Source organism: Nerophis lumbriciformis, linkage group LG18 (assembly GCF_033978685.3).
Source record: "Nerophis lumbriciformis linkage group LG18, RoL_Nlum_v2.1, whole genome shotgun sequence".
Taxonomy (NCBI): Eukaryota; Metazoa; Chordata; class Actinopteri; order Syngnathiformes; family Syngnathidae; genus Nerophis; species Nerophis lumbriciformis.
In genome coordinates this window covers 20,242,850-20,387,028 of record NC_084565.2, presented here as the reverse complement: position 1 = coordinate 20,387,028, position 144,179 = coordinate 20,242,850, and the positions used below count along the sequence as shown (strand labels likewise).

The 144,179-nt window shown below is 40.3% G+C and overlaps 1 protein-coding gene across 1 annotated transcript; it reads right to left on the bottom strand.

Moving 5' to 3' along the window:
* Positions 1-29,801: 29,801 nt before the first annotated feature.
* On the bottom strand, positions 29,802-107,672 carry midn (midnolin). The gene is made up of 8 exons (XM_061977811.1): positions 107,449-107,672; positions 105,081-105,324; positions 96,247-96,334; positions 96,106-96,168; positions 58,722-59,210; positions 55,357-55,480; positions 54,930-55,256; positions 29,802-31,009 (listed from the first exon to the last, which is right to left on the bottom strand). Exons 1-8 carry the CDS (start codon positions 107,522-107,524, stop codon positions 30,747-30,749), a joined length of 1,674 nt encoding a protein of 557 aa, XP_061833795.1. The 5' UTR covers positions 107,525-107,672; the 3' UTR covers positions 29,802-30,746.
* Positions 107,673-144,179: the final 36,507 nt, after the last annotated feature.

Below are 144,179 nucleotides of genomic sequence, written 5' to 3'. Positions count from 1 at the left end.
CAGAAGAGTTCAAGCTGTAATAGCTGCAAAAGGTGGACCGACATCATATTGAACCCTATGGGTTAGGAATGGCATGGCACTTCAAGTTCATATGTGAGTCAAGGCAGGTGGCCAAATACTTTTTTTGTATGATGACGTGAGATTCATATCTCTCTGATAATCAAAACTCGGCCTTATTGTCTATTTATAAATGCATGATACTAGTCTTGATTGTCATTAGATCCTGCAAATGTCTTTAATGTTGTGAACTGTGAGCGTTGCCAAGGCAAGAAAACACACACACACACACACACACACACACACACACACACACACACACACACACACACACACACACACACACACACACACACACAGATATAACTGAGCTGCACGAGCTCCAAAAAAAAAATGTGTTGTGTGACCATATTGCTAATTTGGCATTAATGCAGGCATCATTTGCATACTCATCAGTCACAGTCCTTATGAATGCAGGATGATGTTCTTAATGCTGTCGCTCGTGCTTTGCAGTCATTGTCCTAGCGAGGGTGAACATATGGGGATTTTCCACCACAATAATTTCCTTCGAAGACGACACAACGCTGTCTCCCGTCATATTTTGTGCGTGCATCCTAAAAAAACTTTGTGTTGCTGCAGCAGCTGCTGCCTTTGAGTCAGTGCTACTAGAGGTGACGTCAAGACCGCCAGTGAGGCGTGTTTCTCACTGCTTCGGGTTTCACTTTGTTACCATGACAGCAGCTGCCACTTCCTGCCCGACTGGGTCTTCCTGTGCTCATTCATTTTTTTTTACATTTTTTTTTTTGCATGCATGCATGCATGGATTCAAATTCCAGTTTTCTGTTTATTTGTGACCTTATATGGCGCTCCGTGCGTGCAGGGCTTCCCTCAAAGTCAAATAAACGCCCTGACGTCATTCTCCCAAATGAGGCACTGGGAAGCAATTATCTCAACATACAGTTGAATGGAATATTTATGGCGAGGTTGGGGTCTCACTGGCACAAGTTAGTCTGGGTCTCTTATTGGCTCTTCGTGTTAATTGCAATGTGGCCTTTTCGTGCCCAGTAGGGAGCCACGCAATGTTTTTGACACTATTATCATGCCCTTAAGGGTACTTTTTAGCTTTGTGTCTTTTCAGACATCTTTGTGTAGAACGTAAACCAGGCCTGGGCAATTATTTTGACTCGGGGGGCCAAATTTAGAGAAAAAAATGTGTTTGGGGGCCGGTATGTCTATTTATTGTTGCGTTTTGGACCAGTTGTTCCTCCCAGGGAATTGAAATCGCAAGTCGCTCCCAAGCTCTTTACGACACTTAAAGCTGAGTAGAAAAACCACCAGAGACAGAATAGGTATTTTGTAATATATTTGCAAAGCTTTGCATATACATTGAGACCAGTCCAGCATAGAACATTCAATCGCGCCGCCAAGATGGTCTGCCCCCCTCGACAAAACCCTCCCCCCTCTTAAGTCTCTCTTCCTCCCATTCTGGCAGTCATGTCTCTCCAGCCAAAACACATGCCCATTATCTCTCTCTCTAACATTCCTCACTCAAGGTTAAGCACACAGTTTTGCAGACAACCAAAAGACCACAATTGGAAGAAAAACACTAGCGGTTTTGTAATATGATTATGAAATAAAAAGAAGTAACAGTTAAATTCGGATATATGTAAATATCTGCCTCCGACACTATCTATCAATGTATACATACAGTCGCGATCACTTGTAAAGAACATAATGTCATGGCTGTCTTGAGTTTCCAATCATTTCAAAACTCTTTTTTTTTTTTGTGATAGAGTGATTGGAGCACATACTTGTTGGTCACAAAAAAACATTCATGAAGTTTGGTTCTTTTATGAATTTATTATTGGTCTACTGTGTCATGTCTGTGTAATCATGTTTTGTTTTAGTCATGTTTTGTTTTGTTTAGTTATGGACTCTTTAGTTTCTGGCTTTTCACTCCCTTGTCTTGTTTCCATGGTTACCCATTAGTTTCACCTGTTTCACGTTTGGACTCATTGTGCACTCTTGTTTGTCACCATAGCAACCCATTAGTTTTCACCTGTCACGTCACGCACCTGTTTCACGTTTTGAGTCACGCACCTGTTTTCGTTAATCATGTCTGTAGTATTTAAGTTCATTGTTTTCAGTTTGTCTTTCTGACGACATCCCGCATTCATACCCGTCACAATCTGTTTACCTCTGCGCACTTCATGCCACGTCCAAGTTTTTGTTTATTAATGCCACAGTTAGTGTTTTTGTTTCATTGTTCATAGTTTCTGCCTTTGTGCAAGTTTTGTGTTTATAGCCAAGTTTTGTACCTCCACTGTGAGCACCTTTTGTTTGTTTCTTTTTTTTTGAGTGTTAAAATTAAATATGTCTTCACCTTCACGCCATGTCTGGCCCAAATCATTTGCACCACGGGAGAACAAACCACGCCATAGTCCAAGTCCTGACATACTGAAAATGTGACCAAATCTGCTGGGTCAAAAGTATACATACAGCAATGTTAATATTTGGTTACATGTCCCTTGGCAAGTTTCACTGCAATAAGGCGCTTTTGGTAGCCATCTACAAGCTTTTGGTTGAATTTTTGACCACTCCTCTTGACAAAATTGGTGCAGTTCAGCTAAATGTGTTGGTTTTCTGACATGGACTTGTTTCTTCAGCATTGTCCACACGTTTAAGTCAGGACTTTGGGAAGGCCATTGTAAAACCTTAATTCTAGCCTGATTTAGCCATTCCTTTGCCACTTTTGACATGTGTTTTGGGGTCATTGTCCTGTTGGAACACCCAACTGATGATTTTAGGTTGTCCTGAAGAATTTGGAGGTAATCCTCATTTTTTTATTGTCCCATTTACTCTCTGTAAAGCACCAGTTCCATTGGCAGCAAAACAGGCCCAGAGCATAATACTACCACCACCATGCTTGACGGTAGGTTCGGTGTTCCTGGGATTAAAGGCCTCACCTTTTAACCTCCAAACATATTGCTGGGTATTGGGGCCAAACAGCTAAATTTTTGTTTCATCTGACATCACACGGACAAAGATAAGACCTTCTGGAGGAATGCTGTGGTCAGATGAAACAAAAATGGAGCTGTTTGGCCACAATACCCAGCAATATGTTTGGAGGAGATGTGTGCCGTTTGTATGAAAATAGATCTGACTAGACCCGCTCATCAGCAGTGCGCCTTATAATCCGGTGCCCTACGGTTCGGAAAATACGGTAATAAAACAAAAACATCACAATTCTATATTTAAAACACAGCTAAATAGAAGAATCAATCAATCAACAATGGTAAAAACAAAATAAGCACTACATATACACAACAAAATAAGCACAATCAGTAAGATAAAATCAGGAATATACATAACAATAGTAAAACAGTATGAATAATGAACATAATAATGCCCATAAATACGTCCAGCTCAGCTTGTGTTAAATGCCAGCGCAAATAAGTGTGTTTTTAAAGAAGATTTCAAAGTCTCGAGAGATGTTGCAGCTTTGATATTCAGAGAGAGTGAGCAAAAGCAAAAGCTCGGTCTCCTCTGGTCTTCAGTCTTGACCTTGGGCACTCTAAAGAGCACTGGTCAGATGACCTTCCAGTAGAGCTCTGACCGGGGTGTGCAAAATTAGTAAGTCAGAACAATTTGGTGGAGTCAGCCAATGGAGAGATTTAAAAGCACATTAGTTAAATTTGAAGTAATTGTTGTGTTGTGTTTTTTTAGAGCACACATCATAAACAAATCTCATATGCGACTTTTTCCACCTCAAAAAAAGGCTAAAACATTCATATAAACAAGTAAACATAATAAAGAATCGATGGTTTGGTGAGGCTCTGCTGGAGCTAAACTCGACTACCTAAGCAGGGGTGTCCAGAGGACCAGTTGAGACCTGCAAGTTTACTTTTTTTTTTCGTTTTTTTTTCTCAGAACTCAGACAAACAAGGAAGCGGTAGTGAGATATACGTTAGAACTTCTCGCTACTTTATATTATAAATGGCAACAGCAGAGGGTTAATGCCCCATAACAAGAAGATAGAGAAAAAGAAGAAGCTTATCGACTACGGAATCGCCACGGACTACAATGGCGGATGCGCACAAATTTTTAGGACTTATGCAGATCTGAAATACGGATCAGCAGATACCAGAAGGTAAGAAAAGTTGGTTTTGCATATGTAGAGGTTGGCCTTTAGTGGGTTCTTCGGACCACCACACACTGCCACAAGAGCCTGGAATTCAGGGTATAACATGGTTTTATTTTCATCAATGTCAGTGTTTCCCACACATTCATTTATTTGTGGCGGCCCGCCACGAAAGAATTACGTCCGCCACAAATGGATTTTTCGGCTTTTGACTCGCTCGACCGCTCATAAAAGCAATGGGACTGTCTGTGAATGTTGCTTGTAGTTACAACTCCGGTGCAGTAGGTGGCGGTAGCCTACTATGCATTGTAACTCTGCCAATAGCACTTAATTCACCTGGTGGGCCAGAAGAAGAAGAAGAAGAAGAAGAAGAAGAAGAAAAAGGACGGACGGACGGGATCAAAATACGAGGGTAATATACGTTATAGGTAGATAGGTTATAGCTGCATCGCTCGCGGCTCGTCATATATTTAACGTTAATCCGCGATTTCACCGAGCGTTTCACTGACGGTGAGCAGCCTGACGCTGCTTCATTAACACCGCCGCTGTTTGACTCGGGGCAGACGCACGTAGTAACAATCACCTGTTTTCATACCGACGAGCTAACGTGTCCAGGTAATAACCCAGTTGTCAATAAACACACGTGGACTGAAGCTAAATTGTCCACTGTCCACTGCAGCATGTGAATGCAATGAAAATCATAAAATCTGAGCCAACCAGCAGTTAAAATGGTTAATGTTTTGGCCATTAAAGGCCCTTCATTTCAAGATTTCAACTGTGATCGGGCTTTAAACAGGTGGCTGACCTGTTCAGATGGGTGTAACTGCTACTGGTCAAATCATGTGAAATAGCATTTAATTTTACATGTATGCAATGCCATTTAAATGTAATTATAGATAATAATAATAATAACAATAATAATAATAATAATAAATACTGTGTAGTGTTGTAAATAGTCAACGGGAAGAATTTTAGTAAGATATAAGCCATGAGCACTACACCGCCAGAAAAAAACCTAGGCAGGACAAGTAAAAATATTGGGGCAAGTAGATTTGAGAAGTCGGGCAAGTAGAAAAAAACCTTAACGTTGAACCCTGCATGTGTTGAGCTGCTGCCGCTTAAGGTTAGACGGCACTGTACATAGAGCGGTCCTGCTCGTTAGTAATAAATTCTAATGTTGGATGTTCACTCCTTCACACAGATGAGTACAGAAAAATATTTTCAACGGCCGAAAAGGGCTCGACTTGGAGAGGAGGTAGGCCTACAGTCCGGACCACAGGTGCGACCTGTTCAGCAGCAGCAGGAGGTGGAGGAGGAGGTTGACTGACTGTGGCAGGACACCTCTGCCTCTGTTTCACTTCATGTTGCTGGTAAATAATATGGTTGTAGTAGTAGGCTAAAGTTAAATTATTTAGTATTCACTAATTAAAGGGGCAGAGCTTTAAGAGACATTTTAGCTTTTATATTTTATAAGATATATTTTTTGTAAGAACCACAATTAATAAATATATTTCAGTGAATCACTAATTGTTCAAATCTGTATATAAATATGTACATAAAATGTTGTAATTATATTCCAACTCCGCGTACTTCTTGGTCATCGCCGCTGCCGCTGCCGCCGCCACCCCCCAACCACACCACCACAAATAGATGCCTGTCCTGTGGGAAACACTGAATGTGGAGAGGCTTTTGCTTTCCAGCAAAATGTTTTTCTTTGTGTTCATGTCTGTCTCTCTCTCTGGCTCCCACTCCAACTCTAACTCCAACTCCAACCACATGTCTCAATCCGGCTGCTGCTAATGAAGGCGACAGGTGGTTAGATAACAAGGCCCACCTGGGCCATCCACTCACCTGTCTCTGTCTTCGAGGTCGGTCCTGGCACATCCCGTTCCGCGGCAGGCCCGCAGGCCACGCCCCCCTCCACAGCATAATATTGCGAAACAAAACGCCAGATAATATGTCTGCTAATGGGTGCCATTTTGCGGTCCTTATACACACACCATAGTAATACTTGTATCTCTGACTACGGTAGCCGTAATGGGCCGACAATCCATCAAGCGGTGCGGCTTCAAAGTCATACTAAAACATTTTTTGACATTTATTTTCAATGGAACATTTGAAGATTTGGTGTAGATTACTGGCGTCATATTGCAGTCTGAACGTATCTCTTATGTTTGACTCCCATCTACCGGTCACACTTATCATTACACCATGTACCAAATAAAATTGCTTCGAGGTCGGTAAGCAAAATCAGAATTATTCCGTACATTAGGCGCACCGGGTTATAAGGCACACTGTCGATTTTTGAGAAAAAAAAAAGGATTTTCGAAAAATACAGTATACTTTTACCTAATCTTAAATAGTTACCTTATCAAAAAATTGGCAAATATATTAATCTCATCATGTACCCCGCCTTCCGCCCGATTGTAGCTGAGATAGGCTCCAGCGCCCCCCGCGACCCCAAAAAGGGAATAAGCGGTAGAAAATGGATGGATGTTATAACACAACTTACAAACAACTACATCTTCACGAAAATATTATTTGTGTATTCATTATTCATTGATCTATTTATTTGTGTTCCAGATTGAGCAGAGAAAGTAAACCGCAATTGCTATGAAACGGAACACAGGACGGATTAAATAGGATCTGCTTCTTCCAGCTCCTTTTCAGACATGTAATGAGAAACTGGAAACGTGATATTATAACTCTATGCATGTTCGAAAAAAAGCTAACCATATTTGTGTCACGGTGGAGCAAAGCAGTTGTTGGCATGACCCCAGGATGCAAAGACAAAAGGCAAGTCAAATAATTTAATTATTTACTTAGAGAGCAAAAAAACTACCGAAAAAAAGCTTGGCACTTAGCAGCAGCTGAGTAACTCATGAACATTGACAAAAAGCAATAATCCAACACTGGCAAGGGGAAATAGATTAACCTTAATTGACTCGATTAGAAAACAGGTGTGCTGGTAGGAAACTAAACAGATTGTAAAGGTGCAGTAAAACAAAGACTCCAACAGGAAGTAGAACCAAATTTAGAGCCCCTGGACAGGAAATGATACAGAACACAGGCAAATAACTAACAAAGTCCCAAACTATCATGCGGGATCATGACAACGTGTTCCTTCCAAGTCTAAATAATCACAATAGATACAAAAAATAAAAATAAAAATTAAGTTAGGAGCGTTGCAGTAATAGGCAGCGATGTTGCTACAGGACATCATGAATGTAAGCGGAAATCGGTCCAACAGGATTCAAATAACTACCGTATTTTGCGGGCTATATGAAGCAAAAAAAAAAAAAAGTATTTTATCAAAATTCAAGTACCTAGTTCCTTCCGTACATTAAATGCGCCTAATGTACGGAATAATTCTGGTTTTGCTTACCGACCTCGAAGGAATTTTATTTGGTACATGATGTAATGATAAGTGTGAAAAGTAGATGGCAGTCAAACATAAGAGATACGCGTAGACTGCACTATAATGGCAATATGACTCAAGTAAACAACACCAACATTTTATATGTTCCATTGAAAACATAGAACATTACACACAGCGCTCAAAAATCTTTCAAAATGTTTTAGTACGACTTTGGTAAGCTATGAAGCCGCACCGTTTAATGGATTGTCGGCGCATTAAGCATACAAGTATTATTATGGTGTGTGTATAAGGTAAGACATATTATCTGGCATTTTGTTTTGCAATATTATGCAAAAGCAACTTTTCTTACCTTCTGGTACCTGCTGATCTGTATTTGGGATCTGCATAAATCCTGAAAAACTGCGCGCGTCCGCCTTTGTAGTCCGTGTGGACACCGTAGTCGATAAGCTTCTTTTTTTTCTCTATCTTCTTGTTATGGGACATTCATCCTCCACTGTTGCCATTTTTCTAATATAAAGTAGTGTAAAGTTCTTACTTATATCTGTCAGTAAACTCGCCATGAAAGCGCTAAAACATACCGGTGTGGTGAGTTTACATTATTCACCCAAGGAACTTTAGTTATTAGGGAGTTCCGGTCGGACGGTTTTTCACAGGACATATTTCCGACCTTGTTGTTGTTTCCGAATGAGGAGATATTATTGATTTAAGTAAAGTCTGAATGTCATTAAAACAGTTAGCTCCATCTTTTGACACTTCTTCCACTCCTGTCCTTGCACGCTACACCGCTACAACAAAGATGACGGGGAGAAGACGCTGCCGAAGGTGAGCCACGTAAAAAAGACCCACCCAAACATAATCTATGTAACATTTTGACCAAAGAACCACCATTACATGTTATGTAGACCACAAGAAAGTGTTTTACATTTAGAAAAAAAATCATAACAATATGACTCATTTAATAAGCCTTGTATATGAAAAAAGATCGAAAATAGACCATTCTTCGGCAGTGTGCCTTATAATCCGGTGCGCCCTATGGTCCGGAAAATACGGGAACTAAACAACTAATGTATTGTGTATCACCTATGACACAGGGACCAATTTTACAACAGTCGATCTGTGTTTAATATTAATAAAAACATATTTGATAAGACATTATTCCTTTATTACTTTGATGCTAAGCAGCTTTACCACTGATGTCCATGGCACTACAGCACCTCTGACCTCATGCAGTGTGGACATCCATGTCTCAGCTTTGTGGCGTATGATTAGTGAGCGCCATATGTCTGTCTGGGCGTATAGATCCTGTTTACTCAGTTTGCAGGGTTTATTTTAACCGTGACCTCCGGGCCGTGTCTCCGGGTCGGGCTCCGGGGTCGGCTGCACGCACACACCGGTGGCGATCGACAGCTGAACACCTTCAAATGCCAATGTGCCGTCTCTGAAAAGCGTATCAAAGGTTCTCCTCGCAGCTGCATAAATATCCATCAGGTGGTGTTTCAAACAGAGAGCCACTCCGTTCCTCTCACTGGTACGGAGAACAAACAGATATAGACAAGGATCCTGATGATAGCGCCAAAAAAGAGGTTTTCAAAAAAAGGCCTAGTTTGTTGTCCTCCACTGAGACCACAAGTACACTATATTGCCAAAGGTATTTGGTCACCTGCCTTGACTCACATATGAACTTGAAGTGCCATCCCATTCCTAACTCATAGGGTTCAATATGATGTCGGTCCACCTTTTTGCAGCTATTACAGCTTCAACTCTTCTGGGAAGGCTGTCCACAAGGTTGCGGAGTGTGTTTATAGGACTTTTCCACCATTCTTCCAAAAGCGCACTGGTAAGGTGACACACTGATGTTGGTCGAGAAGGCCTGGCTCTCAGTCTCCATTCTAATTCAACCCAAAGGTGTTCTATCGGGTTCAGGTCAGGACTCTGTGCAGGCCAGTCAAGTTCATCCACACCAGACTCTGTCATCCATGTCTTTATGGACCTTGCTTTGTGCACTGGTGCACAGTCATGTTGGAAGAGGAAGGGGCCCGCTCCAAACTGTTCCCACAAGGTTGGGAGCATGGAATTGTCCAAAAATGTTTTGGTATCCTGGAGCATTCAAAGTTCATTTCACTGGAACTAAGGGGCCAAGCCCAACTCCTGAAAAAAAAAAACCTCCTCCACCAAATGTCACACTCGGCACAATGCGGTCCGAAATGTAGCATTCTCCTGGCAACCTCCAAACCCAGACTGGTCCATCAGATTGCCAGATGGAAAAGCGTGATTCATCACTCCAGAGAAGGCGTCTCCACTGCTCTAGAGTCCAGTGGCGACGTGCTTTACACCACTGCATCCCACGCCTTGCATTGGACTTGGTGATGTATGGCTTAGATCAGTGGTTCTTAACCTTGTTGGAGGTACCGGACCCCACCAGTTTCATATGCGCATTCACCGAACCCAAACCGTAATCATAAAATGATGTTATTATATTAAATAAATACTAATAAAGGTATATTTTACAAACAGAAAGTTGCAGGAATGTACACATGATCCCATGTTTACATCTCATTGTGCAACATGTGAATGTTTTAGTGGGAACTAAATGCGATATCTGAAAGGGGTACACATTAATTCCAAAGCAGGATCCCCCACCCAGACATATAATACTAGTACACAGCTCATGAAAAACAATATGTTATGGTCATTGTAAGTGAGCCAAAACACTTATATTATAAAATAATCTCATGGAAATGACTGCTGTCATTTGATTATAATAATAAAACATTGAACTTGTTATTTAGTCAGGTTTGGGACAGGTGTGCTCCAGGTGTGACCACAGTGCATGTGCACGTCTGACGTCGCTCACATGTGCTCCACTGAATGCTCAAAGAGTTTTTGTGTTTATGTGGAAAATTAGAGGGAACATTGTTTGGGGGTATCCATAATACGCCGACAGGGAGAAGTTTTTATTTACACGATGAGTCCGGTTTGTCTTGACCTCCGCGGCGGAGGCTCTGCCGAACCTCTGAGGCAGACTCCCCGAATCCCTAGGGTTCGATCGAACCCAGGTTAAGAACCACTGGCTTAGATGCTCGTCCATGGAAACCCATTCCATGAAGCTCTCTGCGTACTGTCCGTGGGCTAATTGGAAGGTCACATGAAGTTTGGAGCTCTGTAGCAACTGACTGTGCAGAAAGCCGGCGACCTCTTTGCACTATGCGCTTCAGCATCCGCTGTCTGTCAGTTTACGTGGTCTACTACTTGGTGGCTTAGTTGCTGTTGTTCCCAAACTCTTCCATTTTCTTATAATAAAGCCAACGGTTGACTTTGGAATATTTAGGAGCGAGGACAGTTCCTATGACAGTTCCACGCTGGAAATCACAGAGTGGCCCATTCTTTCACAAAAGTTTGTAGACACAGTCTCCATGCCTAAATGCTTGATTTTATACACCTGTGACCGAGCCAAGTGATTAGGACACCTGATTCTGATCATTTGGATGGGTGGCCAAATACTTTTGGCAATATAGTGTATTTCAAGTCACTATGATAAGGATTTGGTAGTGTCGTGGTTCACATAGTTGACAAACATTTCCTATTGGGAATAATGGCAATGGAAAATAAGCAGCGGCGGTCATTATAAAATAGTATCAAATATTTTTTGCAATTTTTAATGGTCACACAAATGTAAAAAGTCGCTAACTACTGCAACAATAAAGTTAAACGCAGGGGTGTCAAACGTACGGCCCGAGGGTCCGGATCAGGCCCGCGAACAGGTTCTATCCGGCCCGCGGGATGAGTTTGCTAAGTATAAAAATGTACCTGAAATTTTAGAATGAAAAAAACAGCTGTTCTAAGTGTGTCCACTAGATGTCGCAATAGCAATTATTTGTATCTTATGTACAAAATAAACCACATGATGTTAGTACATCAGTCGAGGAAAATGATAAAACTACAATAATAACATGCTGTAATTTGATTTTGATATAATTTTTTTTTTATCTTGATAGATTGAAAATTAACACCAATGAGTCGACTGATGAACATTATCACATCATTTATTCAGAAAATATAAATAATGACAAATAAAGATAGAATACATGTGAGTGTAAAAAAAAAACCAACACAATTTGTACAATTTTAGAATGTGCTTGTTCTATTTTCAAACAAAGAAGTTGTCTTTATTTTTAAGTTATCGTGCCGTGATTTCACCAGTCCGGCTCACTTGGGAGTAGACTTTTCTCCATGTGGCCCCCGATCTAAAATGAGTTTGACACCCCTGCACTAAATAGAGGAAGCGGAAAACAATCTGTTTCAGAGTCAAGCAATGGACATTTTAAAAGCTGCATTACCTGTACAGGCAATGTTTTAAATGACATTTTTAACATTAATTACATACCGATCTTCCTAGAATTAGCTTATACTTTATTGTTTTCCAACCACTTGAATGAAAAACGTGTGTGTGGAGGCCACTGCTGAGAAGAAGGAGTGGATGATCTTCACTGAATTAAAGAACGAAATCATCAAAAATATGATCATTCATTGTGAGAATGTCAGAGAATAAAAGAGTTATGGTTGAAAACAACAAAAGAAGCAATCACATTCCTTAATATAAACATCCCAATGACACTGCAAACTTGTATTCTTGGGGATCTGCATCAATTTAGCAACGTGTCATCAAAGAGTAAAAATGCTTTTCTTTCAATATGCATAATAACAAAAAGGGTAATATTTAAAAAATGGCTAGCTGTTGATAGTCCAACTCATACTGACTGGTACACACAAGCTAAGGAGATGACATCAGTAGAACAAACTGCATTTAGTTTAGATAATAATGAGTCATATATTGGAATATGGGATCCATTATTTAAATTTGTTTCAACTAATAAATGAACCAAAATATGACTTATTATATCTTTGTAGAAAATGTTGGACGCGGTGTGTTGTCGGGCTTATGGGATGTGATGCAAGTGTAAGCCACTGTGACACACTATTGTTCATTTCTAATTTTTGTATTAATGATTTTAATGATGATATCAATGAGGTTTTTTTTAATCACTGTTATCTTGAAATTGTTACTAATACTGATGCTGTTGTCATTAATGTTCATTTTTGTTTCACTACATTTCATACTTGCCAACCTTGAGACCTCAGATTTCGGGAGGTGGGGGGCGTGGTCGGGGGTGGGGTGGGGGCGTGGTTGAGGGGCGGGGCGTGGTTAAGAGGGGAGGAGTATATTGACAGCTAGAATTCACCAAGTCAAGTATTTCATACACATACATACATACATACATATATATATATATATATATATATATACATCCTGAAAGTATGCAAACAAAACTGTGTTTAGATAATTGATACTTCAAACTTGCATAAATAAATCTTAAAGAATATAACATAACTTGGCTTCTGAGAGCTTCAAAATGTAATGAATAAAATGCTAAAGTTGTTGATAAACAAGCAATTATTTTAATAATTAAATATGGTCATTTTAAATGAATTATTATGATCATTTAAAATTAATGATTTCAAATATGTTTATTTTAATGTATAATTCTATGGCTGGATGTAATAAGGAGTCAGAAAAAATACAAATAAAAATACAATTAATTTTGATGTTTTTAGCAAAATATAGTAACAATTTCTTTTATTATTATTTTTTTTAAATTAATAAATATATTTATTTTTAGGTAAGATAAACATAATAATACAATTTATCTCTAGTCTGGATGATTTAGTTCTTGTCACCCCTGTTGTCATAAAGAAAAGGCTGTCCTCACTCAGGTCCGCATGGACCGCCGGCTGAAAATTGGGAGATTTTCAGGAGAATATTTGTCCCGGGAGGTTTTCGGGAGAGGCGCTGAATTTCGGGAGATTCTCCCGGAAAATTCGGGAGGGTTGGCAAGTATGGCATTTGGAGTTGCGTGTCCTCAATTGCTCTCAATTGCCCTGTTTTTTGTTGTTCTTAATGTTGCTGGGACGGGTTTGGTTTTGGAATTGGATTGCAGTGTTGTGTATTGTTTTGTTGATTGATTAATAAATTCATTTAAAAAAATAAAAATAAAAAATAAAAATATTTTTTTTGTAAACGTAGCAAAGCGGTTTGAGCGCATCACTGCTAGACTGAGGCGGAATTAGTTGATTAACGCCAGCAAAGGACGTTCAAATAGTATTTAAACGGCGGACATTTATTCATGAAAATATGGAGAAGCATATATCTAGGGATTCTCCTCTCCAATATAATAGTATAGTCTAAACAAGTGGTTCTCACACTATTTGGTTTTTTTTTACCAAGTACCACCTTAGAGAACACTTGGCTCTGACCAACATTAAAATACAGATGCGTAGTAGGCCTAAATATTTATTAAAAACAAGACAGAGTAGCAAGTGTATAAAACATTTTTGGCCACTGTAACATTAGACTTAGACTTGGAAAAACTTTAATGATCCACAAGGGAAATTATTCCACAAAGTAGCTTAGTTACAAATTATGGAAAGTGCAAGGATGGAAAGGATAATGCAGGTATAAAATAGACTAAAAATATACCGTAGTAGCAATATGAAATATAACATGTGTAATATTTACATAATATATGTACAGTATATGATATATACTGATATATTATATGTTTATATAATTACGCACAGTTTGAACAGTTACACTGTGTTTCAATATTTAATTAAGTCATTCTTTGGCATAGGCTACCAATATTTGGAGCCTGCGTACCATTAGTGGTACACGCACCACAGTTTGAGAATACCCTGCTCTAAAAGGTCTACTGCGTGTTGAAATGATGCAGTTTTGGGGACCAAGCACCAATTAAAATGATTTTAATTCATTTTAATTGGCAACATTGATGTGAGATACAAGTGTTTTGAGTTAAGAGCTCTGTCACGGAACCAATTAGGCCCGTGAGTTGAGGTACTATTGTGATAAAAAAAAACGTTTTAGCAATTGCAAAAGTCATTTAAAAAGAAGTGAACCACTGTTATTAAAGAACAACAAACCAAGATGTTAAACTACGAAATCAGTGGCGGGCTGGTGCATTTCCCACCTAGGCCTTTAGTGACTTCCGACTTCAGTGATTACCTCTCAAAATACCATCATTTATGACCATTGCTGGAGAAATACTATACAGAAACACATTTACGCACTACCGTTCATTGAAACACATCAACAGTGTACAAAACGGGTTATTTTCTGGTGCATTTAAAAATCAATAAACCCACATCAGCAATTAAAACACAAAATTAAAATTGCAAAAAAAACACATTAAACGTGAAAAAATAAAGAAATAAAATATTTGAACTCACAATTTGTAGAACCCATTCGACGCCGTATAAGCCGGTGGTACCGCTCGTAGTCGACTGGAAGTGGCGGGCGTTTCCCAATTTCATTGCCGGAACAGCTGAGCTAGCTTCCGGGGTTGGCTGACATTGTCTCACAAGATGTAGTTTCTCTCTAAATATCCTTCTAGAAAATGGCCTTGTGTTGTCTTGTCTAATCATAAAAGATGCGGACGAGGCGTATTGGCCGAGTTCTTAAAGTTTACACCACAGTGTGCTCGTTAACAACATCCAGCTGCCGGCATGTCTCCATTCAACAACCTGCATGCCGCATGCTCTTCACTCCTGTGGCATGCTGGGTAATGTAGTTCTTATGTTAGCATGCTGGGTAATGTAGTCTTATGTTACCTAGCTCATAACACTACACTACACTGTATATCTTAAGTACCAATGATTGTCACACACACACTATGTGTGGTGAAATTATTCTCTGCATTTGACCCATCACCCTTGATCACTCCCTGGGAGGTGAGGGGAGCAGTGAGCAGCAGCAGTGGCCACGCCCGGGAATCATGTTTGGTGATTTAACCCCCAATTCCAACCCTTGATGCTGAGTGCCAAGCAGGGAGGTAATGGGTCCCATTTTTATAGTCTTTGGTATGACTATAAATAATAACTATATTAACCTACCGATCTCAGGGCGGACACTCTAAATATATGCACACCTAATCAACGTTTTGTTCTCCTTCTTTGTGGGTCAACCCTTCCTGCTAAGTTGAAACTTGTGATTGGATGCTCACTTTGGAATGACAAGTGAGTATCCAATCACAGTCTCGTTAACATCAGGCTACCTAGATAGGCTACTGTCAACAACTCGGGATCTGATTGTCTTGATTGATCTGAGGTCTCTCACACTAATATGCTAGATCCACTATGGACTGGACTCTCACACTATTAAGTAGATCCACTCAATGTCCATTGCACCGGTCGCCCAGGGGGGGTCCTCTCCAAGGTTTCTCATTGTCATCCCATTGAGTTGAGTTTTTCCTTGCCCTGATGTGAGATCTGAGCCGAGGATGTCGTTGTGGCTTGTGCAACCTTTTGAGACACTCGTGATTTAGGGCTATATAAGTAAACTTTGATTGATTGATTGATTGGCTATTGCAACTGTCTATCAACTGTATGTGTTCTGTATGTGTATCCAATCACATGACGCGTAAATGTCACGTTCAACCTTAGGCCAGCTAGAAGGCCTTACTGACAACAACTCGTGATCTGATTGGCTATCGGGCAGATTTCGTACTGCATGGCAACATAAGCTACCTGAATTCTGATTGGATAAAAACTAGGTAGGTCTTTTTTTTTTTTCTTCTTTTTTTATTGAATCAACATAGAAAAAACACAAGATACACTTTCAACTAGTGCATCAACCCAAAAAAAAACCTCCCTCCCCCATTCACACTCATCCACACCCACTCACACAAAAGGGGTTGTTTCTTTCTGCTACCAATATTCTAGTTCCCACAACATGGACAACACGTCTGCAAGCACACATGATTGTATGTGTTGCTGGTCCACTAACATTTTCATGAATTACTATTTTTTTATGTAATTATTTTTATATTATTTTACTTTCTTTTTTTTATCCAAGAAAATGTTTATTTATTTATCTTATTTTATTTTATTTAAAAAAAATAAAAAAAATAAAAATAAAAGGTAGGTCTTTATTGTCATTGCACAAGTACAACGTAACTTTGTTTTCAGCACAAACCCGTTCAGGATTAGACAAGCAAACAGTGTACAGGGTTACAGAACAGGAACGCTCCCTGTAAAAGATGGGGGAAAAAGGTAAACGCTTGGCAAGGATGAGTAAAAAAATACAATCTAGACTGGGCTCCTAAGGGGGGCCCAGTCTGGAGTGGGAAAAAAACCTCCATAGCAAAGCACATATACTTATTACAACATACATCTCGAGACTTGCAACAGAGGGGAGGGAGTGGGGGCTACGGCTAAAAACAACAGCATTGGAAGGAGCATAATATGACATGAGGAGAATATGAATACTTTTAGATATTTAGGGAAAGTAAATAAAAAAATACTTTTATCTTTAATTATGATCATGATTTCTGGTTATGTTAGGCCAGCAGAGAAGGCAACTTGTTGCGTTATCGTATTATTATTTTTAGAGATGTCCGATAATATCGGCCGATAAATGCGTTAAAATGTAATATCGGAAATTATTATTATTATTTTTTTTTATCTTTATTTTTTTATTAAATCAACATAAAAAACAACACAAGATACACTTACAAGTAGTGCACCAACCCAAAAAACCTCCCTCCCCCATTTACACTCATTCACACTCATTCACACAAAAGGGTTGTTTCTTTCTGTTATTAATATTCTGGTTCCTACATTATATATCAATATATATCAATACAGTCTGCAAGGGATACAGTCCGTAAGCACACATGATTGTGCGTGCTGCTGGTCCACTAATAGTACTAACCTTTAACAGTTCATTTTACTCATTTTCATTAATTCCTAGTTTCTATGTAACTGTTTTTATATTGTTTTACTTTCTTTTTTATTCAAGAAAATGTTTTTAATGTATTCATCTTATTTATTTATTTTTTTAATATTTTTTAAAGTACCTTATCTTCACCATACCTGGTTGTCCAAATTAGGCATAATAATGTGTTAATTCCACGACTGTATATATCGGTTGATATCGGTATCGGTAATTAAAGAGTTGGACAATATCGGAATATCGGCAAAAAGCCATTATCGGACATCCCTAATTATTTTCAATGAATTAAATATTTTACTTTTTCAACTTAATTAATAATTCGATTTAAAAAACAATTAAAAAATTGTATTCAACGTACCTTATAAATAACGGTCTAGTTTTGAATCGTATGAGCCATGTTCACAAAACAAATTGTTTTGAACAAAACTTGTCCATTGAATGCGTTTTTTTTTTTTTGACAGCAGCGAATACCTGGCGCAATTTTGGCAATTTATGTCAATGACAAAACATATTGTTGCCTGTCAGTGAGAGGTGGGTGTAGTGTTTTGTTGTGGGAGAAAGAGAAGCACCGGAGCGTCACAGTCTGCCATGGAGAAAACCTGAAAATGTAAACAACAGGCGTAAACATCACAATGATAGACAGCATTGCTTTGCTGCAACACAACATTTGTCTATTTGCAGCTGTCTTTATGGGTTTTTTTTTTGGGGGGTTTTTTAGAGATTGTGTCTTATCTGACATCACAGAGAGAAACCTCACCTTCCGACTGCATGGAGCTTTTTCCTCATACTGGAACCGCCGGGTTTCAGTTAGTGGTGGCAGCTGAGCCTCGTTCTCTATCTCTCTGGGTTTGCGCTCGCTCGCCCATGCGTGTCACTAATGTTAGACGGTTGGTTGTGTGGAGGCAGAGGCTTCTCAGAAGAGGCCTCCTGACAGTTGCAGTATGACTGCAAGGTCATGAGAAAAGCTCCTGGCTGCAGGAACATTAGAAAAGGTCTGCATGAAAATGTGTCTTCAATGAGACTTCTGTTGGCATATCAAAACACACTCAATAGGTACACAGACACATTTTAAAGAGTCCATGACTTTTTCCAAATTTGACTCGAGCATCACCATACTTGTGCTGTGAAAAGGCAGCGGGTTTTATTTATGTTTACCTTTTGCTGTGGATAACTGCGTTTTGCACTCGTGTCTTCATCAGTGGTCTTCAAAGTCAAGACTGAGGGTTTTATTGTACCGTATTTTTCGGACTTATAAGGCGAACTTAAAATCCTTTCATTTTCTCAAAACTCCACAGTGCGCCTTATAACTCGGTGCGGAATAATTCTGGTTGTGCTTACCGACCTCGGAGCTATTTTATTTGGCACACGGTGAAGTGATAAGTGCGACCAGTAGATGGCAGTCGCACATAAGAGATACGTGCAGACTGCAATATGACTCTACACACGGCGCTCCAAAATCTATCAACATGTTTTAGTACGACTTTGGTAAGCTATGAAGCCGCACCGCTTGATGGATTGTACTGTGCTTCAACATACGAGTATTATTATGGTGTGTGTATAACATGGTGTCAAACACTTCCGGGACACTACAAGGTGTGTGTGTGTGTGGGGGGGGGTTGGAGGTAGCGGGGGTGTATATTGTAGCGTCCCGGAAGAGTTAGTGCTGCAAAGGGTTCTGGGTATTTGTTCTGTTGTTTTTATGTTGTGTTACTGTGCGGATGTTCTCCAAAAATGTGTTTGTCATTTTTGTTTGGTGTGGATTCACAGTGTGGCGTATATTTCTAACAATGTTAAAGTTGCTTATACGGCCACTCTCAGTGTAAACTGTATCGCTGTTGATGAAGTATGCGTTGCATTTACGTATGTGTGCGTACAGAAGCCGCTCAAATCTTGTGACTTGGCCGGCACGTTGTTAGAAGGGATGAAAAGCGGACGTGACGTCAGCTCGTAGAGTACGTTAAAAGCAGTGCCTGTAAGGCACGCCCCCAAGACTGTGGAATACGAGAAATAATGACTGATGAACACCTTCGTTCGATAATGAGGGTTGCTTCAGCTCAAAGCCTGAGCCCCGACATTAACGCACTAGAATCCAAGAAAAGATGGCAGGTATCTGGCTTGGGCACATCAGATTAGATCAGTGTGTTGCAAACTGAGCCGTTTAAAGTCCTGAATGGTTGGTTTATTCATTATTTTATTTTCAAATTTATTAGCTTGTGGAAAAAGTTAATGTTGATATTTACCTCAGAAGGCTGCAAATAGTAAAGAGGCATTCAATTTTTATTTAAATTGTATTTGATATGCCATTGATATTTTTTAATTATTATTATTATTATTTGAAACTCAATTTTGCATGTCACTATAAAGTTATATAAGCCGTGCTTGACAATATTTAATGCAAAACTTGTTTGGGTCCCTATCAAAAGGTTAATTTCTTAAACTTGGCCCGCGGCTTTGTTCAGTTTAAAATTTTGGCCCACTCTATATTTGAGTTTGACATCACTGGTGTATAAGGTAAGACATATTATCTGGCGTTTTGTTTCGCAATATTATGCAAAAGCAACTTCTGATACCTGCTGATCTGTATTTGGGATCTGCATAAGTCCTGAAAATTTGCGCGTATCCGCGAGGACGCCGTAGTCGATAAGCTCCTTCTTTTTCTCTATCTTCTTGTGATGGGACATTCATTCTCCGCTGTTGCCATTTCTAATATAAAGTAGTGTAAAGTTCTTACTTATATCTGTCAGTAAACTCATCATGAAAGCGCTAAAACATACCGGTGTGGTGAGTTTACATTATTCACCCAAGGAACTTTACTTATTAGTTACGATCGGACGGTTTTTCACGGGACACATTTCAGCCGTTGTTGTTGCAGTAGTAAGTCACGGATGAGGAGATGTTATTGATTTAAGTAAAGTCTGAATGTCATTAAAACAGTTAGCACCATCTTTTGACACTTCTTCCACACCCGTCCTTGCATGCTACACCGCTACAACAAAGATGACGGGGAGAAGACGCTGCCGAAGGTGAGCCACGTAATTAAAACGCATCCTGAAGCGAAAATGGCTTAAAGATGAACTGTAAACATAATCTATGCAATATTTTGACCCTATGGTTTGCGGAAAATACAGTATATGTAAAACACTTCCTTGTGTTCTGCATAACATGTAATAATGGTGCTTTGGTCCAAATTCTGCTTAGATTTAGTTTTACAGACCAACTTTAAGCTGCTTTCTGATTATCTCTTCAGATGTGTCATTTTGTTCTTGTTTATGCGTGCCAAAGCCCCCCCCCCCCTACAGGCCAAGCCCCCTTCGCACCTGTCAGCCATGTTGTAGTTTTTAGCAGGGCAAATATCAATAAGTTCGAACTATGCGCTACTTTGCATTAGAAATTGCAGCAGCGGAGAATTGATCATGCATGTACATGTTCAAGCCGGTCTGTCCCACAACAAGAGGATAGAGACAAATAAGGAACTTCAGAACAGAGGCAGTTTATTACAAACCCCGTTTCCATATGAGTTGGGAAATTGTGTTAGATGTAAATATAAACGGAATACAATGATTTGCAAATCCTTTTCAACCCATTTTCAATTGAATGCACTACAAAGACAAGATATTTGATGTTCAAACTCATAAACTTTATTTTTTTTTGCAAATAATAATTTTCTTTTTCTTTTTGGGCCGTTTTGTGTTTGGCTTTAATCAGTTGAGCTGCCGGCCCTTTGTTTACACGCGCGAGGAGCTGTTTGCGCTCTCTGGGGATCGCGGCCGGACATTCCCGTGGAACTACGGAAAAATTGCCGGGGATGCCGTGCCGGCACAAATATGAAGGAGCGGAGAAGGAAATTTAAGCCTGCAATACCCTCCGTCCTCATGGGGAACGTGCGGTCTTTGGCGAATAAAATGGAGGAATTGTTCGGGCTCGTCCGAACTCAAAAGGAATACGCCGTGTGCAGTATCATGTGCTTTACGGAGACTTGGCTACGCGCGGACTTCCCGGACCACAGCACGTCTCTACCCGGCTTCAAAACCTCACGGGCGGATAGAGACACATTCCTGAGCGGTAAGAAGAAAGGCGGTGGGATTGCCATTTTAGTGAACGAGAGGTGGTGTAATCCTGGACATATTACTGTAAAGGAGTGTGTTTGTATGCCGGACATCGAACTTCTGGCTGTTGGAATTCGACCATATTATTTGCCAAGGGAGTTTTCTTCTGCATCCCTCCTTCTGCAGACGTGGTTGCTGCTTGTGACACCATTCATGCCACTGTTGCTAGGCAACAGCCCAAACACCCCAATGCCCTCGTTCTCATTTCAGGTGACTTTGATCATGCTTCTTTGGACTCATTTTTTGGAGCAATTTCTCTTGTGGATCAATAAAGTTTGTCTAAGTCGAAGTCTAATATACGGCCAGTTACGTCATTACGTGTAAGAGGTAGGGATATAATGGTTGAAATACAATGCAAATTTAGCACCCTACATGCATCTGCCCCTTTTAGTGGGGGACCCAATGAAGTTTCCAGGGACCCACTCAAATCACCACTTGTGGACTCGCTATATTGAAGACCTACTGCAAAAATGTTTGTCCTACACCGATCCTAAACTGTAAACTGTAATTAGGAATGAGCAGATTCTGGGTGTCATACAAAAGAATCTTAAAGGATTCGTCCTCCCACCCCTAACCCAACATCGCCACACCAAACATACATTTGATATGTTTACATGCACTAAAAAAAAAAAAAATATTGCACGGCTTTGGTTAAAAAGCCAGCTTTTAAAAACACACGTAAAAAAGAAAACTTAATGACGTTATTGACTTTTTAAAGATGGAATTAACATAAACCCACTAAATATTTTTTTCTAAAAGGTGCCTAAAAAGTGTATACAAATTTGTCTGAAAATGAATATTAAATAATCATATAACATAAGTTCTTCTGGAAAGAGATTTGGGACATGGAACCAGCTTCATACTGCGAGCCACATAAGACGTCCTACCATCACCACAGAACCTCAGCCAGTGGTACGGAGAAGACCCCACATTCCCCCTCTGTCCATCTCCAGCAAACCTGAAACCCATCCTGCAAGACAAACCTTACACAAGGTCGATACACTTGGCGGCACAACCAAGTGTTGAAGTGTCTAGCAGCTTCACTGGAGAGTCGACGCACGGTGGTCAACGCTCTGCCGCCTTCCTCCCATCCTGCATCTTCAAGGCAGTTTGTGCACGAGGGGGAGAAGCAATCGAAGTCCTGCACACCTATAGCGTAGGCCGGACAGCTGGGAGCGGCACAGAATTGGAGGCTCCTTGTTGACCTAGAGCAGAAACTCTCCTTCCCCGTGGAGATTGCCACGACCAGCCTCAGGCCAGATCTCGTAATGTTGTCATCTGCCATCCAAAGCGTCAACATCATAGAGCTGACAGTCCCCTGGGAGGATGTTGTGGGTGATGCCTAAGAGCGCAAGAAGCTCCGGTATGCCGAGTTGGCAGCGGATGCTGAACAACGGGGCTGGAAGGCAATAGTTCTCCCTATGGAGGTGGGCTGCAGAGGCTTCGTGGGCAGGTCAACTACGTGGAAGAATGTGGGAATCCGGGGCCAGGCCCAAGGTCAAGCCATCAAAGCCCTGTCCAGTGCTGCTGAACGAGCAAGCCAGTGGCTCTGGATCAGGAAGAGAGACTCATTTAACATATAAGTTCTCCTGGAAAGAGATTTGGGACATGGAAACTTTTCGAACCAGCTTCATACTGCGAGTCACATACGACGTCCTACCATCACCACAGAACCTCAGCCAGTGGTACGGAGAAGACCCCACATTCCCCCTCTGTCCATCTCCAGCAAACCTGAAACACATCCTGCAAGACAAGCCTTACTTACACAAGGTCGATACACTTGGCGGCACAACCAAGTGTTGAAGTGTCTAGCAGCTTTACTGGAGAGTCGACGCACGGTGGTCAACGCTCTGCCGCCTTCCTGTCATCCTGCATCTTCAAGGCAGTTTGTGCACGAGAGGGAGAAGCAACCGAAGTCCTGCACACCTAAAGCAGAGGCCGAACAGCTGGGAGCGGCATGGGATTGGAGGCTCCTTGTTGACCTGGAGCAGAAACTATCCTTCCCCGTGGAGATTGCCACGACCAGCCTCAGGCCAGATCTCGTAATGTTGTCATCTGCCATCCAAAGCGTCGACATCATAGAGTTGACAGTCCCCTGGGAGGATATTGTGGGTGATGCCTAAGAGCGCAAGAAGCTCCGGCATGCCGAGTTGGCAGCGGATGCTGAACAACGGGGCTGGAAGGCCATAGTTCTCCCTGTAGAGGTGGGCTGCAGAGGCTTCATGAGCAGGTCAACTACGTGGAAGAACGTGGGAATCCGGGTCCAGGCCCAACGTCAAGCCATCAAAGCCCTGTCCAGTGCTGCTGAACGAGCAAGCCAGTGGCTCTGGATCAGGAGGAGAGACTACAGCTGGGCTCCGAAGTGACCAAGACCATGAGATTTTATACTTAAGGGGGAAAGGGAGAGGGGAGCATACCTAGGACGCTTGGAGTTGCTACTGAGCTCTCTAGAGGTGTAGTGGGCATTGTCAGTGAAAAACCAGTGAAGGAGGGAGCCCACCTGATGACCCCAATGACACCTTTCCTCCCCCCCAATAACATCATATCAGTGTCTGTAAAACCAACTTGGAGCAATCTTTGCGATGCCCAAGGCTGTCATAAGCCAGTGGTACCAGGTGTGCAGTCAGGCACAAGCTTGGCTCAGGGAGAAAGCAATGCAGAGTCCATGGCATTTTGGGTATTAACATCAAATATCCTGTGTTTGTAAAACTAACCTGTCACGATTCACTCAAATATGATTATAAAACCGTCAAATGGGGACGGCGTGGCGCAGGTTGGGAGAGTGGCCGTGCCAGCAACCTGAGGGTTCCTGGTTCAATCCCCACCTTCTACCATCCGAGTCACGTCCGTTGTGTCCTTGAGCAAGACACTTCACCCTTGCTCCTGATGGGTCGTGGTTAGCGCCTTGCATGGCAGCTCCCGCCATCAGTGTGTGAATGTGTGTGTGAATGGGTGAATGTGGAAATAGTGTCAAAGCGCTTTGAGTACCTTGAAGGTAGAAAACTGCGATACAAGTATAATCCATTTATCAATTGTCCCTTTCCTTTTAAAGTATGCATTAGCCACATAGGATTATAATAATACCTAAATGTTATTATGATTATATTAGTATTATATGGCCCCCCTATGGACTGGAATCTCACATTATTACCCATATCCACTCGGCATCTCTTGCACCGGTCCATCTGCGGTCCCTTCCAAGGTTTCTCGTTGTTCCCATTAGGTTGAGTTTTTTCTTGCCCTGATGTGGGATCTGAGCGGAGGATGTCGTTGTGGCTTGCGCAGCCCTTTGAGACATTTGTAATTAAGGGCTATATAAGGAAACTTTGATTGATTGATAGTATTGGTGCATATCCGGGGGGTTTTAGAACTAGTGACGCCTGTTTCTGACTAATTTTTTGAACGCGCCACAGTTATGTGCAATTTGATACAAAAGTCAAACTTGCACATAACTTTCTCCGGTGCTGCCACCGATTGATTTATCATATTTTCACCTGTCTTCTACTACTTCATCCTTGTTCTAGAATGCCTGTGCTGTACGTGTATGCTTAAAGGTGAGCTTTGACGACATTACGACGTCATAGTGCTCAATGGTAAGTTTGCTATCCAGGTGGAACATATACCATTTTGTATTTTTTTTATTGAAGGGTAGAGGTAGTCTTACAAACCTTATTGAACTTTCTATTTTTTATTCTATATTAACATTTATATTATCTTTCACAGCTTAGATATGAAAGAAAAACTAATATTACAACTTTACCTAAACCCAGCATCCCCGCTTTTGACGCTCCTGGCTGTAATAATCCTTCCCTCGCCTCCCCACTATTTACATTTTTAGGAATGTGCTAAAAAAATGTTAGTCACTCCCAAATTTTGGACTCGGACTACAGGCAAGATTGATATCATTGATGAGCTTATTAGTGATTCCCAGAGCCCCAAAAAAGTCTGCGGGCTATAGAGCGTTTTCTCTTCGGGCTCCAGTACTCTGGAATGCCCTCCCGGTAACAGTTAGAGATGCTACCTCAGTAGAAGCATTTAAGTCCCATCTTAAAACTCATTTGTATACTCTAGCCTTTAAATAGACCCCCTTTTTTGGACCAGTTGATCTGCCGTTTCTTTTCCTTTCTCCTCTGCTCCCCCCTCCCCCTTGTCGAGGGGGGACACAGGTACGGTGGCCATGGATGAAGTGCTGGCTGTCCAGAGTCGGGACCCGGGGTGGACCGCTCGCCTGTGCATCGGTTGGGAACATCTCTGCGCTGCTGACCCGTCTCCGCTCGGGAATGGTTTCCTGCTGGCCCCACTATGGACTGGACTCTTACTATTATGTTGGATCCACTATGGACTGGACTCTCACAATATTATGTCAGACCCACTCAACATCCATTGCATTCGGTCTCCCCTAGAGGGGGGGGAATCACCCACCTATGCGGTCCTCTCCAAGGTTTCTCATAGTCATTCACATCGACGTCCCACTGGGGTGAGTTTTTCTTTGCCCTTATGTGGGCTCTGTACCGAGGATATCGTTGTGGCTTGTGCAGCCCTTTGAGACACTTGTGATTTAGGGCTATACAAATAAACATTGATTGATGATTGATTTATTGATGAGCCGGATGTTCAATATTTCAGTTTTTATCGATTCTAGGATTCCCTACTAAACAGTAATAAATACTCACGGATACAACATTGTGTTCTCATTTTGGCTCTTTTTTCATTTATTACCTAAAAAAAGAAAATGTTCTATCACAAGTCACACTGAAATGTATTGCTTAAGAAAAAAATATATTCGTATATATTTTCCTTTTTTTTTTTTTTTTTCTGTTTTCTTTATGTATATTTCCACAAAAAAAAAAAAAAAAATCCAGAAACAAGCAAAGAGCTGCTGTCTTTTCTTATTTTTTTTGCCCCCCAACTTAAAAAAAGTCTAAAAAAAAAATGCAACAAAGAAAATACATAATTCACAGTTACCATTTTGGTTTCATAAATTAATACAGTCACACATGTGCTACACCCGGTCGAGAGCTAGAAACATTGGTAAAATCGTATTCTGGAATCCGGTTCGGTTTTTAAAAGTTAGCTACAAGAAAGAACTTAAACTTGTGATGCGTCTTCTCTTTTTTTTTTTTTTTTTTTTTGTCAATTTCATACAGAAGTGAGGCACACAGACAGTATAGCTGATATAGAAAAAAGAAATAAATAGAATTCGACAAAAGGGGTCAATTGTCCTTTTTCGTAAAGTTTGAGGGACGGGAGGGGGTGGGGGGGGTGGGGGGGGGGCAGGAAGTGCATGTTGTCCTCATAGGACCTCTCTGGCGACCTTTTTAATAGTTTTTTTTTTTTTTGCAGCCGTAAAGGAGAAAAAGTGAGGTGGGGGACATCCAGACGTTAGTGGATCGACGACCAACAGTGCGTGGAATAACGAAAAAAAAAAAAAACCTTAACACGGTGAGGGCAACATTTTTAAGGCACAGAAGCCTTGACATAATTAGAGACTCCACCTGCTAGAAAGCACTCAAGCAACAGATGCCCCCCCGACAAAAAAAAATGGTTCCTTGATGACAAATCGACACGCAAAAACACTTTTTGTCTCCATTTTTTTGTGAAAGGTAAGGCCACTTAAAAAAAATAAAAAAAATAAAAAAAAAGAAGAGAAAAAGTCACCAAAAAAAAAAAAAAAAAAGTAATCTCTCAATGCAATCTCTTGGGAGTGCAATTGTGGGCGGGGGGCGCGACATCGGTGCGTTAATAAGTCCCACGACAGGAATGTTCTCAACTCCGTCCGTCGTTTTTGTTTCTCCATCCACCCGATTCACACGTACGCAAATAAAAATGACAAAAAAAAAAAAATCCCTACTGACAAAACAGCAGCATTGTTTTTTTGTTTTTTTTTCAATATTCTTCAGAAATTCATGCATGTTCTATTCTTTATTTCTCAATTCCATCCCAGGAAAAAAAACATGCACCTATTGTTTTTTTTTTTTTCCTGTCATTTTTCCAAGTGTGTAGCAGCAAAAAAAAAAAAAAAAAAAAAAACTGAAAAAGGGCTGAACCTGATATGTTCATGCATTGTCCCGGTGGAGGCACTAGGTAACTGATCACATGTCATATCATCATCGCTAAAAGGATTTCATTGGTGACAAAAATGTATTTTGGGGTGGGGGGGCATTCCAACTTAATGTACATCATCAAACGCCCTAGCAATAATAATAATAATAAATCTTTGCCAATTGTCACAAGTATGTACTGTACACAATCTATGAGTCACTAAGATCCAGGAACCACGTGCCATCAATGGATGTTTATCATACTAGTAGCTGCTTTTAAAAAACAGCAGAATAGAAGTAAAATAGATTTTTTTTCCCCCTCATATTAAATGTCATATTTTTTGTGTGTAAAATCCCCTTTAAAGCACTTTCTGTTAATAATCTATAATACCAACAGGGTCTCCCAAACTTGACTTTTTAAGTTGCCAATTTGATTGATGGTTGTAGTAAAAGTACATATTTTGTGTTTGTTATCGTTTATTTATATGCAGCTTGTGGTAATTCAGTTATTTGGAACTTAAAAACAGGTTGTGCATCACATTTGCACAACCTGACCGAAAAAGAGGTAGGAAGAAGCCAGTTTTATTTCATCCTATCCTGTCTCCATTTCTCAGCAATCACTGATAGTGTTTACTTCCTGTGTTCAACACAGGGTTCCCCAAACTTTTTGACTCGGGGCCGCATTGGGTTAAAAAAAATTTGGTTGGGGGCCGGGCTGTATATATATATATATATATATATATATATATATATATATATATATATATATATATATATATATATATATATATATATATAGTCGAGGTTTCTGTGGTTTATCCGCTTTTACAGTGCTCAATATAAGTTAGGTCAGGAAAAAACACAGAGGCTATTTCATCCCTACAAGCTTGAAGAGTCTCTGCTGTTCAGGGAATTTTTTTTTTTTTTTTTTAATCCCGGGAAGAGGGCTATTTCATCCCTACAAGTCTGTTTCGCACGTTTCTCTTCTCTTAAGGGAATTTTTTTTTAAATCCCCTGAGGAGGGCTATTTCATCCCTATAAGCCTGTTTCGCACGTTTCTCTGCTCTTCAGGGAATTTTTTTTTAAATCCCCTGAAGAGGGCTATTTCATCCCTACAAGCCTGTTTCGCAGGTTTCTCTGCTCTTCAGGGGATTGTTTTTTTAATCCCCTGAAGAGGGCTATTTCATCCCTACAAGCCTGTTTCGCAGGTTTCTCTGCTCTTCAGGGAATTTTTTTAATCCCCTACAGAGGGCTATTTCATCCCTACCAGCCTGTTCCGCAGGTTTCTCTGCTTTTCAAGGGATTTTTTTTAAATCCCCTGAGGAGGGCTATTTCATCCCTACAAGCCTGTTTCGCAAGTTTCTCTGCTCTTCAGGGAATTTTTTTTTTAATCCCCTGATGAGGGCTAATTCATCCCTACAAGCCTGTTTCGCAGGTTTCTCTGCTTTTCAGGGCATTTTTTTAAAAATCCCCTGAGGAGGGCTATTTCATCCCTACAAGCCTGTTTCGCAGGTTTCTCTGCTCTTCAGGGGATTGTTTTTTTTAATCCCCTGAAGAGGGCTATTTCATCCCTACAAGCCTGTTTCGCACGTTTCTCTGCTCTTCAGGGAATTGTTTTTAAATCCCCTGAGGAGGGCTATTTCATCCCTACAAGCCTGTTTCGCACATTTCTCTGCTCTTTAGGGAAATGTTTTTTTAATCCCCTGAGGAGGGCTATTTCATCCCTACAAGCCTGTTTTGCAGGTTTCTCTGCTCTTCAGGGAATTTTTTTTTAAATCCCCTGAAGAGGGCTATTTCATCCCTACAAGCCTGTTTCGCAGGTTTCTCTGCTCTTCAGGGGATTTTTTTTTTAAATCCTCAGAAGAGCAGAGAAAGCTGCGAAACAGGCTTGTAGGGATGAAATAACCTTTGCTTTTTTTCCTGACCTAACGTGTGTTTATATATATATATATATATATATATATATATATATATATATATATATATATATATATATATATATATATATATATATATATATATCGGGGGATTTTTTTTTTTTAATCCTCAGAAGAACAGAGAAACCTGCAAAACAGGCTTGTAGGGATGAAATAACCTTTGTGTTTTTTCCTGACCTAACGTGTGTATATATATATATATGTATATATATATATATATATATAAATATATATATATGTATATATAAATATATATATATATATATATATATATATGTGTATATATATACATATATATGTATATGTATATATATATGTATATATATATATATATATATATATATATATATATATATATATATATATATATATATATATATATATATATATTTCCGAGCGCGATGTCACGTTATCGATGGGAAAATGCATTTTTCGACAATATGATTTGCCTGAGCGGCTAGAAGACACCGAAAAGAACAAGCGGTAGAAAATGGATTTGAAATGACAGATTGAAAAAAAATATATATTAAAAAAATAAATAATTAAATTTTTACTTCGTAGTAGTTTGGGGACCCCTGGTTTAACATGTACCAGATTTCTGAAAAAGGAAAAGGTGTAATACTATATGTCAATTTATGATACATTTTTGTGGTAATAGGCTCCAGCACCACCCCGTCACCCCCGAAAGGGACGAGCGGTAGAAAATGGATGGATGGACAAAGTTTGGGAAACCCCGCCCTATGTCGCCGAGGTTGATCAATATGTCCATATTAGGCTCCGCCTCCTTTCTGCGCACTGTTCAAAAATCCAAAGATCATGTGCAAAATCCACATTGAACTGTTCTACATGAAAACCTGAATGCTTGGTGAACAATGCTACATTTGTATTCTTTTATAAAATAGTATGTTTCCAAACAGAAAAAGGAACAACAGCAACGACATCAACAACAACAACAACAACAACAACAACAAAAAGAAGTTTAACCACCCTGTAACAGGTCAGAACCGGACTGCTGCTGCTGCTGCTGCTGCTTAATGAGTTTGTGAGAATGCCCGCCGCGGATAACCCGATAAAGTTTCTTGGGATTTTTGTTTTTTTTTCTCCAGGAGAACACTGAGGCACCTGGTGCTTGTGTCCAGAAGTCCAGCATGGAGCTCTTGGTCCTTGTCCAGAGTGCGCTTTATCACACAAAAAGTACAAATACCACCACCAATCAATGGTATCGCGAGACCTTACGAGAGGAGTCTGGTTCCAGTCCAAGGATTTCGGTCTACAAGTGTGAGTCATGGTCCATCATCCTGCCACATGTAATCCCGTTAGTACGTTTGATCCTTTCCCTCTCAGGCCATGACAAACTCGGACTTCAGGTCGGCCTTGACGTCGGGCTTCCACACGGAGTCGTCAAAGTCCAGATCCAGGGAGCCCTCGCTGGACATGCTGCTGTTGCTGTTGCTGCGTCCCGCCTTGCGGTTGGGCAGCCAGTGGTAAGGGCCGCGCTGGTCCCGCCGGGCCTTCCGGCGCAGGCGCTTCTGCTGCATCAGCAGCTGCAGGCGCTCCACCTTGCAGCGAGTGGCGCGGTTCTCCGTTTGACGGACGCGGTCACCTGGACGAGAGAGGACAAGGTCAGTTAATACATAATAGTATGCAATATTAGGCTGATACCAGCTGTTGATCCAGTCTCGACTAGTTTGTATGTGTAAAGAAAACATGACATCAGATAAGCCATCCATCCATCCATTTTCTACCGCTTGTCCCTCTGGAGACTATTCCAGCTGCATTCGGGCGGAAGCCGGGTACACCCTGGACAAGTCGCCACCTCATCTACATCCACACTAGGGTTGTCCCGGTACCAATGTTTTGATACCGGTACCAAAATGTATTTTGATAATTTTCTAAATAAAGGAGACCATAAAAAATGTCATTATTGGCTTTATTTTAACAAAAAAATCTTAGGGTACATTAAAAATGTTTATTATTGCAAATTTGTCCTTAAATAAAATAGTGAACATACAAGACCACTTGTCTTTTAGTAGTGAGTAAACAAACAAAGGCTCCTAATTTAGTCATATACAGTAACATATTGTGTAATTTTCCATTCTATTATTTTGTCAAAATTATAAAGGACAAGCTGTAAAAATTTATTATTAATCTACTTGTTCATTTTCTGTTAATATCTGCTTACTTTCTCTTTTAACATGTTCTATCTACACGTCTGTTAAAATGTAATAATCACTTATTTTTCTGTTGTTTGGATGCTTTACATTAGTTTTGGATGATACCACAAATTTAGGTATCGATCCGATGCCAAGTAGTTGATACCAAAAAACATTGGTCATATTCAAAGTCCTCATGTGTCCAGGGACGTATTTCCTGAGTTTATAATCATAATATGAATTTTAAAAATAGGAAAAATTTTGTGACAATAAGAGAAATATCAATGTAATCATAGTAGTATCGACTAGATACGCTATTGTACTTGGTATCATTACAGTGGATGTCAGGTGGCGGACCGGTACTTTTCAGAGGCGATAAAGTACCGAATATGATTCATTAGTATGGCGGTACTATACTAATACCGGTATACCATACAACCCTAATATGTGAATATTTATGTATATGTATATATATATATATATATATATATATATATATATATATATATATATATATATATATATATATATATATATATATTTTTATAATCGATTTAATTAATATATATATATATATATATATATACATACACATTAGATCAGAAGAAACACAAAGGCTATATCGTCCCCACAAGCCTGTTTCGCAGGTTTCCCTGCTCGTCAGGGGATGTTATTGAATTCAAGGGAAACCTGCGAAACAGGCTTGTAGGGATGATATAGCCTTTGTGTTTTTTCTGACCTAACGTATATTCCGCTCTACCCCGGTATTGAGCACTGTATAACGGATAAACCACAGAAACCTTGACTATATATATATATATATATATATATATCCATCCATCCCATCCATTTTCTACCGCTTATTCCCTTCGGGGTCGCGGGGGCGCTGGAGCCTATCTCAGCTACAATCGGGCGGAAGGCGGGGTACACCCTGGACATATATATATATATATATATATATATATATATATATATATATATATATATATGGGCAGCACGGTGGCAGAGGGGTTAGTGCGTCTGCCTCACAATACGAAGGTCCTGAGTAGTCTTGGGTTCAATCCCGGGCTCGGGATCTTTCTGTGTGGAGTTTGCATGTTCTCCCCGTGACTGCGTGGGTTCCCTCCGGGTACTCCGGCTTCCTCCCACCTCCAAAGACATGCACCTGGGGATAAGTTGATTGGCAACACTAAATTGGCCCTAGTGTGTGAATGTGAGTGTGAATGTTGTCTGTCTATCTGTGTTGGCCCTGCGATGAGGTGGCGACTTGTCCAGGGTGTACCCCGCCTTCCGCCCGATTGTAGCTGAGATAGGCTCCAGCGCCCCCGCGACCCCGAAGGGAATAAGCGGTAGAAAATGGATGGGATGGATGGATATATATATATATATATATAGTCAAGGTTTCTGTGGTTTATCCGTTATACAGTGCTCAATACCGGGGTAGAGCGGAATATACGTTAGGTCAGAAAAAACACAAAGGCTATATCATCCCTACAAGCCTGTTTCGCAGGTTTCCCTTGAATTCAATAACATCCCCTGACGAGCAGGGAAACCTGCGAAACAGGCTTGTGGGGACGATATAGCCTTTGTGTTTCTTCTGATCTAATGTGTATGTATATATATATATATATATATATATATATATATATATATATATATATATATATATATATATATATATATATATATTAATTAAATCGATTATAAAAATAGTTGGCGATTGATTTAGTCATCGATTCGTTGGATCTATGCTATGCACATGCGCAGAAGCGCTTTTTTAAAATGTATTTTATTTTTTATTTTTTTATAAACCTTTATTTATAAACTACAACATTTACAAACAGCTGAGAAACAATAATCAAAATAAGTATGGCGCCAGTATGCTGTTTTTTCTCAATAAAATACTGGAAAGGATAGAAATGTAGTTTGTCTCTTTTATCCGATTATTAATCGATTAATCAAAGTAATAATCAACAGATTAATCGATTATCAAATTAGTTGTTAGTTGCAGCCCTAATATACATAAATATATATAGCCTAGCCCCTGGCCAACATTTTTAACCCAATGCGGCCCCCGGGACAAAAAGTCTGCTGACCCCTGCTGGTAGACTTGTTGTACTACACTGCTAATGCTGTATTTACAGTTGCTAATTCCATTTCTCCGTATTTTTCGGGCTCAGAAGGCAGGAAGGCAGCGAAACCACAATCTATTAGCCGGCTCCATTAGTATCTGTCTGGGAATGAAATAATCAAATAAATGGCTCCAATGTCGATAAAGCCGAGCGAGGCCTCTCTGCCAGGACGTGCAACGGAGGTTCCGACTCGCACCGGAGCGCCCGGGCGTACTGGCACGTATAAACACGTACACACACACACACACACACGCCGCAGTAGCTTTTAACGTGGGTCGATGGTAAATTAAAAAGAGCTATTGATTAAACCTTGGCTCTAGTGCAGCCATCCATCTCTGAGCCCGGGACAACGCTATTGGCTTTCAATAGAAAATGCAAGCGAATGGAAATTGTACACGGAGAGACGGGGAGAGATTGGGTTTTTCTTCTATTTTTTTAATTTTCTTCTTCCTTTATGGCTTCCTACTCTCAGCTCATTGACCCAACAACCCCTTGGTTTCACCCCCTCCTCCCCAGAGACAGTCTAGATGGGGCAGTGTGAAAAAGGGGAATGGATAGAAGAGGGGAGGTGGTGTGGGGGTTAAGGAATTCCTCCCCTTGGGGCGAGTGTAGGGAAGGACTGAGGGGAAGGGTTGGGGGCTAAGGATCAGGCCGTAGGTGGCAATTTTTCTCAATCGATTGTGGCCTCCCTGCGCCCCCAAACACCCCTATTGGAATGATGTGGGGTCTTTCATTCCCCCCACCCCCTTTCCTTATCCATTCCATTGAATGCATCCCATTGTTACCATGGAATATTCAAGCATTATGTATAACAGACATGGGCAAATTAAGACCCGGGGGACGCATGTGGCCCGTTAAGCTTTTCAATCTGGCCCGCCGGACATTCCAAAATAATTATTTTAGATCTTTAAACTGTAGCTGCCATTATGATGTGCAGTGATGTTTTCAATTGACCGTAAGTCTTGAACTATACAAAGTATTTCAATGGTTGGAATCTGCGCTTTTGCATGATATACTACTTACTATGGTCATCTAATTAGTAGGGATGTCCGATAAATGCGTTAAAATGTAATATCGGTAATTATCGGTATCATTTTTTTATTATCGGTATCATTTTTTTTAAAAATTTTTTTTAATTAAATCAACATAAAAAACACAAGATACACTTACAATTAGTGCACCAACCCAAAAAACCTTCCTCCCCCATTTACACTCATTCACACTCATTCACGCAAAAGGGTTGTTTCTTTCTGTTATTAATATTCTGGTTCCTACATTATATATCAATATATATCAATACAGTCTGCAAAGGATACAGTCCGTAAGCACACATGATTGTGCGTGCTGCTGGTCCACTAATAGTACTAACCTTTATCAGTTAATTTTACCCATTTTCATTAATTACTAGTTTCTATGTAACTATTTTTATATTGTTTTCATTTATTTTTTATTCAAGAAAATGTTTTTAATTTATTTATCTTATTTTATTTTATTAATTTTTTAAAAAGGACCTTATCTTCACCATATTTATTTATTTATTTTTTATAAAATCAGCATAAAAAACACAAGATACACTTACAATTAATGCACCAACCCAAAAAACCTCCCTCCCCCATTTACACTCATTCACACAAAAGGGTTGTTTCTTTCTGTTATTAATATTCTGGTTCCTACATTATACATCAATATATATCAATACAGTCTGCAAGGGATGCAGTCCGTAAGCACACATGATTGTGCGTGCTGCTGGTCCACTAATAGTACTAACCTTTAACAGTTAATTTGACTCATTTTTATTAATTACTGGTTTCTATGTAACTGTTTTTATATTGTTTTAATTTATTTTTTGTTCAAGAAAATGTTTTTAATTTATTTATCTTATTTTATAATTTTTTTTTAAAAGTACCTTATCTTCACCATACCTGGTTGTCCAAATTAGGCATAATAATGTGTTAATTCCACGACTGCATATATCGGTTGATATCGGTATCGGTTGATATTGGTATCGGTAATTAAAGAGTTGGACAATATCGGAATATCGGATATCGGCAAAAAAGCCATTATTGGACATCCCTACTAATTAGTTACAATGGTAATCTAAGTCAAGCCGCAGCATCAGACGAGGCACCAAGCAGTGTTGGTGGGGAGCGTTTCCACAGAGTGTCAGCCTGAAATGCGGGTGTCAGGGACAGACGCGGGAGGAGATTTTTACACCAAAGTTCTAAAGCTTAGTGATGTATCATATATATCAGACTGTAGGTGGGTTTATTGTTTACCCTTCACGTTCATATTTCATTGCGTGTGTTGGATTTTTGTTGCGTTTCGCTCGATTGTAAAACATGTCAATAGAGAGGGGGTGTGACGTTCATATGTTGTCAATATTCAGTGTTTTATCATTCATAGTTAATATTGTAAATCCCACATTCTTTATTTTCATGTACCGTATTTTCCGCACTATTAGCCGCACCTAAAAACCACAAATTTACTCAAAAGCTGACAGTGCGGCTTATAACCCGGTGCGCTTTATATATGGATTAATATTAAGATTCATTTTCATAAAGTTTAGGTCTCGCAACTACGGTAAACAGCCGCCATCTTTTTTCCCCGTAGAACAGGAAGCGCTTCTTCTTCTACGCCAAGCAACCGCCAAGGTAAGCACCCGCCCCCATAGAAGAGGAAGCGCTTCTTCTTCTACTGTAAGCAACCACCCGCCCCCGTAGAAGAAGAAGAAGCGCGCGGATATTACGTTTCATTTCCTTTGTGTGTTTACATCTGTAAAGACCACAAAATGGCTCCTACTAAGCGACAGGTTTCCGGTTCATGAAAAGACGCAATCTCTCCATCCGCACACGGACTACTATTTCACAGCAACTGCCTAAAGACTTTCAAGAAAAGCTGGCTACTTTCCGTGCATATTGTAAAAACAAGATAGCTGAAAAAAAGATCCGGCCAGAGAACATTATCAACATGGACGAGGTTCCACTGACTTTTAATATTCCTGTGAACCGCACTGTGGATACAACGGGAGCACGTACGGTGAATATTCGCACCACAGGGAATGATAAGTCATCCTTCACTGTGGTTCTAGCTTGCCATGCTAATGGCCAGAAACTTCCACCCATGGTGATATTCAAAAGGAAGACCTTGCCAAAAGAGACCTTTCCAGCCGGCGTCATCATAAAAGCTAACTCGAAGGGATGGATGGATGAAGAAAAGATGAGCGAGTGGTTAAGGTAAGTTTACGCGAAGAGGCCGGGTGGCTTTTTTCACGCAGCTCCGTCCATGTTGATATACGACTCCATGCGCGCCCACATCACGCTGGTTTTTAATATATTATTAAAGTTTGACTGACCTATCTGACTGTTTTTTTGACATTCCCTTTAGCGCAGTTAGATGCGGCTTATAACACGGGGCGGCTTATAGGTGGACAAAGTTTTGAAATATGCCGTTCATTGAAGGCGCGGCTTATAACCCAGGGCGGCTTATGGTGCGGAAAATACGGTACATTCTGGGTGTCTCATTCAGTAAAAAAAAAAAAAATTCTGTTTTTTAAGGCGGTCTGTCATAACGTTTTTAGCATAAAATCAGACATTATTGTGAGGTTTTGTATTAGTGTTCCTAAAAATAGGACCCAAACACACATACTGTACAGCAGATTTTCACAGCTTACATATATATATATATATATATATATATATATATATATATATATATAGATATATAGTCGAGGTTTATGTGGTTTATCTGTTATACAGTGCTCAATAGCGGAATATACGTTAGGTCAGGAAAAAACACAGAAGCTGTATCATCCCTACAAGCCTGTTTCGCAGGTTTCCCTGGTCGTCAGGGGATTTTATAAAATCCTAACGTATATAGATAGATATATATACTGTATATACCGACCCCAGAAACATATTTTTCTCTAAATTTGGACCCCAGAGTCAAAATAATTGCCCAGCCCTGATGTATAATATACATCAGCAAGGATGTGTGCTAATAGCGGACCTATGATGATTTCTATCTACTGTTTAAACACCTCCTTGTGGCCTTGATAATATGTATGGGATTTGCTTTTGTGTAAATGTTGCATACATTTTGCTCCACAGTTACATTTACAACCTACTTTCTGCATACAGTACAGGCCAACAGTTTGGACACACCTTCTCATTCAATGCGTTTTCTTTATTTTCATGACTATTTACATTGTAGATTGTCACTGAAGGCATCAAAACTATAAATGAACACATGTGGAGTTATGTACTTAACAAAAAAAGGTGAAATAACTGAAAAAGTGTTTTATATTCAATTTTTTTCAAAATAGCCACCCTTTGCTCTGATTACTGCTTTGCACACTCTTGGCATTCTCTCGATACGGTATGGTAAAAAACTGGCAGCGGAGTTGCCAAAATAAAATTATATTCACAGTGATATGTTGTAAAAATAATAATAATTAAAAAAAAAAAACCATATATTTTACAGTAAAAGTCTGGCATAAGCTGCCAGTTTTTTCCTGAAAAAAACAACGGTAAAATCCAGTTTTTTTTTTACTCTTTAAGTTAATTTTTTTTTTTAATATTTAAATTTTTACAGTAAAATTAAGTCAAGTAAGCGGTCAGTTTTTCTTTCTTTTTTTTGCTTTACTGTAAAATCCACGGTTGATCATTTTGTGGTGCCACATTTTATTATGGTAAAAAACTGGCAGCAGAGTTGCCAAAATAAAATTCCATTTATAGTGTTATGTTGTAAAAGTATCAATAATAATGAAAAGAAAACACCATATATTTTACAGTAAAAGTCTGGCAACTAAGCTGCCAGTTTTTTTCCTGGAAAAAACAGTGGTAAAATCCACATATTTTTTTTACGCTTTACATAATTTTTTTTTTAAATATTTAAATTTTTACAGTAAAATTAAGTCAAGTAAGCTGTCAGTTTTTTTTTGTTTTTGTTTTTTTTTTACTGTAAAATCCACAGTTGATGATTTTATGGTGCCACATTTTATTATGGTAAAAAACTGGCAGCGGAGTTGCCAAAATAAAATTCCATGTATAGTGTTATGTTGTAAAAATATTAATAATAAAAAACCTCACCTTATTTTTTACAGTAAAAGTCTGGCAACTAAGCTGCCACTTTTTTTTCTGGAAAAAACGGTGGTAAAATCCACATATTTGTTTTACTCTTTACATAATTTATTTTTTTAAATATTTATATTTTTACAGTAAAATTAAGTCAAGTAAGCTGTCAAGTTTTTTTTGTTTTTTTTACTGTAAAATCCACAGTTGATGATTTTATGGTGCCACATTTTATTATGGTAAAAAACTGGCAGCGAAATTGCCAAAATAACATTCCATTTATAGTGTTATGTTGTAAAAATATTAATAATGAAAAAAAATACCATGTATTTTACAGTAAAAGTCTGGCAACTAAGCTGCCAGTTTTTTTTCTGGAAAAAACAGTGGTAAAATCCACATATATTATTTACTCTTTACATAATATTTTTTTGTTTAATATTAAAATTTTTACAGTAAAATTAAGTCAGGTGAGCTGTCAGTTTTTTGTTTGTTTTTTTACTGTAAAAAAAGTGTTATGTGTAAAAATATTAATAATAACAAAAACTCACCATATATTTTACAGTAAAAGTCTGGCAAAAAAAACAGTGGTAGATTTTTTTTACTCATTACGTACATTTTTTTAAAATATTTAAATTCATAGGCAAATTCATTAATTATTTACTGTTACAAGCGGCCCTCTAATGACCGCCATGACTGCGGCGTGGCCCTCAATGAAAACACGTTTGACACCCCTGCTGTAGAGAAGGCAGGGGCAAACTACTTTTAATTTGTTTTTATTTTTTTAAATCGTCCAAAGTGTAGCCAGCAACTTGCAGTGCTATTCTGCACTATTCCAGTCGCACAGAAAATGCAGCCAAACTAGTTGTATGTTCGAAAAGTCAAAAAGTTTGCTGTGGACTAATGTGAGCGCAGGGTAGCAGAGGACAGGAGAAGAAGAAAGAAGGGTTTTGGGAATGTGCTTGGAGCTACACCAAAATGTGTGTGTGTGTGTGTGGTCATTCATCAGCGTCACTACCGGAGCCCTGGGCGGCTGGGCCGGACACAGTTGGCCACAGAGATCTCCAGTCTATGTTTATGACAGTAGGGCTATTATTAGTGCTGGATAAGAGGGACACAACACACACATGCATGCATGCTGGCCCACAGCCTGACTGCAGAGCTCTGACGTTAACACAATAACCTCGGCGGACCCAGCGACGGAAAGAGAGATGGCGAGGACTCACAGGAAGTGCATGGGATATAAGATAAACAATTGTCTGCTTCTACTTATTTGACACAGGCCCCGTGGAAGCCGGAGAGGCTGAGCGAGAAAGACAGGAGGTGATGTATGAATAATCGATGTGTCAGTGAGCTTTCCTTGCCTTTCAGCCCGGCCCAGCAACAAGACCACGAGTAGGAGGAGGGCTGGGAGAAAAGGGCGGTGAGGGTGAAGTGTGCAGGACACAACATGGAGGGAGCTTCTGCTTTTACCAAAGCTTTGCATTTTGCACTAAAAATATCCACAAACATGTGCCTCATTGTACTAAATACATCTGAGCAATTCAAAGGTTCCATATGAGACTATTTTTCAACAATTCTAAATAAGTCTAAGGCTACGTCTACACTTTATAATCCCTTAAACAAATAATTATTTAGTCGTTTAAGGTTCCCCTCCTCAAAAAATGCTTACACGGGTAAGTGCGCCGAGTATTTTCTTGAATCTCCGGCTCTTAGCTTTGTATGGACTCATGGATTGTTTACTAACTGAGTTCGGAGAGGAAGTGACGTCAGAAAGACCGCGCCCCACACAGCCAGCTTCATAATAAAGCGGTTTCGTAACTCGGAGCTAACCACTGGATATATGGAGGCGAGTCATCCAGACCAACGTTCCCTCTAAGGTGCGCGCCTGTGCAATTGCGCACTGCTCAAGCGTCCTCTGCGCACGGCAAATTTATGCCACGCACAAAATCAAATAAAAAAATCAGCGCATAACAATCGATCACTTTACTGAGTAAAACTCTTTATTGTCGGCCATAAACACATCACCAAAACATTAGTAAAAAAAATAATATCTAGCAAAACTGGTCATTTTCTGCAGTACAAACCAGACCAAAACCAACTTTGTTATATCAACAGCAGCCGCTTGCTCTTTCTCACTTGCGCCAACACTTGCACATATGGCACTTAGCCAGTGATGCGTTTACAGCCACACAAAAAGTCGGACAACTCCAACACCACACATAAAGTGTCATTCCAGGTCGTTACACTATGATTTACCAATCAAATGTGTGCTTATTCTAGTGTCATTTATTAGGAATCTTAATTGGTAAAGCTTGACTGTCATCTTTCGGGAATGTAAACAATGAAACACCGGCTATGTTATCCGGCACAACAGTCAGGGGGTGCATTCTACGACGGGGGTGCGTTATCCGGCACAACACCTGCCGCAATACACCGCTTCCCACCTACAGCTTTCTTCTTTGCTGTCTCCATTGTTCATTGAACAAATTGCAAAAGATTCACCAACACAGATGTCCAGAATACTGTGGAATTTTGCGATGAAAACAGACGACTTAATAGCTGGCCACCATGCTGTCCCAAAATGTCCTCTACAATCCGTGACGTCACGCGCAGGCGTCATCATACCGAGACGTTTTCAGCAGGGTATTCCGCGCAAAATTTAAAATTGCACTTTAGTAAGCTAACCCAGCCGTATTGGCATGTGTTGCAATGTTAAGATTTCATCATTGATATATAAACTATCAGACTGCGTGGTCGGTAGTAGTGGGTTTCAGTAGGTCTTTAAACGACCATTGTCTGTGTGTGGACACGGATAAGGTCAGGTGGGATCTACCCTGGATAGCAGGGGCCTTAGTTGTTGAAATCATTAAAACTACTGACCATGATTTCATATTCAGGATCGATCGAATGATTGACTTTAACGTGAGATTCTATGCCGGAACCTGGGGAAAAACAAAGTAGCCCGGCGCCACCAAACAGCTAGAAACAGTCAAATCGGACACCGTGCCGATCAAACCGGTGGGTAAAAATGAGCGTTGTGACAGCCAGTGAAAGGGCGCTTGACAGCCCTGCAGGGACACACGCTCTTCAATGACTTTTAAGACTTCATTTGCATTCTCCCTGGCTCTCCTTGTCGACAATGAAAGGGCACCTGATGTGCTTGACTGGCTTTTCGCTCGATAGCGCCGTTAAACTGCGTCACCAACGGGGGCGGGGGGGCTGCACGTGTGAGAAAAGTCTCAACCGTTGGATAACGGAAGACGGTCGAGGTGGGGGTTTAAATTCCTCCTCACCCTGCCCTTTTGGCTTGGCCGGGACGCTAACGTGACCTGACAAATCTAAAGGGGACGAGTGCGGGGGTGAGGAGATCCGGAAGGCGGGGAGAGAGAGACAGGAGCTTATTCTGTGTTGTACTAAGGCAGCTGCAGTGGGAGACGGACTAAAAGGCAGCCCCTATAATCCCAAAGCCCTCCCCTTCCTCTGCCCCACAATGGCTCAGCCCGGTGCCCTCTATGCAGCCCCTGTCCCCCCCCCCGGTCCCTACACAATGGCTTTAGCTTGGGGATCCACCCTCCTCAGTAATAGAATTTATCTAACAATCAAGCCTGACAGGCCTGAAATGAAAAATCCCCATACTCAGCAGTACCATTCAAAACCCAAGCTTTTAACCAGGCGGCCAGAGTGTGTCAAGCTTTTTTATTTACGCTTGTCTTAGCCCCTCGGCGCACATCCCCCCCCCACCCAGGCCTAACTCCCTCACACATGAACTTGCAGTGGAAAAGGGTAAATGCTCTCTGGAGACGGCCAAGCTATGTGACATTTTCAAGAGGCTGTCTCAAGTATAAGTGCATGCACACATATTCACTGGTTAGTGCCTTTGAATGGAGACAGGCCTCTGTGAAGTAGAGTTAAGCCGCCGTGTTAAGTCCCCGTTAAGTTCGCCGCCAGGTGTCGACTGATAAGGCTATCCAGGAGCACTTAGGGTGTGCTCACACTAGGCCATTTTAATCGCGCTGGACTCGCACTGAGCGTCCGTGCTATCGCCTGTTTTCTCGTCCAATTACTTGAATAATGCTGTATTACGGCAATTTTTCAGACTTTAGGGATTATTTCTCATTTCAAGTCGTTTTGTGCAAGGTGGTGACTGCCATTCATTACTTGGGAGAGGAGCCATCGCATTAATTTAATGACATACCGTATTTTTCGGAGTATAAGTCGCACCGGAGTATAAGTCGCACCTGCCGAAAATGCATAATAAAAAAGGAAAAAAACATATATAAGTCGCACTGGAGCCCGGCCAAACTATGAAAAAAACTGCGACTTATAGTCCGAAAAATACGGTACTTTGATTACGTACATGGATGTAGGCTCAGGCAGGCCAGCAAGCTGTGGGTTTTGACTTTTTGAATATAAAAGTTAAAAAGTTAAAGTAGCAATGATTGTCACACACACACTAGGTGTGGCGAAATTACTCTCTGCATTCGACCCATCACCCTTGATCAGCAGTGGGCAGTGAGCAGTGGGCTGCAGCGGTGACCGCGCCCGGGAATCATTTTTGGTGATTTAACCCCCAATTCCAACCCTTGATGCTGAGTGCCAAGCAGGGAGGTAATGGGTCCCATTTTTATAGTCTTTGGTATGACTCAAAGCGCTTTGACACTATTTCCACATTCACCCATTCACACACACACACACACACATTCACACACTGATGACAACATATTTGATGTTCAAACTGATAAACATTTTTTTTTTTTTGCAAATAATCATTAACTTTAGAATTTGATGCCAGCAACACGTGCCAAAGAAGTTTGGAAAGGTGGCAATAAATACTGATAAAGTTGAGGAATGCTCATCAAACACTTATTTGGAACATCCCACAGGTGAACAGGCAAATTGGGAACAGGTGGGTGCCATGATTGGGTATAAAAGTAGATTCCATGAAATGCTCAGTCATTCACAAACAAGGATGGGGTGAGGGTCACCACTTTGTCAACAAATGCGTGAGCAAATTGAACAGTTTAAGAAAAACCTTTCTCAACCAGCTATTGCAAGGAATTTAGGGATTTCACCATCTATGGTCAATAATATCATCAAAGGGTTCAGAGAATCTGGAGAAATCACTGCACGTAAGCAGCTAAGCCCGTGACCTTCGATCCCTCAGGCTGTGCTGCTTCAACAAGCGACATCAGTGTGTAAAGGATATCACCACATGCGCTCAGGAACACATCAGAAACCCACTGTCAGTAACTACAGTTTGAACATCAAATATGATGTCTTTGTAGCATATTCAACTGAATATGGGTTGAAAATGATTTGCAAATCATTGTATTCCGTTTATATTTACATCTAACACAATTTCCCAACTCGTATGGAAACGGGGTTTGTATATAATGTAGGGTTGTACGGTATACCGGTATTAGTATAGTACCGCGATACTAATGAATCATATTCGGTACTATGCCGCCTCTAAAATGTACCGGTCCCCCACTAGCTCGCGCCCCAATCGTCGTTACGTCATGCCATTGTTGGTTTTACGAGCAGAGGAGCATGTTCGGCAGCGCTCAATCACAGAGTACTTACAAGCAGACACAGTGTGTAGACAGAAAAGGGAGAACGGACGCATTTGGGCTAAAAAACTATCGATAAAGGTGAAGTTATAACACTGAAACACCCTCAGGAAGAGGTGCTTTAAGACATGGCTAGCTACTTAGCGGCTAAAGTTCCGCCACAGTGCTTTAGCTACTTCTAAATGACTAATCCTCGCCTCCATGGCGACAAATAAAGTAAGTTTCTTACAAGTATCATCCCTGCAGGATGAGGAATAGCTAAACATGCTTCACTACACACCGTAGCTCACCGGCGTCAAAATGTAAACAAACACCATTGGTGACATCCACCGTAATGATACCAAGTACAGGAGCGTATCTAGTTGATACTACTATGATTACGTCGATATTTTTGGCATCACAACATCTTCTTTCGTTTAAAAAAAAATGTATATGATGTTTATAAACTCAGGAAATATGTCCCTGCACACATGAAGACTTTGAATATGACCAATATATGATCCTTTATCGGATCGATACCTACATTTGTCGTATCATCCAAAACTAATGTAGAGCATCCAAACAACAGAAGAATAAGTGATTATTACATTTTAACAGAAGTGTAGATAGAACATGTTAAAAGAGAAAGTAAGCAGATATTAACAGTAAATGAACAAGTATATTATTCATTCATTTTCTTCTTGTCCTTAATAATTTTGACAAAAAAATAGAATGTAAAATGACACAATATGTTACTGCATACGTCAGCAGACTAAATGAGGAGCCTTTGTTTGTTTACTTACTAATAAAAGACAAGTTGTCTTGTATGTTCACTATTTTATTTAAGGACAAACTTGCAATAAGAAACATGTGTTTAAAGTACCCCAAGATTTTTTGTTGAAATAAAGCCAATAATGCAATTTGTTGTGGTCCCCTTTATTTAGAAAAGTATCGAAATAATTTTGGTACCGGTACCAAAAACACTACTAGCCGCACGTCATCATTGTCACATGCAGTGCCTAAGAAAGATTCACCACATAAACGGGAGTGCCACGGGTTGGTTGACCGGGATATATAGAAGGTTTGACAGCTATGATAAGGGTGTGCATTCAATTGTCCTTTACCCTGGCCAACATCACCCAATTCGTGCCAGACGACAGGAAATTGATCAGTGCGCTCATACTCGCTCAGTGAGATTAGCCTTGTGGGAGTATTTTCCTTGATCATTGGAACACCAGACGGAAGTGTCCACAATGAGACCTGCGTTCATTGTTGTCTCAGGTAGGAGGACTACTAAGTCAAAAAACAAGTGGCAATATATTCTGTCTTGGTTAATGGATGGGATTTTACACCCAGATGATGAATGAAGGCTTAGTTTGCGGTTTTAACAACCTCCAGTGTTGAATACATCTATTTAAAGCGACAACAAAGTGCCAGCAGAACACTGAGAACACAGTGTTGATGCACAACACAGACATGGAAAAAGAAGGAGGGGAAACTGAATTGGAGGAAAATGGACAGATGGATTTTACAGGCGAGGCTGTTTTTGAACGGGGGGAAATAGTGTGGGTTGTTGGGTGCAGTGCAGATGTAGAGACAGGACAAGGGTAATGGTAGGAGTGAAGGAACGGTCTTCCCTAAGTTAGGAAAATAAGCTTGTGTTGTTCCAACTGTTCACCGGACACTTGTAAGGGCACAAGGGGGTGACACGGGGGGATGCAACTCAGCTGCTAGAACTGAACCACTATTCTACTCAAACATTAAAACATGATTCACTGACACCTCGGGACTCGAGTATCCTCCACATGAGAAACCGAGGCCACCAGAAGACAATGCTTCATCTTTCATTCAGTTCCATCAAAACCGCTTTGACTTGTTTTGTCAAGTGTGAACCTGATAATCCGAACACTGGTGTGCACCAAACAGGTGGACCCGGATCGCATGAGAAGTGGATATCGGTCCGCTTCTAAGTGAACTTGTGTGGTTTGGTTGACTTAAAGGCCTACTGAAACCCACTACTACCGACCACGCAGTTTATATATCAATGATGAAATCTTAACATTGCAACACATGCCAATACGGCCGGGTTAGCTTACTAAAGTGCAATTTTAAATTTCGCGCAAAATATCCTGCTGAAAACGTCTCGGTATGATGACGCCGGCACGTGACGTTACGGATTGTAGAGGACATTTTGGGACAGCATGGTGGCCAGCTATCAAGTCGTCTGTTTTCATCGCAAAATTCCACAGTATTCTGGACATCTGTGTTGGTGAATCGTTTGCAATTTGTTCAATGAACAATGGAGACAGCAAAGAAGAAAGCTGTAGGTGGGAAGCGGTGTATTGCGGGCGGCTGCAGCAACACAAACACAGCTGGTGTTTCATTGTTTACATTCCCGAAAGATGACAGTCAAGCTTTACCATTGGCCTGTGGAGAACTAGTACAACAGAGACTCTTACCAGGAGGACTTTGAGTTGGATGCGCTGACGTGGTACCGTGAGTACGCATGCAGCTACGGCCTCCAAACATTTGATCGCTTGCCCGTACGTGCGTGCTGCTATGTGCATGTCACGTACGTAACTTTGGGGACTTTGGGGAAATATATGCGCTGTATGAACTTTGGGAAGGTGAACGGTACTTTGGGCTGTGGGATTGAGTGTGTTGTGCAGGTGTTTGAGTTGTATTGGCGGGTTATATGGACAGGAGGGGGGAGGTGTTTGTTATGCGGGATTAATTTGTGGCATATTAAATATAAGCCTGGTTGTGTTGTGGCTAATAGAGTATATATATGTCTTGTGTTTATTTACTGTTTTAGTCATTCAGCTGAATATCAGGTCCCACCCGCCTCTCACAGCATCTTCCCTATCTGAATCGCTCCCACTGCCCTCTAGTCCTTCACTCTCACTTTCCTCATCCACAAATCTTTCATCCTCGCTCAAATTAATGGGGAAATCGTCGCTTTCTCTGTCCGAATCGCTCTCACTGCTGGTGGCCATGATTGTAAACAATGTGCAGATGTGAGGAGCTCCACAACCTGTGACGTCACACGCATATCGTCTGCTACTTCCGGTACAGGCAAGGCTTTTTTATCAGCGACCAAAATATGCGAACTTTATCGTCGATGTTCTCTACTAAATCCTTTCAGCAAAAATATGCCAATATCGCAAAATGATCAAGTATGACACACAGAATGGACCTGCTATCCCCGTTTAAATAAGAAAATCGCATTTCAATAGGCCTTTAACTTCAAAGGTGAAAACTACACTGCAAAAAGTCAGTGTTCAAAAACAAGAAAAAAAAAATACAAAAATTAGGGGTATTTTATTTGAACTAAGCAAAATTATTTGCCAATAGAACAAGAACATTTGGCTTGTCAAGACTTTCCAATACAAGTAAAACTAGCTAACTTCAATGAACCCCAAAATACCTTCAAATAAGTATATTCTCACTAATAAGTGCACTTTTCTTGGTAGAAAAAAAAATATGAGACCCTTTTGCTCAATATGTTGAAAAATGCTAGTGCCATTATATTGACATAATGATATGCACTCGGCATTACATTTCTTGAAACCAGCAAATTTATACTAAAAACTAATATATTGTTCTTAAAGGAAAGGCAACAAGGCAGCCGCTTGTTACTCTCGGGGTCTCCTAGCCGCTCAGGCAAATCATATGGTCTAAAAATGCATTTTTCCATCGATAACATGACATCATTGCGCCAAGTGCGTGCTCTTTCAGTCAAATTAGTGTGCATACATAAAGCCCGGCCCCCGGCCAAAAAATTTTTTATTGTAATTTTGAAGAATTTATCTGAATGTGCATGAACTATTTCTGTTCAAAATTGTTAGAAATGTCACATGTTAAATGTTTAAATATTAACTGTCAGTTTACTGTACTGTGCCAACTGTACTACTATATGAGTACGTATTTTCTATTTTTTCATTGAAAATAAAACCGCAAAGTCCATTTGGCTGTCATCTGTTTTAATTATGAGACACAATTGTGTCAAAGTCATGATTTTTTTTTTTCATGCTTGAAAAAAAAATATATATATTTTTTAAGTATTTTTATACTTATGAGTGTTGATGACACAGCTTTGCAACAGTTGATATTCTAGTTTCAAGCATGTTTTACTCAATTTAGGTCATCAAATCTCAGCAACAAGCTGTAATATCTTACTGAGATCATTTAGGACCAAAACACTTAAAACAAGTAAAACACTAACATAAAATCTGCTTAGTGAGAAGAATTATCTTATCAGACAGAAAATAAGCAAATATCACCCTTATTTGAGATATTTCATATTATTAGACTTCAGTTTTTGCAGTGTGCGGAAATGTACAAATGTGCAAGTGAAAGTGTGTTTATTTGCTCTGCTCTCTGTGTGTGTCATACCAGCACTCTTTAAAAGTATATTTTAGAAGCCTTTTGTGAAATCCAAGCTGGTAAAAATAGCAAAATGTATAAGTAACCTCTGTAATCAACCTTGCAGGCAGCATTTTGCAATACTATCATTTAGTTACGTCTCTTAATACCGTATCTTTCGGAGTATAAGTCGCACCTGCCAAAAATGCTTAATAAAGAAGGAAAAAAAACATATATAAGTCACACTGGAGCACGGCCAAACTATGAAAAAAACTGCGACTTATAATCCGAAAAATACGGCATATCCCAAAGCTCTCAAATCAAGGCTTTACACGTCGTGTAAATGGTAAATAAAAACAGAATACAATGATTTGCAAGTCTTTTTCAACCTATATTCAATTGAATAGACTGCAAAGACAAGATACTTAACGTTCGAACTGGAAAACGTTGTTATTTTTTGCAAATAGTAGCTCATTTGGAATTTGAGGCCTGCAACACGTTTCAAAACACGTCTTTTTCATGGACGCCCCTGCTTATTCTTCCACTTGACCCCCACCCGCCCCTTGGCTCTAGCACCTTGTACCATGGTGAAGTATTTCAAATTTGCCCAATGCACAGGGACGTCGATCGGGTCTTGCAACGTCATCAACCATCACCGTTTGCCAGCAGTGACGTAAGGCAGATGCAACAAATGTTTACTTTCAAAATGCCATCGCACGCGATGTTCAGCTTTGCTTGTGCTTTTTAAATTTTTTCCCCTTCTGTCTTTATTAAAAAGATGACCGTTTAAACAACGACGTTTATGGCGAAATAGGCAAATGTTGCCGCATCATCTTGCGGTATGTAAAATGTGTTTCACTGTGTATTTGCGTTTGAACCATTGGGTTCAATATGATGTCGGTCCACTTTTTGCAGCTATTACAGCTTCAACTCTTCCGGGAAGGCTGTCCACAAGGTTGCGGAGTGTGTTAATAGGAATTTGAGGTCACAACCTGATGTTGGTGGAGAAGGCCTGGCTCTCAGTCTCCATTCTAATTCATCCCAAACGTGTTCTATCGGGTTCAGGTTAGGACTCTGTGCAGGCCAGTCAAGTTCATCCACACCAGACTCTGTCATCCATGTCTTTATGGACCTTGCTTTGTGCACTGGTGCACAGTCATGTTGGAAGAGTAAGGACCCTGCTCCAGGAGTTGGGCTTGGCCCCTTAGTTCCAGTGAAATCAACTTTGAATACTCCGGGATACCAAAAAATTTTGGACAATTCCACGCTCCCAACCTTGTGGGAACAGTTTGAAGCGGGCCCCTTCCTCGTCCAACATGACTGTGCACCAGTGCACAAAGCAAGGTCCATAAAGACATGTATGACAGAGTCTGGTGTGGATGAACTTGACTGGACTGCACAGAGTCCTGACCTGAACCCGATAGAACACCTTTGGAATGAATTAGAACGGAGACTGAGAGCCAGGCCTTCTCGACCAACATCAGTGTGTTGGAAGAATGGTCAAAAATTCCTATAAACACACTCCGCGACCTTGTGGACAGCCTTCCCAGAAGAGTTGAAGCTGTAATAGCTGCAAAGGGTGGACCGAAATCATATTGAACCCTATGGGGTAGGAATGGGATGGCACTTCAAGTTCATATGTGAGTCAAGGCAGGTGGCCAAATACTTTTGGCAATATAGTGTATTTGTACGCTTCTCTGAGTTTCTGCTCTGCCATCTATATCCCACTTCGCTTCAAGGGAGGTACTTCGCCATTCCCCTCTATCTGTCATAAAATTCGAACCCCTCTTGATTGACATGAACGCACATAACGAAGGAGGGAGGGCAAAAAACAAGGGTGGTGGAGGTATTAAAATTGAGCTTTAGTCCTTACTCTTTGTGTATGTTCTTTACTGCACAGCCGTTGGCACCATGACAAAAATACCAGATTAAGAGCTCACTCTTCTAAGTTATTTTTGGACTGAGCCAGAATACCAAACCACAAGTATAAACGCAGCTAGAAGTCATATGTAATGCACATCTGTCTGATCGGTCTGTCGGAACTCCATCAGCACCAGTAACCACCCCAGCCCTTGAGCATGGGTATATTCCGCTTGCGTCATCTTCAAGCCTGTCTTTGAACCGCCTAATCTAGTCTAAACATAACCCTGCCTTCGGGCTGGAAGGGGTGAACCTATATGTGCTCGGTGCACATAAACAATGCTGCGTGACAACTAAAGCCTGACTGGACAGGTCTGGAGAGGCTTGTGTTGCATTTCAAAGAAAAGCCTCCCCGTGTGCTTGTCATGTGCCTCGCTAAAGGTTACTGCCGAGGTTGTCTAATATTTATAATTATTTTTTGGTCGAATCAGCGTCATACAGTAATGTGAAACCCATCCATCCATTTTCTACCGCTTATTCCCTTTGGGGTCGCGGGGGGCGCTGGAGCCTATCTCAGCTACAAATTAATGTGAAACCATGTATCCAAAACCAGTGAAGTTGGCACGTTGTGTAATTCGTAAATAAAAACAGAATACCGTATTTTCCGCACTATAAGGCGCACCTAAAAACCACAAATTTTCTCAAAAGCTGACAGTGCGCCTTATAACCCGGTGCGCTTTATTACGATTCATTTTCATAAAGTTTCGATCTCGCAACTTCGGTAAACAGCCGCCATCTTTTTTCCCGGTAGAACAGGAAGCGCTTCTTCTTCTACGCAAGCAACCGCCAAGGAAAGCACCCGCCCCCATAGAACAGGAAGCGCTTCTTCTTCTACTGTAAGCAACCACCCGCCCCCGGAAGAAGAAGAAAAAACGCGCGGATATCACCGTACGTTTCATTTCCTGTTTACATCTGTAAAGACCACAAAATGGCTCCTACTAAGCGACAAGGATCCGGTTCATAAAAAGACGCAATCTCTCCATCCGCACACGGATTACTACCGTATTTCACAGCAACTGATATTCCTGTGAACCGCACTGTGGAACGGGAGCACGTACGGTGAATATTCGCACCACAGGGAATGAGAAGTCATCCTTCACTGTGGTTCTAGCTTGCCATGCTAACTTCCACCCATGGTGATATTCAAAAGGAAGACCTTGCCAAAAGAGACCTTTCCAGCCGGCGTCATCATAAAAGCTAACTCGAAGGGATGGATGGATGAAGAAAAGATGAGCGAGTGGTTAAGGGAAGTTTACGCGAAGAGGCCGGGTGGCTTTTTTCACACAGCTCCGAAGGCGAACACACCTTCACTAAGACGGGCAGACAGCGCCGGACGACATACGCCAACATTTGCCAGTGGATCGTAAATGCCTGGGCAGATATTTCGGTCACAACTGTGGTCCGAGCTTTCCGGAAGGCAGGATTCACAGAACTACTGGACAACAACAGCGACACTGACTCCGATGACTTCGACGAGACGGAACCGGCCATTTTGGATCCCACGCTTGCGCAACTTTTCAATTCGGACACCGAAGACGAAGAATTCGAAGGATTTACGAATGAAGAATAACTTCAGAAGGTGAGCGCTATGTTTATTTTGTGTGTTGTGACATTAACGTTCGAGCAACATTATGTTGCTATTGCTCTACACCATTTTGAATTTTACTATGTTTGTGATTGCACATTTGCGTACATTTTGGGACAGAGTTGTTAGAACGCTGGTTTTCAATATATTATTAAAATTTGACTGAACTATCTGACTGTTTTTTTGACATTCCCTTTAGCGCAGCGTAGGCGCGGCTTATAATCCGGGGCGGCTTATTGGTGGACAAAGTTATGAAATATGTAATTCATTGAAGGTGCGGCTAATAATCCGGTGCGCCTTATAGTGCGGAAAATACGGTACGATGATTTGTAGGGATGTCCGATAATGGCTTTTTGCCGATGTCCGATATTCCGATATTGTCCAACTCTTTAATTACAGATACCGATATCAACCGATATATACAGTCGTGGAATTAACACATTATTATGCCTAATTTGGACAACCAGGTATGGTGAAGATAAGGTACTTTAAAAAAAATAAAAATAAAATAAAATAAAATAAATAAATTAAAAATATTTTCTTGAATAAAAAAGAAAGTAAAACAATATAAAAACAGTTACATAGAAACTAGTAATTAATGAAAATGAGTCAAATTAACTGTTAAAGGTTAGTACTATTAGTGGACCAGCAGCACGCACAATCATGTGTGCTTACGGACTGTATCCCTTGCAGACTGTATTGATATATATTGATATATAATGTAGGAACCAGAATATTAATAACAGAAAGAAACAACCCTTTTGTGTGAATGAGTGTGAATGGGGGAGGGAGTTTTTTTGGGTCGGTGCACTAATTGTAAGTGTATCTTGTGTTTTTTATGTTGATTTAATAAAAATTAAAAAAAAAAAAAATTAAAAAAAACGATACCACTAATAAAAAAAACGATTTCCGATATGACATTTTAACGCATTTATCGGCCGATAATATCTCTAACTTATATTCAATTGAATAGACTGCAAAGACAAGATATTTAATGTTCGAACTGAGAAACTTAATTTTTTTGGGGGCAAATAATCGTTAACTTAGAATTTAATGGCAGCAACACATTGCAAAAAAAGTTGGCACGGGGGCATTTTTACCACTGTGTTACATGGTCTTTCCTTTTAACAACACTCAGTAAATGTTTGGGAACCGAGGAGACCAATTTTTGAAGCTTTTCAGGTGGAATTCTTTCCCATTCTTGCTTGATGTACAGCTTAAGCCCAAGTTGACAGGTCTGGACTACAGGCAGGCCAGTCTAGTACCCGCACTCTTTTACTACGAAGCCACTCTGTTGTAACACGTGGCTCGGCATTTGTTCACAAAGTGGTGACCCTCGCCCCATCCTCGTTTGTGAATGACTGAGCGTTTCATGGAAGCTGCTTTTATACCCAATCATGGCACCCACCTGTTCCCAATTAGCCTGTTCACTTGTGAATGTTCCAAATAAGTGTTTGATGAGCATTCTTCAACTTTCTCAGTCTTTTTTTCCACGTGTGCCAGCTTTTTTTTGCCACTTGTGCCAGCATTCAAAGTTCCTTTCACTGGAACTAAGGGGCCAAGCCCAACTCCTGGAGCGGGTCCCTTACTCTTCCAACATGATCCGTTCTAATTCATCCCAAAGGTGTTCTACCGGGTTCAGGTCAGGACTCTGTGCAGGCCAGTCAAGTTCATCCACACCAGACTCTGTCATCCATGTCTTTATGGACCTTGCTTTGTGCACTGGTGCACAGTCATGTTGGAAGAGGAAGGGGCCCACTTCAAACTGTTCCCACAAGGTTGGGAGCGTGGAATTGTCCAAAATGTTTTGGTGAACCGGAGCATTCAAAGTTCCTTTCACTGGAACTAAGGGGCCAAGCCCAACTCCAGGAGCGGGTCCCTTACTCTTCCAACATGACTGTGCACCAGTGCACAAAGCAAGGTCCATAAAGACATGGATGACAGAGTCTGGTGTGGATGAACTTGACTGGCCTGCACAGAGTCCTGACCTGAACCCGATAGAACACGTTTGGGATGAATTAGAACGGAGACTGAGAGCCAGGCCTTCTCCACCAACATCAGTGTGTGACCTCAAATTCCTATTAACACACTCCGCAACCTTGTGGACAGCCTTCCCGGAAGAGTTGAAGCTGTAATAGCTGCAAAAAGTGGACCGACATCATATTGAACCCTATGGTGAAACAGTGAAACACATTTTACATACCGCAAGATGATGCGGCAACATTTGCCTATTTCGCCATAAACGTCGTTGTTTAAACAGTCATCTTTTTAATAAAGACAGGAGGAAATTTTTTTTTAAAAAGCACAAGCAAAGCTGAACATCGCGTGCGATGGCATTTTGAAAGTAAACAAACATTTGTCGCATCTGCCTTACGTCACTGCTGGCAAACGCTGATGGTTGATGACGTTGCAAGACCCGATCGACGTCTCTGTGCATAGGGCTAATTTGAAATACTTCACCATGGTTCAAAGTGCTAGAGCCAAGGGGCGGGTGGGGGTCAAGTGGAATAATAAGCAGGGGCGTCCATGAAAAAGACGTTTTTTGAAACAGGTTGCAGGCATCAAATTCCAAATGAGCTAATATTTGCAAAAAATAACAACGTTTTCCAGTTCGAACGTCTTTGCAGTCTATTCAATTGGTTGAAAAGGATTTGCAAATCATTGTATTCTGTTTTTATTTACCATTTACACAACATGCCAACTTCACTGGTTTCGGGTTTTGTATTTCTGACTGCGTTAGAGTCACTTACCGGGTGGCTTGCACATGCGGATCTGGCTCTGAACCAGTGGATGAAGAGTCACTGCGGGGCTGGCGGGGGCGCCAGCAGGTATCGAGGTAGCTTTGGCGGAGAGGCCCGTTATGCCGGCGACCGGGGGCGAAGGAGGCGGTGGTGACGGGGACGGGGACGGCGAGTTAGGTGTGCCACACTGGGTTTGGTAACGGAGCTGGGTGAGGGACGGGGGCATGCCCTGGTAGTGGCGCGTAGCGCTCAGAAGGTCGTTGAGGATCTGAAGGATAGTACCTATATCCCGCCTGGGACGTCCGTTGCTGTCCTGGCAGTTTGGATGCAAAGTGCCTGAGAAAGAGGAAAGGACAGGGACTCTAAATAAAGCACGACTCGGGCAGATGGATCTCAAAGTTTATACTGCAGGAGCAGCTGTAGCAGTAAATGTCACCTGAAAAGGTCCCTGAAAAGACTCCGGGGGCGTGGTTAACAAAGCTCTCAATGATGGCGCCAGGTTTACGGGAGCGTGCTGATGAATTGGTGCCAGTAGTAGGGCTGTTGGTGCTGCAGTTGGCCTGGGAAAAACACAAGTCATTTAATCAGCATGCATAAAAAAAAGCTGTGAGAGCCGATATAAAGGGGTTTTCGCGTGAGTTTTCAAGGGACAATAGTATAGAAACTAAACTTGAATATAATTTAGAGTAGTCAATGTACAGCTTGGTAAGAAGTATCAATCTAGTATCCACTGAAAATGAGTCAACACATTCAAGATTTTCTAAAGACAACACAAGTAAGACCAACTCACAGTAAACAACATGTCCACACATTTAGTGTGAGCGTCATTCATATGTAGCACTGTCTTGACCAGAGTTGCCCAGGTTATTACTAAAATCAATTTCCATTCCTTCGTGACTGAAAAAAGATTGACAACCACTGTAGAAAACACTGTATATCATAATTTCTATAGAACAGAAAATACACTGTTATACAACTGTTTTTTGTACATACATACAATATATGGCAGGCCTGGGCAATTATTTTGACTCAACAATGTCTCTGGGGGCCGGTATATCTATTTTGAGGAACACTAATACAAAACCTCACAATAATGTCTGATTGAATGCTAAAAACGTTATGACAGACTGCCTTTAAAAAATGGAATGGAATTTTATGTTTTTTTACTGAAGGAGACACCCAGAATGTACATGAAAATAAAGGGATTTACAAGATCAACTATGAACAATAAAACACTGAATATTGACAACATATGAACGTCACACACGCTCTCCATCGACATATTTTACAATCAAGCGAAACACAACAAAAATGCAACAAACACAACAAAATATGAACGCAAAGGGTAAAAAACCCCACCTACAACCTGACATATCTGATATATTGGTAAGCTTTAGAACTTTGCTGTACAAATCTCTTTCCGCGTCTGTCCCTGACACTCGCATTTCAGGCTGGCCACTCTGGAAAACACTCTGTGGAAACGCTCCCCACCCACACTGCTTGGTGCCTCGTCAAAGCTGCTGCGACATAGATCAGTGTTTTTCAACCACTATGAGATACAGTCTGGTGTGCCGTGGGAGATTATGTCATTTTACCTAATTGGGTTAAAAATATTTTTTTCAATCCAGTAATTAAAGTCTGCAAATTAAGTGTTGTTGTTGAGTGTCGGTGCTGTCTACAGCTCGGCAGAGTAACCGTGTAATATTCTTCCATATCAGTAGGTGGCAGCCAGTAGCGAATTACTTTGTAGATGTCGGAAACAGCGGGAGGCAGTGTGCAGGTAAAAAGGTGTCTAATGCTTAAACCAAAAATAAACAAAAGGTGAGTGCCCCTAAGAAAAGGCATTGAAGCTTAGGGAAGGCTATGCAGAACGAAACTAAAACTGAACTGGCTACAAAGTAAACAAAAACAGAATGCTGGACGACAGCAAAGACTTACTGTGGAGCAAAGATGGCGTCCACAATGTACATCCGAACATGACATGACAATCGACAATGTCCCCACGAAGAAGGATAAAAACAAAGCAGATGCGGAAAATATCGCTCAAAGGAAGACTTGAAACTGCTCCAGGAAAATACCAAAAAAAGAGAAAAAGTCACCAAAATTGGAGCACAAGACAAGAACTAAAACGCTACACACAGGAAAACAGCAAAAAACTCCAAATAAGTCACAGCGTGATGTGACAGGTCGTGACAGTACACCTACTTTGAGACAAGAGCTATAGTGATGCATGCTTGGTTATGGTTTAATGGCATACCCAACAATTGCGACGACTTTTTACTGTCAACTGAGTTTCGTTTGTTTATGATTTCTGCTGGTGGTGTGCCTCCGCATTTTTTCAACGCAAAAAATGTGCCTTGGCTCAAAAAAGGTTGAAAAACACTGACGTAGATTACCATAGTAACAAGTAGGGCTGTGAATCTTTGGGTGTCCCACGATTCGATTCAATTTCGACTCTTGGGGTCCTGATTCGATTCAAAATCGATTTTTTTTTTTCAATTCAACACGATTCTCGATTCAAAAACAATTTTTTCCTGATTCAAAAGGATTCTCTATTCATTCAATACATAGGATTTCAGCAGGATCTACCCCAGTCTGCTGACATGCAAGCAGAGTAGTAGATTTTTGTAAAACGCTTTTATAATTGTAAAGGACAATGTTTTATCAACTGATTGCAATAATGTAAATTTGTTTTAACTATTAAATGAACCAAAAATATGACATATTTTATCTTTGTGAAAATATTGGACACAGTGTGTTGTCAAGCTTATGAGATGCGATGCAAGTGTAAGCCACTGTGACACTATTGTTCTTTTTTCATTTGTTTTATAAATGTCTAATGATAATGTCAATGAGGGATTTTTAATCACTGCTATGTTGAAGTTGTAACTAATATTGACACTGTTGTTGATAATATTCATTTTTGTTTCACTACTTTTGGTTTGTTCTGTGTCGTGTTTGTGTGTCCTCTCAATTGCTCTGTTTATTGCAGTTCTGAGTGTTGCTGGGTCAGGTTTGGTTTTGGAATTGGATTGCATTGTTATGGTATTGCTGTGTATTGTTTTGTTGGCTCAATTAATTAAAAATAAATAAAATAAAAAAATTAAAATTAAAATAAAAAAAAAATAAAAAAAGTATTTGGAAATGGCCAAATTGAAAAGCTTAACGGGGCCGCATACCGCCCCGGGCCTTAATTTGCCCAGGTCTGGTATATGAGCATCCAACCCTATTTTTTACCCTGTGACATTTAGGTCAAACGTAAAAAAAAATAAAAATACTATTAGAACTACGTAAGTGAAATAAACAAGATGGATAGTGTCATCCTATGCCCAAAATGACAAGCTATAATGTCACCAAATAAACTTAGAACCCACAAGCGACAAATCTGACATTTGAGAGTGTAATCCTATGGGGGTGTGTGCCTATATATGTGTGTGTGTCAAGCTTGTAAAGACTAATAAGAGAGAGGAAGAGAGACACTTGCCCTTTTAGTCGCTCTTAAACCAGACCTGCATTTCCAATGCTGTTGACACGGCAACGGGTGTAACAATAAACAGGACGCTTGTGTTGCATCTTGGGGCAAATTCTTTGAAGGATGCTCGTGATTTGGTGTTTTGAACCTTTTGCAAATGCCCTTATGTAAACTAGGGATGGGAATTGGGCCTGTTATGCAATATTTAAAACAAAAATAACCTCAGAGACGCCCCTAATTCTTCTAACATGTAACAATAAACGTATGTTTAATCCATGCATCATATTTTTTGGCCCTTGGAGAAGTTTTAACAGTACATAAGGACTTACCTCGGGGCACAAAACGGGGGCTACAGGGCTGGCCCGGCCGACGTCGTGGCTGGGCTGGCCTAAAGAAGGCTGGTGATACTGATGGTGATGATGACGAAGGTGATGGGAAGGAGAGCGGAAAGCGTACGCCTGGCGCGGCGAGTGAGAAGGAGGCGGTGGAGGGGTGGCGGTGCTGCAGTGTGGGCTGGAGGAGGGGGACTGGTGGTACATGGTGGGGAGCTGCTGCTGGTGTGTCGATGGAAGGGGGAAGGTACTCGAGGAAGAGGGCGTGGAGTGTGGGTGATGGGCGGAGTGTGGGAGGGGGGCGCACAGCTGTCCTGTGGGCGGGCTCGCCGCCGCGTCCGAGTTTCCGCGGGTGATAAGGTGCCTATGCTGGAGCTGCGGGCCGCCCGACTGCTGTGCCGCCAACTGGAGCTGGACGAACATCATGTGATCGCCGACACGCAGCGCCAGGGTGAGGGGGGAGCGGCCGGACAGGAAGTCACTGACCTGTAGGTGGAGAAGACATTTGATTAGTGACATAAAACCCAGTTTTGACACCTTTTAGACCAGTGGTTCTCAACCTTTTTTCAGTGATGTACCCCCTGTGAACATTTTTTTAATTCAAGTACCCCCTAATCCAGGGGTCGGCAACCTTTACCAGTCAAAGAGCCATTTTGACAAGTTTCACAAATTATACAAAATAATGGGAGCCACAAAAATTTTTTTGAAATTTAAAATAAAATAACACTGCATATAAAGTATTTTTTTTGCTTTGTGCTATGTATAAACCAGGGGTCTCAGACACGCTGCCCACACCTTAATATGGAATTTGAATGCTGGTGCGGCACGCGGGTTTTATAAGAATGGCAATTGTCAGCGTCATGCTTGCCGTGACGGTACAGCATATAGCACCCACTACAACCAGCGTGCCTGATCAGCTACACGTTGTGTGGGGCTTTCGCTTGCTGACGTAGGTGACAGCAAGGCATACTTGGTCAACAACGACACAGGTTACACTGACGGTGGCGGTATAAAAAAACTTTAACACTCTTACTAATAATGCGCCACACTGTGAACCCACACCAAACAAGAATGACAAACACATTTCGGGAGAACATCTGCACCGTAACACAACATAAACACAACAGGACAAATACCCAGAATCCCATGCAGCCCTAACTCTTCCGGGATACATTATACACCCCCGCTACCAAACCCCGCCCACCTCAAAAGCCGCACAGAGGGGGGGGGGGGGGGGGGGGGGGGGTTTGGTGGTAGCAGGGGACGTCACGGATTGTAGAGGACATTTTGGGACAGCATGGTGGCCAGCTATTAAGTCGTCTGTTTTCATCGCAAAATTCCACAGTATTCTGGACATCTGTGTTGGTGAATCTTTTGCAATTTGTTCAATGAACAATGGAGACAGCAAAGAAGAAAGCTGTAGGTGGGAAGCGGTGTATTGCGGGCGGCTGCAGCAACACAAACACAGCCGGTGTTTCATTGTTTACATTCCCGAAAGATGACAGTCAAGCTTTACCATTGGCCTTTGGAGAACTGGGACAACAGAGACTCTTACCAGGAGGACTTTGAGTTGGATGCGCAGACGCGGTACCGTGAGTACGCATGCACCTGCGGCTTCCAAACATTTGATCGCTTGCCCGTACGTGCGTGCCGCTATGTGCATGTCACGTACGTTACTTTGGGGACTTTGGGGAAATATATGTGCTGTATGAACTTTGGGGAGGTGAACGGTACTTTGGGCTGTGGGATTGAGTGTGTTGTGCAGGTGTTTGAGTTGTATTGGCGGGTTATATGGACGGGAGGGGGGAGGTGTTTGTTATGCGGGATTAATTTGTGGCATATTAAATATAAGCCTGGTTGTGTTGTGGCTAATAGAGTTGTGTTTATTTACTGTTTTAGTCATTCCCATCTGAATAACAGGTCCCACCCGCCTCTCACAGCATCTTCCCTATCTGAATCGCTCCCACTGCCCTCCAGTCCTTCACTCTCACTTTCCTCATCCACAAATCTTTCATCCTCGCTCAAATTAATGGGGAAATCATCGCTTTCTCGGTCCGAATCGCTCTCGCTGCTGGTGGCCATGATTGTAAACAATGTGCAGATGTGAGGAGCTCCACAACCTGTGACGTCATGCGCATATCGTCTGCTACTTCCGGTACAGGCAAGGCTTTTTTATCAGCGACCAAAAGTTGTGAACTTTATCGTCGATGTTCTCTACTAAATCCTTTCAGCAAAAATATGGCAATATCGCGAAATGATCAAGTATGACACATAGAATGGACCTGCTATCCCCGTTTAAATAAGAAAATCGCATTTCAGTAGGCCTTTAATAAGATGCACATAGAGGAAAAACTGATATTTCGCTGCAGTTTGACTTCCTCCCTTTTTCAAATGAACAGTGGATGGCTGTTGAAGAGTGAATAACAGAGCTCTGACCTCCTACTCTTAAGGAGACGGACGCAAACTGCTCTAGAGTCATCGTGCAATCAATCACTACTCTGTAACACTGGGCTATTTACATCAGCTGCATGAGGCCGACTATTGGACAACACACAACAAACAGAGCCCACTCTCACTCGCCTCCCACCATCCTCTGGCTCGCTCTTAGTCAGCAGTGTCATTCAGACCAAAGGGGGACAAAAGCCACCCTTCTCTCTGGCTCCGGGCCTGTGAAATTAGTCCCGCGTCCAGGAAACACACCCCGCCCGCCTCGCGCACAAACAGAATGGACAATTGTCTGCAGCGGATCTGGAGGGGATGCCCATTTTTGCAGCAACAGAGGCAAACAAAAAAGGGTGTGTGAAGTGAGAGAGACGGGGGGAATTTTCGCTGGACACAAGAATGAGACACTAGACTTGTCACAACTTGGCTGGAGGATTTGCAATAAACAACAAGGCTGTCTGTGCGTGCGTGCTCGTCCGCTGCATTCTATTGCATGTGTACTCAAGAGTGTGTGAGTCACTCCGGGGTCACACAATGCCTCTTCGGGCACTCGCCCGCCCCGAGTTAGCCAAAACAGTCAGCACCAGCAAATGCAAAGTGATCCCTCTGTCCAAAAAAGCATCGACGTGCACTATCCAATGCAAAAGTGGGGGTTGCCATAGGAGATGACAGGCAGGGCCAATAATGTGAAAATGGCATTGTTGACATTTGTGCTGAAAACGCAATACAGATGTACCGTATTTTCCGGACCATAGGGCGCACCGGATATAAGGCGCACTGCCGATGAGCGGGTCGAGTCAGGTCTTTTTTCATATAAAAGGCGCACCAGATTATAAGGCGCATTAACGGGGTCATATAATAATTTTTTTCTAAATGTAAAACACTTCCTTGTGGTCGACATAACATGTAATGGTGGTTCTTTGGTCAACATGTTGCATAGATGATGTTCTACAGATCATCTTCAAGTCGCTTCAGGATGCGCCGTTTTGTGGGCGGTCTTATTTACGTGGCTCACCTCCGGCAGCGTCTTCTCCTCGCCGTCTTTGTTGTAGCGGTGTAGCGTGCAAGGACGGGAGTGGAAGAAGTGTAAAAAGATGGCGCTAACTGTTTTAATGACATTCAGACTTTACTTAAATCAATAACGGAACACCATCTCCGCATCCGTAAACAACAACGTGTATCGTGAAAAAACCGTCCGACCGAAACTCTCTTATAACTAAAGTTCCTTGGGTGAATAATGTAAACTCACTACACCGGTATGTTTTAGTGCTTTCATGGCAAATTTACTTACAGATATAAGTACGAACTTTACACTACTTTATATTAGAAATGGCAACAGCGGAGGATGAATGTCTCATAACAAGAAGATAGCGAAAAAGAAGAAGCTTATCGACTACGGTGTCGGCACGGACTACACAGGCAGATACGCGCAATTTCTCAGAATTTATGCAGATCCCAAATACAGATCAGCAGGTACCAGAAGGTAAGACAAGTTTCTTTTGCATAATATTGCGAAACAAAACACCAGATAATATGTCTTACCTTATACACATCATAATAATACTTGTATGTTTAATGCACCGACAATCCATCAAGCAGTGCGGCTTCATAGCTTACCAAAGTCGTACTAAAACATTTTGATAGATTTTTGAGCGTCGTGTGTAATGTTCTATATTTTCAATGGAACATATACAATGTTGGTGTTGTTTACTTGAGTCATATTGCCATCATAGTGCAGTCTACACGTATCTCTTATGTTTGACTGACATCTACTGGTCACACTTATCATTACACCATGTACCAAATAAAATTGCTTTAAGGTTGGTAAGCAAAACCAGAATTATTCCGTACATTAGACGCACCGGGTTATAAGGCGCACTGTCGAGTTTTGAGGGAAATTCCGTGGTGATTCGGCTTAACACCACAAGGTTACAGTGTGGTGTTTTGTAGTGCGCTTTATTTCGAGTCAATCCACTTTATGGGGTTTTATTATAGCGCAGCCACGTTTGTCAGAGAATTATTAGCACAGTAAGAGTTTTGACAAATTTTGACATCCACTGTAATGATACCAAGTACAGGGCCGTACTAGTCAATACTACTATGATTACGTCAATATTTTTTGGCATCACAACATCTTCTTTCGTTTTTTTTTTAAATTTATATTATGTTTATAAACTCAGGAAATATGTCCCCGGACACATGAGGACTTTGAATATGACCAATGTATGATCCTGTAATTACTTGGTATCGAATTGATATCCAAATTGGTGGTATCATCCAAAATGTATGTAAAGTATCAAACAACAGAAGAATAAGTGATTATTACATTTTAAGAGAAGTGTAGATAGAATATGTTAAAAGAGAAAGTAAGCAGATAATAACAGAAAATTAACAAGTAGATTAATAATTCATATTCTACCACTTGTCCTTAATAATTTTGACAAAATAATAGAATGGAAAATGACACAATATGTTACTGCATATGTCAGCAGCTAAATTTAGAGTCTTTGTTTGTTTACTTACTAATAAAAGACAAGTTGTCTTGTATGTTCACTAGTTTATTTAAGGACAAACTTGCAATAAGAAACATATGTCTAATGCAGTGTTTTTTAACCACTGTGTCACGGCACACTAGTGTGCCGTGAGATATAGTCTGGTGTGCCGTGGGAGATTATCTAATTTCACCGATTTGGGGTAAAAAATATTTTTTGCAAACCAGTGATTATAGTCTGTAAATTATGTGTTGTTGTTGAGTGTCGGTGCTGTCTAGAGCTCGGCAGAGTAACCGTGTAATACACTTCCATATCAGTAGGTGGCAGCAGGTAGCTAATTGCTTTGTAGATGTCAGAAACAGCGGGAGGCAGCATGGAGGTAAAAGGGTGTTTAATGTTTAAACCAAAAATAAACAAAAGGTGAGTGCCCCTAAGAAAAGGCATTGAAGCTTAGGGAAGGCTATGCAGAACGAAACTAAAACTGAACTGGCTACAAAGTAAACAAAAACAGAATGCTGGACGACAGCAAAGACTTACTGTGGAGCAAAGATGGCGTCCACAATGTACATCCGAACATGACATGACAATCGACAATGTCCCTACGAAGAAGGATAAAAACAAAGTAGATGCGGAAAATATCGCTCAAAGGAAGACTAGAAACTGCTCCAGGAAAATACCAAAAAAAAGAGAAAAAGTCACCAAAATTGGAGCACAAGACAAGAACTAAAACGCTACACACAGGAAAACGGCAAAAAACTCCAAATAAGTCACGGCGTGATGTGACAGGTGGTGACAGTACACCTACTTTGCGACAAGAGCTACATCATACTTGCCAACCCTCCCGGATTTTCCGGGAGACTCTCGAAATTCAGCGCCTCTCCCGAAAACCTCCCGGGACAAATTTTCTCCCGAAAATCTCCCGAAATTCAGGCACACAAAATAAACAGCGTACCTGCCCAATCATGTTATGACTGTAGAATGATCGAGGGCGAGTTCTTGGTTTCTTATGTGGGTTTATTGTTAGGCAGTTTCATTAACGTCCTCCCAGCGCGGCAACAACACACAACAACAGCAGTCACGTTTTGTCTACCGTAAAGCAGTTCATCTGCCTAAACAGCAATGTTGTGACACTCTTAAACAGTACAATACTGCCATCTAGTGCAGTTGATGAAAGCACTTTTTGCGCGCCACACAGCAATGCATCATCAGTGAGGGTGTTCAGCATGGTTAGAAAAATAGTGACAAATAGAACAAGGATAGACAATTCAACCCTTAACTCAACAATGTGTCGATGAGTGTTATGTGTGTGTATATGTGTAAATAAATGAAATTCAAGTATTTCTTTTATATATATATATATATATATATATATATATATATATATATATATATATATATACTGCGATGAGGTGGCGACTTGTCCAGGGTGTACCCCGCCTTCCGCCCGATTGTAGCTGAGATAGGCTCCAGCGCCCCCCGCGACCCCAAAAGGGAATAAGCGGTAGAAAATGGATGGATGGATATATATATATATATATATATATATATATATATATGAAATACTTGACTTGGTGAATCCTAGCTGTAAATATACTCCTCCCCTCTTAACCACGCCCCCGCCCCGCCCCCCCCACCCCCCATCTCCCGAAATCGGAGGTCTCAAGGTTGGCAAGTATGGCTATATTGATGCATGCTTGGTTATGCTTTAAAGTCACATCCAACAATTGCGACAACGACTTCTGCTGGTGGTGTGCCTCCGGATTTTGTCAACACAAAAAATGTGCCTTGGCTCAAAAAAGGTTGAAAATCACTGGTCTAATGTACCGTACAATTTTTGGTTAAAATAGGGCCAATAATGCAATTTTTTGTGGTCCCCTTTATTTAGAAAAGTACCGAAGAGTATCGAAATAAATTTGGTACCAGTACCAACAGTAAGAGTTTTGACACATTTTGCATAAACTTAGACTTTTTGAAGTGGTACAAGAGATGAGATTTCCCTCTCTCAAGACTTTTACGATGCCAGTTGGTAGTTTAAACCTGTGAATCACCCAGCTCTAAACCTCAATCACTCTTCTCAGCTGCTTATTTATTTCTATCGACCGTCGCCTCTCTATTGCCAGGGTGACCTTTGCACATTGGTATTGACATGGGCACGCAACAAAACAAAACAAAACAAAAAGAGGAGGAGAGGCAGGTGAAAGGACAAAGATGACCTCACAGTTCAACATCTAAATAAATACAAAAGGAAGGCGGCTATCATAAAAAGCACGAGGCAGAAACAGAAACTCAGCACTATGGGAGTGTAAACGTGGCCTATCAGGCTGTTGTTGATACAGTTCACACCCCGCCTTGTGATTACACGGTTGTGGTAAAGACGACAAACTCAGCAGGCCCCGGGCCGGGTGTGAAGCAGGGTTGGGCGCTATACATGAGAAAGGTTTTGGAAAGGACAGTAAAATGAAGCCTGTGTGACCTAAGAGACAAGGTGAAACTTCAGACTGACGAGACAGTTAATAGGAGACCCCGAGGTTGGCTGTCAAAGCTCTGTGTTTATTTAGAGGGCGGTTGAAAGATGGGGTGGAACCCTCGTGAGAAGTCTCTCAACAAATGCTACTTGGGCGTGTGAATTTATATAACAGACCCTTGTTCTGTCACATATGTGTATCAGATACCATAGACCAGGGGTGTCAAACTCAAATACAGAGTGGGACCAAAATTTAAAACTGAACAAAGACGCGGGCCAAGGTTGAACAAATTAACCTTTTAATAGGGAAGTTTCGCATTGAATATTGAACAAGCAAGGCTTATATAACTTTATAGTGACATGCAAAATCCAGTTTCAAATATCAATAATAATAATTAAAAAATATCAATGGCATATCAAATAAAATTTAAATAAAAATGGAATGCCTCTTTTCTATTTGCAGCCTTCTGAGGTAAATATCAAAATAAACTTTTTCCACAGGCTAATAATACATTTGAAAATAAAATAACAATAATGAATGAATCAAACATTCAAGCCTTGAAGTAGCAAGAGAAAGTGCATGAGTAAAACGTTAATTATTGCTCAGTTTGCTACACTGATTTGCTTTAACACTGAATATCCATTATTTATAAGTTCTAATGTGTTAAAATTTTCAGATATTGTGTTTTTAAAAACAATGGAAATTATGTTTCGAGTAAAGATCAACAGCCTTCCAGCTTGTATTCTTAGGTTATTTCAATTAAGAGGAGAAAACCATAATTTACGGGGGGTATTGATTTTTGAAATAGGTAAAGCAAGAACGAATATTAAATACAAATGTATTTCAGTTTTAGGAGTTAAATGGTGGAACAAGCTCAGTAATGAGTTGAAGACATGTACTTCTTTGTTAAGGTTTAAGAAAACATTGAAAGGTGAGATAATTGAAAATTATAAAATATAGTAACAATTACTTTCATCCCATTGATTTTGATTTTGATTTTTTTTTAACATTGATGTTCCAGGTAATCTTATTTTCAGTGAAGGTATAGGATAGGCAAATATAAGCTTTGGCTTCAGCCTATTCCTTTTTCGGTCATGCTTTTTCTTTTCTTTTCTTTTCCTTTTGTGTGTAAATGTGTATGATTGTTATACTGTATATGTATAGTCTGTACTCTTAAACTGGTCACACAAAATGGTTAATGGTTGATTATATGACCGAAATAAACTTATTTCATTCATTCATTCATTCATTCAATATGGAACAAGCAACGCTTATATAACTTAATAGTGCAAAATCTACTTTCAAAAAACAAACGAAAAAACATCAATGGTATATTAAATACAATTTCAATAAAACATTGAATGCCTCTTTTCTATTTTGCAGCCTTCTGAGGTAAATATCAACATTAACTTGGTGGGGGGAGGCGGGGTTTAGTGGTAGCGCGGGTTGTATATTATAGCATCCCGGAAGAGTTAGTGAAGTGAAGTGAATTATATTTATATAGCGCTTTTTCTCTAGTGACTCAAAGCGCTTTACATAGTGAAACCCAATATCTAAGTTACATTTAAACCAGTGTGGGTGGCACTGGGAACAGGTGGGTAAAGTGTCTTGCCCAAGGACACAACGGCAGTGACTAGGATAGCGGAAGCGGGGATCGAACCTGCAACCCTCAAGTTGCTGGCACGGCCACTCTACCAACCGAGCTGTACCGCCCCACAATTTGGGGCGGTATAGCAAGATAACTTCTGGGTATTTGTTCTGTTGTGTTACGGTGCGGATGTTCTCCCAAAATGTGTTTGTCATTCTTGTTTGGTGTGGGTTCACAGTGTGGCGCATATTTGTAACAGTGTTAAAGTTGTTTATACGGCCACCCTCAGTGTGACCTGTATGGCTATTGACCAAGTATGCGTTGCACTCACTTGTTTGTGTGTAAAAGCTGCATATATTACGTGACTGGGCCGGCACACTGGTTGTATGGAGGAAAAGCGGACTTGACGACATAATGTAGAGGACGTTGAAGGCAGTGCCTTTAAAGCACGCTTCCAATAATGTTATCTGGGTGGAGATCGGGAGAATGGTTGCCCCGGGAGATTTTCGGGAGGGGCACTGAAATTATCTAAGTTACATTTAAACCAGTGTGGGTGGCACTGGGAACAGGTGGGTAAAGTGTCTTGCCCAAGGACACAACGGCAGTGACTAGGATAGCGGAAGCGGGGATCGAACCTGCAACCCTCAAGTTGCTGGCATGGCCACTCTACCAACCGAGCAATACCGCCCCAGAATTTGGGGCGGTATAGCAAGATAACTTCTGGGTATTTGTTCTGTTGTGTTACGGTGCGGATGTTCTCCCAAAATGTGTTTGTCATTCTTGTTTGGTGTGGGTTCACAGTGTGGCGCATATACGGCCACCCTTAGTGTGACCTGTATGGCTGTTGACCAAGTATGCTTGCATTCACTTGTTTGTGTGTAAAAGCTGCATATATTACGTGACTGGGCCGGCACGCTGGTTGTATGGAGGAAAAGCGGACTTGACGACATGTTGTAGAGGACGTTGAAGGCAGTGCCTTTAAGGCACGCTTCCAATAATGTTATCTGGGGGAAATCGGGAGAATGGTTGCCCCGGGAGATTTTCGGGAGGGGCACTGAAATTCGGGAGTCTCCCGGGAAAATCGGGAGGGTTGGCAAGTATGAGTATTAGCGGTGAATGCAGTGTTACAGCAGCACCGCCGCTGTATAAAACCGGCGGGCCAGCTCTAATGTTAATTTGATATTGCCTCAAGGGCCAAATGAAATTACACAAATTTGGCCCGCGGGTCAGAGTTTGACACCCATGCCATAGACTCTTGGTATGTATGGGTGCAAGTTCTCGGTCTTATATTATCCCCGCTGTGCAGTTATTCTTCTATTGATGCCCTCTTTAAATTTCAAGAGAAACCACATGCAAACATTCGTATGCATGGTTTTACAAACCAACTTTTTTAGCAGATTGAATCCAGATTGTGCATTATTAAATTCCTGTCAGCTCTCATCACATAAGATTGTACTGACATCGTAAAATAAAAACAAAAAAAAAAACATAGCAGGTTCGGTTATTTAAGAAAAGTTGTACGGATGACAATGTTGTCATAATTTTTGCTAAAAATGTACTAGATCCAGTTCAACTCACTGCATTGCTTTGGACTGAATTGTTAAAAAAAAAAATGCTTTTATCGTTCGTGAATCGTATTGGCAACCACAAATATCGAATTGAATCAAATCATTGTTAAAACAAATAGTTACACCCCTAAAAAAACCAAACAAATGTTGTAATGTATAGGCCAAGCCACAAGTTGATGATGTCGCACATGCACTTCTTCTTTTTAAATATAATTTGTCATTCGAGTTTGTGCAAAACAAGGAAATCTTAGCAGGATTAAAGCATATATCAAAAAAATATGCTCCTAGCGTCCTAATTGAATTCAAATCAATATACAGTACATGCCAAATGTTTGGACACACCTTCTCATTCAATGGTTTTCTTTATTTTCATGACAATTTACATTGTAGATTGTCCCTGAATGCATCAAAACTATGAATGAACACATGTGGAGTTATGTACTTAACAAAAAAAGGTGAAATAACTGAAAACGTTTCTTCAAAATAGCCACCCTTTGCTCCGATTACTTTTTCGCACAGTCTTGGCATTCTCTCGATGAGCTTCAAGAGGCCTGAAATAGTTTTCACTTCACAGGTGTGCTTGAAGCTCATCGAGAGAATGCCAAGAGTGTGCAAAGCAGTAATAAAAAAGGGTGGCTATTTTGAAGAAACTAGAACATAAAACATGTTTTCAGTTATTTCACCTTTTTTTGTTGAGTACATAACTCCACATGTGTCCATTCATAGTTGTGATGCCTTCAGTGACAATCTACAATATAAATAGTCATGAAAATAAAGAAAACACATTGAATGAGAAGGTGTGTCCAAACTTTTGGCCTGTACTGTATATTAGAATATGTATCTTAAATAAATTATTTGTATTTAATGTTGTCAAACGATATTTTTTTTTAAATCAGACTAATCACACTATTGAGTTTGAATTAATCATGATTGATCACAGGTTATAAGTCGCTTGCATGAATTAAATTAATTTAAAAAAGACCACAATATTTGAAGACAGATGCAATTTTATTGCCAAAATGTCATTCAGGAATATTTTTTTATATGTTGTACTTGAATGCACATGTTTTATTTGCTCAAAAACAGTAACAGTTGTATCTAAAGTCCAGTCAGAGTGGAACAGGGAGCAGTCTCCTCACTCATTCTCGCACTGACATATGCATCGACCTGATCACTGACGGTGTTACGACCCGCACCGCTTTTTGGGTAACCACCTGAGGTTAGAGAAAAGGAACATGTGCGGTCACAATAAACTGCGTGATTAATCCTTGGGTACATAATTAATAGGGCTGTGACTCTTTGGGTGTCCCACGATTCGATTCAATATCGATTCTTGGGGTCAAGATTCGATTCAAAATCAATTTTTTTTCAATTCAACATGATTCTCGATTCAAAATGATTTTTTTCCCGATTCCAAAAAGATTCCCTATTCATTCAATACATAGGATTTCAGCAGGGTCTACCCCAGTCTGCTGACATGCAAGCAGAGTAGTAGATTTTTGTAAAAAGCTTTTATAATTGTAAAGGACAATGTTTTATCTACTGATTGCAATAATGTAAATTTGTTTTAACTATTAAATGAACCAAAAATATGACTTATTTTATCCTTGTGAAAATATTGGACACAGTGTGTTGTCAAGCTTATGAGATGCATTTTTATAAATGTCTAATGATAATGTCAATGAGGGATTTTTAATCACTGCTATGTTGAAGTTGTAACTAATATTGATACTGTTGTTGATAATATTCATTTTTGTTTCACTACTTTTGGTTTGTTCTGTGTTGTGTTTGTGTCTCCTCTCAATTGCTCTGTTTATTGCCGTTCTGAGTGTTGCTGGGTCGGGTTTGGTTTTGGAATTGGATTGCATTGTTATGGTATTGCTGTGTATTGTTTTGTTGGATTGATTACCGTATTTTTCGGACTATAAGTCGCAGTTTTTTTCATAGTTTGGGGCGGTATATTCCAGTGCGACATATATATGTTTTTTTCCTTCTTCATTATGCATTTTAGGCAGGTGCGACTTATACTCCGGTGCGACTTATACTCCGAAAAATATGGTAATTAAAAAAAATCAAAAAAGAAAAAAGAAAAAAAGAAAAGAAAAAAAAAAAATCTATTTTTTAGAAATGAGAATCGATTCTGAAAAGCACAACGTGAGAATCGCAATTCGAATTCGAATCTATTTTTCCCCACACCCCTAATAATTAATGCAATATTTTTGTGATTAACCACATGCATCAACGTGTTATTTTTAACAGCCCTAATTTGATTAAATGGTGATAAGATGCTCTGCTTCAGTTTGTACAGTACTCTGTACAAACTGTTATATGTATGTACCTTTTTTTGTCGGAGTATAAGTCGCTCTGGAGTATAAGTCGCACCGGCCGAAAATGCATAATAAAGAAGGAAAAAAACATATATAAGTCGCATTTTTTGGGGAAATGTATTTGATAAAACCCAACACCAAGAATAGACATTTGAAAGGCAATTTAAAATAAATAAAGAATAGTGAACAACAGGCTGAATAAGTGTACGTTATATAAGGCATAAATAACCAACTGAGAACGTGCCTGGTATGTTAACGTAACATATTATGGTAAGAGTCATTCAAATAACTATAACATATAGAACATGCTATACGTTTACCAAACAATCTGTCACTCCTAATCGCTAAATCCCATGAAATCTTATACGTCTAGTCTCTTACGTGAATGAGCTAAATAATATTATTTGATATTTTACGGTAATGTGTTAATAATTTCCAAAATAAGTCGCTCCTGAGTATAAGTCGCACCCCCGGCCAAACTATGAAAAAAACTGACTTATAGTCCGAAAAATACGGTATATGCTTGCTTTTTGTATATGCAGAATATATGCAGATTATCAGAATGCCCACAATACTGGGAGTGGGAGATGCATATATTATTATTTAGCATTCGCAATGTGATTAATCAAGCCTGAAACTGTTCTGCGGCCGCTGTTTTGCGTCTGTATTTAGCACCTCTGGATTGTGTGGCATCGCAGTCGTTGCCATTGTTGTGGGAAAAAAAAATTTTTTTTGCTTTCTCCCAAAGCGCACCTTTGGCGTGCTAAAATAGACTGCGGATGTTGTCTCGAGATCTAGATTGCAATTCCATATTTCAGAGAGAATGCTACAGACTATAGATGTGTGCTGCATGTTCAACAACATTGCAAAGCACCAAAGCTTGGAGAGCGGGATTACATGAACGTGGAGGGAAATGAGTCTCTCGATGGTGACGATCAGTGTACATGCTAAAACCTCATTTTTGCCGGTGACGTGCGGTGAGGTTGATGGCTGGTGAGGCACTGACTTCATCACAGTCAGATTTACAAACATATGAACCCTAAAGAGTATCTTATTCACCATTTGATTGGCAGCAGTTAACGGGTTATGTTTAAAAGCTCATACCAGCATTCTTCCCTGCTTGGCACTCAGCATCAAGGGTTGGAATTGGGGGTTAAATCACCAAAAATGATTCCCGGGCGCGGCGCTGCTGCTGCCCACTGCTCCCCTCACCTCCCAGGGGGTGAACAAGGGGATGGGTCAAATGCAGAGGACAAATTTCACCACACCTAGTGTGTGTGTGACAATCATTGGTACTTTAACTTAACTTTAACTTTACACATACAAACTGTAGCACACAAAAAAGCACATTTAATAAAAAAACGTTATTATGGTCTTACCTTTACTTATAAATGTGCCGCTGTTGTGCTGGATTAATGAACCCCCTGATGGGAGTGTTATATCAACTAAAGCCCTCATTTCAACTTTCCACGTGCAAGATTGAATCTATTTAAAAAAGTGTAACCGAGGGTTTATAAATGTCGCCTATACTGTATGAAACTACAAAATAACAAACACGGAGGCTCCAGTTTACACGAGGACCACTTTATTTACCTTCTTTCAAAAACTTCCGCTCCACTCCAACGTGTCAAAATTCCGCTCTTAGCGCCTTCAAAATAAGAACTCAAGGCATATACTGTATAACAGCGCATAACAGGAACTTAACATCACAAAGAGGAAAGCCCATAAAAATAGGTTACAAAAGTTATTTAATAAGAAGCCAAAAAGTGCAAAAACAATAATGTTCGTGTTGGAGGAGTTGTGAATTAGGTACACCTGCATTCTGCAGGCGTACCTAATGTTGTGGCCCTGCAGTCATTCACAACTCCTCCAACACCAACATTATTGTTTTTGCACTTTTTGGCTTCTTATGAAATAACTTTTTTAAATAGATTCAATCTTGCACGTGGAAAGTTTAAGTGTGGGCTTTAGTTGATATAACACTCCCGTCAGGGGTTGCCGTGCATTCTACAGCGGCGGTGCAGGAGGCGAGCCTCAGCCAGTGCGTCTTTTGCAGCCGTTTTATGATCGCTCAGCACAAGAAATACGTTACACACATACAGTTGTTGACAAAATACACTGTACATTATATACCTCAGCTAACTAAACTATGGAAATGTATAATATAGTTCAAATAGCAATACGGTCTCATTGCACAGCAGACCAGCAGTTAGCCGAGTCCGTCCATGTTGAGGCACTGAGTGACGTGCCTCGACTGGTTGCTGTTCACCGCACCGTCTCTTCTCAGTATTTGAACGGCAAATGTGAAAATTCAGTGATTTTGAATACAAATAATCTAAAACTGGTGAAGTTAAATGGAAAATAACTTTATAGTATAATCACTGGATACATTTAACAATTTAATATATATTTTTTTCTTTTTACATTTTTTTTCTTTCCATGATGGCAGGTGAGGCCCCGCCTCACCTGCCTCTAGTGACTGCACGTCACTGATTTTTGCACTTGTAAATTGTCCTTGTAGTTCAACCAAAACATGCTACTAACAAATTTGTCAAACACAGCAAGTGCCTAGTGGGAAACATATCCAGGTGTTTAAAAAAGTACGTATTTTGACCTTGATTTCAGGTATTTGGACAGGTGAACTAGAATAAGGCTGCAGTTGACAGCCCTACCCTTCCTCCCTCCTCCCTAGGCTTCCCTCGCTCCTCCCACCGAGCCTCTATCCTCTTTTCTCCGGCACAAAGCTGCTCAGTTGTTCATGAATGTCAGCCCCCCCCTCCAGCCCCTCTTGCTTATCTCTGCTGCCGTACTTCGCTTAGTGTGCAGAGGAAGAACGACTGCAAATGAGTTCCTTGAACCACAGGGACCCCAATAAATAAAACTGTCAGCCAGAGATGTCAAAAGAAGACGAAAAAAGAAAAAAAGGGAAGGAGCCAGAGGCGCATCCTCACTGAATATTTCATCACTACTACCACCAATACTCCATGACACCCTGCCCCCACTGCCTGCATCCCCCTTCTCTCGCCCATCCTCCTCTTCTCACTGCCCCTTATCCTAACGCTCTTCCCCCATCATCCGCCCCTGCCTAGCAACCGGAGCCTCCCTCTAAACAAAACACCACTACCTGGTTAATCGCGGATCTCTTTGCCTATCTCTCCACTCTCTTAATCTTCAGTCTCAAAACAAACCACTACATGTTTTTTTTTTTTTTTGAAAGCTTTGGAATTCGAGTGTCCTGAGAGGAGCACAAGAGAAAAGGAGGGGGTGGAGGAGGGTTTTCAGACACGACGAGGAGCTCTCTTTTGTTTGCCTGCGATGTTCCAGAAAGCTCTATCTGGTGTTTGTCCTGACGTCAATGCAAGCCTCGGCTGCATCGCCTCTCTTGGCCGGGGCTCCTGAGAGCAGACAGGCGTGTTTGGACTGGATGAGCTGCTAGCTGAGAGACCTCGAGGGAGTCGTTCTCCAGCCAGACAGCTCGACAGAACTCCAGAGCCCCCCCGCCCCCCCTCCACTTTCATAACACGCACACTTTCAACAGACACCCCCATCGCCTTGTTTCCCCCATCCGTCCGCAAGGAAGAGGCTTGTTGCTACACGATTGCTCTCACCAATCTGGCCACTGGCACAGAGTATCATCCTCCCTTCTCTAAGGCGGTGTTTTTCAACCACTGTGAGATACAATCTGGTGTGTCGTGGGAGATTATCTAATTTCACCTATTTGGGTTAAAAATAGAGATGTCCGATAATATCGGCAGGCCGATAAATGCGTTAAAATGTAATATCGGAAATTATCGGTATCGTTTTTTTAATTAGTGGTATCGTTTTTTTTTTTTTTGTTTTTTTATTAAATCAACATAAAAACACAAGATACACTAACAATTAGTGCACCAACCCAAAAAACCTCCCTCCCCCATTTACACTCATTCACACAAAAGGGTTGTTTCTTTCTGTTATTAATATTCTGGTTCCTACATTATATATCAATATATATCAATACAGTCTGCAAGGGATACAGTCCGTAAGCACACGATTGTGCTTGCTGCTGGTCCATTAATAGTATTAACCTTTAACAGTTAATTTTACTAAGTTTCATTAATTACTAGTTTATATGTAACTGTTTTTATATTGTTTTACTTTCTTTTTTATTCAATAATTTTTTTTAAATGTATTTATCTTATTTTATTTTTTTTAATTTTTTTTAAAGTACCTTATCTTCAACATACCTGGTTGTCCAAATTAGGCATAATAATGTGTTAATTCCACGACTGTATATATTGGTTAATATTGGTATCGGTTGATATCGGTATCTGTAATTAAAGAGTTGGACAATATCGGAATATCGGATATCGACATCCCTAGTTAAAAATATTTTTTGCAAATCGGTAATTATAGTCTTCAAATGATGTGTTGTTGTTGAGTGTCGGTGCTGTCTAGAGCTCGGCAGTGTAACCGTGTAATACTCGTCCATATCAGTAGGTGGCAGCCGGTAGCTAATTGCTTTGTGGATGTCGGAAACAGCGGGAGGCAGCGTGCAGGTAAAAAGGCGTCTAATGCTTAAACCAAAAATAAACAAAAGGTGAGTGCCCCTAAGAAAAGGCAGTGAAGCTTAGGGAAGGCTATCCAGAACGAAACTAAAACCGAACTGGCTACAAAGTAAACAAAAACAGAATGCTGGACGACAGAAAAGACTTACTGTGGACTCGGAGCAAAGACGGCGTCCACAATGTACATCCGAACTAGGTCTGCAACTAACAATTAATTTGATAATCGATTAATCTGTCGATTATTACTTTGATTAATCGATTAATAATCGGATAAAAAAGTCAAACTACATTTCTATCCTTTCCAGTATTTTATTGAAAAAAAACAGTATACTGGCACTATACTTATTTTGATTATTGTTTATCAGCTGTTTGTAAATGTTGCAGTTTATAAATAAAGGATTATTAAAAAAAAAAAAACCTACGCAAATCATAGAGCAGTGGTTCTTAACCTTGTTGGAGGTACCGAACCCCACCAGTTTCATATGCGCATCCACCGAACCCTTCTTTAGTGAAAAATAAAATGTTTATTTTTTTCAAATTTAAGACAAAGTTATATGTTTTTGGTAACACTTTAGTATGGGGAACATATTCTAAGTAATAAAGACTTAATTTAGAGTTATTTGGTTAGGGTTGGGGTCAGGGTTAGAGGGTTAGGGTTATAATAAGGCCATGCCGAATAAGGCATTAATAAGTACTTAATAATGACTAGTTAAGAGACAATATGTTACTAATTTGCATGTTAATAAGCAACTAATTAATGGTGAATATGTTCCCCATACTAAAGTGTTACCATGTTTTTTTTACTGGTGCACAAAATGAACCGTGCATGAACATCACCTTGTTCAAACAACAAAACCAACACAGTGCATAAATTCACAACAAATTACACACCTGCAAATCAGTCTGACTTCTGCTGTTGTCGTATCCGTAATACGCCGATAGGGAGAAGTTTGTATTTACACGATGAGTCGGGTGTGTTTTGACCTCCGCCGAACCCTTGAGGCCGACTCACCGAACCCCTAGGGTTCGATCGAACCCAGGTTAAGAACCACTGGCATAGAACCAACGAATCAATGACTAAATTAATCGGCAACTATTTTTATAATCGATTTTAAATCAATTTAGTCGATTAGTTGTTGCAGCCCTAATCCGAACATGACACGACAATCAACAATGTCCCCACGAAGAAGGATAAAAACCACTGAAATATTCTTGATTGCTAAAACAAAGAAGATACGGGAAATATCGCTTAAAGGGAAACATGAAACTGCTACAGGAAAATACCAAAAAAAAGAGAAAAAGCCACCAAAAAGGGAGCGCAAGACATGAAATAAAACACTACACACAGGAAAACAGAAAAAAACTCCAAATAAGTCACGACGTGATGTAACAGGTTGTGACAGTACACCTACTTTGAGACAAGAACTATAGTGATGCATGCTTGGTTATGGTTTAAAGTCATACCCAACAATTGCGACAACGACTTCTTACTGTCAACTGAGTTTCATTTTTTAATGATTTCTAATGGCGGTCTGCCTCCGGATTTTTTCAACACAAAAAATGTGCCTTGGCTCAAAAAAGGTTGAAAAACACTGCTCTAAAGGAAACAGGGGCCTCATTTTACATTTGAGATGTTCCTCTCTCAACTATTCAAGTTGCTCCACACCTGAAGATTTACCGCTCTGTTTATCATTCAGCCGGAGTCTAGATTACAGTAGTTGACATGCACCCTGTTATTTCACCCCTTTACAAATCCGACATGTCTTGTGTATTTTGATATGATTTTTTTTTCCTCAGGAAAAAGGTTACAGCAGCTGTCTGCGCAACTTGAGACCCTTTTTGTGAGTCAGACTGTTTGCAAAACATTTTTAGCCCGGTTAAGCGAGTGCAAATTGACTTTATGAGTCAATGATGACAAAATATCCACCAGTAGGAGGGTTTTTTTTAGCCTTGACATAGTTGGGAGCTGGGTAATAGTGCATGAGCGTCATTCCAGGGGTATTTACGCCAGGTGTTTTCAACTAAAGATTGCAAAAAAATGTTGACATTACTATTGATTGTGCCAAAGGCAGGTCTCAATGTAGATACTGTAAATACCTTGATTTCAGATATTTCACCTTGTTTAGAGTTCATTTTTACAGTTTATTTAGTTAGTTTATTTACCGAGAAGACACATGTGCACTCAAATGTGTGCATTGGACAGGAACGCTAGTCATTTTGCTATTTTGCAGAATACTCTTTTGATATAAACTAATATGAAATCAGTTTTTCGTTACAGGTCTTCTGCATCAACACAACAATTATTATCCCTACTAGGGTTGTACGGTATACCGGTATTAGTATACTACCACAATACTAATTAATCATATTCGGTACTATACCACCCACTCCGTCGTGACATTGCTGGTTTACGAGCAGAGGAGCATGTTCGGCAGCGCACGATCACAGAGTACTTACAAACAGACACAGTGTGTGGACAGAAAAGGGAGAACGGACGCATTTTGGCTTAAAAACTAACAATAAAGGTGAAGTTATAACACTGAAACGCCCTCAGGAAGAGGTGCTTTAACCGCAACATGTAAGCTAGCTAGCGGCTAAAGTCCAGCCCCAGTCGGCAGTGTTTTAGCTACTTCTAAATCACTAATCCTCGCCTCCATGGCGACAAATAAAGTACGTTTCTTACAAGTATCATCCCTGCAGGAAGAGGAATAGCTTATCATGCACTACACACCGTAGCTCACCGGCGTCAAAATGTAAACAAACGCCATTGGTGGATCCACACCTGACATCCACTGTAATGATACCAAGTAAAGGACCGTATCTAGTCAATACTACTATAATTACACTGATATTTTTTGGCATCACAACATCTTCTTTTGTTTTTTTTTACATTTATATTATGTTTACAAACTCAGGAAATATGTCCCTGGACACATGAGAACTTTAAATATGACCAATGTATGATCTTGTTAAGACTTGGTATCAAATTGATACCCAAATTTGTGGTATCATCCAAAACTAATGTAAAGTATCAAACAACAGAAGAATAAGTGATTATTACATTTTAAGAGAAGTGCAGATAGAACATGTTAAAAGAGAAAGTAAGCAGATAAAAACAAAAAATGAACAAGTAGATTAATAATTAATAATGTCTTTAATAATTTTGACAAAATAATAGAATGGAAAATGACACAATATGTTACTGCATGTGTCAGCAGCTAAATTAGGAGCCTTTGTTTGTTTACTTACTAATAAAAGACAAGTTATCTTGTATGTTCACTAGTTTATTTAAGGACAAACTTGCAATAAGAAACATATGTTTAATGTACCGTACAATTTTTAGTTAAAATAGGGCCAATAATGCAATTTTTTGTGGTACCCTTTATTTAGAAAAGTACCGAAGAGTATCGAAATAAATTTGGTACCAGTACCAACATATTGGCATCGGGACAACACTAATCCCTACCTTATCCTAATATCACATATAAACACTAATGCACTACAACTGAGTTCCTGACATCATGCCAAGGCTCAGAAATCCTCCCTTTCCCTCAAAGACAAGGTTTGATCATTAATGTCGAAGACATTTTGATTGGACGAGGATAATGTTGACAGTCTTTGTGCAGACACGGAGCGGCTGAAGATGCAATAAACCGAAAATGGGCTCTCGAAAGAAAATACAAGTAATCAAAGATCTCCATCATGCCTCAAATCCTAAAGGTAGCCCGGGGCTCTCCGAAGGCCCCTTTTTTGACGACTTGCATTAGGAAAACTGCCTGATACTGAACAGAAACAACAGGAAATAGTGTTCTATAGGGATTTAGGTTCCTGTTAAAGCAAGATGAGGAACAGATACGGAAACACCGTAAACATTTATTGGCAGACTAGGGGTCTGATCTTAAGGTTTACATGTGTTAAAACACGCAGAGCTGATTTACTAAGCTTGAATGCGGAGGATGTATACCGTATTTCCTTGAATTAGCGCCGGGGCGGTTATTAATTTAAAACCTCTTCTCACTCCGGCGCATACCAAAGGCATGCGGTAAATTTAGGCCTGCGCTTATAAATTTGAGTGTGATGTAAGGATACCATCATGAAAACCACATTTAATTAAAAAAAACGTTATTATGGTCTTACCTTTACTTATAAATGAAGTCCATGCGCAGCTCCTTCTGAACAAAAGCATCGATAACTTGTTTATAGAAGTCTTCCTTATCTTTCTTCAGTTTTAAAAGTCTCTCTGTCTCGATGGAGATCTTCCTTTAATTATTACCTCCTGCTTCGATTGAAAGTCCAGTTTAGAAAACTGTTTTATTTTAGATATGTAATCCTCCATGTTAAAAGTGCAAGCGAGAGGAAAAAATAAATGATCGCTGCTTGTTGTCACTTCTTCTGCAGCCGAGTAGTCGCAAGAAGGATCACTAGCGCCCTCTACCACCAGGAGGCGGGAGTCATTTAATGACTCATATTTGACACACGCAGCTACGGTATATTAATAAAACATAGCTGCTTACTGTTCTTTTTAGCATATTCAATAGCTTGGACCTTAAATCCTACTGAATAGCTCTTTATCTTCTTCGCTTTATGCGATTTTAAATGATTGAAATCAACCTCCTCCATTTTGAAAATGATGACAGGTGAAGTGTCACTCGTGACGTGACGAGTTTGACCCGGCGGAAATTCTAGGCATATGCTAATTATTTTGCGAAACGAGTTTGACTTGGCGGTAAGTCAAGACATGCGCTGATAAAAATAATATTTTGCGAAACGAGTTTGACCCGGCGGTAATTCTGACCCGGCGGTAATGCTAAGCATGCGCTAATTATTTTGCGAAACGAGTTTGATCCGGCGGTAATTCCAGGTAGACGCATACTCTATACCCGGCGGCAATTCAAGGAAATACGGTATGCTTGCTTTTTGTATATGCATGGTGTATATGCAGATTATCAGAATGCCCACAATACTGGTAGGGGGAGATGCATGTAAAATTATTTAGCACTCGCAACGTGATTAATCAAGCCTGAAACTTGTCTGCCGCCGCTGCTTTGCGTCTGGATTGTGTATGTAAACTGGTATGGCAGTCATTGTTATTGTTGTGGGGAAAAAAAATATTTTAGTTTTCTCCCAAAGCGTGCATAAAATAGATTGCAGATGTTGTCTCGAGATCTAGATTGCAATTCCATATTTCAGAGAGGGTGGTACAGACTATAGATGTGTGCTGCATGTTCAACGACATTGCAAAGCACCACATCTTGGAGAGCTGGATTACATGAACGTGGAGGGAAATGAGTGTCTCAGTGTACATGCATTTAAATAATTATTTTTGCACTTATCAATTGTCCTTGTAGTTCAGTAAAAAGACACACAATTTTATATTTTGCACATAAATGTAGTTCAGATCAATTTGTGATACTTTAAGTGTATTCCTAACAAATGTGCAAAGTAAATGTGCAAAGAACCACAGGGGAAACTCCTGTATTTGCCTGAGTCTTTTGACACCAACCCAATAAGCCTAATTGACCTTATTATACTTGGTACTGTAGTGACCAACACACCAATCCCCAGTCGCCCTCCTCTTGGTCACGACGCTTGCTACTTGAATCATAAAAAGGTCTGTGTCGCAGAGGAGGGGAATACTAAACAATGGTGGTCACGACTCAGATGGAGAAATGGTTCTCTCCTCTCACGCCAGATAAAAGACATTAAAGACAGATGTATACACACAAATGAATGAATGCCCGTGCAAACACACTTTGCCTCCCCCCTTGGCGGCCCACCTTGTTCTCCTACTGTGCATTAATACATCACAAAGAGTGGGGATTACACAGGTGCAAAAACACAATGCGATCATCTTATTAATGCTATTTACATAAAAACGGCGGGTCTCGCCATCATGTCTTTTATCAATTTCATTCATTTAGGTAACAAAAAAAAAAAAGGGCAAATTACCATTTTAAAAGAACTTCTTAAAGAAGTACATGCATATAAAAAGCATTCATTTTAATGGCGGCGCTATTGACCAACGCATTGAGTCATTCTTCGGTTCCTGGCACTACCCCCATCTCCTAAATCCAATTATAATGATTTCCAGTAGTGTCAATGCTGATGATGAATGTATGTCAAGGGGTACGTGAGATTTTTTTTAAATATTCTAAAAATAGCAACAATTTAAAAATCCTTTATAAATATATTTATTGAATAATACTTCAACAAAATATGAATGTAAGTTCATAAACAGAACATCAAACCAAGTAGGTAATTCCATTCATTACAATGCAACATTGCAATATTGACAGCTAGATTTTTTGTGGACATGTTACATAAATATTGATCTTAAAGATTAATTTTTTTGTGAAGAAATGTTTAGAATTAAGTTCATGAATGGATCTCTATTACAATCCCCAAAGAGGGCACTTTAAGTTGATGATTACTTCCATGTGTAGAAATCTTTATTTATAATTGAATCACGTGTGTATATTTTTCAACAAGTTTTTAGTTATTTTTATATCTTTTTTTCACTGCTGTACTCTAGAAAGAGGTTCCGCAGCCTCCGAAGCGGAACCTCCAGGTTCTGTAACAACCTCTTCCCTCAGGCCGTAAGACTCTTGAACGCATCATAATTACATTATCCCCTCAACTCCCCCCAAAATGGATTAACTCGCTGGAATAAAAAAGACAATATAACATACATCCATAAACGTGGACGCATGTGAAAAAGTGCAATATATTTATCTGTACAGTAATCTTATTTATATATATTTATTTATTTTATATATAGAGTATATTATATATATTATTTATATATATTTATTTATTTATATATGCACCTTATTGCTTTTTTATCCTGCACTACCATGAGCTTATGTAACGAAATTTCGTTCTTATCTGTGCTGTAAAGTTCAAAATTGAATGACAATAAAAAGGAAGTCTAAGTCTAAGTCTAAGTCTATCTTTTTTTCCAAATAGTTCAAGAAAGAGCACTACAAATGAGCAATATTTTGCACTGTTATACAATTTAATAAATCAAAAACTGATGACAAAGTGCTGTATTTTACTTCTTTATCTCTTTTTTTCAACCAAAAATGCTTTGCTCTACTTAGGGGGTACTTGAAATAAAAAAAATGTTCACAGGGGGTACATCACTGAAAAAAGGTTGAGAACCACTGATATAGACGACGCATTGCAAGGGACTGCATTGTTAGTGAGCTAATATTCTTTTGGTTAAATATGTGAGCTCATCCCTTGCTAGAAACAGCTTCCATAAACACTGGGGAGCAGGGGTGACCCTAAAAAAATGTGCCTGTTCACAGATTCTCCCTGACACAATGGCAATGATCCCTGTAGGAGGAGGAAGTGCAGAAGGATGAAGGACCGGAGGCGGGGGGTGGGGGGTGAGTGGGTCGGCTATGTAACAGTGTACTCCCAAAAAGCAATCTGTTAGCGTTCAAGGTGGAATTTGTCAATCCGCAGCCCGCTGAGGCTCGCTTAAGCCGGGGCGGAGGCATCGATTTGGGGTGTGTATAGCTGACGCCAATGGAAGATGAAAGTGAACGGTGCAGGGGGGGGAACTGTCAGTTGGTCCGGTTTGGTTGGTGTGTGTGCTTTAAGACAAAGAGGTGGCTGCCTGCGGGGGAAGGGCAGATGAGGGTGGGGGATAAGGGTGATGCCTGCCCGCCTTGCCTGGTTGGGTTTTATTCCAACATCAATGTGCATCAATGAGCAAATAGTCCCCTGTAAGCTGAGAGGGACATATAATCCTTCTCTTTCTGTCAAATGTCAAGATCAATAGTTGGGAGAGAGTGCCAACAACTGCCGGCCTTTGGTATAGATTCAAGACCAATCCTCTTATAAATATAGCCCTTCAACTCCGCCGCCCTGCCAGGATATGCATTTGCAAGATGTCCTGCACACACACCAAATATATTAGGTTAACGATTGGCAGAAGGGGCTCTTAATGTCATTTAGTTGTCATACACGACGAGTGATGCGGCAGAGGAGGAATTAAAAAAAAAGCAGACATCACAGTCAAAGTAAGCCAGAAGGGGCGTCTATTTAACTGGTAGCTGCCAGGGGGAGGGCATAGATAAGTGTCCAAAGTGTAAAGAGAGAAATTGTGACGATAAACATAGAACGGGAAATGGAACTTACTGTACAATAACGAGGAAAAATACCAATAACTCATACTTGCCAACACTCCCGATTTTCCAGGGAGACTCCTGAATTTCAGTACCCCTCCCGAAAATCTCCCAGGGCAACCATTCTCCCGATTTCCACACGGACAACAATATTGGGGGCGTGCCTTAAAGGCACTGCCTTTAGCGTCCTCTACAACCTGTCGTCACGTCCGCTTTTCCTCCATACAAACAGCGTCACATAATATATGCGGCTTAAACACACATAAGTGAATGCAAGGCATACTTGATCAACAGCCATACAGGTCACACTGAGGGTGGCCGTATAAACAACTTCAACACTGTTACAAATATGCGCCACACTGTGAACCCACACCAAACAAGAATGACAAACACCTTTCGGGACAACATCCGCACCGTAACACAACATAAACACAACAGAACAAATACCCGGAACCCCTTGCAGCACTAACTCTTACGGGACGCTAAAATATAAACCCCCGCTACCACCAAACCCCGCCAACCTCAACCCCGCCCCATCTCCCGAATTCGGAGGTCTTAAGGTTGGCAAGTATGCAATAACTAAGAGATGCCATTACTTCTCAAACTTATTAAACAATTACCACCGCAAAAATATTTTGCTTTGCACGCACCAATGTTTTTGTTACATCCACTTACTAGAATGGGATTCATGGCTCTTTAAAAGGGAGACATGTCTTGAGGGGCTCCTATCAAAAGCCTGTTTAAAAGACTGGCTTGTTGTTATATATTTTATTAGTATCAATAAACTATATCAACTATAGTAGTTTTATGTATAATATATTTGTATTAGAACAATTCCAATGTATATTACACCAGTATATATATAAAGGTGGAAATGATTCTGATATATAATTATGATTGGATTTGGCATAATAAAAAACTATGCATGCCACAAAATTTTCCACCAACATTTTGACTCCCGACTTGGAATCGGTTCTCATCGTTCACTTAAAAGAGTTGTTTGCGAATGTCACATCAGTACCACTTGCCATCATTGGAATATGTACTTAGCAATTAGCGTGTGGTGTATAAGGTGAGTTCTAGTAAACATCAAGGAAAAAGTGTATTTACTACAATTACACAATTACTTAATACGTATACATTGTATCTCTGATATCATTGTGTTTTTATTTATTTATTTATTCTGGTGTTACCGAGTACCACAAAGGCTTCTTGTACCACAGTTTAAAATGTAGCTCTGATTAATACTTGCAATACCTGTAAATCACCACTATGTGACTACTTTTGCTAACATTGTCCTTTTACCCCCATTATGTGTCAGGCATCTTAAAAGAGTAAGTATTTTTTTTCTTTATTTCAGTTCTATTTATGTGGTTACGAACATTTTTTTTTAAATGGAGCTAACTGTACTGTCCGCCAACAGGTTTATATATACATATACGGGGGGACGGCGTGGCGCAGTGGAAGAATGGCCGTGCGCGACCCGAGGGTCCCTGGTTCAATCCCCACCTAGTACCAACCTCGTCATGTCCGTTGTGTCCTGAGCAAGACACTTCACCCTTGCTCCTGATGGGTGCTGGTTAGCGCCTTGCATGGCAGCTCCCTCCATCAGTGTGTGAATGTGTGTGTGAATGGGTAAATGTGGAAGTAGTGTCAAAGCGCTTTGAGTACCTTGAAGGTAGAAAAGCGCTATACAAGTACAACCCATTTATCATTTATATACACAGTACAGGCCAAAAGTTTGGACACACCTTCTCATTCAATGGGTTTTCTTTATTTTCATGACTATTTACATTGTAGATTGTCACTGAAGGCATCAAAACTATGAATGAACACATGTGGAGTTAAGGTGAAATAACTGAACACATGTTTTACATTCTAGTTTCTTCAAAATAGTCACCCTTTGCTCTGATTACTGTTGTGCACACTCTTGGCATTCTCTCGATGAGCTTCAAGAGGTAGTCAACTGAAATGGTTTTCACTTCACAGGTGTGCTTGAAGCTCATCGAGAGAATGCCAAGAGTGTGCAAAGCAGTAATCAGAGCAAAGGGTGGCTATTTTGAAGAAAGTAGAATATAAAACATGTTTTCAGTTATTTTACCTTTTTTGTTAAAAGTACACAACTCCACGTGTTCATTCATAGTTTTGATGACTTCAGTGACAATCTACAATGTAAACAGTCATGAAAATAAAGAAAGTGCATTGAATGAGGAGGTGTGTCCAAACGTTTGGCCTGTACTGTACTAAATATATATATATATATATATATATATATATATATATATATATATATATATATATATATATATATATATATATATATATATATATATATATATATATATATATATATATATATATATATATATTAGCGATGTCCGATAATATCGGCCTGCCTAATTTTACTAATTTTCATTAATTACTAGTTTCTATGTGACTGTTTTTATATTGTTTTACTTTCTTTTTTATTCAACAAAATGTTTTTAATTCATTTATCTTATTGTACTAATTTTCTTTAAAAGAACCTTATCTTCACCATACCTGGTTGTCGAAATTAGGCATAATAATGTGTTAATTCCACGACTGCATATATCGGTTGATATCGGTATCGGTAATTAAAGAGTTGAACAATATCGGGATATCGGATATTGGCAAAAAGCCATTATCGGACATCCCTAATATATATATATATATATATATATATATATATATATATATATATATATATATATATATATATATATATATATATATATATATATATAAATAAATAAAATACATAATATTGGTGGTGTCAGCTCTCGTGTCAGACTAAGTGTATTGACCGACTCTTGATAGTCGCAATGTTAAAGTAGAAGAGAAAGGAGATGTTTTTTGAAAGGTGGGGGGTCAAATGAGCACAAGCTTCCCTATTTTCCAATTAAATCGCGCCGCGATCCATAAGCGTCCTGTTTCGCTTCATGAATTATAAAGTGGAATCAATTCTTTGGATAAAAACTACTAAAGCGGCTCAATGGCTTTATTGTAACCTTTATCCGGCTATCCTATTGAACGCCAACCCACCCCTTCAACACCCAGTCCATCCGCCAACTGTGCTACTGTGATTAGTTGTGCGATAAGGATGTGCACGGCGGTAATGTGGTGTAAAACATTCCCGAGAAAGGCTTGCATTCATGACCAGTAATGCATCTAAGAGAAAAATTAAGACATGTGTGAGCGTAAAGTCTAGTCTATGTTGATGCATCAGCTGACAGCAACTTATGACAGCTCGGCAAAAAGATGCAATGCTTGATAGGCCAGCGCTCTAAAGTACAAGCTTCCATCCACTAACACAAACACCTACACAAATGAGGTCATTGACTTTTTCAGTTTGCACTGAGTTTAATGCCCACTCACCATTGCTAGGATGTCTACCAGAAGTTCTGAGTAAAAGTCGGGGAAAAAAACATGCATGCAAGCATGGTCCATAAATAAACACAGTATTACAGACTAGGTCAGGGGTCGGCAACCTTTACCAGTCAAGGAGCCATTTTGACCCGTTTCACAAAATAAAGAAAACAATGGGAGCCACAAAACTCTTTTGAAATTTAAAATTAAATAACACTGCATACAAAGTTTTTTTTGCTTTGTGCTATATATAAATAAACCAGGGGTCTCAGACACGCGGCCCGCACCTTAATATGAAAATGTAATGTTAGTGCGGCTCGTGAGTTTTATATAAATGCCGCTTGACAGCATCACACTTGCCAACCCTCCCAATTTTTCCGGGAGACTCCCGAATTTCAGAGTGACTATTCTCTCGAATGTCTGCTGATTTTCACCCAAACAACAATAATAAGGGCGTGCTATGATGGCACTGCCTTTAACGCCCTCGACAAGCTGTACAAACAGCTTGCCAGCCCAGTCACATGTTGTATGCGGCTTCTGCAGACACACATATGTGACTGCAAGGCATACTTGTTCAACAGCCATACAGGTCACACTGAGGGTGCCCGTTTAAACAACTTTAACACTCTTACTAGCCCGGAAGAGTTAGGGATACATGGGATTCTGGGTATTTGTTCTGTTGTGCTTATGTTGTGTTACGGTGCGGGTGTTCTCCCGAAATGTGTTTGTCATTCTTGTTTGGTGTGGGTTCACAGTGTGGCACATATTAGATTATACACCCCCGCTACCACCAAACCCCCCCCCCGCCCCCCCACCCTCTCCGTGCGTCGGTTGAGGTGGGCGGGGTTGGGTGGGCGGGGTTTGGTGGTTGCGGGGGTGTATAATGTAGCCTGGAAAAGTTAAAGATGCATGGGATTCTGGGTATTTGTTCTGTTGTGTTTATGTTGTGTTACAGTGCAGATGTTCTCCCGAAATGTGTTTGTCATTCTTGTTTGGTGTGGGTTCACAGTGTGGCGCATATTAGTAAGAGTGTTAAAGTTGTTTATATCACAACCCTCAGTGTAACCTGTATGGCTGTTGACCAAGTATGCCTTGCAGTCACTTACGTGTGTAAGCAGAGGCCACATACTACATGTGACCAGGCCGGCACGTAGATAGCATGGTGTAAAAGCAGACGCGACGACATGTTGTAGAGGACGTTAAAGGCAGTGCCATCACGGCACGCCCTGAATATTGTTGTCCGGGTGAAAATCTGAGAATGTTTGCCCCGGGAGATTTCCGGGAGAGGCACTGAAATCCGTAAACCTCCCGGAAAAATCGGAGGGTCGGCAAGTATGCACCTGAGCCGCATCAGAGTGATCAAAGAGCCGCATGCGACTCCGGAGCCGCGGGTTGCAGACCCCTGGACTAGGTTAATGCCACACCATCTACTAAGAAGGAGAAAGGCTTCCCATTAAGACACTGTAGTTTGCATTAACTAGATCCACTCGACATCCCACATCTGCGGTCCCCTCCAAGGTTTCTCATTGTATCCCATTGGGTTGAGTTTTTTCTTGCCCTGATGTGGGATCTGAGCCGAGGATGTCATTGTGGCTTGTGCAGCCCTTTGAGACACTTGTGATTTAGGGCTATATAAATCAACTTTGACTGATTGATTGATTGATGCCAGGCCAGTAGCTGGTGATGACAGTTTTAGCCTAAATCTCCTACAACTAAATGAAGATAAAACTGAGATAATTGTTTTTGGTGCTAAAAAAGAAAGGTTTAAAGTCATCCAACACCTTCAATCACTGTCCCTGAAAACCCCAAATAAAGCCAGAAATCTTGGGGTTATTTTAGATTCTGATTTACATTTCGACAGTCACATCAAATCAGTAACAAAATCGGCCTACTATCACCTCAAAAATGTAACAAGACTTAGAGGGCTCATGTCAGCTCAAGACTTAGAAAAACTTGTACATGCCTTTATTACCAGTAGGCTAGACTATTGTAATGGTCTCCTTGCAGGTCTTCCCCCCAAAAAACTGTCAGGCAGCTACAGCTTGTTCAGAACGCTGCTGCTAGAGTTCTAACAAAGACCAGAAAATGTGAGCACATTACACCAATTCTTAAATCCTTACATTGGCTCCCTGTACATCAGAGAATTGATTTCAGAATCCTCCTGCTCACATATAAATCACTACATGGTCTAGGGTCGAAGTATATCACTGATATGCTCCCAATATATAAGCCCTCTAGATCACTAAGATCTTCTGAGACCAATCTGTTAGCGGTTCCTAGAGTTAACTCAAATCAAGGGAGAGCATCATTCAGTCACTATGCAACAAATAGCTGGAATAAACTTCCTGAAGATGTTAGACTTTCCCCAACTCTGACTACCTTTAAAACGAGACTAAAAACTTTTATGTTCACCTTAGCTTTCAGCTAAATCTTTTAATCTTTTAACTTTTAACGTCCGCACTGTTTTTATTTATTTTTATTGTCTGCATTTTAATTTCAAACTTTTATTTTCTTTCATTTGTCTGTGAAGCACTTTGAGTCTGCCTTGTGTATGAAAAGTGCTATACAAATAAAGTTGCCTTGCCTAAAGTAACTTATGTCTACCCTTTGCGATGTGTAGTATATGTGGGTTTAAACTGAACAAATCTCATAAATGGCCAATCTAATAGGTCTCAATTAGTTGCAGGAGTACAACCATGTGGGTTACCATTGTTGTTTTAGTTGTTAAGTAATAAGATGATAATTTCCCCTATTAAAAAGCTTGATAGTCTTGTATTTGAGGTTTTTGAGATTTAAACGACTGCTCCCTAGTCAGAACTTTCGGTAACACTTTAGTATGGGGAACATATTCACCATTAATTAGTTGCTTATTAAAGAAACAAATACTTAATTTAGAGTTATTTGGACACTGGGTGAACATGTAAGGCAGTGGTTCTTAACCTTGTTGGAGGTACCGAACCCCACCAGTTTCATATGCGCATTTACCGAACCCTTCTTTAGTGAAAAATAATATGTTTTGGTTTTTTTTCAAATTCAAGACAAAGTTATATGTTTTTGGTAACACTTTAGAATGGGGAACATATTCTAAGTAACAAAGACTTAATTTAGAGTTATTTGGTTAGGGCCAGGGTTAGAGGGTTGGGGTTATAATAAGGCCATGCAGAATAAGGCATTAATAAGTACCGTATTTTTCGGACTATAAGTCACAGTTTTTTTCCAGTGCGACTTATATATGTTTTTTTCCTTTTTTATTATGCATTTTCGGCGGGTGCGACTTATACTCCGGTGCGACTTATACTCCGAAAAATACGGTACTTAATAATGACTAGTTAAGAGCCAATATGTTACTAATTTGCATGTTAATAAGCAACTCATTAATGGTGAATATGTTCCCCATACTAAAGTGTTACCATGTTTTATTACTGGTGCACAAAATGAACCGTGCATGAACATCACCTTGTTCAAACAACAAAACCAACACAGTGCATAAACTCACAACAAATTACACACCTGCAAATCAGTCTGACTTCTGCTGTTGCCGTATCCGTAATCCGCCGATAGGGAGAAGTTTTTATTTACACGATGAGTCGGGTGTGTCTTGACCTCCGCCGAACCCCGGAGCCCGACTCACCGAACCCCTAAGGTTCGATCGAACCCAGGTTAAAGGGGAACATTATCACAATTTCAGAAGTGTTAAAACCATTAAAAATCAGTTCCCAGTGGCTTATTTTATTTTTCGAAGTTTTTTAAAAATTTTTACCCATCGCGCAATATCCCTAAAAAAAGCTTCAAAGTGCCTGATTTTAACCATCGTTATATACACCCGGCCATTTTCCTGTGACGTCACACAGTGATGCCAATACAAACAAACATGGCGGATAGAACAGCAAGTTATAGCGACATTAGCTCGGATTCAGACTCGGATTTCAGCGGCTTAAGCGATTCAACAGATTATGCATGTATTGAAACGGATGGTTGTAGTGTGGAGGCAGGTAGCGAAAATGAAATTGAAGAAGAAACTGAAGCTATTGAGCCATATCGGTTTGAACCGTATGCAAGCGAAACCGACGAAAACGACACGACAGCCAGTGACACGGGAGAAAGCGAGGACGAATTTGGCGATTGCCTCCTAACCAACGATTGGTATGTGTTTGTTTGGCATTAAAGGAAACTAACAACTATGAACTAGGTTTACAGCATATGAAATACATTTGGCAACAACATGCACTTTGAGAGTGCAGACTGCCCATTTCAGGCGCGCTAAGAACATATATTTTTCCACGATTTCAGCACTCAGGTTAACCATACCTAAATAGACACTAAATACTGCATTACACAAGACTACCCGAATGTCCTCGAATGATTGAAAAAAAAAAAAGTTTTTAAGCTAAATTATTGGTAAACACAGTTTATGTATAATCATTTACGTAAAACCGCGAGTAATGAATAAAGTTTTCATCAATTAATATATTCTGTAGACATACCCTCATCCGCTCTCTTTTCCTGAAAGCTGATCTGTCCAGTTTTGGAGTTGATGTCAGCATCTGCTTTGAGTGTCGCAGGACATCCACACATTCTTGCCATCTCTGTCGTAGCATAGCTTTCGTCGGTAAAGTGTGCGGAACAAACGACTGACCATTTCGTCGGCTTTCCCCACAGCCTCGTATTTTGAAATAATTTCGTCCAATTTCTTGCCACTTTCGCATCTTTGGGCCACTGGTGCAACTTGAATCCGTCCCTGTGTTGTTACTCCCTCCGACAACACACCGACGAAAGTGAGAAAATGGCGGATTGCTCCCCGATGTGACGTCACAACGTGACGTCATCGCTCCGAGAGCGAATAATAGAAAGGCGTTTAATTCGCCAAAATTCACCCATTTAGAGTTCAGAAATCGGTTAAAAAAAATATGGTCTTTTTTCTGCAACATCAAGGTATATATTGACGCTTACATAGGTCTGGTGATAATGTTCCCCTTTAAGAACCAATGATATAAGGGTTAGGGTTAGGGTTACTAATACGCAATAACTCTGAGGTTATTGAGGGAAGACTCTTAGTTAATGGCTTACTGGTTGTATAATAAGGCCATGCAAAATAAGGTATTAATAAGTACTTAATAATGACTAATTAAGAGCCAATATGTTACTAATTTGCATGTTAATAAGCAACTAATTAATGGTGAATATGTATTCCCCATACTAAAGTGTTACCGAACATTCTCACTCACATGCATCATGGAAAAAAAAAAAGGTTGTTTGCTTTGTCTTTTACTTTGTCTTGAAAAATTGGTCTTTAAGAGCGGTTGTCTAATACTCAGGTCAAAGCGGTACTTGCATTAGCCGGCACTGGACAGTGAACAGTCATGCATTTTTCTCATACAGTTTTCTGGAAACAAGAAGGGTGATGTTTTCAAAAACCTGCACTTTAACACCAAAAAGTTCCCACAAAAAGGCCCCAAATTGTGCAAAATTAACAATTTAAGAGAACGTTTTTTTGCAATTTCAGTGACGCATGCACTGCCTCACCACTGCAAAATCTGCCTTACTGTTTTGAAATGAACCAGCTAGTGCGTTCTTGACGCATTTCCGTGGATCTCACAGTTACCCAGCCCGCTGCAAAAAGGAAGTTGATGCAAGTGTTCCCTACGTCACGCTTCTGTGTGTCTGTGTGCAATCAACCTCGCCCCGAGCCATCGATCACCCGGGGCTGGTGAGTCATACCCCGCCGCGGCTAAAAGGCATACAAGCATTTTCGGCGGAGTCCGGCGCGGTGGTTTCGATGTAAGTGCAGGATGTTGGCCCACAACTCGGGCTTTTAGGAAGCCGCATGTTAACGCAAGAGCGAGAAGGCTGTCATCTGATGAGCAAGCGCTGGCTGGGTTTATGAGTGAGTGAGGTATGCGGCCCCAGCACACTTCCTGGAAACTTGCCTGTGCTCGTGTACGTGTGCGCATGTGAGTGTTAGATAAAAGCAGAGAGGTAGAAGTGCTTCCATATTTAAACTATTGCAGATGTTACTAGGATACGGCTCCTCGTTAGGTTTTAACACAGACAAGGAAAGAGGCTCGTTCAGCCTGCTCATCCTCTCTCCTCCATTTCCTTCTGCAGCTACACCGGTTCATTTTAATCACTTTTAATGCAGTTCTAGCAAGAGTACCAATGACTGTTTGCATTATTTCTACTTAAGTAGAAACCGCTCAACTGCTCAGTGGCCTTGTGGTTAGAGAGTGTCCGCCCTGAGATCGGTAGGTCGTGAGTTCAAACTTGGCCGAGTCACACCGAGGACTATAATAATGGGACACTCAGCATCAAGGGTTGGAATTGGGGGTTAAATCACCAAAATGATTCCAGAGCGGTGGCCATTGCTGCTGCTCACTGCTCCCCTCACCTCCCAGGGGGTGAAACAAGGGGATGGGTCAAATGCAGAGGGTAATTTCACCACACCTAGTGTCACAGTGGTACTTTAACTTTAAGACAGCAGTCATTATGGTGCAAATTAGAGATGTCCGATAATGGCTTTTTTGCTGACATCCGATACTCCGATATTGCCCAACTCTTAATTACCGATTCCGATATCAACCGATACCGATATACACAGTCGTGGAATTAACACATTATTATGCCTAATTTTGTTGTGATGCCCCGCTGGATGCATTAAACAATGTAACAAGGTTTTCCAAATAAATCAACTCAAGTTATGGAAAAAAAATGCCAACATGGCACTGCCATATTTATTATTGAAGTCACAAAGTGCATTATTTTTTTTAACATGCCTCAAAGCAGCAGCTTGGAATTTGGGACATGCTTTCCCATGAGGAGGTTGAGGTGGGTGGGTGGGGGCGGGGGGGTGCATTGTAGTGTCCCGGAAGAGTTAGTGCTGCAAGGGGTTCTGGGTATTTGTTCTGTTGTGTTTATGTTGTGTTACGGTGCGGTTGTTCCCCCGAAATGTGTTTGTCATTCTTGTTTGGTGTGGGTTCACAGTGTGGCGCATATTTGTAACAGTGTTAAAGTTGTTCATACGGCCACCCTCAGTGTGACCTGTATGGCTGTTGACCAAGTATGCTTGCATTCACTTGTGTGTGTGTAAAGCCGTAGATATTATGTGATTGGGCCGCAAAGGCAGTGCCTTTAAGGTTTATTGCCGCTCTTTACTTCTCCCTACGTCCGTGTACCACTCCGTACAGCGGCGTTTTAAAAAGTCATACATTTTACTTTTTGAAACCGATACCGATAATTTCCGATATTACATTTTAAAGCATTTATCGGCCGATAATATCGACAGTCCGATATTATCGGACATATCTTGTGCAAATCTTTGCTCACCTAACGATTCAATACGATTCTGACTCCTGGGGTGATGATCCGATTCAGAGTTAACTATCGATTCAACACGATTCTCGATTAAAACTGATTTTTATAATGTGTTATTTTTAATAATAAATATACTGAAACCTTTTTAAAACAGGTTAAAGGCTGGAAGAGATCCTACTTTCAGTGGGCTAGTGGTTAGAGTGTACGCCCTGAGATCGGCAGGTTGTGAGTTCAAACCCCGGCCGAGTCACACCAAAGACTATAAAAATGGGACCCATTACCTCCCTGCTTGGCACTCAGCATTAAGGGTTGGAATTGGGGGTTAAATCACGAAAAATAATTCCCGGGCGCAACCACCGCTGCTGCCCACTGCTCCCCTCACCTCCCAGGGGGTGATCAAGGGTGATGGGTCAAATGCAGAGAATAATTTCGCCACACCTAGTGTGTGTGTGTGACAATCATTGGTACTTTAACTTAACTTTACTGGTTGCGTGAAGATGGCAAAAAAACTTCCGTCCATCCATTTTCTACCGCTTGTCCCTTTTGGGGTCGCGGGGGTGCTGGAGCCTATCTCAGCTGCATTCGGGCGGAAGGCGAGGTAGACCCTGGACAAGTCGCCACCTCATCGCAGGGCCAACACAGATAGACAGACAACATTCACACTCACATTCACACACTAGGGTCAATTTTTAGTGTTGCCATTCTTATTTTTAAAAATATATTCTAATAAAAAAATAAAGTTTTTAAATCATCTATCCATCCGTCCATTTTCTAACGTTTATCCCTTTCGGGGCCGCGGGGGGAAGGCGGGGTACACCCTGGACAAGTCGCCACCTCGTCACAATTTTTGAAAATGATTCATCGATTTAGAAACGAGATGAAAAAGAATCGCGATTCGGTTGTGGGATCGATTTTTTTGTGCAGCCCTCGAAGCCATTCAAAATAACTGGCGAGAGGTGCGATCACTTTGATTAACTTGCATGTACAAGCTGGGCATATTTCCGTGCGTGGTCAACCGTAAGTCAAATAAACCAAGCTTAAGGTGTCACGTGTGCCCCAGCTTGGCACGGATCACAAAGTGTGGGTGCGACCTTAAGACGGTTGCAACAAAGGCTAACTTCTTACCTGAGTTTCGGTCAAGCTCTCCAAGGCTTGCATTACGGACTGCTCGGGTCTTGACGCTTGAGACTGCAGAGGACAAAAGATCCACCTTTAGATACTGCACACCAAGCATAACCAGTCAGTCAGAACTGTGAGCATCCTTACCATTAATCCTGCTTCGACGGTTGGTACGAGTGTTAGTTTGCTCCCATCCGAGATGCCAAGATCCTGAAGTTTTCCCGAATTTAGTCTCCTGCAGGGTTTAGAAAAGGATAATTAGACTGTACCTCTTCTCACATACAAACCCCGTTTCCATATGAGTTGGGAAATTGTGTTAGATGTAAATATAAACGGAATACAATGATTTGTAAATCATTTTCAACCCATATTCAGTTGAATATGCTACAAAGACAACATATTTGATGTTTAAACTGATAAACTTTTTTTTTTTGCAAATAATCATTAACTTTAGAATTTGATGCCAGCAACACGTGACAAAGAAGGTGGGAAAGGTGGCAATAAATACTGATAAAGTTGAGGAATGCTCATCAAACACTTATTTGGAACATCCCACAGGTGTGCAGGCTAATTGGGAACAGGTGGGTGCCATGATTGGGTATAAAAACTGCTTACCAAAAAATGCTTAGTCTTTCACAAGAAAGGATGGGGCGAGGTACACCCCTTTGTTCACAACTGCATGAGCAAATAGTCAAACTTTTTAAGAACAACGTTTCTCAAAGTGCAATTGCAAGAAATTTAGGGATTTCACCATCTACGGTCCATAATATCATCAAAAGGTTCAGAGAATCTGGAGAAATCACTCCACGTAAGCGGCATGGCCAGAAACCAACATTGAATGACCGTGACCTTCGATCCCTCAGACGGCACTGTATCAAAAACTGACACCAATCTCTAAAGGATATCACCACATGGGCTCAGGAACACTTCAGAAAACCACTGTCACTAAATACAGTTGGTCGCTACATCTGTAAGTGCAAGTTAAAGCTCTACTATGCAAAGCCAAAGCCATTTATCAACAACATCCAGAAACGCCGCCGGCTTCTCTGGGCCCGAGATCATCTAAGATGGACTCATGCAAAGTGGAAAAGTGTTCTGTGGTCTGACGAGTCCACATTTCAAATTGTTTTTGGAAATATTCAACATTGTGTCATCCGGACCAAAGGGGAAGCGAACCATCCAGACTGTTATCGACGCAAAGTTGAAAAGCCAGCATCTGTGATGGTATGGGGGTGCATTAATGCCCAAGGCATGGGTAACTTACATGTCTGTGAAGGCACCATTAATGTTGAAAGGTACATACAGGTTTTGGAACAACATATGCTGCCATTTAAGCGCCGTCTTGTTCATGGACGCCCCTGCTTATTTCAGCAAGACAATGCCAAGCCACATTCGGCACGTGTTACAACAGCGTGGCAAAGAGTGCGGGTACTTTCCTGGCCCGCCTGCAGTCCAGACCTGTCTCCCATCGAAAATGTGTGGCACATTATGAAGCGTGAAATATGACAGCAGGGGACTGAACTCTACATAAAACAAGAATGGGAAATAATTCCACTTTCAGAGCTTCAACAATTAGTTTCCTCAGTTCCCAATCGTTTACTGAGTGTTGTTAAAAGAAAAGGTGATGTAACACAGTGGTGAACATGCCCTTTCCCAACTACTTTGGCACGTGTTGCAGCCATGAAATTCTAAGTTAATTATTATTTGCAAAAAAAAAAAAAAAAGTTTATGAGTTTGAACATCAAATATCTTGTCTTTGTAGTGCATTCAATTGAATATGGATTGAAAATGATATGCAAATCATTGTATTCCGTTTATATTTACATCTAACACAATTTCCCAGCTCATATGGAAACGGGGTTTGTACATACACACACAGCCAACGGGGGCGACTTAAAAAAAAAAATTAGCCGAGGTTGAAGTGAAGTATTGATCGGGCTGTCATATTTCAACGGCAAGTACACCGAAAGGCTCTGACAATTGTTGAGGTGGTTGATTTACGACCCCCTTCATCACATTAATTTTCCATTACCTTGCATGTGTCAATGCAACGCACGTGCGGTGCCTGTGACGGGCAGCTGGGTGGAAAAGCCGGCGTGACCCAAATCTCACCCTGTGCTGTAGAACAAAGGGCCCCCCAGTGCCGACTTGCGAGCTTGTCTGCAGTTTTGAAGAGTAGGTGTGTGTATGTGTGTTTGCGCGCAGGGAGGGTGGGGGGTAGTTTTAAAAGGATGATGGTGATTTAGTTGGTGATTACAAAAGAGTGGGAGTAGGGGGTTGGAAAACAGTAAGTACTGTTTGCATACTCCAAAAAGCCCCACCCCTACCGCTCCCTCACTTAATTTTTTTTTTTGCATAACACCACCTGCACTTTTGTTAAACACCACTTAACCTGGCTCCCATTTATTCATTCTAATACAGGAGCTACATGGTTTCTATTAATTTTGAATGATAAAAGCCATTACCAACCCGTTTAGTCAGTGCCACCCTACTGTGCTATGCGGTGTTTTGAGGACTGGACACCCCACACCCAGGAACTCACGCATGACATATAGCTTAAAGCAATCATAAATATCAGCAAAATCTCCTTGTGGTTAGAGTGTCCGCCCTGAGATCGGTAGGCCGAGTCATACCAAAGACTATAACAATGGGACCCATTACCTCCCTACTTGACACTCAGCATCAAGGGTTGGAGTCGGGGGTTAAATCACCAAAATGATTCCCGGGCGCGGCCACCGCTGCTGCTCACTGCTCCCCTCACCTCCCAGGGGGTGCTCAAGGGTGATGGGTCAAATGCAGAGGATAATTTCACCACACCTCGTGTGTGTGTGAGACAATCATTGGCACTTTAACTTTAACTTTAACAAATGGCCTCTTGAATGACCAAACTCCTTTCTGTTCCCTCCTCACTGTGTGTCATATGTCCCACATCAACCTTAAGAAAGTCAATGACTTCACTATAAAAGTGGGTGATATTGTTATCACCACGAAGGATGAGGTCACCTACCTAGGTTCCATTCTAGAGGCTAATCTTTCCTGTGATAAAATGGCAACCAAGGTAATCAAAAAGGTCAACCAACCAACGAGATTTCTCTATAGAATCTCCTCTCTGGTCAACAAAAGCACCATGAGGATTCTAGCGGGAACTCTTGTTCAACCCTTTTCCGATTACGCATGCACCTCCTGGTACCCTAGCACCTCCAAAACCCTCAAATCTAAACTCCAAACATCCCAGAACAAGGTAGTCAGATTACTTCTAGACCTCCACCCCAGATCCCACCTCACTCCTACCCACTTCTCCAAAGTGGGCTGGCTCAGGGTGGAGGACAGAGTAAAACAACTTGCACTGAGCCTAGTCTATAAAATCCACTACACCTCCCTGATACCGAAGTACATGTCAAACTACTTCCTTAATGACCGCCATAACCACAACACCAGGGGGAGCTCCACTAACCACGTTAAACCCAGATTCCGATCTAACAAAGGTCTTAACTCATTCTCTTTCTATGCCACATCAATGTGGAATGCGCTCCCAACAGGTATAAAAGAAACGGCATCTCTATCCTCCTTCAAAATCGCAATAAAAGTTCACCTCCAGGCAGCTACAACCCTAAACTAACACCCCTCCCCGGATTGTTAATAATCAAATGTAAACAATCAAATGCAGATATTTTTCTTATGCCTTCTGATCTCTCTCTCTCTATGTCCACTACTTGCTGTACATATCCTACCAAGTCAGACCTACACTGTTTCAATATCCATTTCTCTGTTCTCAATTGTTGATGACTGATGATAACAACCAAACCTAACCGCCCCCCCCACACCCCGAATTGTAAATAATGTAAATAATTCAATGTATACACCCTGATGATTATCTTGTGTGATGACTGTATTATGATGATAGTATATATGATAGTATATATCTGTATCATGAATCAATTTAAGTGGACCCCGACTTAAACAAGTTGAAAAACTTATTCGGGTGTTACCATTTAGTGGTCAATTGTACGGAATATGTACTTCACTGTGCAACCTACTAATAAAAGTCTCATTCAATCAATCAAAAAAAAGAGTGAATATTTTCACTTTATATGGTTTTATTTAGTTAGTTCCACATCTAAAAATATATTGTATTCATCTGGTTTTTGTTTTGTTTTTTTTCAAAAGTACCACTTGATGAAACCTCACATACCAACAGTGGTACTAGAACCACCGCTTGAAAATCAATGCACTACACCAGGGGTGTCAAACGTACGGTCCGAGGGCCGGATAAACCCGCAAACAGGTTTTATCCGGCCCACGGGATGAGTTTGCTCAGTATAACCTGAAATTTTTGAATGAACGAAACAGCTGTTCTAAATGTGTCCACTGGATGTCGCAATAGCAATTATTTGTATATTTGTAGATGATGCTACATATGTACAAAATAAACCACATGATGTTAGTAAACCAGTCGAGGAAAATGATCAAACTACCGTATTTTTCGGAGTATAAGTCGCACCGACCGAAAATGCATAAAAAAGAAGGAAAAAAAACATATATAAGTCGCACTGGAGTATAAGTCGCATTTTTGGGGGAAATGTATTTGATAAAACCCAACACCAAGAATAGACATTTGAAAGGCAATTTAAAATAAATAAAGAATAGTGAACAACAGGCTGAATAAGTGTACGTTATATGACGCATAAATAACCAACTGAGAACGTGCCTGGTATGTTAACGTAACATATTATGGTAAGAGTCATTCAAATAGCTCTAACATATAGAACATGCTATACGTTTACCAAACAATCTGTCACTCCTAATCGCTAAATCCCATGAAATCTTATACGTCTAGTCTCTTACGTGAATGAGCTAAATAATATTATTTGATATTTTACGGTAATGTGTTAATAATTTCACACATAAGTCGCTCCTGAGTACAAGTCGCACCCACTATGAAAAAAACTGCGACTTATAGTCCGAAAAATACGGTACATGAATAACATCCTGTAATTTGACGTTGATATATATTTTTTTATCTTGATAGATTGAAAATTAACACCAATGAGTTGACAGAACATTATCACATCATTTATTCAGAAAATATAAATGACGACAAATAAAGATAGCATACTATTAACCGCAACATGCAAGTGTAAAAAAACCAACAACATTATGATTTGTACAATTTCAGAATGTGTGTGTTCTATTTTTAAACAAAGAAAATAATCTGAAGTGGTCTTTATTTTTACTTTATCGTGCCGTGATTTTAGCAGTCCGGCTCACTTGGGAGTAGATTTTTCTCCATGTGGTGTGACACCCCTGCACTACACACACCTTATAAAGTCCAGCAATACCTATAATTCACCACTAGGTGGTCGTATCAATGAATCAATCAATGCTTACTTATACAGCCCTAAATCCCGAGTGTCTCAAAGGGCTGCACAAGCCACAACGACATCCTCGGCTCACACTCTCCAAACACCTTCCTGTTCCCCCCGTTGCATGTCAAGACCGAATATGTTTTTCTTCATTTTAGTTTGACTTTGCTGCCTATTAGAGGCGGGCCTCGTTTTACAAAGTTTCGTTTTCTGATGTTACCGTGTTAAGACATCTCACGGTTGCTCCCATAAAGGAATAATACTGTATAAAAACCAGAACGAGTTCCGTGCGTGCAGAAGAACATACCGTATTTTTCAGAGTGTAAGTCGCACCGGAGTATAAGTTGCACCTGCCGAAAATGCATAAAAAAGAAGGAAAAAAACATATATAAGTCGCACTGGAGCCCGGCCAAACTATGAAAAAAACTGCGACTTATAGTCCAAAAAATACGGTACTCCAGACGTCACTTTTGTCCTTTTCATAGTTATCTTTGTAACTTTCACCTCTATAATATCCACCAAGCATGAGGCAACCTCTATTTGGGGCAGTGCGCCAAATAAAACGAAAGTGGAAGTAAACAGTGAAGTAAAATTAGACGTCGTAAAATGCTCAGTGGAAAAGTGGATAAATCAACATTGGCTGCATGCCCGGTCCAAGGATAAAGATGCTACCTTTGAGCTTGTGCACATATCTCCCACGATACTACTACTACTACCCATGTTGGCCAGGGATGACAGCATAGTGGTCTCCTTATTGAGACTTCCTCCGTCCAATAAGCCTGTTTCCCCACTCCCTTGCAAGCCAAAAAGCCAGACGTTGTTCTTATTTAGCAGTTTCAATCACTTGTTCGTAACCCAACAACCACCTGTAACTTTGACCAGGAGCATGGAACGTTTTTCCGGAACTTGTACTATTACCAGTACCCCCCCCCCCAAGAATCAAGGAACTCTACTGTAAGATCTGCCCCGTAACTCACTTATTGAGTCACACCAAGTCATGCTTTATTCATAAAAGTGCTTTTATTGTGAAGACAGGAACTGTGCGGTCGGTCTTTAGAGTTTTGACGGCAGGAAAATGGCGCGAGAGTCTGTTGAAATAAAAAAGTGTTTTTTTCGCCTTCCTGTCGGTCATTTTTTCTTAATAATGATTTTGCTGCAACCAGTGTCAATCAAGTGAATGTCAATCAAGATGATCGCTAATTTTTAGGTCTATTTTATTGATGCCTGGCTGGCGATCAACTGACACACCCTCCGCCAGGGGTGTCAAACTCATTTTAGCTCAGGGGCCGCATGGAGGAAAATCTACTACCAAGTGGGCCGGAATGGTAAAATCATGGCATGATAACTTAAAATTAAAGACAACTCCAGGTTGTTTTCTTTGTTTTACTTAGAACAAGCACATTCTGAAAACGTACAAATCACAACTAATCCTCTGGACAAAACAGTTCAAGTTTGTTGAAAATTCCGAGGTAATTGGTGCAATTTCAAAAACACAATGACCTTAGACTTCATCTCAGTGTGTCTACAAAAAGCCAGGATTAAACTTTAAGTCACAGTCTTTCTGGGATTGAACATAAAACACAACAAGTAAACACTTCTAGGTATCAAATACCTCCTTTGTCATGCCCACGGATCAATCCAGAGCTTATAAAACCGTATAAACCGTCTGCTTGCCTAACAGAATTGCTATTGTGACATCCAGTGGACACATTTAGAACAGCAGTTTATTACGTAGACAAAAAAAGGCAGCTCATTTTAGTACTTGACAAACTCATCACGCCTGATCCGGCCCGCGGGCCGTAGGTTTGACACCCTTGCCCTACGCGATCGACGTAACGTTCACCCCTGATTTAGATACACTACCAGAATCTAATAAAACAAATGGCTAATGCTGAAAACTAAAAACAGAATAATGAACATAGCGTTCAATTATTACCACAAGATAGCTGTATAGCATAGGTAAGTTGAGAATTTATTTTTATTGATTGTCTTCAAATGTTATATAACTGCAAAATGGACAATCCAAAACTATTGGATTGTGCAGACTGCAGCTCAGTTTGGTTTCATTTGTACAAGATGTGAACATTGCAAAACGAACCATGTCAATCGAAAACTAAAGCAAACTAAATGTTGCCCATTGTGTGCCTAAAGCAGTGGTTCTCAACCTTTTTTCAGTGATGTACCCCCTGTGAATTTTTTTTTAATTCAAGTACCCCCTAATCAGAGCAAAGCATTTTTGGTTGAAAAAAAAAAGATAAAGAAGTAAAATACAGCATTATGTCATCAGTTTCTGATTTATTAAATTGTATAACAGTGCAAAATATTGCTCATTTGTAGTGGTCTTTCTTGAACTATTTGGAAAAAAAGATATAAAAATAACTACAAACTTGTTGAAAAATAAACAAGTGATTCAATTATAAATAAAGATTTCTACACATAGAAGTAATCATCAACTTAAAGTGCCCTCTTTGGGGATTGTAATAGAGATCCATCTGGATTCATGAACTTAATTCTAAACACAAAAAAAGAAATCTTTAACATCAATATTTATGGAACATGTCCACAAAAAATCTAGCTGTCAACACTGAATATTGCATTGTTGCATTTCTTTTCACAGTTCTTTTTGACAGACATTTTAGTGAAGCTTGTGCTTCACTGAGTTTATGAACTTACATTCATACTTTGTTGAAGTATTATTCAATAAATATATTTATAAAGGATTTTTGAATTCTTGCTATTTTTAGAATGTTTAAAAAAAAAATCTCACGTACCCCTTGGCATACCTTCAAGTACCCCCAGGGGTACGCGTACCCCCATTTGAGAACCACTGGCCTAATGTACTGATAGGCAAAGCAGTCATACATCCACATATAGCAGGGGTGTCAAACATACGGCCCAAAACAGGTTTTACCCGGCCCGCGGGATGAGTTCGCTAAGTATAAAAATGAGCCGAAATTTTTTTATGAAAGAAACGTGTCCACTAGATGTCGCAATAGCAATTCTTTGTATCTTTGTAGATGATGCTACTTATGTAAAAAAATACAAATAAACCACATGATGTTAGTGCACCAGTTCAGGAAATAAATAACATCCTGTAATTTGATTTTGATATTATTTTATCTTGGCAGATTGAAAATGAACACCAATGAGTTAACTGATGAACATTGTCACATAATGTATTCAGAAAGTATAAATAACGACAAATAAATAAATAATACTACCGTATTTTTCAGACTATAAATTGCATTTTTTTTCATAGTTTGGCCGGGCTCCAGTGCGACTTATATGTTTTTTTTCCTTCTTTATTATGCATTTTCGGCAGGTGCGACTTATACTCCGGTGCGGTTTATACTCCGAAAAATACGGTATTAACCGCAACGTGTAAGTGTAAAAAAAAAAAAAAAAAAAAAAAAAAAATGTTTAAGATTTGTACGTTTTCAGAATGTGCTTCTATTTCTAAACAAAGACAACAATCTGAAGTTGTCTTTATTTTTAAGTTATCGTGCCGTGATTTTTGGGAGTAGATTCTGGGAGTAGATTTCTAAAATGAGTTTGACACCCCTGACATATAGTATATGTTTGGATTGATAAAAAGCACAAATGCAGCATCCGACTCACGTTTCTTTGTAGAGCAAGGCGAGCCTCTCTTTGGGTACTTTAAGCCGCTGCGACAGCCTCCTCTTCAGCCCGTCCACGGTCTCCTCCTGGGGCAGCGAGAGCTCAAAGCGTGTGCCGGTGGTGGAGTGTATGTGCAGGTTCATGGAGGGCTCGGCGGGGGCGGTGGCCTCGCACGATGACGACGACGACGAAGCACCGCGGCTGGTGCAGCTCCGGGCACTGGGATGCTGGTCCATCCGATAACCTGTGGTCGGAGGAGGAAACAGAGGGGAATGGTCGGCAAGGCGAGTCGGGGGAAGGTCCGATCCGTGGCTAGCGTCTCTGCAGAGGCCGCATTAGGTGCTCGAAATAAAGTATCCGCACATCAGAGTCAACCGTAAAGTTGCTTCTTGCCGTGTCCAAAAAAGCAAAATGCTACGACGACGGATAGAAATAATGCATAAAATATGCGTGCATGTATGTATGTATAGCTTCCTTAGATCTGGTACCCGCTCAGGCTCCCGTGGAATACAGCGACAATGAGCCGTGTCACACACACTAAACTATGCAGAAGATAGGCTGAAATACACGCCCTCTTACCCCCCACCCTCGCTCCACCTACTTGAACCAATCACAGGAGAGCTCATTCCGGATGCCGCCGACGGTCAGCCAATGGGGGCGCGGAGTGTACACCCACGTGGCGGGCGAGAGAGTTAAAGCCATTCATAATAAATGACAACACGGACATGGAAGCAAATCATGTGAGCCGCAATACTTTTTGAATTGGACGGGGGAGCATTAGAGAATGTCACGTTAAAACCATTTTATTAAAATGTTTTAAAAACAATAACATAATAACTCTGGAATTAAAACTAAAAACTAAAAAAAATGTCCCTGCAGGAACTCCATCCATCCGTTTTCTACCGCTTGTCCCTTTTCTCCTCAGGTTTAAATCTGAAGCATCCAGGGCTCCCTTTTAAATTTAATTTCAATATTACATAACTTAAGTCCTTTGTGGCAGGCGAAGCTGTTAAAAATAAACACAGACGGAGATAATTTGTGGAAAAAAAAAAATACATGTGGTTTATGTTCCTGTTGTGCAACACAATTAAACAGGCATTTAGGTCTCTCTCTCTCTCTCTCTCTCTCTCTCTCTCTCTCTCTCTCTCTCTCTCTCTCTCTCACGCGCACACTTCCAAACAGTGGACCAGTTCTACAAATAGACTCACTACAGTTGAGATTAGTAGGCCTGAAAGGGGCTTCCTGGCTATAAATATGAAGCCAGGACACACCACCTTTGGACCTGCTCTAATCAAGGAGCGCGTGAGGGTTGCTTTTTAAAAAGCAGCTGTTAAATGAATGCTTGCGGCAGAAGGCTGCAAATAAGTGCTGACGCCACGGCCTTACTCCCCCTGACCTCAGCAACCATCCGAGAATTGTATGCAAATGACCTTCTCACCGCTTTGCAACAGTAAAATCAAGTAAAGATGGCTATTTAAAAGACGCTCTATGAACGTATTTAAAAAATGCAAAAATAATCTAACATGCATCTTTGATTATTTCATATTTTCCTTTAAAAATATGTACTTCTTTTGCTGCATTAGTATTTATTTGGTGTGTTTTTGGCGACGTTTACATGTTTACCTGTTAAATGAATGCTTGCGGCAGAAGGCTGTAAATAAGTGCTGACGCCATGGCCTTACCCCCCCTGACCTCAGCAACCATCCTAGAATTGTATGCAAATTACCTTCTCACCGCTTTGCAACAGTAAAATCAGGTAAAGATGGGATATTTAAAAACGCCTATAAATATATTTTAAAAATGCAAAAATTACCTAACTTGCACCTTTGATTATTTAACATTTCATTTAAAAAACATGTTCTTGTTTTGCTGCATTAATAATTATTTGGTGTGTTTTGGGCTTTTTGATGTTGTGATGGTTACATGATTACCTGTTTAAAGTCCTCCACCGCCCCCAAGTGGCCACAACGAGGACTACAATACAAATGGACTAATATGTTTTGTCATACCAAATATAATAATAATCATAATAATAAATAAATACAATAATTAAAAAATGTAACCTTTGTTCAATTTAAATACTAGCATATTGATTGCATTCATTATACTTGCAAATTATGGTTTGCTGTAACCAAGGTTATCGTTTTAATTAACACCAACACGCTACTAATTAAGAGTTTTTAGTAGAGTAACAGCCTGCCACTCACATTTAGTCGATAAGGGCCAAATTATGTCTACACAATTAACATACATTTTATTGATCATTGTCACCAATCGATATACACTGTTGGACAACTCACATAATAAAAACATTATTATTATTATAATAATAATAATACTAATATTGTAACAGAAAAGACATGCTTACCAATGATTGTGGCGAAAACAATGACGCTCCGCGTGGAAGTGTGCCGATGGCCAATCTGTTCCCCCAGTTTTGGCATGAACCAGACACCCCTCTAAAAAAATGCTTTTAATAAATAAATGAGATGATATATCCACGAGATATCCCGCCGTTGTTTTGCTTCCAAGCTATCCGCTCACCGGCGTCCGCTTTTTGGTCAGAAGAGGTGTAGGTGAAGTGCTTCTTAAGAGACGATCTTCTCGGGTGTGATGGGTGGAGTTACGTCGTCTTGTGACGTCAGACACTCATTTAAGGTAGCCTGCGCGCCGAGAACCACTCGAACTATGTCTTTTTGCGGTAGTCAAAGGCAAAATAATGTTTTGAAATAAACAAATAACTCAAGCTGTATAAATTATGTCGCAACTGTCAAACCAGGAGCTGTGGGGAGCGAAAAGAAGACGAATTAACCGGAGTGTGTTCAATACGTCCTTAAAAGTGTGCCGGTTGTGTCTGTGGGCGGGACTGTTGCCGGTCTATGACGTCAGCAGAGCAGGTAGTCCCGCCCCTTGGATACACAGTACACTTGTAAACAAACTAACCATATCCAGGAACAAATCCAACTGAAAGGAAGCATGATTTCTATAGCTTGTTTATTTCCACAGTATTGCAACTATTTACTTAAGTCAATAAATAATTACAGCGAATTACCCAACCTGTCTTTATTATTTTTACAATTATTGTATTTAGAAGGGTATGCTATTTATATGCATGCCCAAAGTTGTATTGCCTTTTATAATTTTTGCAAATTTATATAATTGAGGGTTTTCATAAGTTTTTGCTGACTGTGTTTGTATTATTTAAGTGAATATTTATATTTGGTGCTGTTATGGCACTTACAAAGTATATATATATATATATATATATATATATATATATTTAACATATATGTGTGTGTGTATACATATATATACATATATATATATATATATATATATATATATATATATATATATATATATATATATATATATATGCATACATACATACACACATACATACATATATATATATATATATATATATATATATATATACACACATATGTATGTATGTATATATATATATTTATATACATACATATATGTGTGTGTGTGTATGCATATATATATATACATACATACATACATACATACATACATACATATATATATATATATATATATATATATATATATATATATATATATATATATATACACATATATACATACATACATACATACATATATATATATATATATATATATATATATATATATATATATATATATATATACACATATATACATACATACATACATACATACATATATATATATATATATATATATATATATATATATATTTAACATTTATGTGTGTGTATATGTCATGTCTGTGTAATCATCATGTTTTGTTTTAAGTCATGTTTTGTTTAGTTTCTGGCTTTTCACTCCCTTGTCTTGTCACCATAGTTACCCATTAGTTTTCACCTGTCACGTCACGCACCTGTTTCACGTCTTGAGTCACGCACCTGTGTTCGTTAATCATGTCTGTAGTATTTAAGTTCAGTGTTTTTCAGTTTGTCTTTCTGACGACCTCGCACCACATTTATGCTCTGTCCATTCCTCTATGATCCTGCTTCATGTCCCTTGTCACAGTAAGTTTTGGTTCCATGTTTATAGTCTTTTTTGTTTTTCATAGTTTATTCTCCGCCACTGTGCGCGCTTTTGTTTGATCTTTTTTTTGTATTTATAGTCTTTAAATAAATCATGTACCTTCATTCCCGTCTCGCCCGTGCCAACTTTCCGTTGCATCCCGGAAAAGCACACGACCCGGACCCGGTCTTGACAGTAGGTCGTCAGCAGACCCGCTTTTCTGCACCTAAGTTGGCCGAGTTGGACATTTTGGACGAGGCTTCTTGGGCGGTCCTGTGCGCAATGGAGGAGGAAACTCGGCGCTACTCCTCCGTGGAGTACAGAAACTCCATTTGGTCCCAGGAATGGGAGGACGCAGCGCAGCAGTGCCGGAAGCTCCGCTCCCGATGAAGGACGTCGGGTAGAACTTCCACGAGCCTGCAGGACACGCCGCTCCCACATGCCCCTCCCCCTTCGGGCGGAAGCAAGCAGCAGCCAGCCCGGCTTCGCCCTAATGACGTCAAAAATCATGATTTTTTTTTTCTGAATTCTTTTTCTTTTGATTCCCCGCCCCCCAAGACTCATGCCCCGCCCCCCAAGACTCAAGTCCCGCCCCCGTCACAATTTTTTTCTTTTTTCCCACCCACACAACCCCAGGTGGGGGATAAAGAAAAATATTGTGGCCAAAATAAAGGGGAAATTTCTGCCCTCCCCCACCCACCCCTACAGAGAGTTCCAGACCGCAGGGAGCGCGTCTGGTATCCGCCCCTTGAGGGGGGGGGGGGCTGGGGTCGGTAGCTGTGTAGGTGGGGTGGCTCTGCATCACCATGTTAAGCCACAGCCTCCCTCACGGCCGCCACCACCAGTCTACCGACCTGTCAAGCCACAGCCTCCAGCACGACCGCCCTCACCAGTCTTCCGACCCGTCAAGCCACAGCCTCCAGCACGACCGCCCTCACCAGTCTTTTACCATGCCAAGCCGCAACCCCCAGCTAGACCACCTCCACCTGCACCACGGCTAGCACCAGTAGCTGCACCACGGCTAGCGCCAAGGCTAGCACCAGAGCCACGGCTAGCACCTGTCGTTGCTCCTATGTATGTATATATATATATATATATATATATGTATACACACACACATATATGTATATATATATACATACTTTGTAAGTGCAATAACAGCAGCAAATATAAATATACACTTAAATAATGTCATGTCTGTGTGATCAGGTTTTATTTTTGGACTTTTTGTGCACTTTTGTTTTGTTTTGTCACCATAGTTACCCATTAGTTTCACCTGTCATGCCACGCACCTGTTTTGAGTCACGCACCTGTTGTTAATCATGTCCATAGTATTTAAGTTCATTCATTTTCTGTTCGTCCTGACGACCTCACACCACATTTATGCTCTGTCCATTGTTTCATGTCCATGTTCACGCTGCTCCTTTTTTGTCCATGCCAAGTAAGTTTTCTTTATTCAAGCCATAGTTTGCAAGTTTTGTTTAATTGTTCATAGTTTATTCTCCGCCACTGTGCGCGCCTTTTGTTTGATCCCTTTTTTTGTATTTATAGTTAATAAATAAATCATGTACCTTAATTCCCGTCTCGCCCGTGCCAACTTTCCGTTGCATCCTGGAAAAGCACACACCCCGGACCAAGTCTTGACAAATAATACAAACACAGTCAGCAAAAACTTATTAATACTATGAATGAACACATGTGGAGTTATGTACTTAACAAAAAGAGGTGAAAACATGTTTTATATTTTAGTTTCTTCAAAATAGCCACTCTGTGCTCTGATTACTGCTTTGCACACTCTTGGCATTCTCTCGATGAGCTTCAAGTACACCTGTGACGTGAAAACCATTTCAGGTGACTACCTCTTGAAGCCCATCGAGAGAATGCCAAGAGTGTGTGAAAAAGTAATCAGAGCAAAGGGTGGCTATTTTGAAGAAACTAAAATATAAAACATGTTTTCAGTTATCTCACCTCTTTTTGTTAAGTGCATAACTCCACATGTGTTCATTCATAGTTTTAATGCCTTCAGTGACAATCTAAAATGTAAATAGTCATGAAAATAAAGAAAACGCATTGAATGAGAAGGTGTGTCCAAACTTTTGGCCTGTACTATACACATATACATCATATATATATATATATATATATATATATATACATAAGCATACATATGATTTCAGAAGTTCTTTCAGTAGTGTAGCTCTGTGCACCACGCACCACTGCTGCTTTTATTGCACACATATATGTATATAGTGTAGCTGTATGTTCAACGTTGTTGTTTAAATATGGTATAAAAATAAAGGAATACATCTAAAACAAATGTCACAGTATTATCAGTAAGGTCATGAATAAATAAATACCAACTTACTGATGCATTCATGTACAGGATGTACAGTATTGACGATTTAAATAATAAAATACCTCAAATTTGTAGCGCTAAATGATTACATTTTACATGATTACCAATTGTGTGGGCTTTGCAATAATCTGCACATATTCTGCATATACATGAAGGCAGACACACTTAATCGGGGTCAGCAACCCGCGGCTCTCGATCCGCATGCAGCTTTTTAGTGCCACCTTCGTGGTTCTCTGGAGCATTTTTAAAAAAGAATTGAAAGTGGAAAAAAATGGGGGGAAAATACAAACAAACGCAACAGTTTATTTACATGTAAAATCTTCCACTCCTTCTTTGTCTCATTTTGTCCACCAAAAGTTGTGTGCTGTGCATGCATGCACAAAGGTGAGCTTTGTTGATGTTATTGACTTGTTGGAGTGCTAATAAGGCATATTTAGTCAGTTCTAATCTATGCTAACATGCTATTTAGGCTAGCTGTATGTACATATTGCTTCATTACGCCTCATTTGTAGCTATATTTGAGCTCATTTGATATCCTTTACTTTTATCCTCTTTGTATATAATTTAGTTCATGACACATTATCTGTATGCAATATTGGCTGCATTTCTGATAGTACCGTATTTTTCAGGGTATAAGTCGCACCGGAGTATAAGTCGCACCTGCCGAAAATGCATAATAAAGAAGGGAAAAAACATATATAAGTCGCACTGGAGCCCGGCCAAACTATGAAAAAAACTGCGACTTATAGTCCGAAAAATACGGGAGTTTGTGTGCCATGTTGTTCCAGACCACAGCAAACATTACCTAGCTTGCCAAAAGTTGTAATAAATCCATTAGATGAAGAGAGCCTGACGTTTCCTTTAACTTGGACACACACATCTACACCTTTGGCCATTAAAAGCCAGTCATTTCCAGGAGTTATCTCACCTTCTGAGTAGCCTCTGATTTACTAATGTTAGAAAAATGTGTAGAATAAATATTTAATTTCAACATTTCTTTCAAGGCAGATTTGCTTCAGCCTGCCACACATAGTCATTTTGATAGTAGGCTAATATAGCTAGTATAGAGATATTTACATCATGTGTTGCTTTCACTATAAGACTTATATACAGGTTTTCTTTTTTTGCGGCTCCAGACAGTTGGTTTAATATGGCTCTTTCAACGTTTGGGGTTGCCGACCCCTGCACTAAATGGATTGTTTTTCGCTATTTTGCTTATTTTAGAGATACAATCAGCTATGCGTGGGCTATCAAGTTTGCACGTGTTTTAGAACTCACAAACCATTAGTATATCAAGCCCATAATGGTAAGTTGTTACCTGTGAACTAGATTTGTCAGTTCGTCTTACATAGTCACTAAAATAGCAGAAGACGTAACTATGTGTTGAAAGTGGCTTCCGATCTTTAACTGACTACACAGTTTTTTGCAGCTGAGCTGTGCGATAATCATCACAATACAGTTCACCTCAAGGACAAACGCAAATAAAGTTGTGCAACGTGGGCAATGTGTCAGATAGATTAAAAAAAAAACATACCCCGCACCAGCTACCAACTTGTTTCTCTTTGCATCTTCAAAATCAGCACATAATGTCTGTTGACAACACACAACAAACAAGCCGACTCCTGAGCAAACGTCTGAGAAATGAATCATCCTGCTGTGTTTCTGTTAGTGAGAGACTGCACATTGTTATCTTCCAGCGACTACACATGCAAACAAAGACAAAGATAAAGGTGGCCGGGCCTCTGTCTCTTTATCTGTCTCCACTTCTCCATGTCTGCTCACTCGAGTCCTACACGGAAGACGTTTTTTGAATCAAAAACAACCCTTCACTCGAAAATCTTTGTTTGAAGTGGGTTTGCTACTTACATACCAAGCTGGAGACGGAGTCACTATGGACTTCTTCCACGCATGAGACAGGGTCAGGTATGGCGTGTCATGCGGAACGCCATGATCTCCATCCATCCATTTTCTACAACAGTCGAAATTGAACCTCATGTTTGAACTGACGATGTGATTATTGTAATTTTAACATTATCTACCAACATGAACACTGCAACCACTTTTAGAAGAGTGATTGTGAAATACCATGTCCCGGCAAGAAATCTGCCTTCTAAGAACTCTGGCTTATTAGTGATTCCCAGAGCCCAAAACAAGTCTGCGGGCTATAGAGCGTTTTCTATTTGGGCTCCAATACTCTGGAATGCCCTCCTGGTAACAGTTAGAGATGTAGAAGTAGAAGCATTTAAGTCCCATCTAAAAACTCATTTGTATACACTAGCCTTTAAATAGACCCCCCTTTTAGACCAGTTGATCTGCCATCTCTTTTCTGCTTTGCCCCCCTATCCTTCGTGGAGAGGGGGGGGGGCACAGATTCAGTGACCACGTCCCTGCGCTGCTGACCTGTCTCCACTCAAGATGATCTCCTGCTGGCCCCACTATGGACTAGACCAGGGGTAGGGAACCTATGGTTCTAGAGCCAGATGTGGCTCTTTTGATGACTGCATCTGTCTCTCAGATAAATCTTAGCTGACACTGCTTAACACTCAAGTAATGAATAATTCCGCTGGTAATCACAGTGTTAAAAACAACCACGTATCAACCAGACTACAAAGCCATCAGTAAAACCATGCAGAACCAGAAGTCGCCTTAATGGTAAGATAAGAGACTTATTATACTCTGAAAATGTTGGTCTTACTTAAAAATGCACGCATTTAGTTCTATTCATTGTTAAAAAATATTATACGGCTCTCACGGAAATACTTTTTAAAATATTTGGCTTTCATGGCTCTCTCAGCCAAAAAGGTTCCCGACCCCTGGACTAGATTCTCACACTATTAACTAGATCCACACTAGGTCCCCACATCTGCGGTCCCCTCCAAGGTTTCCCATTGTATCCCATTGGGATACAATGGGATACAATACAATACAACAACAAATAATTAATCTTTTTCACAAAAAATAGCCCTTATCCATTGCACCTACAGCAGATGCTACAGGCCAATAATTAAAGACATTTGTCTCAAATCTTTGAGACAAGCATATGCTACTGGCAGGATCAACCAGGTAGACCCGCTACATATAAATACCGATAATATCGCATTTATCGGCCGACGTTAAAAGGTAATATCGGAAATTATCAGTATCGTTTTTTTTATTATCGGTATCGTTTTTTGGTTTTTTTTTTTATTAAATCAACATAAAAAACACAAGATACACTTACAATTAGTGCACCAACCCAAAAAACCTCCCTCCCCCATTTACACTCATTCACACTCATTCACACAAACGGGTTGTTTCTTTCTGTTATTAATATTCTGGTTCCTACATTATATATCAATATATATCAATACAGTCTGCAAGGGATACAGTCCGTAAGCACACATGATTGTGCGTGCTACTGGTCCACCAATAGTACTAACCTTTAACAGTTAATTTTACTCATTTTCATTAATTTCTAGTTTCTATGTAACTGTTTTTATATTGTTTTACTTTCTTTTTTATTCAAGAAAATGTTTTTAATTTATTTATCTTATTTTATTATTATTTTTAAAAGTACCTTATCTTCACCATACCTAGTTGTCCAAATTAGGCATAATAATGTGTTAATTCCACGACTGCATATATCGGTTGATATCGGTATCGGTTGGTATCGGTATCGGTAATTAAAGAGTTGGACAATATCGGAATATCGGATATCGGCAAAAAGCCATTATCGTACATCCCTAATTTCTAACAATGTTTCAACTACCGGTATTTAAAAGAATAACTTGGTGTAAAGATTTCAGTGTGTAAATAAGTACTTTTTGACTACTTTCAACAATACCTTGATGATAATGATAACAATGAAAATTTTGGTCATGATAACCATGATATGACATTTTCATATCACTACATCCCTACAACTAATATAGAAGTATAGACTTATTATCCACTGAAAATGTCTCAACACACAGCCATTATTGTCCCAATAGCTGACGACGCAAGTGAGTACCAATACTTGTGTTTTATCCGCAGCAAAGCATGGTGGTGATAGTATCATGGTAAAGCTGCGATTCAATGATGAGGAAATACAAATTCCGACATGTACTGTGACATTATGAAGCACGGCATGATCCTGCCTGAGAAAATGGGCCGCAGGGCACTATTCCAACATGATAACGAGCCCAAACACACCTCCGAGATGACAAGTGCCTTGCGGAGGAAGCTGAAGGTGTGCATTTGTACACTTTTTACAGCCATAAAAGTGTAAAAAAAAGTTTGCTAATTCAATAACTCTTTATTTAACGGACGAGATTGCAGAAGGTGATTACAACTTGGGTAGGGATTAGACCGGGTGTCAGCAACCCCTGCATCTTTAGCGCCGCCCTATTGGCTCCCTGGACCTCTTTCAGAGATGTGTGAAAAAGATGGACAGAAAAAATGTTTTTGTTTTAATATATTTTCTGTAGGAGGACAAACATGACACAAACCTTCCTAATTGTCAGAACTCCCACTGTTTATTATTATACATGCTTCACTGATGAGAGTATTTGTACAACTTTCTCCGATGCTGCCACAGAAAGACGTGTTTCATGCCACTCCTTCTTTGTCCACCAAAGGTTTTATGCTGTGCGTAAATGCACAAAGGTGAGCTTTGTTGATTTTATTGATTTTCTGGAGTGCTTATCAGGAACATTTGGTCAATCCATGACTGCGAGCTAATCGATGCTAACATGCTATTTAGGCCAGCTGTGTGTACATATTGCATCATTATGTTTGTAGGTATATTTGAGCTCATTTAATTTCCTTTACTTATTTCCTATGTTTTTATTTGCTTGTCTCATGATACATTATCTGCATTTATCATAGTTGTTTGTGTGTCATGTTGTTCCAGACCCCAGCAAACGTTACCCAGCTTGCAAAGTTTGTACTAAATCCATTAGAACAGTGGTTCTTAACCTGGGTTCGATCGAACCCTAGGGGTTCGGTGAGTCGGCCTCAGAGGTTTGGCAGAGCCTCCGCCGCGGAGGTCAAGACACGCCCGACTCATCGTGTAAACAAAAACTTCTCCCTGTCGGCGTATTATGGATAACCCCAAACAATGTTCCCTCTTATTTTCCATATGTGTGAGCAAACACAAAAACTCCTTGAGCATTCAGTGGAGCACATGTGAGCAACGTCAGATGTGCACATGCACTGTGGTCACACCTGCAGCACACCTGTCCCAAACCTGACTAAACAAAAAGTTCAATGTTTTATTATTATAATCAAATGACAGCAGTCATTTCCATGAGATTATTTTCTAATATAAGTGTTTTGGCCCACTTACAATGACTATAACATATTGTTTTTCATGAGTTGTGTACTAGTATTATATGTCTGGGTGGGGGTCCTGCTTTGGAAATAATGTGTACCCCTTTCAGATATCGCAATTAGTTCCCACTAAAACATTCACATGTTGCACAATGAGATGTAAACATGGGATCATGTATACATTCCAGTAACTTTCTGTTTGTAAAATATATATTTATTAGTATTTATTTAATATAATAACATCGTTTTATGATTACGGTTCAGGTTCGGTGAATGCGCATATGAAACTGGTGGGGTTCGGTACCTCCAACAAGGTTAAGAACCACTGCAATAGAAGAAGACAGTCTGCCGTTTCCTTTAACTTTGACACACATATCTTTACCTTTGGCCATTCTGAGCCAGTAATTTCAAGAAGTTATGTTAACCTGTGAGAAGCCTCCATTTTACTAATGATTTCCAATGTTGCAAAAATGTGTAGAATAAATATTAAAATACAACATATCTGTCAACGAAGATTTGCATCAGCCTTTGATAGTAGGCTATTATAGCTCTATAATCATTATAACACTTCTATAAGGCTTTTAATTTTTTGCGGCTCCAGACAGATTTTTTTATTACATTTTTGGTCCAATATGGCTCTTTCAACATGTTGGGTTGCCGACCCCTGGATTAGACGCACATAACGCAGCACCCTTAGTGGTGCACATTGCAAAATTACAAGATTTTAGACAAACACTGTCTATAAAAAATCTGAGCGTGATTTTTGACTTTTATCTCACACATAAAAAATATTTTAAAAATTGTTTTTTATCATCATAACAACATGGCCAGACTCCGCCCATTTCTCTCTGAGGTGCTAATGCATGCTTTTATTTTCTGTTGTTCAGACTATTGTAATGCCCTGCTCTCTGGCCTTCCCCCAAGAATATCAGAAGTCTGCATTTATTACAAAACTCAGCTGCACGCCTGCGGACAAGGACCAGAGGGCGGGAGCACATTACACCAGTTTTAAAGTCGCTGCATTGGCTCCCCGTCCGCTTCAGGGTCGATTTTAAAGTTATTTTATTACTTTTTGAATGTTTTAATGGCCATGCGTATTCTTATCTATCTGACCTGCTTTTATCAACCCCCGTGGATCCTGAGGTCCTCGGGCACTGGGCTTTTAGCTTTACCAAATACCAGAACAAAGACTTACGGTGAGGCGACATTTAGCCACCTGCTTGCCAGAGAGCCTCAGGACTGCAGTTGAAATCTTTTTTTTTTTTTTTAAATGCTAAAGACACACCTTTTTAATCAGGCATTTTACTAATAATCTGTACTTTATTATTTTATTGTGTTGTTTTCTATCTTAATCATTAATGTTACTATTTTTCTCTCAATGTTATGTTTTTTATTAAGGTAATATTTATATTATTTATATTTTAGTTTTTACATGTATTTTGTCACATGTTTTATATTATATTATATATATATATATATATATATATATATATATATATATATATATATATATATATATATATATTTTTTTTAAACTGTGTTTTTGTTATTCTCCCGTGTTTATGCCTCAAAGGTGGCGTTTTTTTCTAATCTTCAGTGCCATGCGATGTTTTGTTATTGCTTTGTTATTGTCAATTGTGCTGTGTGTGTGTGTGTGTGTGTGTGTGTGTGTGTGTGTGTGTGTGTGTGTGTGTGTGTGGGTGCGTGTGTGTGTGTGTGTGTGTGTGTTCTTGTATCCCTACCCTTCTTGAGACATCAACAAGGAAAAGTACCTTCCATATGAGGACCGGTGAACAAGGTAAGACCGAAATCATTGTCCCAATACGGAAAACCATCGCATCTTACTCAGAATGTCTCTTTTGGTGGTGAAATCTATCAAAATTAGTGTGGTCCCAAAAAGGAGGGATTTTTCAAATTGACTAATGTGTCGGTTTTAAAAGTGCTCCCCCTCTGGTCAACATATAAAATAACAAGTGTGTGTAAAGATTTGAAGTGCTCCCCCTCTGGCCAACATATGTAATAACAAGTGTGTGTAAGAAGTTGAAATGTGCCCCCTTTGGCCAAAATAAAAAATTAATAAATATATATGTATATGGAGACATACTGTAATAATTTGAAGTAAATAATGAAGATTAAAAAACAATTACAAAAAAAACCCATAAAAAATAAAAGTTAACTAAAAGCTTACTTTTTTATATTTGCATAGTATGTATATATTAATAATGTTGTAAATGCACATCTTTTTACAACTAGAAAAAGAGGTAGGCCTTTTTCGGAGGTCTCAAGAAGGAATCATATACAATAATGGGTGTGTGTGTGTGTGTGGGTGTGTGTGTGTGGGTGTGTGTGTGTGTGTGTGTGTGTGTGTGTGTGTGTGTGTGTGTGTGTGTGTGTGTGTGTGTGACATCTAACTTTTTTATGTAACTTCATGCAAGCACGGAACTTATCAAAATATGTCTGCATTGATTCAAAGTTTTTGGATTACTTTGGCACTTTTCCAACCACAGATCTTGACCAAAACCCCACATCTGACAATATTTCAACTGCAGACGATTGCGAGCAAGATAAGCTAACCATCGCTAACTTCAAAACCAATTCAGGGCATAAACACTGCGGTTGTTTAGGACCACAATGACTAGAAGGGCACATGATCATAGCAACCGGTCACTCCAGTAGCTGATCATGTTGTCGTGCTTGGCAGGTGTTGTTTCTACAAACCCCTAAACCAGTGAAGTTGGCACGTTGTGTAAATTGTAAATACAAACAGAATACAATGATTTGCAAATCCTTTTCAACCTACATTCAATTGAATCGACTGCAAAGACAAGTTACTTTGTTATTTTTTGCAAATATTAGCTCATTAGGAATTTGATACCTGCAACATGTTTAAAAAAAAACTGGCACAAGTGGCACAAAAGATTGAGAAAGTTGAGTAATGCTCATCAAACACTTATTTGGAACATCCCACAGGTGAACAGGCTAATTGGGAACAGGTGGGTGCCATGATTGGGTATAAAAGCAACTTCCATGAAATGCTCAGTCATTCACAAACAAGGATGGGGCGAGGGTCTGTTGAAATACGGACCCTCGCCTCGGACTGTTGAACAACTTAAGCTGTACATCAAGCAAGAATGAGAAATAATTCCACCTGAAAAGCTTAAAAAATGTGTCTCCTCAGTTCCCAAACGTTTACTGAGTGTTGTTAAAAGGAAAGGCCATGTAACACAGTGGTAAACATGCCCCTGTGCCAACTTTTTTGCAATGTGTTGCTGCCATTAAATTCTAAGTTAATGTTTATTTGCAAAAAAACAACAACTAAGTTTTTCAGTTAGAACATTAAATATTGTGTCTTTGCAGTCTATTCAATTGTATCATTGTATTCTGTTTTTATTTACAAATTACACAACATGCCAACTACACTGGTTTTGGGTTTTGTACTTCAATGGATTTAATTTTCTTATAGATACGATTATCTTTCTCTGTGCTTAAATGCTACTTACCAGTGAGTCAACCTGTTCTTTGTAATAGTTTTATTTTGGTCCAAACAACAATTCAATCAATCACTATTTGCATAGCCCTTAAAGGGGAACTGAACATTTTTGGAATTCTGCTTATTGTTCACAGAGACAAGAACACATATGTCTTTTTTGAGCATTTTAAATATGATTAAAAAAACACTTGAAAGATGTGGCGGATGAGATTCACCAAGCCCTCCAAAACAACTTCAAAAGGTTCCATCTACGTTTATATACACACTGCAAGTATATATATACATATATAATGCAGTAATAGACACGTACATAACAATATGTAATCTGTACAATATTGACCTTATTTTGCTCATTTTAAGCATTGCCAGAACTGAGTGCCTCAGCGCATTTCCGTTTCCATAGCAGAGCACTTCCGACTTCGGGCAAGAAATGTGTGTTCCTACTTCTGTAAACAAACGCGGGTGTGTTATAATCATGGCAGACTTGTTAACAGACAACAAAGCTTCTCACCTTATCTCTAAGGCATCCATCTTCTTCCACTTATCCGAGGTCGGGTCGTGGGGGAAGCAGCCTAAGCAGGGAAGCCCAGACTTCCCTCTCCCCAGCCACTTGGTCCAGCTCCTACCGAGGGATCCCGAGGCATTCCCAGGCCAGCCGGGAGACATAGTCTTCCCAACGTGTCCTGGGTCTTCCCCGTGGCCTCCTACCGGTCGGACGTGCCCGAAACACCTCCCTAGGGAGGCGTTCGGGTGGCATCCTGACCAGATGCCCGAACCACCTCATCTGGTTCCTCTCGATGTGGAGGAGTAGCGACTTTAGTTTGAGCTCCTCCCGGATGACAGAGCTTCTCACCCTATCTCTAAGGGAGAGCCCCGCCACCCGGCGGAGGAAGCTCATTTCGGCTGCTTATACCCTTGATCCTGTCCTTTCGGTCATAACCCAAAGCTCATGACCATAGGTGAGGATGGGAACATAGATCGACCGGTAAATTGAGAGCTTTGCCTTCCGTCTCAGCTCCTTCTTCACCACAACGGATCGATACAGCGTCCGCATTACTGAAGACACCGCACCGATCCGCCTGTCGATCTCACGATCCATTCTTCCCTCACTCATGAACAAGACTCCGAGGTACTTGAACTCCTCCACTTGGGGCAAGATCTCCTCCCCAACCCGGAGATGGCACTCCACCCTTTTCCGGGAGAGAACCATGGACTCAGACTTGGAGGTGCTGATTCCCATCCCAGTCGCTTCACACTCGGCTGTGAACCGATCCAGTGAGAGCTGAAGATCTTGGTCAGATGAAGCCATCAGGACCACATCATCTGCAAAAAGCAGAGACCTAATCCTGCAGCCACCAAACCGGATCCCCTCAACGCCCTGACTGCGCCTAGAAATTCTGTCCATAAAAGTTATGAACAGAATCGGTGACAAAGGGCAGCCTTGGCGGAGTCCAACCCTCACTGGAAACGGGTCCGATTTACTGCCGGCAATGCGGACCAAGCTCTGACACTGATCATACAGGGAGCGGAACGCCACAATCAGACAGTCCCTTACCCCATACTCTCTGAGCACTCCCCACAGGACTTCCCGGGGTACACGGTCGAATGCCTTCTCCAAGTCCACAAAGCACATGCAGATTGGTTGGGCAAACTCCCATGCACCCTCAAGGACCCTGCCGAGAGTATAGAGCTGGTCCACAGTTCCACGACCAGGACGAAAACCACACTGTTCCTCCTGAATCCGAGGTTCGACTATCCGGCGTAGCCTCCTCTCCAGTACACCTGAATAGACCTTACCGGGAAGGCTGAGGAGTGTGATCCCACAATAGTTGGAACACACCCCCCGGTTCCCCATTCATTTCATTCCGCTTGTCCTTAATAATTTTGACAAAATAATAGAATGGAAAAGAACACAATATGTTACTGCATATGTCAGCAGACTAAATTAGGAGCCTTTGTTCGCTTACTTACTGTTAAGACGTGGAGTTTTTTGCAGCTTGCTGCGAAATTTGTTCTCCCGGGATGCAGAATGGACAACTCCGGACAAAGCGTCAGTTATTAATTTTATGGTAGGAGTATGATTTATTGTCATAAATCATAACTTAAAGGGGAACATTATCACAATTTCAGAAGGGTTAAAACCATTAAAAATCAGTTCCCAGTGGCTTATTTTATTTTTCAAAGTTTTTTTCAAAATTTTACCCATCACGCAATATCCCTAAAAAAAACCTTCAAAGTGCCTGATTTTACCATCGTTATATACACCCATCCATTTTCCTGTGACGTCACACAGTGATGCCAATACAAACAAACATGGCGGATAGAACAGCAAGATATAGCGACATTAGCTCGGATTCAAACTCAGATTTCAGCGGCTTAAGCGATTCAACAGATTACGCATGTATTGAAACGTATGGTTGTAGTGTGGAGGCAGGTAGCGAAAACGAAATTGAAGAAGAAACTGAAGCTATTGAGCCATATCGGTTTGAACCGTATGCAAGCGAAACCGACGAAAACGACTCGACAGCCAGCGACACGGGAGAAAGCGAGGACGAATTCTGCGATCGCCTTCTAACCAACGATTGGTATGTGTTTGTTTGGCATTAAAGGAAACTAACAACTGTGAACTAGATTTACAGCATATGAAATACATTTGGCACCAACATGCACTTTGAGAGTGCAGACAGCCCAATTTTCATCAATTAATATAATCTGTAGACATACCCTCATCCGCTCTCTTTTCCTGAAAGCTGATCTGTCCAGGTTTGGAGTTGATGTCAGCAGGCCAGGGAAGCTAGGGTCGATATTCTTCTCTTGATCATCTTCGGTGGCATAAGGGACGGTGTGAGCCAAGACATCCAGGGGGTTTAGCTCGCTCGTCTGCGGGAACAAACTGCCGCCATTGCTTGCCGTGCTACTGAGTGCCTTTGTCCCTGAATTGTTCACACACTCCGGCATATTCAATGGGGGTCTGGCGGCAGATTTCTTTGACTTTATCGTTGGAAATGCATCTGCTTTGAGTGTCGCAGGATATCCACACATTCTTGCCATCTCTGTCGTAGCATAGCTTTCGTCGGTAAAGTGTGCGGAACAAACGTCCAATTTCTTGCCACTTTCGCATCTTTGGGCCACTGGTGCATCTTGAATCCGTCCCTGTTCCTGTTGTTACACCCTCCGACAACACACCGACGAGGCATAATGTCTCCAAGGTACGGAAAATAACAGAGCTGATTTGACTCGGTGTTTGTAATGTGTTTGAGAAAATGGCGGATTGCTTCCCGTTGTGACGTCATCGCTCCGAGAGCGAATAATAGAAAGGCGTTTAATTCGCCAAAATTCACCCATTTAGAGTTCGGAAATCGGTTAAAAAAATATATGGTCTTTTTTCTGCAACATCAAGGTATATATTGACGCTTACATAGGTCTGGTGATAATGTTCCCCTTTAAACCAAAAACAGGAAACAAGCAAAAGGAAAGTGTGCCGTTCGCACGAGAAGCTAAAAAAACACAACTTAGCACTGGAATCATAAACTAGGGAACTTACTAGCTGTGGCGTGAATAAACAAGACTTACGTGGACCAGGCATGAAGCGAACAATGACGCCAGACCGACTGACTGGCAAAGGCAAACTTAAATAATGCCTCTGATTAGTGCTCGGGAAGCAGGTGAGCACTAATCAGAGACAGGTGAACACAATGAGTAACAATGGCAACCAAAACAAACTCACAGGTGCACAAACAAGAACAATAGGAGATTAAAACTAACAGAAAACACAAACACATGATCCGGACCACGGATCATGACACTTAGTACTAAAAGAAAAGTTGTCTTGTATGTTCACTATTTTATTTAACGACAAAATTGCAATAAGAAACATATGTTTAATATACCCTAAGATTTTTTTGTTAAAATAAAGCCAAAAAAGTACCAAAATATTGATGTCGGGACAACACTAGTAGGAATAAATATACCCTTTTCTTATTCCTATGACTTTTAAGTTTAAATGTGCAAATGTAAACATCCATCCATCCATCCATCCATCTTCTTCCGCTTATCCGAGGTCGGGTCGCGGGGGCAGCAGCCTAAGCAGGGAAGCCCAGACTTCCCTCTCCCCAGCCACTTCGTCCAGCTCCTCCCGGTGGATCCCGAGGCGTTCCCAGGCCAGCCGGGAGACATAGTCTTCCCAACGTGTCCTGGGTCTTCCCCGTGGCCTCCTACCGGTCGGACGTGCCCGAAACACCTCCCGAGGGAGGCGTTCGGGTGGCATCCTGACCAGATGCCCGAACCACCTCATCTGGCTCCTCTCGATATGGAGGAGCAGCGGCTTTACTTTGAGCTCCCCCCGGATGGCAGAGCTTCTCACCCTATCTCTAAGGGAGAGCCCCGCCACCCGGCGGAGGAAACTCATTTCGGCCGCTTGTACCCGTGATCCTGTCCTTTCGGTCATGACCCAAAGCTCATGACCATAGGTGAGGATGGGAACGTAGATCGACTCTCGATTTACCGGTCGATCTACGTTCCCATCCTCACCTATGGTCAAATGTAAACAATGAAATATAACTTATTATGTCTGAAACAAATAAATCATAACTAGAGATGTCCGATAATATCGGCCGATAAATGCGTTAAAATGTAATATCGGAAATTATCGCTATCAGTTTTCTTATTATCGTTTTTTTTAATTTTTATTAAATCAACATAAAAAAACACAAGATACACTTACAATTAGTGCACCAACCCAAAAAACCTTCCTCTCCCATTTACACTCATTCACACAAAAGGGTTGTTTCTTTCTGTTATTAATATTCTGGTTCCTACAATATATATCAATATATATTAATACAGTCTGCAAGGGATGCAATCCGTGCTGCTGGTCCACTAATAGTACTAACCTTTAACGGTTAATTTTACTCATTTTCATTAATTACTAGTTTCTATGTACCGTATTTTTCGGACTATAAGTCACAGTTTTTTTTATAGTTTGGCCGGGGGTGCGACTTATACTCAGGAGCGACTTATGTGTGAAATTATTAACACATTAGCGTAAAATATCAAATAATATTATTTAGCTCATTCACGTAAGAGACTAGACGTATAAGATTTCATGGGATTTAGCGATTAGGAGTGACAGATTGTTTGGTAAACGTATAGCATGTTCTATATGTTATAGTTATTTGAATGACTCTTACCATAATATGTTACGTTAACATACCAGGCACGTTCTCAGTTGGTTATTTATGCCTCATATAACGTACAGCCTGTTGTTCACTATTCTTTATTTATTTTAAATTGCCTTTCAAATGTCTATTCTTGGTGTTGGGTTTTATCAAATACATTTCCCCAAAAAATGCGACTTATATATGTTTTTTTTCCTTCTTTATTATGCATTTTTGGCAGGTACGACTTATACTCCGGTGCGACTTATACTCCAAAAAATACGGTAACTGTTTTTATGTTGTTTTACTTTCTTATTTATTCAAGAAAATGTTTTTAATTTATTTATCTTATTTTATTTTATTAATTTATTTTCAAAAGTACCTTATCTTCACCATACCTGGTTGTCCAAATTAGGCATAATAATGTGTTAATTCCACGTCTGTATATATCGGTTGATATCAGTACCGGTTGGTATCGGAATCGGTAATTAAAGAGTTGGACAATATCGGAATATCGGATATCGGCAAAAAGCCATTATCGGACATCCCTAATCATAACCTAATCATAATTAACAGGAAAAAAAACACAAGGTCCTAAAAGTACATTAAAATACGTGTTGATGTATTTTCTGACCTAGAAGGCAAATAGTTTCCACCATTAGTCCGTCTGCGATGGAGTGTGCAAGCACAGCCCCCACAGTATATGATATGTGCACGCGGACACCATAATGCATCTCACATACTTCTGGGAAGACTTTATTGACAAGGGGGAGGCAGGCAGCACCGTGGGCGGGTTGAAAACATTTCACATTGGACATCAGATCTGGTGGGACCGTACAGCTTGTGTGTGTATGTGTGAATGACATGTGTGGGACATGTGTGGGCGTGTATATGTGTGTGTGTGTGTTTTTCTGTGTGCATGAGCAACATTCCTGTCCATCAAAGTCACCTGTGGGCTTTGGAAGACAAATGAAGTATGTTCCTCACAGGTCGGCCCACCTGCGCGACTTCTGTTGTCATCATTTCCTCCCGGTTCCCCCTGACTTCATGGTGAGACCGCCATGGCCACACCTCACCTGCTCACTAAGTGCTGCTGTTATGTATAGATGTGGACACTCCTCAAAGTGCTTTACTGAACTTGTAGAACTGAACATACAGGTCATGGGTGTCTTTCGAAAGACAGCATAAACCAGGGGTGTCAAACCTACGACCCACGGGCCAGATCAGGCCCGCAAACAGGTTTTTTCCCGGACCGCGTGATTAGTTTGCCAAGTACAAACCCCGTTTCCATATGAGTTGGGAAATATAAACGGAATACAATGATTTGCAAATCATTTTCAACCCATATTCAGTTGAATATGCTACAAAGACAACATATTTGATGTTCAAACTAATAAACTTTTTTTTTTTTTTGCAAATAATCATTAACTTTAGAATTTGATGCCAGCAACACGTGACAAAGAAGTTGGGAAAGGTGGCAATAAATACTGATAAAGTTGAGGAATGCTCATCAAACACTTATTTGGAACATCCCACAGGTGTGCAGGCTAATTGGGAACAGGTGGGTGCCATGATTGGGTATAAAAGTAGATTCCATGAACAAGGATGGGGCAAGGGTCACCACTTTGTCAACAAATGCGTGAGCAAATTGTTGAACTGTTTAAGAAAAACCTTTCTCAACCAGCTATTGCAAGGAATTTAGGGATTTCACCATCTACGGTCCGTAATATCACCAAAGGGTTCAGAGAAATCACTGCACGTAAGCAGCTAAGCCCGTGACCTTCGATCCCTCTGGCTGTACTGCATCAACAAGCGACATCATTGTGTAAAGGATATCACCACATGGGCTCAGGAACACTTCAGAAACCCACTGTCAGTAACTACAGTTGGTCGCTACATCTGTTAGTGGAAGTTAAAACTCTCCTATGCAAGGCGAAAACCGTTTATCAACAACACCCAGAAACGCCGTCGGCTTTGCTGGGCCTGAGCTCATCAAAGATGGACTGATACAAAGTGGAAAAGTGTTCTGTGGTCAGACGAGTCCACATTTCAAATTGTTTTTGGAAACTGTGGACGTCGTGTCCTGCGGACCAAAGAGGAAAAGAACCATCCGGATTGTTATAGGCGCAAAGTTAAAAAGCCAGCATCTGTGATGGTATGGGGGTGGATGTACAGCTCAAGTTGTTCAACAGTCCGGGGGTCTCCGTTGTGGTATTTTAGGCTTCATAATGCGCCACACATTTTCAATGGGAGACAGGTCTGGACTACAGGCAGGCCAGTCTAGTACCCGCACTCTTTTACTATGAAGCCACGTTGATGTAACATGTGGCTTGGCATTGTCTTGCTGAAATAAGCAGGGGCGTGCGTCCATGGTAACGTTGCTTGGATGGCAACATATATTGTTCCAAAACCTGTATGTACCTTTCCGCATTAATGGTGCCTTCACAGATGTGTAAGTTACCCATGCCTTGGGCGCTAATGCACCCCCATACCATCACACATGCTGGCTTTTGAACTTTGCGTCGATAACAGTCTGGATAGTTCACTTCCCCTTTGGTCCGGATGACACGATGTCGAATATTTCCAAAAACAATTTGAAATGTGGACTCGTCAGACCACAGAACACTTTTCCACTTTGCATGAGTCCATCTTAGATGATCTCGGGCCCAGAGAAGGATGTTGTTGATAAATAGCTTTCGCTTTGCATAGTAGAGCTTTAACTTGCACTTACAGATGTAGTGACAAACTGTATTTAGTGACAGTGGTTTTCTGAAGTGTTCCTGAGCCCATGTGGTGATATCCTTTAGAGATTGATGTTGGTTTTTGATACAGTGCCGTCTGAGGGATCGAAGGTCACGGTCATTCAATGTTGGTTTCTGGCCATGCCGCTTACGTGGAGTGATTTCTCCAGATTCTCTGAACCTTTTGATGATATTATGGACCGTAGATGTTGAAATCCCTAAATTTCTTGCAATTGCACTTTGAGAAACGTTGTTCTTAAACTGTTTGACTATTTGCTCACGCAGTTGTGGACAAAGGGGTGTACCTCGCCCCATCCTTTCTTGTGAAAGACTGAGCATTTCATGGAATCTACTTTTATACCCAATCATGGCACCCACCTGTTCCCAATTAGCCTGCACACCTGTGGGATGTTCCAAATAAGTGTTTGATGAGCATTCCTCAACTTTATCAGTATTTATTGCCACCTTTCCCAACTTCTTTGTCACGTGTTGCTGGCATCAAATTCTAAAGTTAATGATTATTTGCAAAAAAAAAAAAAAGTTTATCAGTTTGAACATCAAATATGTTGTCTTTGTAGCATATTCAACTGAATATGGGTTGAAAATGATTTGCAAATCATTGTATTCCGTTTATATTTACATCTAACACAATTTCCCAACTCATATTGAAACGAAGTTTGTACGAATAGACAAATTACACATTAGTACGGGTCAGTTGCAACAGGCTTCAATAGTGACGCCAAATAAGTAGTATGGAAAATGGATGGATGAGTGGAGAAAGAAGTGCAAGTCCTACCACCTCACGTGCAATAATAATCAAAGTGGTGCTTTTGTTCAGACTTTCTACTCACAGCACAGACGACTGATGACACATTCGCAAGCTCGACGGCTGCTACTTGTCTGTGGACCACAGAGAATGTGCAAAACGTGCCACAAGAAAAGAAGGTGTCTCTTCGGACTCGGGCATAGTCACAGTTTACAGTAACTACTCAAAGACCATTTACTTGCATGTGAGTCACGACAAAACTATGAAGCCAACTCATATTGTACCATTGAGTGTGCTCATTCAAATACTCATGGGAACAAATTGAATACATTGCAAAATATGTTCTTCCCTAATGCACACACAGCCAAGTCGTAAAAATGAGTGACTAATCAAAACGAAAGTGTGAAGACACCGCCCAGTTTACATAATACGACTGTACAGTACAAGATAATAAAGCGAATTGAGTCACTCCGTCATATCATATCACATGCCAAGACACGATGCTCAGATTCCATACTTAAGTACGAAGAATGTCTTCGCCATAACCGTCACGTGGTGACTAACTAACTCTGAGCATTCCTCATCGGTTAACACATAAAAAACAGGCATATTAGCTAGGACATATTACAATGTGCTTTATTCTGAAATGTTTTAGTCTTTGGTTGTCGAAACATCCCTCTAAAGGAGAGCTGGGCAAATATCTTGACTCGTGGGGCCACATTGAGAGAGGCGGGCCAACGTGCATGTGTGTGTAAATGATATATACACATTTATTTGTAAAAATCTGCTGTACAGTATGTGTGTTTGGGTCCTTTTTTCTTTTTCAGGAACACTAATACCAAAAGTCACAATGTCTGATAGAGTTCTAAAAAAGTTATGACAGACCACCTCAAAAAAACGGAATGTCATTTTACAGTTTTTTATTGAATGGGACACCCAAAATGTACATGAAAACAAAGAAAGTGGGATTCACAATATTAACTATGAACAATAAAACACTGAATATTAACAACCAGTGTTGGGACGCCGTTAGTTTCGGCGGTAACTAGTAATCTAACGCGTTATTTTTTTATACTCAGTAACTCAGTTACCGTTACTACATGATGCGTTACTGCGTTATTTTACGTAATTTTTTTATGTAGTATCAGCTAGAAACAGAAGATCTGACTGTGTTTTTTTGGAGCGCTGCGGTGGAATAAAAAAGGCGTGCTTTGTGTGGGTGGAGGGGGCTCCCAGACCGTACTTGAGGGGCGCAGGGGAGACGTTCCTCCAGGGCCTATGTACTTCGGGGCTAACAACCTTCACTTTACCCGGAAGTGGGTCAAACAAATTGTGGTTTGTTGCAACTCTGTGACTTTATTGCACGTAGCCATCCACCAAGCTAGAGCACCTGCACGCACTCACTGTCGCCGTTCCCTCACCTCTCTCGCCCACTCACTCACTGACGTCACTCACCTCACATGTTGTCATATCTTAAAGGGCCGCACACACACACACATACGCTACTCTCATAACAACTAACAAGACATCATGGTGAAGCCAGAAGTCGAGTTTCTTAACATGGAGACATTCTCAATACTTTTCTTTTGTCGAGTACAAAGAAAATAACATTTTAGTTAAATGTAAGTTGTGTCTTGGATCAAAGATCCTATCTATTTAAAGTTAAAGTTAAAGTGCCATTATTTTGAAGCTATTTAAAATAGTTTTGTCAATTTGTTCTGGCCTGAAATAAATTGGCCCTTTGAAACATATCTTTGTCTTTGTGTGTTTTATGTAGACCACGTTGCTTTCTGAGTTCAGTGATGCAAATGCATGTCAAGTTGATCAACAGATTGTATTATTCTCCAGTGCAATAACAGTACTGAAATGAAGGCTAAAAGGGCATTAATGGGAGCCTTTAAAAAAAAGGGAAAAAAAAGAAGTAACTAAATAGTTACTTTTCACAGTAACGCATCACTTTTTGGTGTAAGTAACTGAGTTAGTAACTGAGTTACTTTTGAAATAAAGTAACTAGTAACTGTAACTAGTTACATACAGGTTTTGGAGCAACACATGTTGCTATCCAAGCAACGTTATCATGCACGCCCCTGCTTATTTCAGCAAGACAATGCCAAGCCAAGTATTACAACACCGTGGCTTCATAGTAAAAAAGTGCGGGTACTAGACTGGCCTGCCTATTGAAATATGCACCACAATATGAAGTGGTGCATATTGTGTGCACCACTTCATGTTGTGGTGCACACAATATGAAGCCTAAAATACCACAACGAAGACCCCCGGACTGTTGAACAACTTAAGTTGTACATCAAGCAAGAATGGGAAATAATTCCACCTGAGAAGCTTAAAAAATGTGTCTCCTCAGTTCTCAAACGTTTACTGAGTGTTGTTAAAAGGAAAGGCCATGTAACACAGTGGTAAAAATGTCCCTGTGCCAAATGTTTTGCAATGTGTTTTTGCCATTAAATTCCAAGTTAATGGTTATTTGCAAAAAAAAACAAAAAAAAAAGTTTCTCTGTTCGAACATTACGTATTTTGTCTTTGCAGTCTATTCAATATAAGTTGAAAAGGATTTCCAAATCATTGTAATCTGTTTTTGTTTACAATTTACACAACTTCACTGGTTTTGGGTTTTGTTCAACAGTCCGGGGTCTCCCTTGTGGTATTTTAGGCATCATAATGCACCACACATTTTCAATGGGAGACAGGTCTGTACTACAGGCATTCCAGTTTAGTACTCACACTCTTTTACTATTATGCCACGCAGTTGTAACATGTGCAAAATGTGGCTTGGCATCGTCTTGCTGAAATAAGCAGGGGCGTCCATGAAAAAGACATTGCTTGGATGGCAACATATGTTACTCCAAAACCTGTATGTACCTTTCAGCATTAATGGCACCTTCACAGATGTGTAAGTTACCCATGCCTTGGGCACTAACACACCCCCATACCATCACAGATGCTGGCTTTTCAAATTTGCGCCTATGACAATCCGGATGGTTCTTTTTTTCTTTGGTCAGGAGGACACGACGGCCACAGTTTCCAAAAACCAATTTGAAATATGGACTCGTCAGACCACAGAACACTTTTCCACTTTGCATCAGTCCATCTTAAATGAGCTCGGGCCCAGCGAAGCCGGCGGCGTTTCTGGGTGTTGTGGATAAATGGCTTTATCTTACTTGCACTTACAGATGTAGCGACCACCTGTACTTACTGACAGTGGTTTTCTTAAGTGTTCCTGAGCTCATGTGGTGATATCCTTTACACACTGATGGAAGCTTCATGGACGCTGCTTTTATACCCAATCATGGCACCCTGCTCCCAATTATCCTGTTCACCTGTGGGATGTTCCAAATAAGTGTTTGAAGAGCATTCCTCAACTTTCTCAGTCTTTTTTGCCACTTGTGCCAGCATTTCTCGAAACATGTTGCAGGCATCAAATTCCAAATGAGCTAATATTTGCAAAAAACAACAATGTGTACCAGTTTGAACGTTAAATATCTTGTCTTTGCAGTCAATTCAATCGAATATAGGTTGAAAAGGATTTGCAAATCATTGTATTCTGTTTTTATTTACCATTTACACAACGTGCCAACTTCACTGGTTTGGGGTTTTGTAGACTCTAGTAGGTCACCTTTGTGTGTGCTATCAAGTTTGCACATGTTTTAATACACACAAACATTTAGATAGTCATTATGCAGAATTATTTGTAACTTAACTGACTACACTTTCCAGGTATGTTACCCAACACTGGAACTACCCGTAATTTGTCAACACGAGCACCCTGACTCGTAGTAACATAGTGACATCATCATCTTGGGTGCTGTGAGAATATAATGTTCTGTTACATCGCTTGGAACTATTTGTAACAGGATAGCTCACGCCGCTTGTTCCGCACGACCATTTGTCTTTGTCACTTGTGTATCACGACTCATTATGCACTTAGATTTGTGCCAGTCAGCCAAAATCACCCACTCAAAAAGTGTCTTGAGAATGTCCACTCGAATGGCCCACAATAGAACTCAGACTGGCACTGTGCATGAAATACAACAACATGAATGGGGAGACCGAGTGAGAGAGACCAGAAGTGGGCAGGAAGTGTGGGTGGCTGGGTAGGTGTTTTTTTTTTTTGTTTTTGTTTTTTTTTGGCAATGTGGAATGGATGTCTTGCAAATTTTAGTAATGGTGAAACAGAGGCTCTCTGGACTGTAATGGTGCTCTTTGGGGGTCAGCCTGTGCAGCGAAGTGGGGGTCGGTGGGGGGAAGGGGGGGTGGAGAAAACACAACACACTCAGGAAATAACGTTAAGTGTGTGTGTGTGTGTGTGTGTGTGTGTGTGTGTGTGTGTGTGTGTGTGTGTGTGTGTGTGTGTGTGTGCGTGTGTTCTTGTATTTCTACCCTTCTTGAGACGTCAACAAGAAAAAGTACCTCCCATATGAGGATCGGTGAACAAGTTAGGACCCAAATCATGGTCCTCAATACGGAAAAACCATTGCATCTAATATAAAATGTCTCATTTGCACCCCTGTTGGTGAAATCTATCAAAATTAGGGTGGACCCAAAAAGGAGGGATTTCTTCCAAATTTGTCATGATCCGTGGCCCGAATCATGTTTTTGTTATATTCTGTTAGTTTTGGACTCCCTTAGTTCCTGTTTTTGTGCACCCTTGTTTGTTTTTAGTTACCACGAGTGCTTATTGTTTCCACCTGTCTCTGATTGGTGCTCGGGACGCTCACCTGTTTTCCGAGCACAAATCAGAGGGACTATTTAAAGGGGAACATTATCACCAGACCTATGTAAGCGTCAATATATACCTTGATGTTGCAGAAAAAAAGACCATATATTTTTTTAACCGATTTCCGAACTCTAAATGGGTGAATTTTGGCGAATTAAACGCCTTTCTATTATTCGCTCTCGGCGCGATGACGTCACAACGTGACGTCACATCGGGAAGCAATCCGCCATTTTCTCACTTTTCGTCGGTGTGTTGTCGGAGGGTGTAACAACACGAACAGGGACGGCTTCAAGTTGCACCCGTGGCCCAAAGATACGAAAGTGGCAAGAAATTGGACGAAATTTGTTCAAAATACGAGGCTGTGGGGAAAGCCGACGAAATGGTCAGTCGTTTGTTCCGCACTTTACCGACGAAAGCTATGCTACGACAGAGATGGCAAGAATGTGTGGATATCCTGCGACACTCAAAGCAGATGCTGACATCAACTCCAAAACTGGACGGATCAGCTTTCAGGAAAAGAGAGCGGATGAGGGTATGTCTACAGAATATATTAATTGATGAAAACTTTATTCATTACTCGCGGTTTTTACGTACCGTATTTTCCGCACTATTAGCCGCACCTAAAAACCACAAATTTACTCAAAAGCTGACAGTGCGGCTTATAACCCGGTGCGCTTTATATATGGATTAATATTAAGATTCATTTTCATAAAGTTTCGGTCTCGCAACTACGGTAAACAGCCGCCATCTTTTTTCCCCGTAGAAGAGGAAGTGCTTCTTCTTCTACGCAAGCAACCGCCAAGGTAAGCACCCGCCCCCATAGAACAGGAAGCGCTTCTTCTTCTACTGTAAGCAACCACCCGCCCCCATAGAAGAAGAAGAAGCGCGCGGATATTACGTTTCATTTCCTTTGTGTGTTTACATCTGTAAAGACCACAAAATGGCTCCTACTAAGCGACAGGTTTCCGGTTCATGAAAAGACGCAATCTCTCCATCCGCACACGGACTACTATTTCACAGCAACTGCCTAAAGACTTTCAAGAAAAGCTGGCTACTTTCCGTGCATATTGTAAAAACAAGATAGCTGAAAAAAAGATCCGGCCAGAGAACATTATCAACATGGACGAGGTTCCACTGACTTTTGATATTCCTGTGAACCGCACTGTGGATACAACGGGAGCACGTACGGTGAATATTCGCACCACAGGGAATGAGAAGTCATCCTTCACTGTGGTTCTAGCTTGCCATGCTAATGGCCAGAAACTTCCACCCATGGTGATATTCAAAAGGAAGACCTTGCCAAAAGAGACCTTTCCAGCCGGCGTCATCATAAAAGCTAACTCGAAGGGATGGATGGATGAAGAAAAGATGAGCGAGTGGTTAAGGTAAGTTTACGCGAAGAGGCCGGGTGGCTTTTTTCACGCAGCTCCGTCCATGTTGATATACGACTCCATGCGCGCCCACATCACGCTGGTTTTTAATATATTATTAAAGTTTGACTGACCTATCTGACTGTTTTTTTGACATTCCTTTAGCGCAGTTAGATGCGGCTTATATCACAGGGCGGCTTATAGGTGGACAAAGTTTTGAAATATGCCGTTCATTGAAGGCGCGGCTTATAACCCAGGGCGGCTTATGGTGCGGAAAATACGGTAAATTATTATACATAAACTGTGTTTACCAATAATTTAGCTTAAAAACATTTATTTTTTTCAATCATTCGAGTACATTCGGGTAGTCTTGTGTAATGCAGTATTTTGTGTCTATTTAGGTATGGTTAACCTGAGTGCTGAAATCGTGGAAAAATATATGTTCTTAGCGCGCCTGAAATGGGCTGTCTGCACTCTCAAAATGCATGTTGTTGCCAAATGTATTTCATATGCTGTAAACCTAGTTCATAGTTGTTAGTTTCCTTTAATGCCAAACAAACACATACCAATCGTTGGTTAGAAGGCGATCGCCAAATTCGTCCTCGCTTCCTCCCGTGTCGCTGGCTGTCGTGTCGTTTTCGTCGGTTTCGCTTGCATACGGTTCAAACCGATATGGCTCAATAGCTTCAGTTTCTTCTTCAATTTCGTTTTCGCTACCTGCCTCCACACTACAACCATCCGTTTCAATACATGCATAATCTGTTGAATCGCTTAAGCCGCTGAAATCCGAGTCTGAATCCGAGCTAATGTCGCTATACCTTGCTGTTCTATCCGCCATGTTTGTTTGTATTGGCATCATTGTGTGACGTCACAGGAAAATGGACGGGTGTATATAACGATGGTTAAAATCAGGCACTTTGAAGCTTTTTTTAGGGATATTGCGTGATGGGTAAAATTTTGAAAAAAACTTCGAAAAATAAAATAAGCCACTGGGAACTGATTTTTAATGGTTTTAACCCTTCTGAAATTGTGATAATGTTCCCCTTTAAGCCTGGCTTCATGCAACGAGTTACGTGAAGTGAAGTGAAGTGAATTATATTTATATAGCGCTTTTCTCTAGTGACTCAAAGCGCTTTACATAGTGAAACCCAATATCTAAGTTACATTTAAACCAGTGTGGGTGGCACTGGGAGCAGGTGGGTAAAGTGTCTTGCCCAAGGACACAACAGTAGTGACTAGGATGGTGGAAGCGGGGATCGAACCTGGAACCCTCAAGTTTCTGGCACGGCCACTCTACCAACCGAGCTATACCGCCCCAATACGTGAGTATTCCTTGTCTTTTGCCTATGCTAAGTGGTAGCCTTAGCTTCGAGTGCGATCGGCACGTTGTTCCGTCGGCTTGTTTTCTGTTTTGGCACTTGTTCGAGTCTTTGAGAATAAATTATGTTACTACCTGCACGTCCTGTCCGGGGTGGTCCGTTTGTGGAACGAACCTCGCAGCAAGCGGCGACCCCCCCGCACGTGACAATGTGTCGATTTTAAAAGTGCTCCCCCTCTGGTCAACATATGAAATAACAAGTGTGTGTAAACATTTGAAGTGCTCCCCCCTCTGGCCAACATATGTAATAACAAGTGTGAGTAAGGAATTGAAATGCACCAAAATTAATAACACAAATGAAATAAATATGTATATAGAGACATACTGTACTAATTTGAAGTCAATAATGAAGATTAAAAACCGATTACAAAGACAAAAAATTTTAAAAATTTACTAAAAGCTTACCTTTTTATATTTGCATAGTATGTACATATTTTTAATGCTGCAAATGCACATCTTTATATATCTAGAAAGGGTGGTCCTAAAGAGATAGGCGTTTTTCGGAGGTTTCAAGAAGGTGACAAATACAAGATTGTGTGTGTGTGTGTGTGTGTGTGTGTGTGTGTGTGTGTGTGTGTGTGTGTGTGTTGTATTTTGAGACATAAACAAGGAAAAGTACCTTCCATATGAGGACCGGTGAAAAAGTTAGGACCGAAAACATGGTCCCAGTACGGAAAAACATTACATCTAATAGAGAGCCAAATACTGGAGTCTGTGAACATTGCTCCAAAGTCAGGATTTTTTGTTGATTTGATGTGCATACAAAAAAATTGTGACTTTTGTCGAGTAAAATTCCGCCTCTTTTCATAAAATTGCCAACATTTTAAGCTTTTCTTGTAAAGTTGTGACTGTTATTGAGTAAAATTCCAACTTTTATTGTAATATCGCACAAATATTCAGTTTTTCTTGTAAAATTTTGGACTTGCATTGAGTAAAATCACGACTTTTATTATAATATGAGAGGTAGACATTTTTTGGAGGTCTCAAGAAGGTAACAAATACAGGAATATGTGTGTGTGTGTGTGTGTGTGTGTGTGTGTGTGTGTGTGTGTGTGTGTGTGTGTGTGTGTGTGTGTGTGTGTTCTTGTATCCCTACCATTTTTGAAAGTACCTTCAATACGAGGACCGGTTAAAAAGTTAGGACCGAAATCCTGGTCCCAATACAGAAAACCATTGCATCTAATAAAGAGCCAAATACTAGAGTCCGTGAACATTGCTCCAAAGTCAGGATTTTTAATTGATTTATTGTGCATACAAAAGTAAACATTGACAGGTGCAAAGGCAGCAATATATGATAAAACAAGACGGCAACTAAAAAAGGACTTCCCTATTAATCCCCGAAGAAAACGCCAGGTGAACAGCTGACTTTTGTCATAATTTTGCCAAGTGAAATTCCGATTAGTATCATAATATTGCCAAAATGTTAAAGTTTTCTTATAAAATTGTGACTTTCGTCAAATAAAATTCCGCCTCTTTTCATAAAATTGTCAACATTTTAAGCTTTTCTTGTAAAGTTGCGACGGTTATTGAGTAAAATTCCAACTTTTATCGTAATATTGTACAAATGTTCAGTTTTTCTTGTAAAATTTTAGAAACGCAAGTAAAAATACCGACTTTTATTATAATATGAGAGGTAGACATTTTTCGGAGGTCTCAAGAAGGTAATAAATACAGGAATGTGTGTGTGTGTTTGTGTGTGTGTGTGTGTGTGTTCTTGTATTTTGTATTTTGAGACATCAACAAGGAAAAGCACCTTCCATATGAGGACCGGTGAAAAAGTTAGGACCGAAAACATGGTCCCAATACGGAAAAACATTACATCTAATAGAGAGCCAAATACTGGAGTCTGTGAACATTGCTCCAAAGTCAAGATTTTTTGTTGATTTAATGTGCATACAAAACAAGTGTGACTTTTGTGGAGTAAAATTATGCCTCTTTTCAAAAAAATTGCCAACATTTTAAGCTTTTCTTGTAAAGTTGCGACTGTTACTGAGTAAAATTCCAACTTTTATCGTAACATCGCACAAATGTTCAGTTTTTCTTGTAAAATTTTGGACTTGCGTTGAGTAAAATTACGACTTTTATTATAACACTAGAGGTAGACATTTTTCGGAGGTCTCGAGAAGGTAACAAATACAATAACGTGTGTGTGTGTGTGTGTGTGTGTGTGTGTGTGTGTGTGTGTACAGTACACAGTGATGAACACCAGATGCAGGCATTTCCTTTGTTGGTGCACACAAGTTTAGAAATTGCCAAATCGGCCTCCTCCTCCTACGCAGTTGAAACCCCCCCACACACACACATCACACACACACACACACGCACACACACACACACACACACACACACACACACACACTATAATAACCCCAGCCCACTAATCCTCCTCCATCGGGATAGCCAAAGCTGGAGGCTATTTTCAAACTCCTTCCTTCCTCTCTTTTAAAACTCTCCTCATTTTTGGTCTAATGAGCTTGTTCTTTCCTAATTCCATTCCTCCTCCGCCAGAGTCCTGTTGAGGTGCACGCATTAAATCGCTGATTTCCCTCGAAGGTCAACACGCCGGTCGCATGATCCGCCTGGCCGGATTTTCAACATCAGCCCCCCCCCCCCGTCCTAAAATAGCGCCTCGCTGTCGACATCAGCCCCCCCTTTTTTTTCCACCCCTCCTTGCCTACTTTCCCTAGTGCAGACAAGTCCATAAAGCAGAGGTCAGTGTACTTCAGTGACAAGTGTGTGGAAAAATGATAGCAGTGCATGCTTGTACAAACCCGGCGTCATTTCCGAGAAGGGAGTCGCACGCTCGGCTGCTGCAAACAGAATGCCAGCAATGACGTGTGGTTAAATATTTACTATGTATGGGCGGTAATACTGTGCAGCAAAAGTGAGTCACTTCATCCTCTGTATCGTTCATGTTCAAAGGCTGTTGACCACATATTGCTGAAGTATCCCCTCCGTCATTATTTCTCAAATTGTGGACATTTTGACGATCTGTCAAATCACTTGCATGCTGTGTAGATAATCTTACTTATCTCACCATACAAAATATAACTTATTTCACTCATTATTATTATTATTAATTTTTTTTTAAATGTTATTACTTATGGAGTATATTGTGAATAAATTGAGAACAGGAAGTGAATAAAATTCAGATTTACTAAACATTAAAAACATTAATAATTTCTTTATACATATATATTTATACAATACTTACCATATTTTTCGGACTATAAGTCGCAGTTTTTTCCATAGTTTGGCCGGGGGTGCGACTTATACTCAGGAGCGACTTATATGTGAAATTATTAACACATTACCGTAAAACATCAAATAATATTATTTAGCTCATTCACGTAAGAGACTAGACGTATAAGATTTCATGGGATTTAGCGATTAGGAGTGACAGATTGTTTGGTAAACGTATAGCATGTTCTATATGTTATAGTTATTTGAATGACTCTTACCATAATATGTTACGTTAACATACCAGGCACGTTCTCAGTTGGTTATTTATGCCTCATATAACGTACACTTATTCAGCCTGTTGTTCACTATTCTTTATTAATTTTAAATTGCCTTTCAAATGTCTATTCTTGGTGTTGGGTTTTATCAAATACATTTCCCCAAAAAATGCGACTTATATATGTTTTTTTCCTTCCTTATTATGCATTTTCGGCGGGTGCGACTTATACTCCGGTGCGACTTATACTCCGAAAAATACGGTATTTACTTTACTATATTATGGATCACGATGTGGAAAAAAAAGGATGGAAAGGAAAGGCATGAAAGAGGGAGAAACAGAAAGGGGAAGGAAAAAGGAAAAGGAAAAAAGAAAGAAAGAAGAATGGTATGCACAATCGTATGTGGTATGTATAGATATATACCGTATTTTTCGAAGGAAAGAAGGAAAAAAACATACATAAGTCGCACTGCCAAACTATGAAAAAAACTGCGACTTATAGTCCAAAAAATACGGTATATATATATATATATATTAGGGCTGTCCGATAATGACTTTTTGCCGATATCCAATATTGTCCAACTCTTCAATTACCGATACCGATATCAACCGATACCGATATCGACCGATATATACAGTCGTGGAATTAACACATTATTATGCCTAATTTGGACAACCAGGTATGGTGAAGATAAGGTACTTTAAAAAAAATAAAAAATAAAAAAAATAAGATAAATCAATTTAAAAAAAATTATTGAATAAAAAAGAAAGTAAAACAATATAAAAACAGTGACATAGAAACTAGTAATTAATGACAATTAGTAAAATAAACTGTTAAAGGTTAGTACTATTAGTGGACCAATCATGTGTGCTTACGGACTGTATCCCTTGCAGACTGTATTGATATATATTGATATATAATGTAGGAACCAGAATATTAATAACACAAAGAAGCAACCCTTTTGTGTGAATGAGTGTATATGTCGGAGGGAGGTTTTTTGGGTTGGTGCACTAATTGTAAGTGTATCTTGAGTTTTTTATGTTGGTTTAATAAAAAATAAAAAATAAACGAAAAAAATAAAAAAAACGTTACCGATAATAAAAAAAACGATACCGATAATTTACGATATTACATTTTAGCGCATTTATCGGCCGATAATATCATTAGGCCGATATTATCGGACATCTCTAATATATATATATATATATATATATATATATATATATATATATTGTATATATATACAGTCCTGCTCATAAGTTTACATACCCTGGGAGAATTTATGATTTATTGGCCATTCTTCAGAGAATATGAATGGTAACACAAAAACCTTTCTTCCACTCATGCTTAATGGTTGTGTGAAGCTATTTATAGGCAAACCATTGTATTTACTCTTTTTAAATCAAAATGACAAAAGAAAGTACCCAAATGACCCTGATCCAAAGTTTACATACCCCAGTGACTTTGATCTGATAACATGCACAAAAGTTAACACAAACAGGTTTAAATAATAATAATTAATAATGGATTAGATTTTATATCGTGCTTTTCTATTATTAGATATTCAAAGTGCTCACAGAGAAGTGGGAACCCATCATTCATTCACACCTGGTGGTGGTAAGCTACATTTGTAGCCACAGCTGCCCTGGGGTAGACTGACGGAGGCGAGACTGCCAGTTTGTGCTTACGGCCCCTCCGACCACCACCTATCACTCATTCATCATTCATTCACCAGTGTGAGCGGCACCGGGGGCAATGGGGAAGTGTCCTGCCCAAGGACACAACGGCAGCAATTTGGATGTCAAGAGGCGGGGAGCGAACCTGCAACCCTCAGGTTTCAGGGACGGCCGCTCTACCCACTACGCCATACTGTCCCGAATGGCTAATCAAGGTTCCAATCCTCACCTGTGACCTGTTTGTTTGTAATTTATGTGTGTGTATAAAAGTTTAGTGAGTTTCTGGGCTTCTGACAGACCATCGCATCTTTCATCCAGTGCTGCACAGATGTTTCTGGATTCTGAGTCATAGGGAAGGCAAAAGAATTGTCAAAGGATCTGCGAGAAAAGGTAATCGAACTGCATAAAACAGGAAAGGGGTATAAAAAGCTATCCAAGCAGTGTTCAAACGCTGATTAAGAAGTGGAAAATGAGGGATTCAGGTAGACCAGCAAAGATTTCAGCCACAACTGCCATGAAAATTGTTTGCACAATAAGGAGGCACTTGAAGAAAAATGGGCTGCATGGTCGAGTCGCCAGAAGAAAGCCATCACTCCAAATTACTTTGTTCCAGAAGTTTTGAGGCTTGTCTCTGTGCTGTTTGGCGTATTGTAAGCGGGATACTTTGTGACATTTGCGCAGAAATGGCTTTCTTCTGGCGACTCGACCATGCAGCCCATTTTTCTTCAAGTGCCTCCTTATTGTGCATATATGTATATATGTATTTATATATTTATATATATGTATATACAGGTAAAAGCCAGTAAATTAGAATATTTTGAAAAACTTGATTTATTTCAGTAATTGCATTCAAATGGTGTAACTTGTACATTATATTTATTCATTGCACACAGACTGATGCATTCAAATGTTTATTTCATTTAATTTTGATGATTTGAAGTGGCAACAAATGAAAATCCAAAATTCCGTGTGTCACAAAATTAGAATATTACTTAAGGCTAATACAAAAAAGGGATTTTTAGAAATGTTGGCCAACTGAAAAGTATGAAAATGAAAAATATGAGCATGTACAATACTCAATACTTGGTTGGAGCTCCTTTTGCCTCAATTACTGCGTTAATGCGGCGTGGCATGGAGTCGATGAGTTTCTGGCACTGCTCAGGTGTTATGAGAGCCCAGGTTGCTCTGATAGTGGCCTTCAACTCTTCTGCGTTTTTGGGTCTGGCATTCTGCATCTTCCTTTTCACAATACCCCACAGATTTTCTATGGGGCTAAGGTCAGGGGAGTTGGCGGGCCAATTTAGAACAGAAATACCATGGTCCGTAAACCAGGCACGGGTAGATTTTGCGCTGTGTGCAGGCGCCAAGTCCTGTTGGAACTTGAAATCTCCATCTCCATAGAGCAGGTCAGCAGCAGGAAGCATGAAGTGCTCTAAAACTTGCTGGTAGACGGCTGCGTTGACCCTGGATCTCAGGAAACAGAGTGGACCGACACCAGCAGATGACATGGCACCCCAAACCATCACTGATGGTGGAAACTTTACACTAGACTTCAGGCAACGTGGATCCTGTGCCTCTCCTGTCTTCCTCCAGACTCTGGGACCTCGATTTCCAAAGCAAATGCAAAATTTGCATGGTTGGGTGATGGTTTGGGGTGCCATGTCATCTGCTGGTGTCGGTCCACTCTTTTTCCTGAGATCCAGGGTCAACGCAGCCGTCTACCAGCAAGTTTTAGAGCACTTCATGCTTCCTGCTGCTGACCTGCTCTATGGAGATGGAGATTTCAAGTTCCAACAGGACTTGGCGCCTGCACACAGCGCAAAATCTACCCGTGCCTGGTTTACGGACCATGGTATTTCTGTTCTAAATTGGCCCGCCAACTCCCCTGACCTTAGCCCCATAGAAAATCTGTGGGGTATTGTGAAAAGGAAGATGCAGAATGCCAGACCCAAAAACGCAGAAGAGTTGAAGGCCACTATCAGAGCAACCTGGGCTCTCATAACACCTGAGCAGTGCCAGAAACTCATCGACTCCATGCCACGCCGCATTAACGCAGTAATTGAGGCAAAAGGAGCTCCAACCAAGTATCGAGTATTGTACATGCTCATATTTTTCATTTTCATACTTTTCAGTTGGCCAACATTTCTAAAAATCCCTTTTTTGTATTAGCCTTAAGTAATATTCTAATTTTGTGACACACGGAATTTTGGATTTTCATTTGTTGCCACTTCAAATCATCAAAATTAAATGAAATAAACATTTGAATGCATCAGTCTGTGTGCAATGAATAAATATAATGTACAAGTTACACCTTTTGAATGCAATTACTGAAATAAATCAAGTTTTTCAAAATATTCTAATTTACTGGCTTTTACCTGTATATATATATATATATATATATATATATATATATATATATATATATATATATATACACACACACACACATGTGTATATATTGGTAAATGCATGTTTAACAATGCATGTGATCAAGTACTATGTTTTTGACAGAGACTCTAGAGTCCTTTCTTGTGTTTCTTTATCTCAAGATCGATTTCTTGTTTTTGTTTTTGTCTCTATTTGACATGTACAAAGTGAATGTGGAAAGGGTAGGCATACTAAGGTTTTTGTTACGGGTGTACT

What these genes read in the sequence shown, in the direction of transcription:
- midn (XM_061977811.1), bottom strand. Translation starts at nt 107,524, where the DNA reads ATGCCAAAACTGGGGGAACAGATTGGCCATCGGCACACTTCCACGCGG. An exon ending in TGTTTTCGCCACAATCATTG is followed by an intron (nt 105,325 to 107,448) that starts GTAAGCATGTCT and finishes CTCCGACCACAG; the next exon opens with GTTATCGGATGGACCAGCAT. An exon ending in CTTTTCAGGGACCTTTTCAG is followed by an intron (nt 55,257 to 55,356) that starts GTGACATTTACT and finishes CCTCTTTCTCAG; the next exon opens with GCACTTTGCATCCAAACTGC.